At 38.1% G+C, this 144,179-nt stretch overlaps 1 protein-coding gene across 2 annotated transcripts; it reads left to right on the top strand.

Moving 5' to 3' along the window:
* Positions 1–34,522: 34,522 nt before the first annotated feature.
* Positions 34,523–140,811, top strand: NR3C1 (nuclear receptor subfamily 3 group C member 1; the record flags this gene model as incomplete). Of its 2 annotated transcripts, none has more annotated exons than XM_084252294.1 (8): positions 34,523–35,725; positions 118,040–118,206; positions 121,847–121,963; positions 128,428–128,703; positions 129,903–130,047; positions 135,218–135,348; positions 139,874–140,031; positions 140,534–140,811. In XM_084252294.1, the coding sequence occupies 8 exons, from the start codon at positions 34,536–34,538 to the stop codon at positions 140,684–140,686; spliced, it is 2,337 nt and encodes a 778-aa protein (XP_084108420.1). In that variant the 3' UTR covers positions 140,687–140,811. The 2 variants fall into 2 exon arrangements, with proteins under 2 accessions (XP_084108420.1, XP_084108421.1); XM_084252295.1 differs by having other exon boundaries at positions 34,536–35,725; positions 118,040–118,203.
* Between the last annotated feature and the right edge of the window lie 3,368 nt (positions 140,812–144,179).

The raw sequence follows: 144,179 nt of genomic DNA, 5'->3' as shown, positions 1-144,179 counted from the left end.
TTTCATTAAATTTTATAACATATTTGGCAAGTGGCAATGATATCTAATATTCTGAGTATTTCAGTAGGGATGGTAAGTTAAGAAGAATAATTCGTGGTGCAGTCTGAAGGACTGGACTTTTAAAACCTAGACTTTTAAGAGAATTGGGGGGGGTATTATTTAACAAAGGTATTTATTGAGAGAAAGTATTTTCAAATTCATGTTAAAAATGTGCATGGTGAAACTAAAAGCTAAGGAAATGTACGCTAATATTTTTCTTCAGGCCATTTTAAAACATTATTATTTCCTATGTATGGATTATCTACTCATAAAAATAATTACTTTTTACTGAAATATGCCTATATGTATATATAAATAACATAATAATGTTCATAAATATAATTTGCAAAAACATTTATATTTTATGGAATTTAGACCTTTTGACTGTCAGTGTTTTGTAATATTCCCCAAATGTTTCATTTATATCTTTTCTTTTTAAAGACATTTACTGTCTGAAGATATTTTTAATTTTTATATTTAAAAAGGAGCTTTAAAGCTTCCTATGACAGAAAAATTTGTATGTCAGAACCTCATTTCACAAATCTATTTCATGCCAGTAACAAGAAGGCAGGGAGCCACTATATAATTTGTGAAGCAATTTGCCGTAGATTTCCTGTTAGTCTCTGGGCATCATTAAATAATAGCTATGTACTGATTTGGCTACCTTCCATGCAAGGCCTTACAACCACTCTATCAGCACTCACATCAGTTTGCAATGCCTGACTGGTCATAATAGGTGTTAACACCAGCCCATAAAACTACTGGTATTTTATGGATTTGTTGAAATGTCAAGTGATTTTGAAGTGATTTGTTGCTGAGAGAAAGAGTGAAAGAGAAGAAAGAAAGAAAGCTGTAAAGGAGGGAGGAAGAGAGAAGTTAAGGAAAAAATAAAAGGAACTAGGACATGTAAAAGAATATAGAAGGAAATAAAGTTATTGAAAGAAAAAGGAAGTGTAAGAGAAAGGGAAAAGCATAGATGGAAAGAAAACAGTGAATTAAAATATAAATAATGGATGGATGGACGGATGGATGGATGGATGGATAAGGGAGGGGTAGAATGGAGGGAGGAAGAGAGAGAGGGAAGAAAGAGAAATTCAAAATGAAAAGCTTCAGGCTAAATCTGTTTTAACTGTTCAGAGAATCATAAATTCTAGGGATGAAAGAGAATATAGAGTTTCTTTGAATCTATAGTTATCCTTTCACAGGAATCAAAATTTAAGCCCCAAAAGGTTTGGTAACTTACCTCTAGCTCACACAGCGGGTTCCTAATAGAATGAGAACCAGATTCCAGCCTGTCCTCCTGAGTTTCAGTCTAACCTACTTTTTCTCACACAGCAACTCTTTCGTTTCATTGGAAACTTGTTATTGGTTTGAGTTGACTTCAACAACATCCAATGTAAGTAATATTATAGCAAAAAATGATCCTTCTGCTAGACCAAAAAAAAACTTACCCTATGTGATTTTTTAATTGTAACACATGAGCACAAAGTAATTTGACCTATAATATATTAACTTTAAAAGATAAATGAACTGATCTTTCTACTTTAAAAAATTAGAGGAAAAATTTACACTATAATAGAAAGATGTATTTCAAAGGAAATGACATAAGATAACTTAGGGAAAAGTTGATGTCTTCAGTATGGCTTAGTAGAATTTTGATTACTTTTTTGTAGATACCTAAGGAATATTGTACCATTTCCTAGTGCTATTTGAGGCCAGATAGTCATAGAGAAGAGCGGGAGATTGATGTAATTGGTGTAGTTGCAGCTCGCTTTTCATTACAGTGAGTGTCATTTAAGTTAAAAATAAGACTGTCAGTGTTTGCTTCGGCAGCACATATACTAAGATATGACTTTCCTCAGAAGAGAAGTGGATGGTGAGTTCTTGAACATTAAAAGGAAAAATTATAAATGATTGGAAAACCAAAATATTTCTCCAAATTGCAGGAAAGGTCCCCTTTAACTTGATTAAGTGTGCCCTCCTGTTCTTATAATCAGAATGCAGAGCTGAGTAAGAACACAGATTTCCTTTTAGTCCCATGATTCTATATGATCCTATAACCATAAAAAAAAATCCTTTTGCCCTAATTAACTGGTTATTGCTTTAATTTTCCATTTTACTTTGGCAATGGGGACCTTATTTCATTCTATTAATTTAGTTTGGATGACACTCTGCTTTATTAGCTTAGCTGTTTAGAATTTGTGCCAATGAGGCCAGAGTATTGTTTTATCCATTTCTCAACAAATATTTATTAAGCCACTTACCCACCCAGAACTCTTTCAGATGTTGTACATATAGCATAAACAAAAGATATTTTCTAATCCTACGCTCACAGTTTATACTCTAGTAGAAGGGCATGATAGAAATGAATGAATTGGTATGATAATATGTGGTATGTTATGTAGTAATAAGTGCAATGGTGAAAAATAAAGCAAGGGGCTAGAAGGGCAGGAGTAGAAAAGGAGCCTTAATTTTAGGTTGGGTGATAAGGAATGCAGGTAAAATGGGGTCTCTAATGTGGAAACACTTGAGTAAAGACTTGAAAGTGATAAAGAGTGAGACATGGGTGCATGTGAGGGATATCTGTAGGCAGAGGGAGCATGCCAGAGGAGAAACATTTGGGTATCTAGCTGAAGCATACTAAGTGTGGGAGATCAGAAAGCTGGAGAGTGTGAGAGGTGCACATCTTGTGGGGCCATATAGGCTTTTGGAAAGATTTTGACTCAAACTGGGAGTAAAAAGATTTTGACTCAAACTGTGAAAGTTTGACCAGAGGTTGCTGATTGACATTTCCACAACACTGCATTAGCTTCTGGGTGCAGAAGGGCGTGTTCAAGGGTCAAGGGCAGAAGCAGAGTGGGCACTGAGAGAAGCCACACCCAATGGAGGCAAGAGACCATGAGGACTTGTGTCAAGATGACAGTAGTAGTGAAGGAAACACAGAACAGGTTCTGGATAAATCTCAAGACTAGGAAAAAGAGGATTTATTGGTGAATAGGGTGAGACAGGAAGGTAAGAGGAGCCTCAGGATGATTCCAAAATGTATGGGTTATCTTTGTTCTATTATTTGTTCAAATAAATCGCCAGTGACCACCATCTCCCTCTTTTCCACCTCCTTCCACCCCAGGCTGAGTTCAGTGTACAGCCAATATGTTAATACAAGTTGTCTGTCTCTAGGACTTATATAATCTATTCTGATTTCCCACTTTATATGAGTTAATAGAAAGTGCAGACTAAGTTTAAAACTGGCATCACAACTAGATTTTTATGGTACTTGTTTCTGTGGTTTTCTAGGATTTTATTTTAGTTTTAATTGCCTATTTATATGTGAGATTTTGTTGCTACTTTATAACTTCTGGGAAATCCTATATGGGAGGGAGGGAGCAGAGGAGGAAGGGAGAAGGGACGGAATACTTGAATAGGGCAAAGAGATAGGCAGAGAGGGAAGAGGGGACAGAAACTATGAATACAAAATAGCCAAACAGTAAATAGGTTCATGGACTTAGAAAGTAAAGAAATAAATGCAAGTGTTGGGCAGAGCGAGGGGAAGAACAGAATGGATCAGATGGATTTACCACACCTCATCAAACTATCGAAAAAAAGATATACACAGAGTGACAGTAGTGATGTCCCTAGGGTGATGCCTAATACAATAGAGCCTAAGATTACAGTTCACATTAATTCCTTTTGATGCAAAGGATGAAAAAAGAAAGCAAAGATTCGATTAAAACTAAATCAAATACTAAGATCAAAACCTAATTCTGTCTTTGCTAATTCAGAAAAGAATGGCACTTTTTAGATCTTCAAGAAGGAAAACACTATTCTGAATGTGTTGTTCTGAAAGAGTACTGAAATCAGATATGTGGTAGCACCCTGATGATTTGGGGTATGTTAACTTTTTGGAGACCACATTTTTATAGCAGCTTTTACGAAGGTATAGAATAGAAAATGAGAAAAGTGATGGTTGAAGATATCAGAGTGAAGAGAAAAATATTAGTTAGAACATAAAGCCAAGAATAAAACTGTGGCACCACCACTTCATCAAAAAAAAGGAAAAAGAAATAGAAACATAAGGTTCTATGGAATCACTAGAGATGATCTACAAATTTGTTTATGGATTTCTTTGTCAAAGCAAAGAGGAAAATATGATCATTTACAAAAAACTACAGTTTCTCTAAGATTAGAAGAAGCCAAAATTTTTGTGGAAGTGAAGATGAAATTCTAAAGAAGCAGTTCTGAGGCACCTCATGATATTCATAAAGAACTTAGTAATATTCTTTGCACACATGCAATAAGTTTCTTAGAGACAGTTTTTCATAGGATCTTAATGAACTGTTCATCTGTTCCAAAATATGGAAATATCACCACTTAACTTTAATATTAAGATTTTTCAGAATAATTACAAAAGTATAATAAAATGAAACTTGCTACTGTGGTAACAATCTGACCTGGCTGGCTGTTACACCAGCTAGTGGAATCAAAAGGCATCAGTTTCTAGGTGTAATTTCTACAGATATTTTATGTAGAACAGTGACTCTTTGTAACTTCTGCCATTAAACTATTATTAAGCTAGTTTTCTGGAAACGAATCCACTAAAAAGATTATGCTGATTAGAACTGAATACACTAGATAAAAATCTGACTGGCACCAAACAAGTCAATACTATTGGTTCTTCTGGGCTGCTCCTTGGCGTCACCACACAGCTTTGGAAGTCACCATCCTATATATCAGTATGGCCCATAGCGTCTCTCTCCCTTATTCAACTGTTACAAAGGCGCTTAAAACAGAGCTCATTTACAATCTAAATGCATGTGTAGGATGGTAATGAGGCACTATGATAATTTAGGGACACTGTGCTTTATTTTAGGGGAAACAAAAGGTATTTTATTATTTTATTCATCTTTAATTATAAATTCTATGTCCTTGAATAGCTCCTCCTCAAGCAAATGAGGAAGTCTCACTATACAATCAAAATGAAAACGTTCTTTCTGGCACCTGTTTGATGACAGAAAATTATAATCAATAGCAAAACTGCCCTGGATTGCAAGTTTTCATTTCTTTCCACTGGGTGGTCAGAGCATATGTGAGGGTTGTCTTGTGGCCTTTCAAAATTTCCCTCTTCCTCTTCTCTGGCTCCCTTCTCGCCCTCCCTCTTGTGCCTGTGCAGACATTTGAGTAGACAGTAGCCACTTTCACTTCTGCAGGGGAAATTACAACGGTTTTCTTTAAATGGTAGAGCAAAGGAATAAACTTAGATCTCTTGATACCAAATCATTGGACTTTGGAGGGTCAGTAATCCTTCAAGCCCAGCAGGACCATAAAATTTGTCTGAGACAAACATAAAATATGACTGAGACAAGGAGGAAAATAAGAGCCACAAAAGGGCTGGGGGAAGGAAAAAAGAGAAAGAAGTGAAGACAGCAATAAAAAGCTCGGTGTGATGTTTGTGCATTCATCTAGTCTATAAACTGGTAACAGCAGAAAGTGCCTGACACCAAACTTCACTAGTTTCCACCAGGGTCTGACTCAGGAATTATCTGCTGAATCAGTAGCTCAAGGCAGAACCAGGAAATTCACCAACATTAAAAGAGCCACAATCGGGGTCACTCTGAGCAAAGTTATACCCGAGAGGAAGAATCCTCTGATATGAATTTCTTCTCTTCTTATGAAATTCTCTGCTTCAACATAAAAACAAAGGACACTCCAGCAGTCCCCATTTGTCCATCAAGTTCATGCAGTTTGCTTCTGGAGAAAGGAATCTGCGTCACTTCTAGGTTAGATTTTGTTCCTCAGCTGCTTTCAGAGCGTTAGCACAGAAAGGGGGCCAGCTTCCGTCATAATTGCCACAGAAACAGGTGCAGTTTATGTCCCCCAGATATTAACTTCGATAAGCATTTAATGAATGCCTACTCTGTGCAAAAATGGAGAGAAACAAAGGACATCTCCTCCCTGCCTGGGGCTTTAATGTAGCCTCATAAGGAGAATTTTCATCTGTGTGACTCCTCTCAGAGAACAAAGGTGACTTTTCAGACCCTGCTTACTTACAGCTTCAGGGAAGGAAGGTAGGTGGTATTTTTGTTCCCATTCTACAGCTGGGTAAAGCGAGGGCTCATGAAGTTAAGGTACTTGCTAAAGTTCACCCAGAGGTCAGAGCATGGGAGGGAGAAATATGATCATGATCACAGGACTGATGTTGTGTGCTGGGTAGTTCAAACTGAAAAGGAAGAAAGCATTTTCTGTGGGCTTATCTGAAGAAATGTGTTGCTCTCTGAGTTTTCGGTTTCATTTATTCTGTGAGTGCCAGACACCGTTCTAGGCAAAGAAGATGCAACAGTGAACAAAACAAAACTCACATTGCAATTGCATCCAGATAGGAGAAAGCCACACAAGCATTTTTAAGATACGTGCTAGATGAAAAGTGCGATGAAGAAAATGAAAACAAACTAAGGGACAAGAGTGTGGGAGGAGGCAGTGTTGGGGGGGGGGCATCTCTGAGGAGGTGACATTTGAACAGAGATCTGAATAAATGTAGGAGCAAGTCTCATGGCTCTCCAGGCAGAGAACAGTAAGTCATAGATATGGAAGATGTGGCAAATTTGAAGAACAGCAAGAAGACCCATGTGGCTGAAGCAAAGAGGAGCTGGGGTAGAGGGTGGGAAGGTGGGGCCCACAAGGTGACTTTGACTCTAAGTAAGATGAGGCGCCATGGAGAGTTTTAAACCAGGAATGCCACAACCCGCTTTGATGTCCACCAGATCCCTCTGGCCAGTGGGTAAAGAACAGACTATAAAAGGCAAGTGAAAGTGGTCACAGAGAGCATTTATTATGAATGCGAAGGCAATAGGATTTTCTGGAGGATTGGCTATGGCATAGACCATTTAGTCAATCTGATCATCTCTCATACCTTAATGTTCCGGTATACACATGAGGTCAAGGAAAACACCTCTTGTCTCAGAACATTCAGCCTTTGGGCAGCACAAATGATGATATGCTTTAGTCCTGGTTTTACCCCTTACTAGCTGGAGACTAGGGCAAATTTCTCATCAGCAACTTTGCTGTGAATTGGGAATGATCATGTCTGTTCTATCTTCCTCGCAAGGATGTGTTGAATTATTCTGTAAACTTTGGGCTACACAGGTTTAGGGATTACTACTTTTATCATCCGCTCCATCAGAGTTAACTTTATGAGTCAGTTGGGTTGCCTTTGGGGTATCATTAAGATTCCAGGAAGCTCCCCTGCCCAAAAGCCTCCCTCCACAGCCTGTCATGATGAAAGAATTTCAAAATTAGCCTGATTCCTTTCTGTTAAGGCATTAGATCTAAGGTAGTAGATCCCAGATATAATTATGTGAAATAAAACCTAACTCTAGCTTACTGCCAGTCATATCATACTTGGGGTGAATTGATAAACCAGGTTGCTTTTCTGCACTTCTGCCATCATAGTTAGCTTATGTTTGAATGGGGGAAAGGAAAGAATACATACCAGCCAGAGAAAGGTACAGTTAGGGAGTTGCTGCATGTACTATGGACAGATTGAGACAATCCCTTGGGGGAGGAAACAAAAAATATACTCTGTCTATACTGAAATGTCCAGAGTTGCCTCACATTATGGTGTTTCTCTCATCTAATAAAATATGAAGTCTTGGAAGGACACCTCCTTGAAATAGTTATAATAAGTAGCTTCAGAAGCCAAATAGCTCTAGGAAAACATTGAATTCATGGAGAATTATGAGCTTGAGTGGCCCCTCTGGCTTGCTTTGTTTAAACAAACTCATCCCCAAGCATCTAACCCTTCTCCAGTTATGGGAGTCCTTACTCAAATTCAGCCCTTAGAGTCCCTCTCTGCTACGTATTTCTGGAAATGCCCAGGGGTACTGACACATAACCAAAAATAATTCTGTTCAGAGTCCCCACCATGGCTGAAATCCATGGACCCTGGTTCTGATGCTTCTACACAGGTGCCCCTCAAGACTAGAACTCCATCCCTACCCCATTGCTGTCAGTGACCACCACCTGGAAATCCTGCAAGCCCAAAGCTGGCAGATTGAAATGCCTGCTATTTTCCTAAGATGGAAGGACTTGTCACTTTCCTGCTCAGCAAAGTGAGAATACTTGGTCTTACGTGCAGCCAGGTGTCCTACACCCAATTTTTTCAACCACAGATGCTACAGCGGCTCCTGGTAGCGACTTTGTTACAGGAGGCAAAGCAAGCCAAGCAGGGAAGTCATCACCCTCACCCAACAGCTCTCCAGAGACACTGTTCCTCCAAGGTTTAAACTGCTCCTGGTATCTTTGTAGCTGCCTTCCTCACCTCAGGGAGAATTATCTCTGTTCCAAACCTAAGAGACCTGTGGTTCAGAGCCAGCAGATTTCATTGCTATAGTCAACTTTCTGCAATGTTGCTTGAGCCCCAAAGTGTTATTAGCTTTATATGTGTTCTTCCCAAATCACACCCACTGTGCCTTTTTCCAGTTGCCTCCAGGGTGGCAAGGTAGGGCAAGTTCTGGGATCAGCTGAGACTACCCATAACTCCCACTCTCCACAAATGTCAACCTGTATCACTGAAATAGCCACAACAGCTTCACTCTTGCCTACAAGAACGGATTCCTCTCTCTAATCAGTCATCCATTTGGAAGCACCCTGGATTCTCAAACTCAGGTTTGCAGGGTAGGGGGTGGACAGTCTTTTCTCTGGAAGTTGCCAAGTCCTTCATCAGTAGAAACAGAACAATGCCTTGGAGAAGGTATTGCCCACTCCCACTCCCAGAAGCTCAGGGTCATAGTGCCTGCCTAGTCTTGGTGCTCTGCTGTCCTAAACCATATCCCTTTTCCCCAAAGGGACACCAAACAATATATCCCATGAAACCACAAAGATTAAAACCTCCCCTTTCCCTGCTACATCTTGACTCAAGCAACATTGTAGACAATTGAAATCAAGTTCCAAGCCCAGGGAGGGGGTTAGTGGTTGCAAACCTGCCAGAATGTAGCCAGACACTGGCAGTACCCCTGCCAGAAACTGGCAGAACCTTGCTGCAAAATATAAGGTTCTTGCATCTTTCCTAAAAAAAGCATGCAATATGAAATTTTTCTTCTTATAAAAGTAATATGCCTTCACTGGAGAAAGTAGAAAAGTATAGAAAAATATGCTGAAAGAAATAACCAACTATGGTCTATGTCCCAGAGATAACCCTGGTTAATATTTTAATGCATTTCCTATGAAGTTATTTAGCATGAATTAATATATTTTATAAAATATAATCTAATATGAAAATACCAAATCCACAAAGGTATATAAAAAATATATGTGTTAATATACACAATTTAAGCACATGTCTATATAAAATAATAAGTATATATTAGGCATAAATAGGGACAGTTAATAATAATTATAAAATAAGTATATGTATGTGCATATATTTCCCAGATGATTTAAAAAGCATGCTTTTTTATGACAACATTCCATTTTATGGATGTAACATAATTTATTTACCATGCTTCTATTTGTTGATATTAAAGTGTTTTTCAAATTTTTATTACCACTACACTGCCTGTCTTACCAGTGAGGTGGGACATATTCTGAGGAGCAAAATTTCCCTCTCAAGGGAAATATATGTATAAAATATATATATATTATATATGTACATATACACACACACTGGCACACATATTTATACAGAAACAAATACTTGGCAATTTGGCATAAATAAATTTATGTATTTATATATTTAAATGATAAATAAATTTATATATATATACACACACACATTATATATAAAAATGGGTGTATGATTGTGTTATGGCAGTTGCATACAGTTCAACTTTGGTGTTTATATATCTGATCAAAGGAATCCAAACACCTAGGTCCTTCTGTCCTGCTGCCGTGAAGAGGATACATAACCTTATCAAATCAGTTAACTTTTTCTGCCTCAGTTTATTTGTCTTAGAAAACGAGGATAATCTCATTAATACCGTAAATCAGAAATTACTGTATAAGGTAAAGGCAACACAGCCACAAGCCACATAAGCCGGGTAATGCTAAATAGGTACACTAAAACAAATTATTTGGTACAGGTTTTGAATCCTGTATCCGTCATTCACTATTTTTATGTGACTTAGGCAAGTTACTTAAGAGTTACTACTCTTTTTGTCAGTTTCCTCATCCTTAAAATGGATAACAAAAGCACTTACATCATAGGTGAGGATTAGGTACGATCATGCACTTAAAGCATGTAGACCGGCCTCCCTGGTGGCACAAGGGGTTAAATACCACATTATGAAACAATCTGCAGCCTCTGCAACAGGAGTTCGATCCCCAGCCTGCCAGAGAGAAACCCACATGGCAAAGCAGACCTCTCCTGTCTTGCCCGCTGCTCCACTCAGCAGTGTATTTCAGTCAGTCTGCCTGTTCTGTTCCCCTCTCTGTCTCTGGTGAATCCTCTCACCCCCCACATCTCTGGCCTGTACCCCAGCTCTTGTATGCATAAATAAATCAAAATACCAAAATAGTTATATTCACAATGCCAATTCAAATTAGTAAAGTCAGTGTTTTTCAAAATGTGTGCCTTGAGCTCTAGGTTCTAAAGAATGTGCCCCAGCAGGTTGGTGGGGAAAGGGTTGAAATCAGAATGATAAGGGAAAGGAAGTTTTCAGCACACATAACTTGTTTTTTATGGCAAAAAATGACTAGCTGATGAACAAAACTATTTGTTCTTCTGCCACCCACAATGAGATCATATTTCCCAGGATCCATGCAGTTAAGTGTTACTATGTGACATTATGGGTTATACAATCCATGTCTCAACCATCCAGTTCTGCCCCTGCATTATGAACACAGCCATAAGCCACACGTGAACAAATGGGTGTGTTCTATTCTGACAAAACCTTACAAGACTTTGCTATAGTTTGTCAACACATGGATTAGAGCATGGTGAGCAAGATAGTTGAGCAAGTACCATGTGATTAGAAAGGAAGAAATTGCCAGATAGGAAGGACCTTGTGGATCCTAGCATGAAACTTGGCTTTTATTCCCAGAGTTTGAGGGAGGCCTTCAGAGGGTTTTAGCAAGAGGTATGGTCTGATATATATGAGCCTAGTCCTCAGTTGGTCAGTATTTCAGTTTTCAATCACCATGTGAACCCCTCACCCTATTTTATTACTTCCTCCTCCTAAGGGAATTCAAAGCAGGCTCTTGACTAATATGGTACCTTCAAGGAAAATCCTACAGAGAGACCTAGGGAACTTCCTGAGCTGGTATATACATACCCTTGGTGGTTCTGCCATGGCTTTGGTGCTAATTCACAACCTGGTAGGATCAGAACCCCAAATCTGTCAGCCCACAGTCCTCTTTTTCCACCTGCTTACACTAAGCTCAGGTGATTAGCATATTAAGTCAGAACTAGAGATCTGGTAGAGACCAGAACTGGTATGAACCAGAGTCTGGGCACTTTACCACTGCAACATGGTGTCCCACAGAAGGCAAATATGTCATGAGGTTTCTAGTGGATGCTGAATCTGCTGTGAAACCAACTTTAAGGTTATCAGGGTTACATGGCCTAAAGCATCCCTCTCACATAAGAAAGGTATTGCCAGCAAGTCCTCAGTTCACAGAGTCCTTTGTTATAATGCTGTCCACCTCCACACTAGACATGGTCTTCACACCCATTTTGTGTGAATTTCATAGTTAAACACTAAGGGTAAGTCACATCATCTCACCACCATCCCACATCAGATCAGTACCCAACATGATTAATCTTTCTCACCTGGTTAAACTGCAAAAGTGCTTTTGAATCTTTATTTATATCTTTGCCCTTTTTTTTTTTTTAAAGAAAGTCGTATCTGGAATAAAATGATACTAAATAATGACAATCCTAATACAGTGTCGACCAGGGTTCTTCCTGGAGGATAAGAAATATTATGTTATCCAAGGTATGCTCCAGGGCACACTGCAGCATGTCTTAGCTTTCAAATCCCTTTAAGAAAGAGCAGAACTGTAGAAAAAGATCTCCCAAGAGCCCCATATGGTTTGTGAATTATATCCCTATGAACAAGTCAAATCCTACATCCACTAACATAGATTCTCTGCCCAAAGAATAAGCTAGGTAAAAGCACATTTGAAAAAGACAGCAACTTGAAGGGTATGATACTGTGCCTCTGAATCATATGCAGGATTACAAACCAATGTGACCTCAATAAAAAAATTAAGGAAAAAGAATGCGCACAGGTATTGTTGGTGGAGGCATCATAGTGGGGCACATGGAGAGGAGGCAGTGATGCCTGGAGCCTGGCGGGTTAGCCACAGTTCACAGCTATTCAATGCATGACAAGAGCTTATGCTTGTCTCAAAATTACTACCTTGTAACTATGAAATGGTTTTTGGCCTGCCAATTTAAAGTTTTAATAAAAATTGTTTTTCAAGGTGTTGCTTTGATGAGCAAATGAATTGTCATGTGGGAGTTTAAAAAAACTAGTCAAAGGAATCTTGACAATTAAGTCCTTTGACATTGACCTTCTTCTGGCCCCTGTCTACTTTCAGTAATAATCTGAAAGTACTTTAACTTCTCACCTAGAATGGAACACTAGTTTTTATAAAACAAGTATGAATTAGCATTACATTTGTGGCTTTATTCTTTTAGCTGGTTTATATCTACATTCCATAGAAAATACAGAGCATATGTTTGTTTCTAATAACTTATTTCTTTTTAAAAAAAAAAAACCTTATTCAAATACATTTTATTTTTTTTAAAGATTTATTTATTATACAAGCACTGGTGCAGTCAGAAGCGCAGGAGGGTGAGAGAATTTACCAGAGCCAGAGTGGGGAACAGAACAGGCAGACTGACAAAATACACTGCTAAGGGAAGCAGCGAGCAGCAGGAGAGGTCTGTCGCGCCATGTGGGACGCTCGCCGGCAGCCAGGGATCGAACCTGCACTGCAGAGGCTGCAGGCAGCTTCCCAGCCCAGCGCTCAACCACTGCACCACCGGGGAGGCCCACTAATAACTTATTTCTTATTACTAATACAAAATTCATCATTTTAAAAAATATAATTCAGTGGGTCTTAGTATATTACTAATTTTGTATAAGCATCCCTGCTCTCTTATTCCAGAGCAAATCCATCTGTTCAACAATAAATCCTGTACCTATTGGCAGTCACTCCCATTGCCTGTCTTCTCAACCCCCCTAGAAATCACTAATCAACTTTCTGTATGTATGGATTTTCCATTCTGGATATTGAATATAATTGGAATCATATAATTTGTACTCTTTTGTGCCTGTCCTTTGCTTAACATAGGTGTTAAAGGTTCATCCATCTTATAGCATGTGCTCATCAATACTTCATTTCTTTTTATGACTGAAGACTATTCTATTACATGACTAACCCACATTGTGTTTATCATTAACCAGCTGATGGACTTATAGGTTATTCCTACTTTTTGTCTATTACGAATAATGCTGTTTTGAACATTCCTGTATAGTGTGTGTGTGTGTGTGTGTGTTTGTGGATATAAGTCTTTACTTTGCCTGGGTAGATCCCAGGAATAGAATTGCAGGGTCACATGGTAACTCTGTATTAACTTTCTGGGGAAACTCATGTACATTTTACAATGCCATCGGTAATGTATAGCAGCTCCAATTATTCTACATCCTTACCAACATTTGTGTTCCCTTTATATGTTGTTTTAATGATAGCCATCCTCGTGAGTATAAAGTGATATTTCATGTGTGTTTCATTTGCGTTTCCCTGATGACTAATGATGTTAAGTATCTTTTATATGCTTTTTAGTTATTTGAATATTGTCTTTAGACATCTATTCAAATCATTTGTTCATTAAAAACTAAAGTTGTCTTTTTATTATTGAATTGTATAAGTGCTTTCTATATTCTGGATCTAGAAACATATCATACATGATTTGCAAATACTTCTCCTATTCTGTGCATTCTTTTCATTTTCTTCATAAAATTCCTTGAAGCACAAAGTTTTTAATTTCGATTTAGTCCAGTTTATTAATTTTCCCCTTATGCATTGTGCTTTGGTGTCATAGTTAAGAAAATACTACCTAATCCAAGGTTGTGGTGATTTACACCTATTTTTCTTCTAAAGGATTTATAGTATTGACAATTAAGTCTTTGACTCACTTTGAGTTAATTTTTATATGTGATGTGAGCTAAGGCTTCAACTGGGTTAATAACTTTTAAAAAATCAAGTTAAAAATGAAGGTAAAACTCTTTAAAGGAAGACAATTTCAAGAAGGCACTGGTGCTTAGCATACAGTAGATATTCTTGAAAATGTTTGTGCATGTAATGGATTGACTTAATCTCTGTTCTAACCTGAATGTCAAAATCACTTCTTTGGAGGCTTTCCTCAAGCCCTCCTCCATTCTAAGAAAGTCAGTAAATCTTTCATTCATACTCTGTACATATATCTATTAGTACCTCACCTGAACACTCTACATGATTTATTTGTTTACATTTCTATTTCCCCCATTACAGTATAACTCCATAAAATACTGGAGTCACATTATATTGATTCTAGATTCCCTAAAGTCATGTCCTGAGTAGATAGCCAATATATGTTGGAAAGAGAGAATGCAAGAATGAAGGGGGAATAGTATAGGAAAGTAAAAGGGCAGAGAAATAGCTAACATTTTCTAAATGTTCAGAATGATCCAGAAATTGTTTTAAGAGGCATTGTTCTTTTTTTTTTTTAAAGATTTATTTTTTTACAAGAACCAGGGTACAGGCCAGATGCACGGGAAAGTGAGAGGATTCACTGGAGACAGAGCGGGGAACAAAACAGGCAGACTGACGAAATACACTGCTGAGGGGAGCAGCGGGCAAGACAGGTGAGATCTGTCTCGCCATGTGGGACCCTTGCTGGCTGGGATCGAACCCAAGCTGCAGAGGCTGTGGACAGCTTCACAGTGCGGCGCTCAACTGCCTACGCCACCAGGGAGGCCCCAAGAGATATTGTCACAGCACCCTTAGGAGATAAATTTGCTCTTATCCTAATTTTATAGATTCGGACAGTGAGATACACAGTTCAATAATGTGCCCAAAGTCAACAACTAGAGAGTAGCCTAGACAACCTAGCTCCTTAGCCATGTTCTGAAAAAACATGCCATGCTGCTTCTCAAATAAAGACTAAAATAAAAATTCCTGGGCTCTAAGAGATAGATTCCGTAGTTTTGAGGGGGTGTCCAGTTACCTGTACTTTAAATATATTCCCAAATGATTTGATGGACAGTTGAGTTGGAAAGCAATGCTGTAAGGAATGTCAACAACAACAACAAAACAATATAAGGCAGGGAAGATTTTGCTGAAATGTCAGACTAGGGAAGAAAAACCAAGAAATGTAATAGAGAACTGGAAACTAGTAAAGATTAGGGGGAAAGAAAAACACAAACTATTAGTAGTCTAATCAAGTGGAATTGACCAAGCAAAGATCGGAACTTCATCCACTCCTTGCCTTGGCCCCCAGCTGGCCCTGGCAGAGACCATGTTGTGTACCCTGTAATGGCATATGCCTACAACTAATTATACCATACCCAAGTTTAGGAATCCAGACTGTAAGAACAGCAAATCAGAATGAAAATTGGAGAGACAACTAACACTTATTTGTTGTTTATTATGTGCCAGGCTAAGTTTTAAGTGCTTTATATGTAAGAATCCACTTAATCCCCTACAGCAAACCTCTGAGTCAGGTGCTACTGTTTTCCCTCACTTTACAGGTAAGGAGTCTGAGGCACACAGGAGTTAAGCATCTTGCTAATCAAGGTTACATAGGTAACAAGTGGAAGGGCCAGATTCAAATCCAGGCAGGTTGCCCCAGAGCCTATAATCTTAACCTCTACACTACTTCTAGAAGAAGGGAAAAAAGAAGAAATGAAGACTGAGGCCCATTAAGGTAGCATTTCAAGAGCTACTCAAAATAAATTCTCACTTGAGAAAAATGGTCACACAAAGTCCACTGAGCCCCACCCCTGTTGTTGGCCCTGAACCAGCAGGAGTTTTAGGAAGACTCTGAGAACTCAAAGGGTACTTAGCTTCCCCCACCCCCAGACTGCAAGGGCCTCCACCCCATGGCCAACCATTCCTTTCCCCAGGGCAGTGGAGACAAGCCAAGACTTTCAAATTTCTCTACTCCTCATGAAGGACTCCCAAATTAGGAATCAGAGTCTATTTTTGTTGAATTTCATTAAAATCACCACCTTAAAAAAGTTATTTGTACTGGGTTATCCATGTAGGAGGGAATGATTAAAAATATAATTTCCATTATTTTAGTAGCAAGAAAAATTTGAATGATACTACCAGGGACTCTGAAGGATTCCCCCTCCCCCCCCAACAGATGTTAAAATATGTGAAACATCTGAAGGCTATACCTTGGCAGCTGAAATTGGGATTTTTAGGAACATTATGTGTTTCCTGATGATTATGGAAAATAAGCAGATAATGGGTTACATCTAGGGCAAGATTTCTCAACCCTGGCACTATTGACATTTGGGGTTAGGTAAAACTTTGTTGTGGGGGGCTATCCTGTGATTGTGGGATGTTTAGCAGCATCCTGACCTCTACCCACTCGAGATTCTCCAATGAGCTTCCCTCATCCATCTGTGATAACCAAAATGGTTGCCAACTGTTGCCAAATATCTCCTGGGGTCAAAATCAGCCCCAGTTGAGAAACAAAGGTCTAGGGGAAGCCATTATAATTAATGGCACCTTTCTGATCTCTTCAAGGTATTGTATTGAAAGTTCACTTTTTCTTAAAGATTCTATCTCCAGTACCTTCATATAGGCCTACAGTAGGAAGCCATTATAGATGTCCTGTCAAGTAAAAGTTCTGCAGCTAGCAAAACAACTTTTTCTGTGTGGGTTGAAAGAAACAGGGAGGAAGTATCCAGAGACATGAGTAGTGAAGACAGACAAGAAAAAGTAACTTACCTAACATCATGCATTTGGAGGTGGCAGGGATCCAAGGCCAAAACCAAAACCCAGCCCATATTCCCCCCATGCTTTGTACACTGGAACACAAACCTTGATGATGAAGTTAAAGGATATTTGACAGCACTGATATAAGTAAACAAATGAAAGTGTGGGTTGACACATGGCCAGCAATAAATACATAAACGGTAAATATTGACATCTGAAGATTATTTAGCACCATGTTTAGTATGTAGAGAGCTCAACCGGGAGTTAAGAAAGCTGAATGTTCATTTTGACTACTTGGCAAATCAGTGAAACTCTAGACAAATCATTCCATTTTTCTGTGTTGTACTTCTTTTGGCTGTAAAATGTTGCTGAGTAAAGAGCATATGATCAACTTCTGTGTGCTTTTAAATGTCTTTTTTTTTTTTTAGCATGCTTGGATAGATGTGAAAAATGTACATTCCCTTTGGTTTCTTAAGGATCAGATCCACAGCAATTTATAACATGTGTGGTTTATAGAATTATAGGACCCCAATGCTGTGAGGAGCCTGATAAATCATGTAAAGAAAATTTCCAGTTGCTGAATTTCTTTTACAGAATCCCCAGCAGGTGTTCTTCAGTGAGCCTCACTTCCCAATCCATGAGGTGAGAAGGAAGTTTGAAGGAAGCCGGCGGGTTAGAGGGGCTGCAGTCAGGGAGAAGAAGGGAGGGAGAGACAGACAGAGAGACAGACAGAGAGAGAGAGAGAGAATCTTTCTGGATGGGATGTGCCTATATGTCTGTATCACTTCCATAGGGATTATGATTAGTCGGTTTCTTCACTTGTCCCTATCCCTAGCACAGGTCTTAGTCCAACAGTAATCATGTAATATAACATTCTTTATGAGGGCCTCCCTGGTGGCCTAAGGGTTAAGTCTCAGCACTATCTGAGTTCAATCCCCAGCCAAGGAGCTAACCCACATATGGTGCAGCAGACCTCAACTGCCTCACCTGCTGCTCCCCTCAGCAGTGGTATTTCAGTAGATCTGCCTGTTCTACTCCCCACTCTGTTTCTGGTGAATCCTCTCACCCCCTGCACCTCTGTCCTACACCCCAGTTCTTCTATGCATAAATAAATCCTTAAAAAACAGCCTTTATGAAATGTCAGAGACTGCTGAATGTTTTATTTAGAGCGGCTTATTCAATCTGCACAAGATACTTTTCATTGCCTTTTTTATCAAACAAGAAAACTAAGATTCAGAGAGGTTAACTAACTTGCCTAAAGCCACATGACAACTAAGAGGTAGTCTCAAGTCTATTTCAGACTGAACTAGAGTTATTAATAACTAAATAAATGTTTACTGACTCCAACTAATGATAACCCTAACTGACACCACACCTTATTTCCCTGTTACACATGAGAGTATAAAGTTTACATATTTAAAGCAGTAGCAATATTTATATAAGAATTATGGCTTTAATTCAACTAGGTGCTGATTTTTCATTTTGGTGGAATTTTTCCTTCAGTTATCAGATTTGGTTTTAAAAGCATAAATGATCAGAAGATATTAAGATGTTAATACATATTCCTGCTACACCATATTTACAGATGCTGTATTTAATGTTATCAGTTCTGCTATACGCAAAGCAATGTAAGGCTGGGTCAATATGAAATGTAGAGTCACATTTTGCTTGCCCTAAAAGGAAATTAGACAAAATATTCTTTTGGAGGATTAGTAAGTGTGCTTTTTTCCTTGTAAAGTACTGCCTAAAGTAGAAGAAAAAATTCTATATTAATAAAAAATAGAAATCTGAGATAGATGTAGAAAGATCAGTAAGTTAACTGAAAGCTGATGTTTTTATATTTGCATGTGTATTTTATTTAAATAAAGGTGTTTGAACACATTACTGAGTTAATCATTAAGAAGAAAGTCTAGCCAAACTTGTGAAGCAGGTAAAGTTTATTTTTAGGCTTTCAGCTGGCTCCTTTCCCTGGCTTCCCCTTCTCTTTTGGGGTCACCCTAGATCTAGATGCTGAGTAACCTTAGGTCACCTCTCTCATCTAGAAGGAAAAGTATCCCATGTTTTAGACCTTCCTTTACTTTTGTGGTCAGAATGCTTTCACATGCCAAGTATTAGAGGGCTAAATCCAACTGACGGAAGGAATCAAGAAATGAATACCAGCGTGTATAGTAGTCAAGTCTAGGATTAGTCCTAACCTCAGGATCTAGACATCAAATTATATAATTGAAAATCTCTTTAATACCAGATCTCTGCCTCTTTTTTTTTAATGTAAACTCATTCCGATGGAGGCTTGTAAGTGGTAAAATAAAGCTACTTCCAAACTTGTGTCTTACCAGCGTAGATATTCCTTAAATAGGTCTCTGAATAGTTGTAGAAGGCCTAGAAAAAAGCTTATTTGAGTCTGTCAATGTGCTCATATCAGATTGGCTAGGCCCTACTCATCAGTGGGATGGGGTTAATCCCACCACAAACAAATGGACTGGAACTGGGGAAAGGATAGTTTTCCAAAGGAAAATTGAGACCCTAGTACCACTTTTGAGTGGATATGTGGAAAGCAAGAACAGTATCTCTCCTCCATGTGCTCCTGATAGAAGTCACACAGTAGGTGCCGTCATAGTATGAAGGTCGGTCATCGAAAGCATTGTGGGATCCCTTACTTGCACATGACTTTCAGTTCATTTTTAATCCAGTTCTCTTGAATTTAAAGCATAATTGTCATAAGTATGGATTCAGCAAAACTGGGGCCATAGCAAGACAAAAGGTATGTTTCGCATAGCCACCCATCACTCCTGATCTAACTGAATTTTTCTAGATGCATAAAGGAGGATGGCAGTAGAAAATGAAGTGGTAATAGGCATTTTCTTAAAAATTAGTCCATTATTGTGGCACATTTTGGCACTTAATGATTGTTATGAATCACATTTGCCTGAATAATTTCAATTCTATCCTAGAGAAATATTTTTATAGTGGTGCAAAGATAATGATATAAGGACATTCGTTGTAGAACAGAATAATTTTCAATAACCTATTTCTTTTTCTCCCCACAATCTATTCCTTCACTATTTCCAGAGAAGACTTGAACTATTCATAATAAAAATGAATTTATATAGCTAGCTAGATAGCTAGGCAGATAATCTCATAGGAATAATAAAATTAAACTATTAGAAACTGATCACAGGATGCTTTGTTGGTCTGATGAACAAAAATATGTGATGAAACTACAGAGAAGTAAAATAGAAAATGAAAATCAGAACCAAGGGAAGAGGAATAAAAATATGCTGGACATCATTCAAAAACTATTTGCTGATGGTAATTATAGGGATGGAAAACCCATCAGGCCTATGGAGCTAAAATTAATCAGCAAGTATTCATGGAGTGCCTCCTGCTTCTATTACTGTTTCTGGCTTCCTGCCTGCCCAGTGCCCAGGCTGGAGACATTTGCATGACATTCAGCTTGGCAAGACAGAAAGAGCAAAATAAGGAGGCAGAGGATCTATACCCCATCATGGAATCATAGTCATGAGACACAAATTCCTTTTGAGAAAGGATATAAAACTAGCTTAGAGTTTCAAACTTTACTACATCACCTGAAAGGGGCCCAATTAAGTAGAGATACAATTTCTACCAAGCGATAATCAAATGTACTATATGAAATTTTAAAGTGCAAATCCACATTCTTTTATTATTATTATTAAAGTTAGGAACAGAAACCAGCAGAATTTGTAACAACTGTACTTAATTTTCAAGGTTCTTTTACTGCTGCAAACATTTCAGGTCATAATTCTACTAAAGTATAATATATAATGATATATATATAGTATAATATAAATGATATATATATAGTATAATATAATATAAAGTATAATATATAATGATATATTATATATAATATATAATGATTGTCACTGTTAATATTTTGATTAATAGCTATTGTAGTGGACATCTGTTGTTTTCTGTATTCAGCAACTCTCTTCCACTTGAATTTGTTCTATTTTGGTGAGTCACTCAATCTCTCTCTTCTCTTCTCATTTGTACCCCGTTCTTAGGTGTCAGTGATCAGCTCTTGACTTAGGCTTTGCCAGTACAGAATACACTTCTTGATCACAGTCATTGGTTCAGTGGATGAGCATTTGACCCTGCTAGACCAATGAAGCTCCACATAGGGACAGTAACTTATGAGAAAAGAACTCTCCACTGGCGTTACTAAGCTGGTAGTGGCGTTGTAAAGCTAGATGCTGTGGGCAGGTGGAGAAAGCCTTCTCAGGAATAAAGCCAAAAAAAGAGGAAAGTGAAACTAAAAAATAAGATTCCAACCCTCTTTGACATCATTTGAGCCCCTGGATCCAATTGTGCCTGAAATTGACATCCTCTAAACTTTTAAATAAATCAGTGTACTTTCTTTTTGCTTCAACAGTAAGGTTTCTTTTCAAGCACCAAATAAATGTCCAGATAGAATACTAACAACAAACTCTCTCTCTCTTTCTCTCTCTCTCTCTCTCTATATATATATATATATACATATATATGTATATATATGTTATTTGTATGAAAAAATAGCCTGGAAGAGGCCCTACATCATTGAAATCAGTCATGCTCACCTTCTAGAAATGTTCCTTGATGACTATCGCCATGCTCTCCATATATTTAAATACCCCGATGACTTATTGATGGATGTGCAGTGCCCTATGCTGCTATCACCATATTTATACAAGTCTCAATAACAAGTTATTTGAGAATAAGTTGTTACTCTGTCTTCATTTCCTCCAGATTTGAGGCTGTACTTGAATCATTTGTAAATCCCTGTAGTCTTACACTGACGTCTAACATATAATAGTGGCTGTTTTGTTGAAGGAATGAGTAAATAGGAGAGAAAATTGTTTGGGTAAGTCCCTTCTATTAATAAAGATTCCTTGATTAATTGAAACCATCAATCAAATAGCTAATTATCAGAAGACAAAAGAAAACCAAATTGATGTATCTAGACTAAGTCCTCAAAGTGTCAGTCATTGGTAGATGTTTTGTTGAGAATTGTTTACTTCTCTGGTTATTAAGGTTAAGAGGGTGGGTGGGGGAAAAGAGGTTTTTTAACATTATAAAATGTTAAAACCAAAACATATACCATGTAAACTGGAATATAGGTTGTAAATTATAAGAGAAGAAAAAAGAGAGCAGTGGTAGCCAGAAGCTTGCTGATAACTACTAGACAATGCAATCGTATGGCTTATGGCAGGGTCTTTGTTTATGACATAGCAAAAAAATCCTAAGAAGTGTGTTAAGAAGCAGCACTATCTGTGCAGTATAGGGTGATGGAGAGTTTTAGAATGAAAATGAACAAATACTAGGGTAAAAATCTGTGGGTTAGGATAGATCAAGGAATGGAGATGAATAAATAATTGCTCTATGTAGACAAACATCTGAATAAAATTTTTAGATGAGTAAGAAAACTTCTGAGTATGTGAGTTCCAGTTATGACATGATATTGGTATTTGGGGTTTCCCCGTTCCACTCCCCCTTCAAGGTCTAACTTTCTCCATGTCCTTCAAAGATATTTACTTAAAAATCTTAGCATGGTCTGTATTTCCTTACTTCCTTCTACATGCCACTCTTGACACCTTTTCTCAGGTATAATTTTCTATGGATTCACTTCCTTTACACACTGAGCCCTTCCTAGTCTCCTTAGCCAGGTGGTCTTCCTTGAGCATAGACAGTTCCTGAAAGATATTCTCCTTCACAGAGTTGCTGAATATCTGGCTTGCCTTCAAAATGCTTCCTCTGTGCCACCATAGCTTCCTACCTTCACTGCCATCATCCTAGTACAAATCTCACTCTTTCCCTGGACCAATGCACTTGCCTCTTCACTGCTCACGTTGCTTCCTCTCTGAGTTCCTACAATCCAAGTTACAATTTACAGATGGAATGATATTTATCAAATAGTAAATCAGAGTATGCCTATTAGTGTGCTGGTAAATGTTTAACAAGTATGGGGGACAATGGATATCTGTATATCTATATCTATTTCATATAGCATGCATATATATAGCACTTACGGTAAGTCTTACATAACCCATTGATTTTCACAGAATGGTTCCAATGATTTTGCCAAACTCTGGCAACCATAACCAACATAGAGGTGCAATTCAACCATATTTCCCAAAAACAGACTACAAATAATGGTGTATTCATATCCAAATCAGCTAAGATGTCACTAATTTGCAATATAAATGTTGGTGAATTTCTTTGCTTTAACAAGCAAAAACGTAAGTGAAACAACAAAGATATACATTTGGACTTAACTCACCTTTCAGTGATGTGAGTGGCTTCTTTGTTGATCAGGTAATAGTTTTCAAGCATTGGAAAAATATTTCCTCAATGTTTTTGCTATTCACAAACATACACTTTTAAGTTTAATCTTATTAAAATTTCTTTTATCTGCTTTTAAGTTTAGACAATAAACAAATCAACCTGTGAATTGTAGTATTTTCCAATTTCTAAAAATAACTTCAAGGCATAGATAATAATAGCATAGTAAAATAATTAGGAAACGACATTTTGAACATTTATCATTGTTTTTTTTTTAATTTTTTTTTATGGAGGCATGTTTTTATTTATTTGTTTTTTGTTTGTTTTTGTTTATACACGCACTGGGTACAGTCAGAAGTGCAGGAGGGTGAGAGAATTCACCAGAGCCAGAGCGGGGAGCAGAGCAGGCAGAAGGACCGAAGTACACTGCTGAGGGGAGCAGCGGGCGGCAGGAGAGGTCTGCGTGCCATGTGGGACCCCCCTCAGGTGGCCGGGGAGCAGCCGGGGATCGAACCGACGCCGCAGAGGCCGCGAGCAGCTTCGCAACCCAGCGCTCAACCGCTGCGCCACCGGGGAGGCCCTATCTTTGTTTTTAAAATATTATATTTGATGAAAGTTTGTGAATAATTTAGTTTTTAATATTGCCTGTGATTAACAATATTATTGATTTTTTAATCCTCAGCTCTCATAAACTGCTACAGCTGGCTCTAGCACACTATTGGATTATCATTTTAACCTGCTAATTGCATTATCAGGGAATGAGTGAATTTCCAATAGAATTAGTGATCATATTTGTTGTGAATTGCTGATGCAAATTCCCTCTCCCTCCTTTCTGAACAAAGTTTGGTGATAAAAATTGGTTTTGTATTCATCATCCCACCAGAGCCTCACAGATTTCCTGTGAGGAAAGTGGGATAAATAACATCCTTTTTCTTTTATAGGTAGAGGGGAAAAAAAAAAGAAAACCTTACCCCAGTTCAGTAAGTAAATGATAGGACAGGATTTCAAACTCAGATATTACATTAAAAATTAAGCAAGAAAATTTACTAACACTGACATCAAATCTTAAAAATTTTAACAAAGGATGTTTTGATCTTATACATCCCAACATTTCTAATTTAGCTTTAAAAACTGGGGGCCTCCCCGGTGGCACAGCGGTTGAGCACTGGGTTGCGAAGCTGCCTGCAGCCTCTGCAGCGCCGGTTCGATCCCCGGCTGCTCCCCAGCCACTGGAGGAGGGTCCCGCATGACGCATAGACCTCTCCTGCCACCCGCTGCTCCCCTCAGCAGTGTACTTCGGTCCTTCTGCCTGCTCTGCTCCCCGCTCTGGCTTTGGTGAATTCTCTCACCCACCCACGCTTCTGACTGTACCCAGTGCTTGTATAAATAAATAAAAATAAGTCTTTAAAAAAAAACCCAAAAAAACCACATGTTAGTTATTATACCTTAATAAGTAAATAAGGTATAAGTACCAAGATGGAAATGCAGATTTTCAAAGAATGAACTGATAGAGTCCACCTAGAAATGGAGGAGATTAAAACAATCCCGACCAAATGAACATGGGACAGAAAAGAAGATTAAATCAGAAGAGGAAGAAAGCTAATGACATGACGGTTAGCCACATATGCCACAAATGCAAAACAAAGTACATAATACTTGTTAGAATTATTCAGTGTGTTTGCTCTAATATTCCCAAACATGAAAAACATTAGTTTCCTGATTGTTTCAACATTTATCTCACTTACCTGCTGATGTTTACTTACCTCATCCTTGAATCAGGTGTAGACTTAGGCGAGCATAAAGAATATAGATTTAAGAGGACACCCAGGAAGCATTTCATGCATGTCAGCATAAATTGTGATATCTTAGATTGCTTACAATGAAATCACTAAAAGCATCATAAGCAGCAGCAAAACACCAGAATGCTGCTAACAATTTAGCATTTCCCAGTTCATGGTAGAATCTTAATTCTAATTACAAAAAGAAGAACCAAAGTGGAATTCATTATGATTAAGAACTTGCTGTACTGGCATCAATTGTTTATAATAGATAGATCTGGTGTAAAATGCAAATATTAAAGCAGAGAGAGATGGAGCATTCAAAGCTCAGCTGGGTTCCATTGAACCTCTCACCTTATAAAGTTAAACAAGAATACAAGTGTTTCTCAAAGTCAAGATGTTATTCTAAAGAGACATCTAATAGCTGTGATAGCTACAGGAATGTTTTTTTAAGTATGTTCTGGGAACCCTCAAAAGCCGCTTTTACTGGCTTAAAATTAACATAATCATAATGATTACTGCTAACAAAATGATAAAGCGTGCACTTGATGTTAATTTTCATTTATCATAGATTTAAAGTGAATAAAGGGATGCACAAAGAAAATAAATGGAAACTAGTGAAGTGGCAAGGAATCAAGGACTATCGGAAAGTAAGTCCAGGAATCCCTATGGAAGAGGAACTATATGCAGTATACAGTAGAGGTGAGAATAAATGTGGTATCTGCTGTGCGCTTTCTTTTGCAGTATCTCTCTTAACCAACACTGCCCAAGACGTTCATCTCAGCTAATTCAAGTTCTCTATTCTCCCTGGAAAAACACACAGATTGATGCCCAGAGCATGCTGAACACTAAGGTCCACACCTTTCTGCTGTTAGCAGTTGAACTGTATGCTTAGCAACAGCTCCTGTTTGTGTTTTCCCTCCAAAACACTAATTTCATTTGTGCTTGTTATTGTAATTTTTTAAGAAAATATTAAGCAAAATGACACAAGTTTAAAAAGTAACAGATGCTTATAAAATCTACATGGAAAGATGCCATATAGATAATTGCTGTCAAAGTGGTGGATGTAAAACAAATTTAAAAGACTGGGTTAAAGGCAGGGAGGATGACTCATAAAAATTTAGAAGTCTATACTCATTGTTTTGTAAGCACTTTTATTTATTACCCCACTTTTTAAAAACTGGGGAAAATAGTGTAACTGGGGAAAATCTTGATAATTGCTAATGATGATCAGACACTATGTCCCAGGAATTAGTCTAAGTCTTCCACTTATATTGAACTTGTTTAATCTTTAAAATCTTGAGTTAGTACTATTATCATCCCTTTTTATAGGTGATGGGAACCAAGCTGCTGAAAGTTATGTTGCCCAAAGTTACATTCCTCATAGTGGAGCCAGCCACTCTGAACTGCTAGGCTATGCTGACGCAGTATGTGTGACTTTACACCCGAAAGAAGACATGGAAACTTTAATCAGTGGGCTCACAAAAGTTTTAGAATTTTCTCAAAGGATTAGGAAATAAATGTTCACTTTGAGGTTTTAAAGTTTAAAACTTGCAAGTATCCTTTTTTAAAGCATTCATTTTCTTTAACGGACTTTTAAATTTAACACCAGTCCAGTTGCATGAGAGGTTATTATGCCTGCTAGAAAAGGGCAGGTGAATGATGGTCTTATTAGAATGGGAGTTGGCATCTATATATAGTAAGTTGTTATAGATATCTGATCAGGAGCATGGCATGATATAACTGATGGTTTGAAGGGCGATCCCTTAGTGAGACCTGGATTATTTGAATGGGAATGGAAATGATAAAACTTGGGCCTCCCCTGGTGGCACAGCGGTTGAGCGCTGGCCTGCGAAGCTGCCCGTGGCCTGGCCCCTGGGTGAGGGTCCCACATGGTACAACAGACCTCTCCTGTCGCGCCAGTTGCTTCCCTCAGCAGTGTATTTTGTCGGTCTGCCTGTTCTGTTCCCTGCTCTGGCTCTGGTGAATTCTCTCATCCTCCCGTGCTTCTGACTGTACCCAGTGCTTGTATAAATAAAATAAATACATCTTTAAAAAAAAAATGGAAATGATAAAACAAATCAACAGAATGGGAGAATTCTCTTGGCTGATATGTCAATTGCTACAAAAATATAAAAAGTGGCTTAATTACTATTCAGATTTAATATTTTATTGGCTATAGGATATAATCTCGACCCCATCCATTCATCCATCCATCCAATATTTACAGAGTATCTACCGTGCACTAGTCACATAATGGTGAAAAAGACACAGGCCCTGCCTTCAGAGAGATTAAGTTTTATGAGCACACAAATAATGAACTATCATTGTAATGTGCTACTAAAATAAAGTACAAGATACTGTAAGAACCAGAAAAAAATGGGTGTTTTGTTTCTTTTGGGGGGGGAGGCCTACTCAAGGATTTAGAGACACCTGACACAAGACAATAAAAATGAGAATCTTGAATATTTGTATACCACAACAACCTAGTAAAAGTGATACAACATTCAGCTGCTTCAATGATACAATGCTAGCATTGTAACCCTGTAAAATATTTGCTGAATGCTGACTATGTTTTGGGCTCTGTTCTAGAAGTGAGAGATACAGCAATGAAGGTCCTACTTTGGTAGTTTGTATATATCACATTTTTCCCCGACTCTACTTTTGAGGCAAATATATTTGTCTGTTTCTTCTCTTGTAGCAATTAACAATTTCCCAGAGTAAAACAGATTAGTAATTGTCATACATTGAGACTTAAATGATAGTGTGTGTAAAATACTTGCAGTCATGACTGGGTGATAGTACTCAATAAATGTTAAGGATTGTTAAAATTACTGCTGTTGCTACAATGCTTAATCTCATGTTCTTCTCATACACTGGACTTCATCTCTTGAATTAATTTCCATATACACCTCCTGAATGGGACTAATATGCTCTTTTATGAAAATAATGAAAATCAGTGAAGAAAAATTTCCATGATATCTAATTCTACTCTCCTGTCCTCACTTGCTGTGTGATCTTGAATAAGCATCGACCTTTGTAAGCCTCAGGTACCTCTTGTTGAAAAATTAGATAACACCTATTCTCTTCAGCTGTTGTAAGCAACAGGGCAGCAGGTGGGGGTGGTCATCCATTGTTAGCCATGAAGCATGCCAATTCTAACTCTGAAAAACAGACACTGGGTTCATTTACAGAAAATTTCACACTTGTGCTCATTTGAAGGTGTTTTCAATGGCAATTTTTAAGTTGTCAGTGTGAATCTTCAGTTTAAGGTGGTCTGCAGAAAAAATAAGTGGGGGTGAAAGTTAATCGGAAACTTATAAAATACTTAAATTATGTAAAAGCAGACACATTACCTAGAATTTGAAGTTTCGAGGAAAAAGTGGAAACTTCATAGAACAGAGGTTCCGCTATGAAATCGGTTTATGGTTTTGTTATAGGACAGGGAGAGGGTCAGCCCAAACCCCGCAAACCTGCTCATTCTAAATGGGTTCTGCCATCCGCCGCATCAACACAAAACATAGGAGACTTTAATGGGAAGGAACTTTAATAAAACTAGGAAACAATACAGGTAAAGGCAAAGACTCTAGTTTCTAAATCAAGCACCCAAAGTTACCCATCCCCTCGTGGGTAAAAGTCCATCCAAATGGGATCGACCCAGAGCAAGGCCCCAAAGCCTGCCACAAGTCTAAAGCATCTTCCAGTGGGGACCCACAGAAAAGGGTCACAAACAACCGGACAAGCCCGGAAGGAAAAGAGCAAAATGAACATCAAGATAAAAGCTGCCATGGTCACCTCCCCACGGGTCTCACCCACATCTGTGTCACCCCGTCCACGACCAAAAGACAAGCGCAGTTTCTTCACGTGTCTCTAGGCTCCACGTGCCTCCTCCAGGTCTCCTGGCTCCATCCTGCTTCCTTCCTCAGTCTCTTCTGCTGCTTCTTCTCTTCCTGCTCAGCTCCACCCTCCCTTGGGTGGGGCAGGGAACCTCCCCCTTTCCTGGGGACCACCCTGTTGCAGTTTGAGAAGTATTCTATTGGGGATATAGTCCCTTTACACACACACACACACACACACACACACACACACACACACACACACACACACACACACACACACACACACACACACACACACACACACACACACACACACACACACACACACACACACACACACACACACACACACACACTTACACATAGTAAGTGTACATGTCATAAGTAACCCCTAACAACTTTTAAACAGATGTACAAGGATAATCATAGCATGAGTTATTCAACTCACTTTTAAAACGTGTTATTGTAGGTTTGGATTTTAATGTTTGCCCATGAAATTATTGGTTTGGGGACGAATCCACTGAGGACATCTGATTCTAGTACTTGAGACTTAAAAGGTAGACATACAACGAGCAAGAAGGCAAAATAGGCTTCTCCTAACACATTCCCATTTCAGTGCAAAGCAAGAGCCTTCTTCCAGGTGCATCAAGGGAAAGGAAAAGGAGTTATTTCTTCTGGATCCGGAAAGGAGGTTTGTTGCCAAGCCCTCTTCATGAAACTTCTAGTAGCCGAGAGGGCCACCGAGGCTAAGCCTTGGCTTCCCTTTACCGAGGCGGCGTCTCTTCCTTTGCCAAGATGGCGTCCCCGGACTCGGCAGGAGGCGGCCGGCGAGCAGCGTCTCCGGACAGGCGGCTTCTTAAAAGCCTAGTTCTCCCCTTTTACATCGGACGATACAGTGGGCAGCGACTACCCTTCAGAACCGAGGAAGACCGACCTCAGCGGCCGGCGATTGAGAAGCTCGGCCAAGATGGTGGGCGCCGGGTCGGCCGGCCGGCCTCACCGTCCTTTACCAAGATGGCGGCGGGCGGCTTCCGGCACGCGCCTCCCCGAGTCTCCTCCAGACGTCACGGCAGAGGCGGCCGGCGCCAGAGTGGGAGCGCGAGTGGCTGCGGCCGAGCACCGGAGCTGGGACTAGGTGGAGCTGCGGCAGCCTCCGCCCCCGTCAGGAGCTGGCAAGTGCTGTCACCTGTGGGGGCGCAAAAGTTACCTCCCCAAACCCTAAAGCAACACAGCACAACCTTTCCCCGAGTCCCCCAAATCACAATATGTGCCGCACAAGGTAGGAAGCTCCATGTCCGCGTCGCCTGAGCCTTTGGGACGCGGCGAGCGGGGAAGGGGGTTGGGGCGGGGGCCCGAGGCGCGGATACCCCTCGCCCCACGCCCCTTTCCTTGGGGACTGGCCACGTGTTTCCCGCGGACCGTAGGGGAGGCGCGTAACGGGAACAGCTGGAGGGAGTTTAATGCCGACAATTTAAAGCTGCGTGGATTTTGTCGCCCTCGGAGGGGCAGGGGTCCCAAGAACGCTGCAGGGTGGGCGACGCTTGGAGCCGAGTGCGGCAAATGTCAAGATTCGGGGGAGTGGCCTCCGCGGGAAACTTGGACGCGGGCCCTGGAGGGGGTGAAGGGAGAGGTCAGTCTGGGGTTTGGGGTGGGGGGTTGAGGAGGGCTCACTTTGCAAGCCGCTTAACTCTTTCGCCTGCAAGTTGCTTTTAGGCTCGCCACCCCCGGGCTTCCTTAATAACAACAGTAATAAAAAAAAAAGTGCAAAGAAATGCAGCTCGCGGGAGGTTTTGCATTTGGCGTGCAACTTCCTTCAAGTGTGAGTGCACTGGAGGGAGGGAAGGGGGCCGAACTTGGCAGGCGGCGCCTCCTTCTGCCGCCGCCGCCTCGGCGACTCGGGGAAGAGGGTGGGGGACAGTCGGGGTGCGGGGGAGGGTGGGTTCTGCTTTGCAACTTCTCTCCGGGTGCGAGAGCGCGGCGGCGGCTGCAGACGGCTGCCCAGACGATGCGGGGGTTGGGGACCTGCCGACCGGCGACTCCTCCGGGGCACAGAGTACGTAGGCACCGACCCCTCCTCCGCCCTCCGTGCGCGAAGCCTCCCCCGAGGGCGTGTCAGCCCGTCCGGCTCCGCGCGCGGCCGCGGCGCGGTGACCCCGTTTTCGTGCCATTCAGTAGCTCCGTGCGAAGCGACACGCTTCGCGCCATTCGGCCCCCGGGCGGCGGCGCGGACCCCCCACCCCGTACCCCCGCGCCGCTGCAACGGGCGGCGCCCCGGCCCCCCTAGCCTGCCCGCTGTCCCCCGCAGGCGCGCTGGGGCCGCGGTGGCTGCCCGGGAAAGGGCGAACTCGAGAGCGGTCGGGAGTCGCGGGGGCGGGCCGGGGGCCGCGCGAAGAGAAACTAGAGACGCCCGGCGTCCCTCTTCGGCGCGCCTGGAGGGACCCGCTCGGCCGCCGCCTCCACTGCTGTTTCGGGGGAGGCGGCGGGCGACGGGGCAACCGGGAAGCAGCCGCGGGCCCCGGGGGCGGCGGGCGGGCGGGCGCCGTCTGGGCCCGGGTGGCGGGGCCCGCGCGGAGGGCGTGGGGGCGGGGGCGGGGGCGGCGGCCGCCCCTGCAGTTGCCGAGCGCGGCCAACAGGTTGCACCGTTCCCCGCCGCCGCCGCGCGGCCCCTCGGGCGGGGAGCGGCCGGGTGGAGGGAGCGCGTGTGAGTGCGAGAGTCAGCGCGCCCTGGCGCCGCCCCCGCTCCGCCCGCCCCCCGCTCGGTCCCGCTCGCTGGCCGCGGCCGGGCGGCCCTTTCGCTGGTCCGCGCTTCTTCCCCTCCTCCTCCTCCATTTTGCGAGCTCGAGTCTGTGACTGGCGCCCGAGTCACCGCCCGCCCGTCGGGGACGGAGTCTAGTGGGTGGACGGCGGCGCGGCGGCTGGAGCGGCGCGGCGCCCGGGACGGGGGACGCGCGCCCGGGGAGCCCTGGCCCGCGGAGCCCGGCGCTGGGCGGCGGACGGTCTGGCCGGCCCGGAATGGGAGACTTTCTTAAATAGGGGCTCCCCCTCCCCCAAGGAGCAGGGGGCGGCTGTTTACTTCCTTTTTTTTTTCTTTCTTTCTTTTTTTTTTTTTTTTTTTAGAAAAAAAGGTCTCCCTCCCGCTCCTCCGGCTTTCACACGCTAAGTTGTTTATCTCGGCTGCGGTGGGCGCTGCGGACGGCTGCGGGCGAGCGGCGCCTCAGCCTGAGGTGAGAGGCGGGGAGGGCCGGGCCCGCGCGGGCGCTCGCCCGGCTGGGGTGCGCGCCGGGGGCCGCGGGCGGCTTCGGGGGCTGCGCGGAGCCGGCAAACTTTTATTAGCCTCGGGGAGTGGGGGTGGGGACGGCGAGGACCTGGTGACGGTGACGAAAGGGCAGCGCGCGGGTGACAGCACTGGCCTCTTCCTCCCGCCGCGGTCCCCCGGCCGGGCCGAGGGGAGGAACCGGGCTCCGACTCTGCGAGGGGAGTCACGTCGAGCTGCCCCGGGCTCCAAGCCGCTGGAGGCTCCCTGGCGCGGCGTCCTGACACCCCGCCGTCCCTGCTCCCCGAGTCCTCCCTCCCCTCCCTCTCAGGGGGCCGCCCGGACACCCGTTTTTAATGTGAACGCTTAGCCGGGTCTGCTCTCCCAAGTGTTTCCACTCCACCCTCATGCGCTCGAGCACGGTCGGGGTTGTGTGTTGGCTCCTCCGTCGTGTGTGTGTGTGTGTGTGTGTGTGTGTGTGTGTGTGTGTGTGTGTTGTGGTGCTTGAGGAAGCGCGCGGGTTTGTGTGTTGGCTCCTCCGTCGTGTGTGTGTGTGTGTGTGTGTGTGTTGTGCGTGAGGAAGCGCGCGCGCGAGCGCACACTCGAAGGCTGACAGCCTGCAACTTGGAGACTTCGTCAGGGGCTGGCGTTATCTGGTAGAAGTGGGCGTGTCAGAGAAAGAACTCAACAGGTCTGGACGCATTTCTTTTAACCTCGCACTTTTTTCTCTTCCCGGAGAGGGTTGGTTCTCTTGGTATCTTTTCGCGCCTGGCGTTTCTAAGTGGCTCCTTTTAGAAAAAGACTGCCAGATCGTGGTAGTTTTGTGGGCTGGGTTTTGACAATCGCTCGTTTGACGTTTGGAGTTACAGACTTGATCATTGCAACCTTGTGATACTATTTAAGACCTCTCGGCAGGGTTCATTAATGCCGATTAAGGTGACTGTTATTTGCGATTTTTAAACTGCAGGATAGTGTTGCTTCAGGAATCGTTTGGTTTTATAAAGTATTGTTTTGGTTTCGAGTTTGAAGGCAGCTGTCAAAGCGGCTTGGAAATTCATTAGGCTCCATTTGATGTTTTGTGTATAGAGATCTTTATCAGATGAACCCCGCAGAGGGTGGGGAGATGAGCAGTTTAAGGTCAACATTTGTAGTGGCCGATCCCCACTCCATTTCTTTACCTTCATCTTAACCCATTTTCATGGAGGTCCGGGGAAGTTTATGTCTCTTAACCTCTCCGTAAGGGAAAAGTTTCCTTTCATTGGAAGTGATTTTTAAGATTACGTCGTCGCAAATGGGTTTATTAAACTCTTAAAACATCCTGATCATTAACAATATAATGGTGATCTAACCTTCTTACGTGTAGGCAGAGAATTGGAATAGGTGAATATTTAGAACGCAGAGAAAATTTTTGAGCTTTATTGGATGTTATTTTACCTGAATTTATGTGACTGCGATTTTGCAATTTTGCTTTTTGGTTTTTCAATACTACTATATTTGTAAAAGAAAAAAATCTTAGCGATATAATAGTATCTCCTTATTGATGGTCCTGAGCAGTTTAAAAAACAAATCTAGCTTCATCTCGATTTTATTTTAAGGGGTAAGAGAGCTATATTTAAATAAGTTAAAATTGGATTAAGGAACTAAATACCTTCTATCCTGCGTTTCAAAAAATAAATTTTTGTTGCCCTGTGCAGAACATATATGTCCTATATTTCAAGGCAGGCTCTATTAGACACAGTCAATAAGAAATGTGTGTTAAAAGTAAGAGCCTTTTCCTACCCTACTGGAAGATGAAATTATTCTTGTTTGTTTTTCCAATAAATTGTGCATAGTTCACCAGTAGGTTGTCCCAAAAGGTTTGGATTTTTGACTAGCAGATAGCCAGGGATTTTGGAGTAATTAGAGATAGAGAGTTCTATCAGTACATATCAAATTTTATATGTATTGGTACTCAGAGAGGCAAACAACCTTGATGGATTGAAAAGAGGAAGGAATTTTAAGGATCATACTCCCCCTTTTTAAATTAAATACTTTGATATCAATTTGAACCTTATGAATAACCAGATGTCATGAATTAAAATATCTGTGGTTAATAAGTTACAATTTTGTGAAAGGATGAATAACCAAACTTAGTTTGATACAGTTCTTTTCCTGAGCTGTGCAAATAGACTGCGTTGTATTTTTAAATGTGGCACACTGAATGGAAGCAGGGGACAAGGCTTTTTCATTTGGAAAGACAGAAACTATTCTTCTAATAACAAGGAATTAGAATTGGAGTTAACTGAACGGTTCATTTAACAGGTTCATACTAATTGGATCACAGAGATAATATGATCTTACAGCTTATTATGTTTACCCTATTCTTTTTTTTTTTTTTTTTTTGGTAGCTGACGCTCACTGATGGACTCCAAAGAATCATTAAGTGCCCCCAATAGAGAAGAAATATGCAGCAGCAGTGTTCTTGTTCGTGAGAGGGGAAATGTGATGGACTTTTATAAAACCCTAAGGGGAGGAGCTACAGTGAAGGTTTCTGCATCTTCACCCTCACTGACTGCTGCTTCTCAGTCAGACTCCAAGCAACAAAGACTTTTGGTGGATTTTCAGAAAAGCTCAGGAAGCAATGTACAGCAGCCAGATCTGTCCAAGGCCGTTTCACTCTCAATGGGACTGTATATGGGAGAGACAGAAGCAAAAGTGATGGGGAATGACCTGGGACTCCCACAGCCTGGCCAAATCAACCTTCCCTCTGGGGAAACAGATTTTCGGCTTCTGGAAGAAAGCATTGCAAACCTCAATAGGTCGACCAGTGTCCCAGAGAACCCCAAGAGTTCAACATCAGCCGCTGCTTCTGCTGCTCCCACAGAAAAGGAGTTTCCAAAAATTCACTCAGAGGCATCTTCAGAACAGCAGAATTTGAAGGGCCAGGCTGGCACCAATGGTGGCAATGTGAAGTTGTATACCACTGACCAAAGCACCTTTGACATTTTGCAGGATTTGGATTTTTCTTCTGGGTCCCCAGGTAAAGAGATGAATGAGAGTCCTTGGAGATCAGATCTCTTGATAGATGAAAACTGTTTGCTCTCTCCTTTGGCAGGAGAGGATGATCCATTCCTTTTGGAAGGAAACTCAAATGAGGACTGTAAACCTCTTGTTTTACCGGACACTAAACCTAAAATTAAGGATAATGGAGATCTTATCTTATCAAGCCCCAGCAGTGTGCCACTGCCCCAAGTGAAAACAGAAAAGGAAGATTTCATTGAACTCTGCACCCCTGGGGTAATTAAGCAGGAGAAACTGGGCTCAGTTTACTGTCAGGCAAGCTTTTCTGGGGCAAATATAATTGGTAATAAAATGTCTGCCATTTCTGTTCATGGTGTGAGTACCTCTGGGGGACAGATATACCACTATGACATGAATACAGCATCACTTTCTCAACAGCAGGATCAGAAGCCTATTTTTAATGTCATTCCACCAATTCCTGTTGGTTCAGACAATTGGAATAGGTGCCAAGCATCTGGAGATGACAACCTAACTTCCTTGGGGACTTTGAACTTCCCTGGTCGATCAGTTTTTTCTAATGGCTACTCAAGGTAAGAGTTAAGTTTTTTCTATTTCTTATAAATGGCATATTTAAAAAAGATTGATAGATTTAAATAGTTATTTGTATGTTTTATCAAAGGATTGGTGTGCTTTTCATGGGAGTTGTCATTTGAGAGAAGATGTGATAGATAAGTGATTTATCAATATACATAACCATTTGAAGTTCTTCTGAAATAATAGTCAATGTCCTCTTGGCCAGCGATTGAAGATTATATTTAAAATAATATTGCTCATTAACAGATATCCTAAATAAAACTTGCATAAGTTCAAGGCAGTGTAAAGTCTGAAAATATGTTTTGCGTGTTTAAGCTGTTTAAGAATGTGCTCTTATAATAGGAAGTACCTTTAGTACCTTACATAATCACAAGTTTTGTTGCTGGTTTTGTACGTTTGTGAAGGGTTAGCTTGTGAGTAAAGGGTTAAAAATTACAATGAGCCCTCGCCTTCAAATTGAGCCTTCTGTTGAGGAATCTATTTTGAGATTGCTAAAAAACGCACTGAACAGTGTACCTAGCCATAGATTAGACATGGATAGGCCCATAGCATTCCACATTAAATGTGGACAAGTTGTCTACTGACCTGTCTTTCTAAGAAACTGGATGCAACATGGTGCAAAGCGAACATTTTTACTTCAAAAAACATTTGAAGTAAAACTTTCAAATGTTCTAAGTTCTCAAGTTGATAACTGATGTTAAGTTTCAATTCTTAACTACCTTTTATTTCTGACTTCTTTTTTCTCATTTATAAATATACTGATATTTCTGTCTGACTTGAAAAAGGCCCATTAAAATGGAATTTGAGAAAAAGTTATAAATCGGGTTCTCTACTACCCCCACATCCCAAATTCAGATAAATACTGGATTGTATATCATGTTTTGGGTATGAAGAAAAATATAAAAATGGGGGGGGAAATGTGGTTGTAGAGACAAGATTGATTTATCAGTGGGTTAGCTGGGTTTTTGTTTTGAAAAAGCATAGTTCACACTGATTTAACCATTTCACATTTTTTCTTAAATATTTATCAGATTTATTTTCCCATTAACTAGTCATTGAAGAGTTTATTTAAAACTCTACTTGAAATACTTTTTCTATTAAAGGCATTTTATCCTAACACTGAGGTGTCACTTTTCTTTCCTCTTTAAGTAGAAAGCTGTTCTTGTTGGGCAAAACCTTTAGACTTAGATTTAGGCTATGTTCGTTTTCTTTAAAAGGCTTAGCTATTACTTATCAAAAGTAAAAAAAAAAAAAAAACAAAAACCCTTGGTTCTTGTGTATCTGAATGTAAATTATCTACTAACCTATTGTTTATCCGCTACTTAGAGGAATATTTCAGAGTTTTTATTGCTGTCACTCTGGATTGAAGGCTTAAAATGTTTTTAATAAGGAGGCTTGAGTTGTTTCTTATCACATGAACTGTTATGTGAATGTGAAAAGATAGGTGGTGCTTTAAATTTTTCGATCTCAAATTTTTGGCAGTGGAATTCATGATTGAATGTACTTGGTTGTTTTCAAAGAGTAATTAGCGTTGACTTAAACATAGGAAATAAGTGCATTGATTTATCAATATGCAATTGTACAAAGAAAACTATATTTTCAGAAAGTCTTGGAGATTATTAATACAATTTTGTTCTGATAATCACCATGGTATTTTCATTTTTCTTACTATAAAAAAAGACATGGAGCAAGACATTTACCATTTACAGTAAATTTCTCTAAGCCCTATACTATCTGGGATCTGGAGTATAAGTCTTAGATGAACATAGTTATGCTTAAATCATTAAATACAATTTTAATGCCTTTTATGATTTATGATAAAGTCTCTTCATAATTTTTTTAATTTAAGCCTTTTAACCTTATGATAGTAAGCAAAGCATTAGTGATGTGAATTTTTTGAGATTCTGAATTATTTTTATGCCAGTGTGTGATTTGGAATTATCAGTAATTTGTGTCCTAATGAAAAGGTATAATAAATTATATGGCAGAATTTAGTAACATTTGAAAATTGTATACATAAATGGCATTAACATTGGGAACTATGATTGCCCAAAACAAAGCTTTGTCCAAATAAGTTGCAACAATGTTTCTTTTCTGACCATAGTTGAATTAGTCTATTGTTTCTAAACAACAGCCTTGATAAAATGAAAATTGGTTGTTTTCTCTATATGTTATGTGACTCTAACCAAATATTAGTTATAATCAGTGACTGAGTGATCAGCAGATAGCTCACCAAGTTGAGACCACAGGTGTATTGAATGTTCACTTAATGATTTTAGATATAAAAATAGTAAACACCACTAATAACTTCACGTGCATTCCTTTAAAATCAAAAAACCATAAATAACAATTTTACTTGCAAAGATGCCACTTAAAAATTGGTTTTTGTCAACCCTTAAAAATCTTTACACTCTTTGGGGGATATGTCAACATGGCACAATGTCCAATTATCACTTGACATAAACCTTAGGCTTAAGTTTATTGATAGTAAAACAAGAGAAGCTTTACTGAGTGCTCATATACATGCTTTAAGTAAAATGAACTAGCCATGCCAATTTAATAAACTTTTGAAATACTGAAATTCAGTAAGTTTAACAAAAGCTTATGGATAAAAGCACATTTTTACATAATCAGATTTTCAGCATTGTTTCACTTCAGCATTAATGCAAAAACTGTTGAAAGAGGCAGAGAAGTAAATAGCTTCAGGTGAATAAGAACTTTTGTTGGGAGTATGTAGAAACTTTGGTGTTAAAAAGTTGACCATTTTCTGATGGGTAAGTTATTGCAGAGAAAAAATGGTGTAAGATGAATGTGTAAACTCAGTCATACGTGACATTTAGGAGTCTGATGACTGGCACTTAATGAAGCTAAGAAAATTTATTTTGACTTCAACATCTCCCATTATTAATTGCATCTGTGTTTAATTTTATAAGGTAATAAAACTGAAGACCTGTACAAACACTGGATGAGTGCAACAAATTCTGTCCCTGTTTCTTTTTTCTTACTAACATCATTTTGAATGTTTCTCAAAAAGGCAGGAGACAAGAAGAGAGGTTTTGTTTTTTGATTTACCCTCCTTTTTAATGGCTACTGTTTCTACTGCCAGCCTCATCTTTTCCTCTCCTAGAGGTTCTGGGAGTCATTTTTTAGCTTAATATGCCTCATATTCATGCATTTAGGTGATTTTTTTAATTTTAAAGGCAGTTTATTTTGGGAGATGTATTTATTTATCTAGCATTATTAGAATCTTTGTAAGCCCTCTACTTTGTTATGGTTATATTATTAGTTTAAAAAAAAAAAAACTAACAAGGTAAAACACTGTATTCAGGTGTGTCCATTTAGTGTGGAATGACTGATACAGAAATGTGTGACCAGCATATGGTTAGATCTTACTGAAATTACTTCTTGTGACATTTCTTTGGCTATACTATTATATTTTTATAATTAATAAGTTTGCAGTATACTGTTTTGGTTTTGTGTGTTGGTGTTAGGTATTTTAGTTAGTCTGACCAGTTTCAACATGTTAGAATGTTTTTAAATTTCATGACTTACTCTGAAACATACCTTGCATAAATGTAGGTTAAATGCAAATTGTATTAATAGTGAAATTCATATGTGGGTAGAGATCATTTTAGGGCCCTTTTGAGATTTTAGTGAAGGAGAGATTGGATCAAAGGGTTTATTTTAGTATGAGTGCCTAATGTGGAAGAGCATCTGTATTAATTGGTTGGTTATATAAGTCTTCTTTACTCTAGCCTGCAGGTGATTGAAATAGCCTAGTTATGTTAGGAAATATTTATATTAGGTTTAAAATAAGTCTGGGTCACAGTTCTTAAAACATTTTTTTTTCTTTAAAAATCACACCTTGTTTTAGTTAGCAATGAATTCTGATGTATTACTGCTAATGCGAATAAATTAAATAGGTAAAATAGGTTTGTGCTGAGTAGCATTTGCTCTTCTGAGGACATCCTGTTGCCATGCAGTATTTGCAGGTATTTGCCAAAGTGGTGATACTTGCTTCCATATTTCTGAGTCATGGAACATATATATTGGTGAATCCTGTTGCAAAAGGGTTTTCAAATATTTTGTTGGATTAAACTGTAATTGAATAAAATCAATGTCTTTTACAGAAGAGTTTAATAGCCCAGGTTCTCTTTACTTCTCTGTAGCTCCAGTGAGCTAACTGCTTTTGTTCTGGCTTATTTAGTCTACATGGGTTTTGTATTTTTTCAAGTAAATAAAAATATTCTTATAGAAATTTGCCATGAAAAAAAATCCAGTGTGTTCCTTTCCCTTTGAATTGTGTGTGACCATTTCTGTGCTAAACTGGATTAGAGAGTGACTCTAAATGGTGACTTCTGTATTAATTTTAGATGTTAAGGTATACTTTAGAAATAAACATTTTTATAGCAGTTCAGAATTAGTTGTAGACAATGATTGAAATATTGGTCATCTTTGTTGTTCACTGCCATAGTAATATCTCTCATTTGGGATTTTCAGTAAAGTTAGTGAATTACTAGGAGAGAGGACAGTAGGTGTGTGATGTGGAATGGTATAGAAATGGTGGAAGGTAAACTTAGAAATAACAGGACAATCCAGAAGCCAACAATTTAGATCAACTGTCTTGAATTCAGAGGACTAAAAAAGAAATCATTGCTGTATTTTGTTTAAGGGAACCTAGGATTACAATTTAGTTTCTTCAATTTGTAGTAGAAATTATAAGCTAATTGTAGCACTGGAGCTCTTAAATGTTCATAGAATCATGATGCTGTCTTTTGCTATGTTTTATTAACAAAAAAAAAACATAAACATTTTAATTCCTTTTGGATTATTTTAGCCAAGATCAAGTTCATATTTGCCCTATTTTTATTTAGATGGCTATTCATGACATTCTGACTGCACTTTAGTTGAAGTAATAATGTCTTCTGTTCAAATAACCATTTATATTTCCTAGTGCACATTTACATATATTGTCATCTGACTGTGGAATGCATGTTTTTTCTTTAGTGATGGGTTTTCGTGGTGTTTGTATTTTGTTTTGCTCCTAAAATATTGAAAAAATGAAATTCTTACTTAGGGGTACACATATAGGATAAATTACAGGGTTTTGCACTTACTATACAGTCATTTAAACTATTTATATTGCAGTGTAGTCTTTAAAACTATTTTTGAATAGAAGTGTGCCATCCCCTAATTTACCTCTGGTCCTGCTTAAATATTAATGACTTTATATTGGAGGAACTGCATGCTTAAACATTTTTTTAGATTAATTCAAATATTTTGAGTGCTGTCAAGTATTTTATTTGTTGAACAAGTTCAACAGTAATAGTGCCTCTCATGCTGCAAATTTAGTGAAAGTATTCCTTATTTCAGAAATTTTTTTGTTCTTGCTATAGGGCACTGAATGTATTTAAAGGAAGAGAAAAGTTTCATATGATTTATTGCTGATGTTTTTCACACTTTAATGGAATTTTAATATTGTAGCAATTTGAGAGTTGAACTTAAGTATACAGTGTATAGAACATACAGTTTGTAGCAATAAATATTAACTTTTATTTCTCAGTACAATAAAATTAGCCTTTATTCTAGTTGATTTCATAATTGTCCATAATACTTAACTGGCTATTATGAAAGTATATTTGATAGCCAGTTTTTGAAAGTTATTGTGAAATGTTATCTACATGATTTATTATTTCACATTGGTTGGGGCAATGCAATGACTTATTACCTTGTAATGATCAGATGTTGACCATTAAAGCTCTACTAGTTTGTTACAGACACTGTTATTTTAATGCTTTTCCATTATTGGAGATAAGGACTCACTCAATTTTAAGATAATTTAAATTGAAAATTTTCTTCCCTCAGATACCTTCCAGACAATTTCATTTGATTATTCAATAGTAGAACTAGTAGAAACTCATTAGGCTAAATATCAGAGGACTTATTTTCTAAGGCTGAGCTGAGTCAAAACACCTTGAGCAATCAGGTGTTTTGGAATTAAAAGTATTTTCTTTGCAGTTATATGTGAATTATTTTCAAAGCATAGGCATGTTTGTGTTTCAGATTCTAAAATCGTACCATCCTTTTATCCTTTCACTTCAGCAAGGGGCAGTTGGCATAGGACTAGTATACTGAAGTTGGTTCTTTGATATTTTCTTTGTATACTTTGTATTCTTTGTCAAGTACAAGATAAAAAGTGAACCCAGATTTGGTATTTTTATAAAATAAGCAGTGGTATACAGAAAATAATATTGTGAACACTTGTTGGTAGAGTCTGAGAGATGGGGCTCTTGGGTTCTCTGAGCTTGCTCTACATGTCTTAGATTAGAACCCAGTTAGATTTTTAATTAGAACTGACGGGGACTTGAGAACTCATCTACTCCCCTCCTCTCATCTTTTCAGATGAGGAAATGAGACCCATAGAAAGTGTCTAGAGGGCCTCCCCGGTGGCGCAGCGGTTGAGTGCTGGGTTGCAAAGCTGCCCGCAGCCTCTGCGACGCTGGTTCGATCCCCGGCTGCTCCCCGGCCACCAGAGGAGGGTCCCACATGGCGCGCAGACCTCTCCTGCCGCCCGCTGCTCCCCTCAGCAGTGTACTTCGGTCCTTCTGCCTGCTCTGCTCCCCGCTCTGGCTCTGGTGAATTCTCTCGCCCTCCCGCGCTTCTGACTGTACCCAGTGCATGTATGAACAAAACAAACAAACAAACAAATAAATAAATAAACATGCCTCTATTAAAAAAAAAAAAAGAAAAAAGTGTCTAGAGAAGAATCACAGAATTACTCAGTGGTGTTGCCATCTTGAATATCATAATTCTCAGTTAGGCCTCTTATCACATCAGGTTTCTCTTCTCCAGTTCCAGAGATCTGGAACAAATAGTTGATTGATATAATATGGACTAGTAAGGCATTTAATAAAAGTTACTCTGCTTGAAATTTTAAAAAATAGATTCCATTTCTTTCCTATATTTTTTATTAACTTTTTTCCTAATGTTGAGTGCTAATTCTGTGGTAGCACTATCCTAAGCACTTTGTATTTATCTCATTTAAACCTCTTCACAACCTACAACCGTTTTGTTTTAGTTTCTATATTAAGTTATTAATTCTGTCAATATCTTTGATAGTACAGAAACAAGTTATTATTTACCTTAACTTAATAGGTGGGAAAATTGGAGACATCTAAAGAGAAAGAGATAAGGATAATCAGGAAAATAAGGGAAATGTTTAATATCGTGTTAACATTCCTCTTGAATCTTTAACAGTTTTTATTAGCAGTGAATCTTTAAACACAATATATAAAGGAAAAATGGGGTCAAGCCTCTGCTCTCTTGCATATATTTGTGTGATCACTGCTTTCGGTCAGTTTCAGCTTCTGTAGAGTGAATGTATTTAAAAGAACCATATAGTTATTTCTCAGCACTTTTGCCTGACGAGATTTGTGAATGGGTGTTTACTTTGAAATTTAGAAAGTACTATGAATATTCAAGATGGAATTTTTAAAGCTCTGCTAGTCTGCAGAGCCCAAACCAGCATGCCCCTCATTGTCTAAGTACATTAGGACATCTGCGTCTGTGTAGGTGTTTCCTAGTCATCAAGCACTAATACTTTCTCAGTGTCTGCATGTACAGTCCCTGAAGGTCTGTGCATCTCAACTTCGTAAGGACTACCATATTTAAAACCTTTAGGTGACAAGAAAATTACCTTTTTTTTTCAATTTTGCTTTTTGTTAGCTTTTCAGTGGATTTTGTTGCTGCTTGTTAAGCCTACTATCTAAATAGGCATCTGACTCTTGGACCACATTATTACCTTTTTGTTAATAAATTCCAGAATAGCCCCTTTCTGTTTCATTGTCCTGTTTAATAAAATCAACTATACAAAAATTCTTTGTCATTGGAAACTTTAATTTGCCTGAAAATGGCATCAGCAGCTTTAAATTTTTTCATGTCTGTTAAATTTAGTAAAATTTTGTGAAAAAGAGCTGCTAACTCTATTGAATACCAAAATTTAAATGTGTAAGCTTGGGAGAATTGTCAAGTCTACTTGATTATATTTATTCAATTCTTTCTTTGTTGATCAAATGACTGACAAAAACTTTAGTAAGATGAATTTAATGCATTAAGCAAAAGTTATAAATCTTTTTTATGTATAACAAAGAGCCAATTATAGAATGAGTTACGTGGCAGTTTAAATTGGTAAACATAGCAGTGTGGAATATACCTTAATAAATTTGTATGCAGCTTTTTTAAAGGGAAACTTTCATAACTTTTAATTAGAACTGTATATGAAATTAGTCATCTGGAATCCAACTGTATTTATTAAGGACAAAGTGGAATTACAAATTTTTTAGCTAGATTTTCTTGAAACAAAACCCACAATAGAGATTGTGTTTCTAAGCCTCTGCTTAGGAGGCTCTATCATTCCTCTTTTGAAATTGCCTTCAGAACCTTGTAAGCCATAAAAGAAAACTGAACTCTAATTAGTCTATTGTAACACCTAAATGTTCTTGCTCAATCAGAAAATTCATTTATGTATTCTTTAACTTGATCATATACCTTATTTATGTATTCCTTAGGTGATTTGCATGTTTCCAGAAAATTATAAATGTAATCATCTTCTAAATTAATACATTTGTATTCCTGAGGGTTTTTAAAAGGTAGACATTTCTACAGAAGATGCTTAAAGCTGTGTTGAAAATCCCTGGAATACGTGCCTTGCCTACCAAGGAGGAGACTAATCATAAATGGATGGGCTCGCTGGTTAAGTTTGATCTGTTTTCTTTAAGCTATATCAAGGAGCTTTATGTTAACTTTTGTATTCCCTTTTCTTGACATAGTAAAGAAAAAAAAAAACAGATTATTCACAGGTAAGCCTGATTTTCTTTCACAAGTATTTATATATATAAAAAAGGTGGACCTGAAGAGAATTTAATGACAGAAAATTAAAAAAAGAAAATGTAAATTCCTACAACAATCTCCAAAAATAGTTTTAATTTACCATTCCAGTCTTGAGTGTATCAGGGCATTAACTGTCTGACAGTCATTATGGCAAGAACTAGTCAATTACACTAAAATTATTTACACTCATAAAATAGTTTCTAGTGGAGTTACAGCTACAGTGTGAAATTCACATGTTTTCTAGTTTTATTCCTCATAACCTGAAAAGGAATTTTCTGCTGTTAGTGAAAGTACTTTTAAAAATTAAGTGAATTTTGGTTGTTACTACTGTTTTCTAAATTTAGTAATGTTTATTATTCGTAAGATGCTACTATTGGAATGAATCCCAGTCTTTGAAATCATGAAGATATGTACAGTGGTATTAAAATTGGGATATCTTTTTTGTAACTGTTTTGTTAATACTGATATTCTTTGCGGGAATTTCTTTGAGAATAGTCAATTTAAAGTTTCCTAATGTTTTGCTGAAAGCCTGTTTTCTCAAGTACTATTTTTCCACCCAAAAAAAGGACTTAAAAGTTTTCAGTGGCTAAGGAAAAGGTATAAGAAACATAGTTTGGCAGATGTTCTTTATTACAAACTTTGGTTTTATTTTTTATTTTATTAGCCTTGAACTTCCCAGTTTGTTCTGTCAGCTAGGAAGCTGGTAGATTTTTAAATGAAGTATAAAATATTTCTTTTCCCTTATCTAATAACTGGTACAGTATGGGTACTGAATTTAAAATATTATTTAAGAAGAAGAAATATTTTTAAAGGGAAGGTAATATAGGTGAAACAGTTTCTAATGTGGTGTGTTAGGTATGAGTGACCCTTGAATTGATAGTGTCATTTAACAGGGCTGCGCAATGCTTGGGGTGCCACAGACTCATTTAAAAATCTCACACCAGTGAGAATGGCACATATTAAAAAAACTAGCAACAACAAATGTTGGCGAGGGTGTGGAGAAAAAGGAACTCTTCTGCACTGTTGGTGGGAGTGCAAACTGGTCCAACCACTATGGAGAGCTGTGTGGAGATTTCTGGACCTACTAAACATAGAGCTTCCATATGATCCAGCAATTCCACTCCTAGGTATTTACCCAAAGGACACAGAAACATCAATTCCAAAGAACACCTGCACCCCTATGTTTATAGCAGCACTGTTTACAATAGCTAAGCTTTGGAAACAACCCAAATGCCCAAAAATAGATGACTGGATCAAGAAGATGTGGTACATATATACCATGGAATATTACTCAGCATTCAAAAAAGATAAACACATGCAATTTGCAGCAACATGGATGGCGCTGGAAGGGATCATGCTCAGTGAAATAAGCCAAAAAGAAAAAGAAAAATACCGGATGGTCTCACTCATAGCAGGAATCTAGAAAACTTAAATAAGGGACCAGGAAAATGAATATAAGAAAGTGAAAATCAAAATCAACAAAAAACTATGAACCAGAGACACTTTTTGGGGGGTGGGGGGCGGGAGGGGAGGGATTGGGGTCAGAATGGGGCGTTTGCAATTGTATGGGGGAATATAAAAATAAAATTTATTATTTAAAAAAAAAAAACTATGATTTTCTATACATACACTAAAAAAAAAAAAAAAGAAAATGTTAAATGAAGCCAGAAGGAAATTAGAACTGCAAATCCATGAGAAAAGAAAATAAAAATTCTAAATTCCAGTTTCAGAATCTGGTGAAATTTGATTATTTTATGCATAAGTTTTTCTGTGTGAACAGTAGGAAGTATATAAGCAGCCTAATTATGTTGTGTTAGTAGGTGGAAGATCTACAACGGCATGTTCTAGGATAGGAATTCTTGAGAAGGGTGGAGTGGGGAGTTAACTACATGATCTCAAAGGTCCTTCCAATTACACTAACAGTAGCAACCACTTATTTTGGACAGAGAGAGGTGATGAAGATGAAAACTCCCATCTTTAACAGAGAGCAGTCTCGTGATGTTCTGTTGATCTTCATATCTATTCCACCTGCCTCATCTCTCACCCCCACCCCCAGGTCCAATTTGCTTTCTGAAGTGTATACAGTTGAAAGATGTTAAGCTTATACCCAGTAGGTCATAACTGAAACTTCATAGAGGAAAGTGGATGGATGGATGAATAGGAAATACAAGTTGATTCAGCTATTTGGGTAAAAAAAATGGGGGCGGGGGTAATGGGGAGTCTAAGAAGAAGGAAAAGATGGAAGGAATGAGCTGACTAGATGACAAATTAGTAATTAGGAATGAACCAGTAGGAGACTTCAGTTACCTGTGGAGGAAATATATGTATTAATAATACATATAAATACATAATATAATAATACATATAATATATAATATACATATAATACATATGTATATATAAATATAATATACATATATATTATATGTATACATATGTATACATATTATAATATACATATAATACATATAATAATAAAATATATGTATTAATAATACATATATACTGTCATTCTGTATATTAGATGATAGAGATAGGGGAAAACATGGTCAACTTAATGGGTCATGTCAGGGTACTTACCCATGGACTTAAAACTTAATATCACTTTGTTCTTTGGGAGAAATGCAGTCCTCTTTCTAGGTATCATTATACATGAGCCCAAGCCTGAGGAATTTTTGCCTCAAATGTTCTTCCCCCAGACAGACATATGGTTCATTCTGTTTAAGTCTACACTTAAATGTTAACTCTGTAAGAGAGTCCTTCTCTGTCTGCTTGATCTGCAATAGTAGAATCTTTGACACATAGTTCCCTTCCCATTAACATTGTGTATTTAATTGTGTCTTGTCTGCTCATCTGCTAGAATGTTAGCTCACTGAAAGCAGTGATACTGTCTGCCCTGCCCAGTGATAAGATGTGTCCAGGACATACTAAGAACTCAGATACATTTTGATTATATGGATGAACAAACTTGATGTGTAACAAAGAAGATGGTTTGTATTCCTGCCTTTCCAGAGAAGGGAAAAATGTCAACAGGTAGTATGATAGTTCCAGATTGTTTTCTCCAGATAAAAAAATAAGTTTTAAAATAAACTCTGCCTATAAACATAGAGGGAACGTATACATTTATTACAAAAGTGTATTTTCAAGTGTCAGTCTTTATATTTGCTTTAGGTCTTTGAAATAGCTTGCTTTTCAGAGGTTTTTAGACTCTGGTGTATTTACCATTGAACAAATTAGGGTAACTGAAGCTTGAGAATGAAGGGCTTGAGGTTTGACTTTATTTTTCTTGCCAAAGATAGTAATGTGTAGAAGAATTTTTGATACATAATCTTTGTTTTTTACTTGTAAGAATTGCAATTTTTCTGGTAGACAACTCTTAATGTCTACATTTCTGTTGTCTTGTCTAGAAAATCAAGAGAAATTGATTTGTCCATTTTTTAGATGAGACAGCAAGAGAAAACATTGAATGCTCCAAGAAAGGAGAAATATGTTTATTTTGCCTGAATTTTTAAATTGTCTTTCTCCAGTTTGTTTCTACTTTAGATTTAACTTACCTGTAGTATATAGCAACAATTCCAAAAACTAGTTAAGATAGGTTATCTTTTCTACTAAGAGTTGTTGGCGACTTTAGTATGGTAAAGACAGTTATAGAAAAGACAATGCAAGGTAAGTAGGCATAAGCTAAAGCATGAATATCAGATGAGGTCATTTAAGAATGAAGTGCGTTAGTGTTCACGAAAAAAAGGAAGGGAGGACCAAGGACAGGGCTCTGGAAGGCATCCAGAGAGAGCAGCCACAAAAAGTACTAAATGAATAGCTGGAGAATTAGGAGTCAACACTTTTAAATTGGGGTGGTCACGGTATTAACAATGGTAGAAGATAGAGAACAGAAGATTATAAATAAGAGTGATTGTTGTTGAAGCCATTCCTTAAAATGCGTGAACATTCTCAAAAGTCAGAGAAATCAGTGTAATCGTAACTGGAGCAACATAACTAGTGATTAGTTTCTATTTTTTAAAAAAAGATAAGGAGTGCTCAGTTTGAGAGACTTACCCATCTTAAAATATTAAAATATTTTACCCATCTTAAAATATTAAAGTGGATGATAAGAAACATGCTTTGAAACCACAAAGACCCTGAGACTGGATAAGGAGTGAGACAAAATGGCTGGAAACCAGGATGGAATTTTGAATTTTTTTTATGTTCCCTGAGAAGCCAGCACAACTTTGAGGGGAGTGGGGGGAGCCAAATCCTACTTGAAACTCTTGTCACTTCAGTAATCTCTGAATTGTATTTTTCTCTCTCCCCTCTTAGTCTATTCTGTTCTCCACGGCCAGATTAATCTTTCTAAAACACTGCTTTCAATATTATTTCCTCAATAAAAAAAAAAAAAGTGTGTGGTTGTGGTGCTCAGAGCATAGTGGCTCTCCATCTTCTTTCTACCACAACTCACCTGCCAAGTGACACATGGTTGGTAGCCACATGGATACTCCAGAACCCTTCAAGGGCTTGGGTTATGCACAATTTCTCTCTCCTGGCCTGTCTTATCCATGGAAGCATATATGAATGTAAGTGAAATAGGGATAGATTAAAAGTTGACTCTTTTTTTTAATCATTTTTGCATTATCTTTTCAAAATTTCTAAAACTATTGTGTTCAATTCCTGTCAGTAAAATTATACCAAGCATGCTTAGCTTATTTATATCACCTTTTCTGTCATCTTCCATCCTGCCTGTCTCCCTTTATCCTCCATGTTTCCCTGTAATCATAAAAGCATCAATGTACATGTAAAGGCATTCAGGGTTGTTTGCTTTTAAGGAAGAATGGGATCATCATATACCAATTTCCCTACAGCTTGCTTTTTTTTTTTTTTCCACCTAACTTCACCTAACAGTACATACTTCCAGATCAACAGTTGTGGATTTATGTAACCCAGCCAGAAGCACCCTCTCCCTCGCCAGTGGTATCCTGTGACAACTGCTGACTATTCAGTATGTTACACCTATTTCAGTGACTGGCATATAGGCACCCAGTAAATGTTTGTGGAATTAATACTGTTCTTTATATATTTCTGATTTATTCCTGTCTTAAGGTCAGGAAATATCTTCACTGCAGCACCTAATATTTAACATACCCAATTTAGGTTTGCTGTTTGAGCAACAAGCCACAGAGAAGAGGAAGCACATAGTATGGCCTCACCTTTAATCAGATATTTTACCCCTTTTAGGAATAAACTCAAAGAATCTAGTAATAGCAGTAAGAATAGCACTTGTATTTAGAAGTTACCATTCCCAAGGCACAGTTCAAACTGCAAAGGGTTCAACATTGAGCAAGGTGTTGTCTCTGTCCTGGTGGAGCTTATGGTATATGAATATTGCATTTAAAAGATTTTGTAGGAAACATTAAAGCAAAGGTATACAATTTTAGGCTCTACCTAGCAAAGGCAGTAGAATGTTTATACACTCATTCAACATTTACCTGGTACCTACTTTATCAGGCACTAAAGAGAAAGCCTAAGGCAGCCAGATCTTTGCTGGGATGTGGCAAACTGGCCTGGGTAATTGCCTGTGGGTAGCAATAGATTTATTTTCTAAAGTAGCATCATTATTTCTACATCCGTGTATAGACGCAAAGGGATAGAGTGATTAACATTAGCATATTCCTTTTTAGTGAAAGGTGCCAGTGGGCTCACTATTCAAAATACAAGCCACTAAGGAGTATGCACCCGTTATTGCCATGGAGTCAGAATTCCCACCAAAGCCAGTCTTGCTCTGCAGGCCACACTTTTCATAGAGGACACTAAGGCCTAGTACACATGCAGGGATTTGGCAGTATGATTCTTTGGGTTTGAATCTGTTTTAATTGTTGTGACTTTGAGCAAGTCCTTAATGCTAGAAACCTTCACCTTTAAAATGGGCACATGGAAACATGCGTGTCAACCTCAGAGTGCAATATCTGGCACTTAAAAAGCACTCATGATATGTTTAGCTGTTATATTTAGTGACATGACTAGGATTAGACAGTTCCTTAATGCCTAAGGTTCCTGCTTGAGAACTCTATTGTGCCATCCCATCTTATTCATAACCTTCTTTCATTAATTGATGGCCCTTTAACAGGCATCATTGTGATCATAACTTTCAAACTTGAAATAACTATAGGTATGTAATGGAGACTTAAACCTCTGTTACTGTGACCAGATTTTTTTGACCATAAGTTTTGAAAAGGAACTGAAAAATGCTTGTATGATATATAATGGCTGTTAAGAAAAGTAAAGAGTGCTGTGCTTTTATTTCCCCTAAGGAGCAAGTCTTGATTAAGGTAAATCAAAGTAACCATATGAGGAAGAGCAATCCTTTTTGGAAGTTTTGGGGTTTTATAAATGATCACCTGATCTATTTATATATATTTTGGCTTCTTACTAAAGAGAATCTTTCTAAAAGTCATATACAGTGCAGAAGTTCTACCTTTTCAAAGGATGACTTTAACAAAAACTTGTTTAGTTTTGTGATTCGGTTTGAATTATTAAATCCCACACTTGGGGCTGCTTTCTCGATACAGATTTTCAAATACATAATTGTTCACATTCTTAGCTAAACTTATCACATACACTGAATGAAGCACCTTGCAAATTTGTGAATGGATTAAGTCATGTTTCAGCCTTAATTTACATATTGAAATAATTAAGGGTGTGCCGAATGCCTGTTATTTTATATCAAGAAGCTCTTCAGGATGGGGCCTGTCTTTTAGAAGCAACTTTTTGTTTTACTCTCACTGCTTGCTCAAAGTGGATTTATTAGCTTTATCCGATAGTATTTGTTCTGTCATAAAACACCCCCAAATTTAATAACCATTTATTAGTCCTCCTGAGTTATAGATCAGCTGGGCATTTCTGATCTGTCCAGTCTCAACTAATCTCACCTGCACTCACTCATTGTGTCTGTGGTAGCTGGCTAGTTGGCTGTGGCAGTGAAGAGTGACAGTCACATCTCATTATCTAACAGACTCTCAGCTTGTTCACAGAGTAGAAGCAGGGCTCGGAAAGAACCAGCAGAAACATGCAAAATTTATTAAGACCTAGGCTTTGATCAACTCTTATTTCCACCATGTTTTGTGGATCAAAGCAAGGGCCCGGGGAGGTCTAACTATAGGAGGTGGAAGGCTACAGAGTTTCTCTGCAAAAGGAAAGACTGTAGGGAGAAGTTGGAGTTTCTGTTTCTTTTTTGTTTTTCGCAATCTACCACAATAGTTGTAGGAATTGCGTACATTTGAAATTCTGATCCTTCAGTCTGTGATAGTCCAGTTGCTAGGAAACTTCCCAGGATGGAAAGGCAGAAAGTCATTGTGATCCAAAGGGTAAAAGCTTGAGTTAGAGACTGAGGTTCAAATAGGAGCTCTGCTGGTTATTTCTGCAAAAGTTACTTACCCTTCCTGGTGGGAACTCAGTTATGGTTGAGTAACCTGAACCTCAGATTCTTCATGTGTAATTATAAAAAAAGGACTCGGTAACATTTAAGTACTTAAATTGTTACTTTTTTCATGCAAAATTAAAAAAAAGGATTTTGTTCTTATCGCCCATATTCCAGTCACAGGACAAAATGTAGTGTCTTCCTTAGAATTTAAAGGAAGGGAAAGTGTTGTAGGGAAGAGAAGAGGAATATTTGGATAATTGTGGCCTCCAAATGAAGTCACCACTCACTGGGTTATTTTCCTATAAGAATGGCTGAGACATAGTGAAGAGATACAGTGTCTTCTTCTTTTTTTTTTTTTTTTATAAATTTTATTGTTATATTCCCCATACAATTGCAGCCCCCCCATTCTGACCCCAATCCCTCCCCTCCTGCCCCCGCCCCCCAAAAAGTGTCTCTGGTTCATAGTTTTTTGTTGATTTTGATTTTCACTTTCTTATATTCATTTTCTTGGTCCCTTATTTAAGTTTTCTAGATTCCTGCTATGAGTGAGACCATCCGGTATTTTTCTTTTTCTTTTTGGCTTATTTCGCTGAGCATGATCCCTTCCAGTGCCATCCATGTTCCTGCAAATTGCATGTGTTTATCTTTTTTGAATGCTGAGTAATATTCCATGGTATATATGTACCACATCTTCTTGATCCAGTCATCTATTTTTGGGCATTTGGGTTGTTTCCAAAGCTTAGCTATTGTAAATAGTGCTGCTATAAACATAGGGGTGCAGGTGTTCTTTGGAATTGATGTTTCTGTGTCCTTTGGGTAAATACCTAGGAGTGGAATTGCTGGATCATATGGGAGCTCTATGTTTAGTAGGTCCAGAAATCTCCACACAGCTTTCCACAGTGGTTGGACCAGTTTGCACTCCCACCAACAGTGCAGAAGAGTTCCTTTTTCTCCACACCCTCGCCAACATTTGTTGTTGCTAGTTTTTTTAATATGTGCCATTCTCACTGGTGTAAGATGGTATCTCATGGTAGTTTTGATTTGCATTTCCCTGATGACAAGTGATGTTGAACATTTTTTCATATGCCTGTTGGCCATTTGCATTTCCTCTTCAGAGAAGTTTCTTTTTAGCTCTTCTGTCCATTTTTTGACTGGATTATTTTCTTTGTTGTTGTTGAGTCTCATCAGCTCTTTGCAGATTTTTGTGATCAGTCTTCTTGTTATAGGATTAACTGTGACTCATGGGGTGAGAGCTGTGACATTAGACACAATAATCCAAAACTAGATATTTTTCTTTTTAAAGAATTGTCATCCCTAAAAATCAGATATTATATGAGATAGGGAGAAGAACAGTATCATCCCACATTAAGTTACCTGTTGACTGCTTTAAAAACTTTAAAGGAACCACTAGAAATAAAATCACATGAATTTAATTGCCCCGTGTTAAAACTGTTGTCATACTAGGTAGAGGTTATGAACACTTGTACCTCTCTTTCTTTGTCCTCTCTCTCTCTCTTTCTCTGTCAAGCTGGATTTCTTTAATTCACACAAAGAACCAGCTATTTTCAAATCCCAATGAGAAATTTGTTACCTGGAGTTTTTATTGCCTCTCTTAGAAGAAGTTCTGACAAGCCTGAAGACTGATTAATGTTAGCAAGTGGTGTGAATACAAGCAACTCAGTTGATTTGTCTGTGTCCGTACCTACTGTTTATGTTTAATAATTACACATTTTTCTAGGAAAGTTTGGGTATGGTTTTTTTAATTAATAAAATATAAAATATTTTAGTGTGGACCATAAAACTATTTCATTTAGAAGCCTTTTTGTCTTTTTTTTAACGGTAAACTCATAGTCTTAAAGGATAGCAGTATTTGATTTTTTTTTTTTTTTTTTTGGTCAACATTGCTTATTCTCATTCTTTATAAAGGCCATTTGCAACCAAAAACCAAGGGAAACTTGAACTTCTCTAGACATATTTGGAAGCTAAGGTTTTTTCCAAGACTTTTCCAAGACTTTCAATGCTGATTTCATGTTAATATCTGTCTGCAAAACCTACAAAATCAAGACAGCTGAGGAAAGTATCTTAGTTTTGAAAGACAGTTAATTGGAAAGAACAAAAGTTTTCCTGGCAAGTAAGTGCAGTACTCAGAAAGAGACAGAAGTGGAAGAGTGTTTCTTCAAACCTGGTGACCAGGTGAATTAATAGAAGTATTAATTTTACCTCCACCTGGTCAGTGCTGCACTTAGTGCTCACAGGGAAGAAAGAGAAATCCTGTCTCAACGGAGCTTGCATCTGACTACAGGACATGATGCAGATGCATGAAAGAATTAAACAATTAACTATAGCAGGTGCCAAAGAATGTTCCACAAGGTCAGAGAATGGTAGAACTAGTGTGGGGGAAAGGACACTGCAGGGCCTCATTGGGTGATATCTTCCTGACTTACATGTATTCACATTTCCTGTGGAGTAAGTCTTACCCCAGACTCTCAACAGCACCACAGAAATCACTCTAAGGTTGGCCTGAGGCAAATTGCATAATCCACCATACTGAGTCATCACCTTTGGGGGAGGGGGAACCACCCTCCCTTCTCATTCAGAGAAAGGATATAGTACCCTCCATACCCTGCTTTATTTCACTAGACTATTGAAATGAAACAAATGAAATTTAGCTGCATCCGCTGAAAATAACAGTTGAATATTGAAGGGCATTTTTTATTTTAACAGTGATAGAACCTGTAAAAGGAATGAAATCATAACCGTGGAATTTCAGGCATTTTGGGGCCTCCCCGGTGGCGCAGCAGTTGAGCGCTGGGTTGCGAAGCTGCCTGCGGCCTCTGCGGCGCCGGTTCGATCCCCGGCTGCTCCCCGGCCACCAGAGGAGGGTCCCACATGGCGCGCAGACCTCTCCTGCCGCCCGCTGCTCCCCTCAGCAGTGTACTTCGGTCCTTCTGCCTGTTCTGCTCCCCACTCTGGCTCTGGTGAATTCTCTCACCCTTCTGTGCTTCTGACTGTACACAGTGCATGTATAAACAAAAAAACAAACAAATAAATAAAAAAATAAAAACAAAATTTATAAAAAAAAAAAAAAAGAAAGCTAGTGAGATAATTTAAGCAAAAGAGCCATCCATCCCAGTGTATCTCAGTCATAGCACCTATGTCCCATGCACCTGAAACTAGTCCTACATGTCATTCCCATTGAAGAGTTTCTTCTTTGTTGTTGCTGGCCCCCTCCTCCTGTCATTACTCATTTCTAGTCTCCCACTGCACATTTCCAAACCCTGATAGCCTTTAGTCCCAGATAGGGGATCCGTTAAGACTGGAGTTAAGTAGTGCTACCAAGCTCTTTCTGAGATATAAGAAAAATACAGATATTTTATCTACTGTCTTCTTACCCCTATTTAAGAGTGGTAGAAGTGGAACCCAAGAATCTGGATTTTTTTTAAGACTTCAGAAAATTTGAGTAGTCATCCATGTTTGGAACCACTGCTATAAGTAGGATGAAAAAGATGCCAATGACTTTGTTGCCAAGGAGGTGATCATGGGACTTGGAGCTCTGCTAACATGGGACGCCCATAATAATTAAATGGCCCAAACTCTAAGCTACATAAGAATAAAATCAAAAGCACCTGGCCAGGTGGGTTCTGACCCTTCATGCCCGTTGTGCTTGACCTACCTTTGTCTTGAGTTACGTCATAGGCATAGGAGGAACATGGGCAGATGAAGAGGTAGCTCTAGATGGAGAAGGACAGTGGTTGTGATGGAAAGAATTCTGTGCAAGAAGTGAAGAGACTGGGCCTCCTCAGTGGTGCGGCAGTTGAGCGCTGGGCTGCAAAGCTACCCTCAACCTCTGCAGTGCTGGTTCGATCCCTGGCCGCCAGTGAGGGTCCCACATGGCAAAGCGACCTCTCCTGCCACGCCCGCTGCTCCCCTCAGCAGTGTATTTTGTCAGTCTGCCTGTTATGTTCCCCGCTGTGGCTCTGGTGAATCCTCTCACCCTCCCACACTTCTGACTGTACCCCAGTGCTTGTATAAGTAAATAAATAAATAAATAAATCTTAAAAAAAAAAAAAAGTAAAGAGACTCCCTTAAGGTCCCGGCTCTGCTAGAGCCTCCAAGTTATATGAGAACCTTATTTAAGGTTCTTTCTCATTCTTCACAATTTAGTACTTAGTGCATTTTTGATTCAGAGAAAAACTATTCTAACCCCCTTCAATTTAATATTTTTATTTCTCCCACTGCCCTTGTGTGGCAAACATGAAAGCTTTTCCTGTAACCATCCAAGTTTACTCTAACATTTTTTTCTTCACACTTTTCAAATTTCTGATGGGTAATAATTTTTCCTATCATGCCTTGAAGAAACTAAATACCACAGACCTAATTTCAAGGAGTTTCCCATGAAAACTAAATATATTCAGGGTTTATGAAAGTATGGTAGAGCACTGTGCCTACTTTAAAGGGGGAAAAATGTTTGGAAAAGTTAAGAAATACCAAACCCTAACCTGTTCGCAATCTCTCAGATAAGCCAGAAATTAAGAAATTAACATGATTATATTTTGAAGTAAGGATTTCTACACTTGATCTTAGCCAAAAGGCCAAAGGCACTATACACTTTAATTCTTTTGTTCCTCTCTTATTAGTCAATTTAGCAAATTATGGAATATGCTAGTCTCAGAGAAGTAGAATCTTGAGGGCACTTGTCAAGTAATAATGTGCTTGTATGATAGGTTCTAATCTATTACTTTTGATATTTTTATACTTTCTGAAAGTTCACACATTGTAGACAGAATTTTATAATATATAATTATTTAAAATTCTTAAGGGCCTCCCCTGGTGGCGCAGCGGTTGAGTGCTGGACTGCAAAGCTGCGCGCAGCCTCAGCAGCACCAGTTCAATCCCCGGCCACCGGGCAAGGGTCCCACATGGCGCACAGACCTCTCCTGCCTCCCACTGCTCCCCTCAGCAGTGTACTTGGTCACTCTGTCTGTTCTGCTCTCCGCTCTGGCTCTGGTGAATTCTCTCACCCTCACGTGCTTCTGACTGTACCCAGTGCTTGTATGAATAAATAAATAAATCTTTAATTAAAAAGAAAGAAAAGATTAACATGTAAGAAAATAAAGTTTTAAAATTCTTAAAAATATTGAAGCAGCGTTCTAGTGTGTAAATACATGTGTATATTTAAATTGCATTTCTTATGCAAGTCAAAACTACAATGAGATACCATCTTACACCAGTGAGACTGGCATATATTAAAAAAACTAGCAACAACAAATGTTGGCGAGGTTGTGGAGAAAAAGGAACTCCCCTGCTCTGTTTGTGGGAGTGCAAATTGGTCCAACCACTATGGAGAGCTGTGTGGAGATTTCTTGACCTACTAAACATAGAGCTCCCATATGATCCAGCAATTCCACTCCTAGGTATTTAACCCAAAGGACACAGACACATTAATTCCAAAGAGCACCTGCACCCCTATGTTTATAGCAGCACTATTTACAATAGCTAAACTTTGGAAACAACCCAAATAGATGACTGGATCAAGAAGATGTGGTACATATACACCATGGAATATTACTCAGCGTTCAAAAAAGATAAACACATGCAATTTGCAGCAACATGGATGGAGCTGGAAGGGATCATGCTCAGCGAAATAAGCCAGAAAGAAAAAGAAAAATACCGGATGGTCTCACTCATAGCAGGAATCTAGAAAACTTAAATAAGGGAAAAACTTACTTAAATAAGGAAAAAGAATAACTATAAGAAATAAAATCTCAAAATCAACAAACAACTATGAACCAGAGACACTCTATGGGGAGTGAGGGGCGAGGAAAGGAGGACTTGGGGTCAAAATAAGGGGGTTGTAATTGTAAGGGGAAGATAAAAATAAAATTTAAATAAATTGCATTTCTTAAGTGTGTCTTGGACATCATGTCAAAACAAGTCTGCTTCATTCTTTTTAGAGACTAAAAGGTGTAATGTTGGTTTATTGGTATTTTGGAAGTATAGCATCCTCTGCCACCCCTCAGATATGACTACCTTAAAGCACCTACCACCAAACCATCCATAGTCTATCATCATAGTCCACTGTGCTCTCTTCCCTCTTTGTCCTCACCTCTTCCTTACCCCAGCACCTCTGGATGCTTCAGTTCTGTAGTCAGCTTTCAAGGGTTGATTTTTCAGGATATTTTTCTCTCAACCTTAGTTTGGTTTCTCTATATTCTACATATAAGTGACTCCATTGGGTATTTATCTATTTCTGACTTACTTCTCTTAGTATTGTCTCTTCCAGCTCCATCCATGTTGCCACAAATGGATAAATTTATCTTTTTTGATTGCTGAGTAATATTCCAGTGTGTATATACCACATCTTCATCCATTCATCTGTTTTGGGGCACTTATGTTGCTTCCATAGTTCAACTATTTTAAATACTGCTATAATGAACATGGTAGTGCAAGTTTCCTTTCTAATTACTATTTTTGAATTTTTCAGGTAGATGCCTGAGAGGGGAATTTCTGGGTCACATGGAAGATCCATTTTTAATGTTTTGAGATACCTCCATACTGTTTTCCATAAGGACTGTACCAGTCTGCATTCCCACCAGCAGTGTGGGAGAGTTCCCTTTTCTCCACATCCTTGCCAGCACTTGTTGTTTCTGGGTTTTTCAACACAGGCCATTCTCATAAGTATGAGATGGTATCTCATTGTGGTCTTGATTTAAACTTCCTTAGTGATAAACGATGAACCTTTTTTTAACCTGCCTGTGATCAGTTTGTGTCTTCTTTGGAGAAGTGTCTGGTGCTTTTGCTCATTATTTGATTGGGTTATTTGGTTTGTTTTAGTAGAGTTCTTTGTATATCTTTGAAACCAGTTTCTTATCAGATCTATGGTGTGAAAATAATTTCTTCCATTTGGTAGATTGTCTTTTCATTCCAGTTACGGTTTCTCTAGAACCTTTTCAGTTTGATGTAGTCGTTGTTGTTTATGTTCTCTTTTGTTTTCCTTGCTGTTTGGGAAGGAATCCCTAAAGAAATCACTGAAGCTTGTGTCATGAAATGTCTTGCCTATGTTTTCTTTCATTTAATGGTATTTTTTGGTTTCAGGTCTTTCATCCATTTGGAATTGATATTTTTGTGTATGGTGTGAGATTGTGGCCTGGTTTTCTTCTTAGTGTCATCTTTTTCTTCATTTAATTACAGTTTTGTTTATATAGATCTTTTACTTCCTGTGTTAGATGTACTCCATGTATTTAATTCTTTTTTGGTGTGATTGTAAATGAAATTGATTTCTTAATTTCTTCCTCTTCTAACTTTTTGGTTTTATATAGGAAGGTAATTGATTTTTGTGTATTGATTTTTATACCCTGCCACTTTGCAGGGTATATTAGTTTTTCCATGGAGCCCTGAGGGTTTTCAATGCAAATGTTGATGGTTTTACTTCTTTACCAGTTTGAATTCCTTTTATATCCTTATCCTGTCTATTTCTCTTGCTAGGATTTCCAATACTACATTGAATATTAGTAGTGAGAGTGGACATCCTTGTCTTGTGTATGAGATCTTAGTGGAAAAGTTTTCAGTTTTTCACCATTGAATATGATGTTATAATGTATATGGCTTTAATTATGTTAAGTTCCATCTCCAGTTTGTTTTTTTTTTTTTTGAGGATTTTCATTATAAATGGATGTTGAATCTTACAAATGCTTTTTTGACCTCTCCTGATATACCCATATGATTTTTATCTTTCTTTTTTGGTGATATCATATTACCTTAATAGAATTTTGATAGCAAACCACCCTTGTGTGCCTGGTATCAGTCCTACATGGTTCATGATCCTTTTAGTTCATTGTGGGATTCAGTTTGCACAGATTTTATTGAGGATTTTGCGTCTATGTTCATTATGGACATTTGTATTTTCTTTTTTGTGCGTGTTGTCTTTGGTAATAGAGTAGTGTTGGCTCGTAAATATCAGTTTGGAAGTTGTTTGGAAGTTTGTTTTTTTTTTTTTTTAATTTTTTGGAAGAGTTTGAGCGGAATAGCTATTTGAAGATTTGGTAGAACTCACTTGTGAAGCTACTGGTCCTGGACTTTTGTTTTTGAGGAGAGTTTTGATTAGTTTTAGTTTCTTCCTTGTAATTAGTTTTTCAGGATATCTATTCCCTGTTCAATCTCAAGATGATTATATGAGTCTAAGAATTTTTCCATCTCTTCTATGTTATTGAATTCATTAGTGTAAATATGTTCATAGTATTCTCTAATTATCCTCTGAACTTCTGCAGCATTTCTTTTGTTTTTGATCCCATTTGAGATGTCTCCCTTATTTTCTTAGTGAGTTTTGCTAGAGATTTATCTACTTTTTGTTTGTTTCTCTTTTGGACTGTCTTTATTTCTATGTTATTTATTTCTTTTTTTTTTATTTCTGTTGGCTTTTGGATTTGTTTATTCTTTTTCTAGTTTTTTGAGATGAAAAAGAAGGTTATTTGACCTCTTTCTTGTTTTTTGATGTGGACCTGTATTGCTGTACTTTTCCCACTTAGTACTGCTTTTGCTGCATCCCATAAGTTTTGGAAAGTTGTGTTCTTGTTTTCATTTGTCCTGAGGTGGTTTTTGATTTCTTCTTTGATTACCTTATTAACCCAGTATTCTTTACATAGTGTATTGTTCAGTCTCTGTGTATTAAAGATTTCCCCTGCTTTCTTTTTGTAGTTGATTTCTAGTTTGATATCTTTATGATCAGAGGAGATGGTAGGTATAATTTGTTTTGTGACCCAGTATGAGGTCTATTCTGGAAAATGTCCCATGTGCACTTGAGAAAAATGTTTATTCTACTTTTGGGCATGGGGGTGCAGTGCCTTATAAGTGTCCATTCGAAACATATTATCTAGTTCTTTGGTTTAGTCTACTGTGTTTCTATTTATTTTCTGTCTAGTTGATCTGTCCATTGGTAAAAGTGGAGTGTAGATGTCCCCTGTTTTCCAGGTTGATAGTAGTTGCCTAATTATATAATGCCCCTTCCTGTCTCTTTTTATCTGTTTAACTGGAAATCTATTTTTTTCCAATATAAGTATGGCTATCCCTGTCATCCATTGGGTCCCATTCACTGGTCGCATTGTTTTCACGCACTTTACTTTGAGCTTTTGTTTACTTGTGGGGCCTAGGTATGTCTCCCTGAGGCAGCAGAAGGTTGAATTCTGTTTCCTAATCCAACCATATACATTCTGTCTTTTAGTTGGTGAGTTCAGTCCGTTTACACTTAGAATGTTTTTGATACATTAACATTTGTTGCTGCCATTTTGTAATTCAATCTATGTACTTTTTCAGTTCTTTGTGTATGTTCCTTCAATTTAAATGTTAGATCTCTTTTCAGTAGTTTTTTGGAGTGGTGGCCTAGTGTTTGCAAACTCCTTGAGTTTGTGTGAAAAGAAAAGGTCTTTATTTCTTCCTCATATCTGAAGAGTCTTACAGGACAGAATATTCTTCACAGGCAGATTTTATCTTTAAGTATTTGGAACACATCATTCCATTCTCTCCTTTCCCATAATGTTTCTTCAGAGAAATCTTATGTTTGCCCTATTGGGTTACCTTTGTATGTAGGTATCTGCTGCTTCTCCATTTCCAGTTTTACTATTCTTTAATTGTCTTGAACTCTTGGAAGTTTCACCACTATATCCTTTGGTGTAGGTCAATTTTTTTTTTTTTTTTTTTAGGTACCTTGTGATCTTTTTAGCTTCCTGGATTTGTGCATTTTTCCCATTCACAGGTTCCAGGGGTTTTCCCTCTATTATTTCTTTAAATACATTTTCTGTTCCTTTCTCTCCCCTCCTTCTGGTATATTCATTATTTTGCCTTTCCTCATAAAGTCAGATGATTGTTGGATTGTTGCTTCATGTTTTTCATGTCTTTTTTTTTTAAACTTCATGTCTCTCCTCTACCTAGATTCTTTGTTCATTCACATGTTTACATTCACTTAAAAAGTAAAGGTTTTGAAATTCCCTTAAGTAAAGCATTTAAGTATTTTTTTTTAATTTTGTCATCTATAATACTAGCTTTCAGTAATTTGTTCTGCAAAAAATTCTTGACACCTTCAATTTAAGAATAGGTGTGATGACTAGGGCCTCCCCGGTGGCGCAGCAGTTGAGCGCTGGGTTGCGAAGCTGCCCGCACGCAGCCTCTGCAGCACCGGTTCGATCCCCGGCTGCTCCCCGGCCACCAGAGGAGGGTCCCACATGGTGCGCAGACCTCTCCTGCCGCCCACTGCTCCCCTCAGCAGTGTACTTTGGTCCTTCCGCCTGCTCTGCTCCCTGCTCTGGCTCTGGTGAATTCTCTCACCCTCCCGTGCTTCTGACTGTACCCAGTGCATGTATAAATAAATAAATAAATAAATAAATCTTTAAAAAAAAAAAAAAAGAATAGGTGTGATGACTAGATTTAACTAGTTGGAGTGAGCTCCTGTGAAAGAGTTTGAGGACGTGTCTTCAAATATACCTGCTAATATGATGTCAGCCTGGAGTCTGGCAAGACAATTTGTTGGACCTAGAGTCTGACAGAATGCCAACATCCCATTACTGAGATTTGTGGTTTTCATCACTTCATAGTAATCATTCCAAGTTATAAGATGGTAGAATATGAAGGTTGAGTGGCTTGGAAAAAGAAGCATAATCTCGTAACTTTACATGTCTTGAGCATTCAAGTCTCATCCTAAATTCAGCTCCCTTTCTTTTTGATTCTCTGTAAATTGGTTTGGTTTCATTTACTCCTGTGTAAAATGCTCCCAGGCTGATAAGATGCTGTGGCAAATTACTATTTAGAATATGAGAAAGTTAAATTTTTAATAGTGAGCATCCTGAAAGGGAGTAAAGGCAGTAGCAACTTTCATATTTAAATAGAGTGGCCAAATGAGACTGTTGCAGAAGTTGAAAGACAGGAAAGAAAGCAAAATGAAGAAAAAAAAAAAAAAGAAAGTAGAATGTATGAACTATCTTAAAAACTTATTTTTCTGTTTTCTCACAGTGCCATGTTTTTAACGTTTTTTAATATATCTACAAAATGTATACATAACTTATGTATGAACGATTTACAGAATAATGAAACAAGTACTTCTTTGTATTTGCCACCAAACAAATATAAGGCCAAGTTCATTCCATCTCCTTTAAAGCTCACTATGTGTCCCTATCCAGCTGCATTACTCTCCCTTCTGGTCTGTGTGAGAAGGTATGATGAATTTTTTTTTTTGCATTTTTTTGTTTTTGTTTGATGATTTTACTAGCTATTTACATATCCTTACATGATACATTGTTTCATTTTAGGTGATTTTAAATTTCATGTAATGGGCTTATCCGCGTAAGTAAAATGAAAGCAGCATATTATATTCAGTGACTATAAGTACACACATTTATCTGTTTTCTTGTTAATGGACATCTGGGGTTGTTTGCAGTTTTTGGCCAGTTTGAACAGTGCTACTGTGACAGTGTTTGTTACCAGGAATTTTATCTTGAAGTAGAATAATTAGATCTCAAAGTATACACATCTGCAACTTTTAGATAATGCCGATTGTTTCCAGGCAGTATGCTATAATTTTTTGTTTTTTGCTCTATAACCTCACCAAAATCTGGTAGTGTCATTTGTGTCAAATTGGTGGGTGTGAAATGCTTAAATTTTGGTTTTGAAGGCATCATTTAAATTGATTTTTAGAATATTTGGAAACAAAGCAGTTTTTGTTTTAATGTAGAAGTTGATTGAGATTAGAACTTGAAATAAAAATTGATTATGTAAGTACCTAAAAGGTGACCCTTTTGTATTCTGGAGCTACTCTGCCTCATCGAATAAAATTAGTTTGTTAAATTATATGTTTGTTGTTTGGAATCAGGGCAGTAATTGTGCTTGTTGAACAGAAGGATAGTAAGCTGTTTGTGAATGAATGAATGTAAGTGGAATAGTTGTGGGTCAGTATCAGTCTCCTCAACTTTAATGTTGTTCAGTGTTGCAAAAAGGCTTAATGACTCCTGTTAGATGAACCAGCTGTGATAGGGAACTCTTGCAAGATTTGAAACTTAACGTTATGTGAAATGAAGAATGAGGAAAAGAGGTGTGAAAAAGGTGGGAGATCAGTTCTGTAGTGTGGGGGTAGGCAAAACAATTATTTGGGAAAGAAAAGGATTAATATTTCACCTTGACAGTGACATAGATAATGGTTAGTTATAGTCACATAGGCGACAGAACTTGCAGAACATTCATATTTGTTATCTCATTTAATGATAATGCTAAAAGAAAGGTATCATTTACCACCAATTTATTAATGGACAAAGGTAAAGGAGGTGAAATAAGTTGACCAGATACAACTATCTGGTAAGTGACAGAGATGGTGTGTGGGTATTCTCAGGATTCTTCATGCCAAGCCCATGGTTCTTTTGCTTCTGCCTCCTGACCATCACAGCTGCAATTTCTGTTGTGGTTCATGTCTGTCAACAAGGACTGATCCTCTGCCTCCTGAGTAATCTTATGTCTTGGTAACGTTAAAAAAGAAAAAGCTGCATTCCTGCCCAGGAACTTAGAATTAAATGGAGTGATGGAAAAGATTGGTTTCTACTGAAATGCTAAATTCTTTAGTAAAAATCTACTTTAGTTGTAATTCAGAAGCAAGGGCACATTTTGGACTGGAATAAAGATGTGGGAATTAAAATTAATTTTTGAAATTCCAATTGAGTTTTTTAAGAAAAATACAAGTTTCATTCTGTTTTTTAAAGTATTGCTAACTTGCCTAGTAACCTGATGTAATGGAGAATGTACATAAAATTAAAAACAATTTTTTAAAAAAAATGACCACTATCAAATCTAAAATAAAGTTTTCTTTAAAGTCTCATTTATCACTTATCAGAAGAAGACTCAAAGAAAAGGTATAGTTTTTACAAATAACCTCATACCTCAGACTCAACTTATCGTTTGACTGAGGGTTTGACTTAGATCTGAAGAATCCATGGACTTTTAAAGAACCAATTTTAACGCCTCTATTTTGAGTAGATAATTTCTGAGATTGCTTTCATTCTCATACTAAGCTTCCAGCCACTTCTCCATTCCCAATAATCTGCTTTTATGTAACCTAATTTTTACTTTCTTCAAAATTTTTTTTTATTTTCATCAGTTGCTTTTTTATTGAATTCTTGGTAGTCAGTAAGAGTTGCAAGTGGGAAACTTTTTTCTGCGTATGTCAAGAAGGTACTCAGATAAGTAGGTGTTTGAGTGGGGGGTAGAACTAGTAATAGTCTGAAGCCAGATCATTGCAACCTCAGGTATATGCCTGTCCTTGCAAAAGCCCGGGAGGACTACTGTGTTGTAAAATACACATTTATAGCCAGTTTCCTTAATATTTTGGCTTCTTGTCTCATGAGTCTCTTCCATAAATATGCAAATTCAAGTTATTATTCTGCTCCAGAGGATTCTTAAAATTAACTTTGAGAACTTTGAAAATAAATTCCTCTCATTTTAAGTAAAGTTGGTTAAATAATGATGTAAATAGTGAATTTTGAGAATAATAATAATACACATTATTCCTCGGAGTGAACATTTTGCAGGACCTTAAAAAAAACAATAAACTCCCTTTGGCTGGAAACTCTGCAAAGGGTGCCATCCTGTCTTTGACTCCTGGCTGCCAGTTTATGACATGCAGTTAGCTAAAGAGAGCAAACTTAACAAGTTCAGAGCATTTGGCGATTTTATTTTTGAATAAATAACAGAAATCATCTTGCATGGGGGTGAGGAGGATGTTGAGGGAAAAGGGAGTGAAGGGATTACTATTATGAAGATCCATTGATACTATAATATATTAAACCAAAGAGCCAGATATCATCTTAATCTTATCTCCCATGAAGTTTTGACTTGGTCATTTTAGAAAATAAAAACCAACCAAAAAGTGCTCCATTGAAACACATTCTTTTTTTTTTAAATTTATTTATTTATTTATACAAGCACTGGGTACAGTCAGAAGCGCAGGAGGGTGAGAGAATTCACTAGTGTCAGAGCTGGGAACAGAACAGGCAGACCGACGAAATACACTGCTGAGGGGAGCAGCGGGAGAGACAGGAGAGGTCAGTCATGCCATGCGGGACCCTCACCCAGCCACCTGGGTTCGAACCGGCGCTGCAGAGGCAGCGGGCAGCTTTGCAACCCAGTGCTCAACCGCTGCGCCACCAGGGGAGGCCCTGAAACACATTCTTTATTAGGCAAGTGATTATTTTAATACCTTTTGTAAGTTGTATTGTTTGCTCCTCATAACCCAGTGAAGTATCCAGAGTAAATATAAAATTATCCCCCCACCCCTTTTTTAAAACATGAAAACAGGTTGAGAGCAAGAAAGTGACTTGGAAGTTAATTCTGTAGAGTGAAACTAGGTCATGATTTTTAAATTTGTCTTTTTCCTCTTCTTTAGTGCTGTTTTATAGAATTATACACATTTGTTTGCTTCTCATTTTCCAATGTGCATCTATTTGTAAATTAAAGCATTTCTGTCCATGTTCATGGTTTCCAAACACCTTTACCTATGAGGAGCTCCCTTTGGAAGTTTCTTGTGCACACCTTTTATCTCATCATTTAAAGAATAAAAAGACTAGTGGGGATTGGTCAGGTTCTAGTGCCAGGGAAGAGGTGAGAAAAGGCACACAGGTAATCATGTGCTTACCTCTTTCTTAAAGTTGTCATGTTGTTGAGAGCCTCTTCAGCAAGCTGCACACATAACCATATATTACCAAACCAATTTTGAAGTTCTGAATCCCAGTCTCAAAAATCATAATCTCGTCTTCTCCAATGACTGGAGGCAAATGTACAATAGGAAGGAGATATCTAGAACACAAACACACTTATAACAAGTTCTAAAAACACTGATGGCATTCAGTCCTTGTATCCAGTATGGTTGAACTCTCCTCTGAAAAAGAAATTTATTTTAATTGCAAGAACTTGAAGATGTCTTAAAATAGGCCACCTTGAAGGTACACTCTAAACTTGACCTGATACTTGAGCAGTTCTTTGTTCTCACTTGTCTGAATGAATCCGGAATTAGAGCTCTATTGTTTGGGATGCTCTGTCTCAATGATAGAAAAGTTATATAATTTTACATGATTGGTGGTTTTTTTCTTATTTGCTGTATTAAACTTTACCTCACCACAGATTTTTTCAACCTCAACACTGTCAACATTTTAAACTGAGTTCTTATTTTGTTGTTGGAGGATGTGCTATTCATTGTAGTGTGTTTAGCAACATCCTTGGCGATCATTAATCTTTCTGTGTCTATGGATTTGCCTCTTTTAGACAGTTCATGTAAATGATATATAATATGTGATCTTTAATGTCTTCTTTCAATTATTGTTTTCAAGGTTTATGTTGTTGCATTTAGCAATACTTCCTCATTTTTTGGTGTGACTGAATAATACTCTATTATATAAATATACCACATTTTGTTCATCCTCATATCAGCTGATAGACCTTTAGCTGTTATAAATAATGCTGTTATCAACATTCATGTACAACTTTTTATGTGGAAGCGTTTAATTTTTGTAGATACCTAGGGGGAAAATTACTGGGCCATATAGTAACTATGTTTAACCTTTTGAGGAAGTGCCAAATTGTTTTCCATCTTCCTACCAGCACTCCCAGCCTTGTATGAGAATATCAATTTCTCCATATGCTTGCCTATTTTTGTTACTATCTTTTTTATAATAGCCATTTATTTGAGTGGATTTGAGTATCTAATTATGATTTCAATATGCATCTCCAAGACAGTGGATATTGAGCACCTTTTCAAGTGCTTCATTACCATTTGTATATCTTTGGAGAAATGTTTATTCTAATTCTTCACCCATTTTTAAATTAGTTGTCTTTTTCTTACTGTTTGTAAGAGTTCTTCATATATTCTGGATACTAGACCTCTCCATATCAGATACATGATTTGCAGATATTTTCTCCCGTTTGGGAATTGACTTTTCACTTTCTTGATATTGTCACTTCACTCACAAAAGTTAATTTTAAGGGAGTCCAGTTTCTCCATTTTTTGCTTTGGTTGCTTACATTTTTTATGTCATCTTAAAAAAAAAACTTCCTAATATAACATCATAGATTTTTACCTGTGTTTCCTTCTAAGAATTTCATACTTTAGCTCTTAGATTTATGTGTTTGATCCATTTTAAGTTATTTTTTGCATACAGTGTAAGGTGTATCAACTTTATTTTTCAGCCTACGGATACCCAGCTGTGTCAGCATAACTTATTGAAAACATTATTTTGTCTCCATTTAATTATTTCAATAGCTCCATGAGCTTAATTGACCATAAATACATGGACTTTCAATTCTATCTCTTTGATCTATATGTTTGATCTTATGCCAGCACCACACTGTTTTAATTATTGTTGACTACTATATCTTTGTACTAAGTTGTGAAACTGGGAAGTATGGGTTCGTCAACTTTTTCTAGTCTGTGTTTCTTGCAAGTCTGTATGAATTTTAGCATCAGCATGTCTGTTCCTGAAAAAATGGCAGTTGACCTTTTGATAGGTTGTATTGAATTTATAGATCACTTTGGGGAGCATTGACTTCTTAACAATACTGCCTTCCAGTTCATGAGCACAGGATGTTATTTTCATTTTCATTTGTTTGAAGTTCTATAATTTGTTTCAACCATGCTTTATAGTTTTCAGTATACAAATTTTATACTTCTTTAAATTTATTCTTTTGTATTTTATTCTTTTTGATGCTATTATATATTTTCTTATTTTCATTTTTAGATTCTTCATTTCTACTGTATTAAGTAATACTATCTGTGTGTTGATTTTGTATCCTGCAGTGGCAGAATTCATATATTAGCTTTAACAGATTTTGGGGAGTAGATTCTTCAGTATTTTCTTTATGTAAGACCTTGTCATCTGCACATAAAAATAGTTCTGTTTCTTCCTTTCCAGTGGATGCTTTTTTAAAACTTCTGTTTCTTGTTTGTTTGATCTAATTAGAACCTACATAATGTTGAATAGTATTAGTGTCAGTATGCATACTTTATAATCTTGAGGGATAGTTTTAGTTTAAGTATGTTGTTAGTTGTGGGTTTCATAGATGTCTTTTATCAGACTGAAAAAGTTCCATTTCTGGTTTATTTAGTGTTTTTGTTTTGAAAGAGTGTTGATTTTTGTCAGATGCTTTTCTGCTTCATTTAGATGACCATGTGGTTTTTACTTCCAGTCTCCTGATACAATAGTTGACAATATTGATTTTTATACCTTGTAACTACCTTTTTTCCCTTTGATTGGTCTCACTTGGAGATGGTTGATAATCATTTTTATATGCATCTAGATTCAGTTTGCCAGTATTTAGTTGGAGATTTTTGCTTCTATGTACATATGGAATATAGGTCTGTAGTTTTAATGTGATATTTTTATCTTTCAACTTTAATGTCAAAGTAATTAATACTGGCCTCAGACTGAGTTAGATTATTTTTTTTATTTTTTCATTTTTTTTTTTTTAAAGAAGAGTTGAGAAGGACTATTGTTAATTCTTTAAAACATTTGGTAGAATCCACCAGCTACACTGTCTGGGCTTTGTTGGAATATTTTTTTTTAAGATTTATTTTTTATTTATACAATAGCTGGGGTACAGGCCAGAAGCATGGGAGGGTGAGAGGATTCACCAGAGACAGAGCAGGGAGCAGAACAGGCAGATGGACCGAAAGAACTGCTGAGGGCAGCAGTGAGGATGACAGGAGAGGTCTGCTGCGCCATGTGGGAATATCCCCGGCTGGAATCAAACCCACGTTGCAGAGGCTGCGGACAGCTTCATAGCACTGCACTCAACCTGCTGCGCTACCGGGGAGGCCCCCTTGGAATATTTTTTGATTACTAAATCTCCTTCTTTGTTATAGGTCTTTTCAGATACTTTTTTTTTTTTCTTTTGAGACAGTTTTGGTAATTTATGTGTTTTCATAGAAATATGTCCATTCCATCTAGATTATGTCATTGGGGCCTCCCCTGGTGGCGCAGCAGTTGAGCGCTGGGCTGCGAAGCTGCCACAGCCTCTGCAGCGCCGGTTCGATCCCCAGCCGCCAGCGAGGGTACCACATGGCGTGCAGACCTCTCCTGCCGTGCCCGCTGCTCCCCTCAGCAGTGTATTTCATCGGTCTGTCTGTTCTGTTCCCCGCTCTGGCTCTGGTGAATTCTCTCACCCTCCCGTGCTCCTGACTGTACCCAGTGCTTGTATAAATAAATAAATAAATCTTAAAAAAAAATAGATTATCTCATTGATTGGTATACAGTTCAGTGTATTCCATTATAATCCATTTATGTTTCTGTTAGATGAAAGAGTGAACATTACTACTGATTCTAGTAATTTACATCTTCTCTATTTTCTTGGTCAGTCTAGCTAAAAGTTTTTGATTTTTCAAAAAAAAAAAAAAACTGTACAAATTATTAAAAAAAAAAAAAAAGAATATGCTGACCAAATATGTTCTCATTTCATTTGAAAAGGTTTCCCTCACAACTTCTCAAAGAAAAATAAAAAACTCAACCTAGGAGAGGTAATAATTGGTAAAGAAAAAAAAAAAGTTTTTGATTTTTCAGTGAAGCAGCTTTGGATTTTGCTGAGCTTCTCTGTTGTTTTTCTCTATCTCATTTGTTTGCCTCATAGACTTTATTTCCTTCCTTATATTTGCTTTGGATTTAGTTTCTCAAGATAGAAGGTGGGGTTGTTGATTTCTTTCTTCTCTTGAAAGTAGACATTTATTGCAGGGCTGTTTTTGCTGCTTCCCATAAACTTTGTTATATTGTGTTGTATATTTGTTTTCACTTGTCTCAAGATATTTTTCTAATTTCCCTTGTGATTTTTTTTTTCTTAAACCTATTGGTTATTTGGGTATCTATGGTTTGATTTTTATATATTAGCAAATTTTCCATTTTTTAAATTAATTTCTAACTATCTTCCATTGTAGTGAGAGCATACTTTGTATGATTTCAGCCCTTTAAAATTTATTTGACTTGTTTTATGGCTCAACATATTGTGTATCCTGGAGAATGTTCCATTTGCACTTAAGAAGACTGAATGTTGTTCTTTTTAAAGGGAGCTCAATAGCTGTATCTTAGATCTAGTTAGTATATAGTAGTGTTCAATTCTTCTTTTTCCTTGATAATTTCCTGCCTAGTAGCTTCATTGAAAATGCAGCCTTAGTGTTTCTAAATATTAGTATTGGATTGTGTGTCTGTCTTTAATTCCATTAGCTTTTGCTTCATACATTTATGACTTTGTTGTTAGGTGCATCTGTATTAATAATTTTAATGTCTATGGGATAGTTTCACCCTTTTATCATTGTACAAATGTCTCCTTTGTATCTAGAAACAATTTTTGTGTTACCTGTTTATTGCTTTTGTATACTGACTGCATGGAATATCCTTTTCTTTCAACCTTTTTCTTTAAATGTAAGTTGTGTCTGTAGATAGCATAAGGTTGAATTATTTTTTTAAAAAATCTAGTTGTCAATATCTGTTTTTTAATTGAAGTTTAACTTATTGATATTTGATGTAGTTATTCATAAGGAGGATAGCTTTCTGACACTTTGCTGTTTCCTTTGCCATGTGTTTTTTTGTTACTCAGTTTGTCCATTAGTACCTCCTTTTGTATCAAGTAGTTATTTTCTAGTGTGGCACTTTTCAATTCCCTTGTCATTTCTTCTACTACATTTTTGAGTTATTTTCTTAGTGGTTACCTTGGAGATTACATTAGCATCTTAAATTATAATGATGTTATAAATTATAATGTTTTATAAATTATAATTTATAATGTTATAAATTATAACATTAGTTTGGGTTAATACCTATTAGTTTGGGTTAATACCTATTTAATTTCAGTAGTATACACAAAAATAGCCTCTGTACATCTCTGATTCTTCCCCTTTATGCTGTTCTTATTACAGATTATCCCTTTATACAGTGTGCCCCTATCAACCTAGATTTATAATCATTGCTTAGTAGCTGTTTTTTGAATCAGATAAAAAAGGAGAGGGGACAATACAAACAAAAGATACATTTATACTGTCTTCTGCTTTTACTTATGTAGCTATTTCTCCTGCTGTCCTTTATTTCTTCAAGTGAAGCTGAGTTACTGTCTAGTGTCCTTTTATTTTAGCACAAAGAATTCCCATTACCTTTTGTTGGAGGTCAGGTCTAGTAGTAATGATCTGTCTTAGTTTCTGTTATCTGGGAATGTGTTAATTTCGTCTTAGTTTTTAAAGGATTGTGTTTCCAGATACAGAATTCTTGTTTGATTATGCCTTTGATTATGCATTATGCTATCCTACTGTCTTCTGACCTGCCTTTGCAAAGTTTCTGACAAAATAATCAGTTGTTAGTCTTATTAAGGATCAACTTTACATAATGAGTTTCTTCTCTCACTGGTATCAAGATTTTGTCTTTAATTTTTGATAGTTTTATTATGACATGTCTAAGTGTGAATCTTTTTCACTTCCTCCTCCTGGAATTTGTATTACTTTTTGTGTGTTTTTCATCCAGTTTGGTTTATTTTTGGCCACTATTTGTTTATTGTTTCTGCCCCCCCTCTCCTTCAGGTATCACTATGCATATGATAGCCAGTTTGATGGTGTCACACTTTTTTTCAAGATTTATTTATTTATACAAGAACTGGGGCACAGGCTGGATGCGCAGGAGCATTAGAGGATTCACCAGAGACAGAGCAGGGAACAGAACAGGCACAAGGACCGAAATACACTGCTGCGGGGAGCAGCGGAAGAGACAGGAGAGGTCGGCTTCGCCATGTGGGATTCTCCCCGGCCAGCTAGGATCGAACCCGCGCTGCAGAGGCTGCGGGACAGCTTCATAGTGCAGCACTCAACTGCCTGCACCACCAGGGAGGCCCTGGTGTCACACTTTGATCAGTTTTTTTTTCCCCCTTTTTTCCTTTTGGTTCCAAGACTGGATAATCTCAGTTCACCTGTCTTGAAGTTTGCTGACTCTTTTGCCTACTCACATCTGCTGTTGAGCCCTTCTAGTGGATTTCTTATTTCTCCTGTCTTTCCACTTTAAAATTTCTATGTGGTTCCGTTTTATAGTGTCTGTCATCATTAATTATTAGTATGTCAATTTAATGACACTTTTAAAAATTACTTTCTTTAGATATAGTTTATGTCCCTGAACTCATTTAAAATAGTGTAAGTTTTTGTCTAGAAAACACATCTGGGCTTCCTCAGTTAGCTTATGTTTTTTTTTTTCCCTGTGCATGTGCCATGCCACTTGCTTGTCTGCACACTTCATAATTTTTTTGTTAAAAACTAATCACACCATAATATTAAAAATGTCAAATCTGGAAACCAGATTCTCTCATCCCTGCTGTTTTTGTTGTTGTTGTTGATGTGTACTGCAGACATTGTTTATTTAACAACTTGTAAAATTTTTATTCTCTGTCCTTTATGAAGCCTGACGTGCTGGTCTCTTAGCTTAGTGGCCAGCTAAAGGCTTGAACAGAGATTTTATTATATTTCTGCAAGTAAAAGAACTGCTAGACTCTGCAAGGGGTTCATTGTTTGACCAAGGGCACATACTCTACACTGTCATCCTGGAGTTTACAACTCTGCCTTAGCCTTTACCTCCAAATTCCATAAAGGTCAACAGAAGGTGATATATCAGGCTTGCTCTCTCTTTCTTGAGTTTGTTCCTACTCAAGTTTGTGAACTTTCTAAATTCCCAGGAATATGTGAGACCCTTTTGAAGCCACAGTCTTTGTCCCTAGATTTTTGGTTAGTGTGTTTACCCCCACCTGTTCATTACCTCTGGCAGCAGCATATATTATGTCATGAGCAATTTCAACAAAAACCTCCCCCATGGCCTCCCCTGAAATATAGCAGTAGATCAGTTCTAGAAAAGAACACTTTAGCAAAATAAAGATAACCTTTTTCGAGGTGGTGTTCTGGAGAGCCACCAGAAAGGTCAGAACAAATAATTGAACTCTAGGGAATGAGGCTCCTTCTGCCACCTTCATGACCATTGCTGAGTTGCGGGCAGTGAATGGAGATTAGGTAAGCTAAACACCACAGTTTGCTATTCTTAACAAGAGTCAGTGGCAGGATGGTGGAGGGAGGGGAGCTAGGAGATGTTTTGTGAGGGGAATATAAGTTAATTTTCATAGTTCAAAAAAAATTGATCCTAACATCTTTTGTCATTTCTCTTTGCTCTTATGGAGGAATGTAATTTGGAGTTCCTTACTTTTTGCTGACTTTACTCCCTTATATTAAGAGCACTTTTTGTGAAACCCAAATGTTTTTTCTTTAGTGTCTTTTCTCCTAGTTCTGAATAATGAAAACTACTATTATGGCTGTTTGGTTTGGAAAATGAATTCATATTGGCCAAAATCCAATGTGAGATTTCTTGCAAACTATTTTACTGTTTCTCTTAACCTTAGGATCTGTTGTTCTTTATATTACCAAACATACAGGTGGTCCTGAAGTCTGTCATAATGTCAGCTTTGGAACAAATGAACTATTTTGTAGAGAAGTTGGAATTGTTTGAAAATTATGTGTTGATTGATGCACTCTCTACCAAACTGCCTTTCATGGGAAATTTTGAAATTTCTTAAGCAATTGACAAACATTTCAAAATACTTTGTGGTGATACTGCCACCAGTCAACAGTTTTAATAGTAATGCCATCTTTATCTGTATGTGGTATTTGAGCTATTGCTTGTTTTGTTAGTGTTTCTCAGACTGCTCTGAACAGTAGTGAATGACAATGTTAATTCAGAGAGGTGAAGTCAAGCACAGGGAAATCTATCCAGATTTCATTATATATCTTTATTTCCAGACAAGCTTCTCTTTGAAGTTTAAAGAAAGAAATATATTTTAAATGCCGTTTGTTACATTGTTTTTTTATGTTACTTTAGAGAAATTAATTGAAAATAAAAAGATTATAGTACTGGTATAGGGATAACAATTTTGGGCTTCTATACTTAGTAAAATTAGAACAGAAATTGATGTCCCAAACAATCTTTAGCTTCACCTATACACTCACAATTGACATTGTGGGTTATTCAGTAATGGTGTGTGTGAGGGGAGGGGAGGCATAAAATGTATGAAGTATGGAAATACATTACTGAAACTTGAATCTCTAATTGTACAAATAGAGACGCTGTAGTATATTTTAACTCTTGAAATAAAACATTCCCACATCCTCATCCCATGTTGTAAAATGTTAACACTTCCTTCTTATAACAAATAATTTTAAGAGTTCATTGTATATAGAAGTAGGGAATGCCTATATTCATCACCAGGTCAGTACTCCATTTTGTAGGAAATTATTGAAAAATTCTGCTCATTTTATCTTTTATTTCCTCTCCTTTTATAATTCTATTAAAATGTAATGCTTTTTAATTAGCTGTAATTCAGACACAAACTTTAATCAATGATGTTATTTTCTGTATTGCTACTACCTATTTTGTCTTCTATATTTCAGCAGTGCTTCCTATTTGTATTAAATCTAGCCTAATCAAAAAATATAAAAAGAACGCTGTTGTCTAAGTTTAGAGAAAAGAACTCTATGCTATTTTCAAACTAGTTATTCAGTAGAGTCTATAGTAGCTGAAATGATAGGCACAATCCAGACGTGCTCCTTCTGTGAGATATTTTAAATTGTATTCAATGTATTATCATTTTTGTGTGCTTTGTTCATTTCTGTTATTCACTGGACAGACATAAGACAAAAGTTTCTAGGCCCACTATAGCAGTGGTTGTCAGTTTATAAAGGAGACAGCTTACAGCTTAGTTAGGCTGTGTGTTTACATGTATTTAACTTGGCAGTCCTTCAGCTTACTATTCTGTAGTTGCTTTATGGAAGTCATTTAATGAGGTAACAGAAACCATAGAAACATCAGTAGGTGGAGCACTGTCATTAATGTTGCATTAAATGTTATAGGTAAGACAAAATCTGGAACCATTTTTGGCATCTACATACTTTGTATTCATTTTGATAATGTTTCCTTCATGTAGCAGCAGAAAAATTTAAATTTAAATAAATTACTAAACAAAGATAAAAGTCTGAGACTATCCAGTATATTTTGTTTCTAATAACATTGATCTAGTAAGTGACTCCTATAGAAATGTAATTGATAAGCTTGAAAATGTCATTCTCTTTTAAATTACCATGTTGACTTTTACATGTCTTTTAAAACTGCTCTAATTCTTTCTGAAGCAAGGCAGACATCTTTCATGTATTAAAAAAAATGCTGTGATAGCACATCTAGTTGCAGAGAAAGAACTAAAGCATCTTTCAAAACCAGTTCATACAAGTCACTGTAAGTAGTTTTACTAAATTTGCAAATAGTGGTAGAGAACACACACATTTAGTATGCTTCAAAATGATCAGATATTGTGCAATGAAAAACAATTTGAATAATTACTGTTCAATTATGTCTGAAAAATGTGACTTTTATTTTTTGCAGCCTGCTAGTGTATTCCAAATTATGACTTTTAAAATTATACTCAGTATAGCTGAAACTACAGAGACCACTTAAACCAACCTGTGCATTCACATATGCTTTTCTATAAAATACATGGTGCTCAGATCTTCAATTTTGAAAGTTTTATTGATTTATTTCCTTTATTAAAAGTGGAAACTTGATTTTTGAAAACCCAATCAAGGAAACATGTGTATTTAGTCCATTATTAGCAATCTTGACCCCACACCATGTGGCTCATTATCATGTAAGCAGCCTGTCATTAATAAAGACAATCTCTTCAAGATTCATGAGTGTCAGAAGTGATTGTGTACTTGCATACTGCCTGGAAACAGTTCCTGCATGAAATCAGTGAAAGATATGTTCGAGTCCAGAGTATGGTGGACCTTGTTAAAATTCAGGCTTTATTTTTATAAGGAGAAGACACTTATCAGAGGCTTGTTAGTGAGGTCTGGGGACTGATTATGGAGACAAGGTGAGGTTTTAGGACAGTCATTTCCAAACTTTGTTTAAATGCAAAATTTGGTGATACGTCCTTAATTTCTTCTTTCACTTTTCCTAGTTGATTATAATAGCTTCACTGATCTTTCTCATTGCTTTCTATATAGATTAATACTATCTTTTTCAATGTCTAAAATAAGCTTGGTTGGCATATTGCACTTACCTTTTATTTGTATTAAGTTTTCACATAAGGTCTAATTTTTTAAAATAAGGTCTAAATTTTTTATAAGAAAGGATTTTATTGCTAAGGGCTTGAAAACTCTTTTTCAGGAAACAAGTTAGGAGTCTCATGTTCAGAATTCTTTGCTAACATTTATACAACAGAATTCCTTCCATAAATATTTAATAGTACCAGATAGTAGATGGTTATAATAATTGAAGTGTTCAAAGGATGCTATCATATTCATGACTCATAATCAAAATGACATTAGGTTCTCCCTCTTCAGAATTAAATCATTTATTTGTGTGGAATGTAATACTTGCTGTTAATGTTGATGTTCAGAGCTTTTCTACTGCACTCAGTTCCTCTTGTGACCTGTTCACTGCTGACCTAACCTGAGTCTCACTGAATATGATTAAGAAAAAGCATCTTTGGTAGGTAGTTATCTATATATTAAATGTTAAAATAGTAATGTTTTCTGGAAAATGGCAACAAGCAGGGCCTCCCTGGTGGCACGGCAGTTGAACGCAGCTCTGTGAAGCTGTCCGCAGCCTCCGCAGTGCAGGTTCGATTCCCGGCCAGCCAGGGAGATACCCACATGGTGCAGCAGACCTCTCCTGTCTCGCCCACTGCTCCCCTCAGCAGTGTATTTCATCAGTCTGCCTGTTCTGTTCCCCACTGTCTCTGGTGAATCCTCTCACCCTCCCGCACATCTGGCCTGTACCCTGGTTCTTGTATGCATGAATAAATAAATCTTTAAAAAAAGAAAAAGAAAATGTCAACAAGCATGCTTAAAATGGCAAAAAACAAAAAGAATTAGAAAGAATAAAACTTAGTTTTATAAAGTTTGTTTATTGGGGTGTGGGGAATTGGAAGTACTATTGGCAGGAGAGGATGTAAGGAGAGAAGATACCTACCTTCATTTTCCTGTTGCCTCATTCAGCCAAATCATAATATTCTTTACTAAAAATAAATTTGCTATTCAGTAGCATGCAATAACCTAAAGATGGAAACATCTTAACTGGGGTATTTTTAAATAAAAGAACTATTCATTTGGCTTGAACAGGTATTTGTTTAAGAAATTATCTGCTTAAGTTTTTTCTTGTTGACCTCAGGTTTTCCAGTTAACTATTAACTAAAATTTCATAACTAGTTTCAGTATTGGAAGTCTGACAATTATATAAGGGAAGGTTAGGAGTGGGGTGGGGGGGTTGAGGGGTTGATTTAGGAATAGATTTTAAACTTCTGGTAGTGATGCCAAGTGAGAGATAGTGAAATTAGGCAGGTACATATTTGTCAGTGAGGGTAACTAATATATTACCACAAACTTACCTATTGGAGGTTAGAAATACTACTTTAAAAGTATTAATCTGTAAAACTTTCAAAGAGTGGGAGGAGTTAAGAGGAGGAAAAAGGGAACATGTTATTCTCCTATTTGTAGTTCATGTATCAGTCTAAATTGCCCCTCCTCACTTCAGCTAAAAGCTGAGAATTACAGAATTTTAAAAAAATTTTTTACTACAGAATTGTTTTTCACTTAATAGGTAAAGTGGGCATCCTTTGGTTTTAATGCACTTTCACCTTTCTCATGCTGTGATGCTCCCTTTCATACAGAATAGTTATTTTATACTAATAAGTGTTTTTTTGTTTTCCATTGGTTAAAATTTGAAAGGGAAAGTAGAGACTAGAGGTTTAACTGAGAAATAGAACTAATCCTATAATTATCAACCCATTAAATGTAAATTTTTTCAATGCTATGCATAATCTTTTCAAGCTATTTATCATTATGTTGACAAACCAACTTGCTTTCATGTAGTAACTGTACTAGGAATACATTGCACATTTAAAATAAAACTTTGGGCCAATTTAATGAATAGTTGATGACTTGGGGACCTTTGGGTTAGAAGTGACTGGCAAGTGAGGAAGTATCATTGCTGTCTCAGCATTATTTTGAAATCTTGTTTATAAACTTAATTTCCAAGGCCATGGCTTTGGCACCTTTCCATGTGCAATCTATTAGAACAAAAATAGAATTTGGTTTTATTTACTTACCTATTGATTGAATTAAAAAAAATATTTATTTTTTGGTATAGAAGAACTGGGGTGTAGGCCAGAGGTGTGGGGCATGAGAGGATTCACCGAAGACAGAGCAGGGAGCAGAACAGGTGGATTTACTGAAATACACTGCTAAGGGGAGCAGCGGACTAGACAGGAGGCGTCTGCTGCACCATATGTGGGTCAGCTCCCTGGCCAGGATGAACTCAGGCCACAGTGGTGATTGCTGAGACTTAACCCCTAGGCCACCAGGGAGGCCCCTATTGATTGAATTTTAATGTAAACCTCACACCCTGGTGAGACCTTAAGAATAACATACACACTCTGACTATAACCAGTCTAGTCTTTTCTGTGTATGTCCTTTCTTGTTTGGACTCCTGAAAAAAGAAAGTTAACCAGAGTACAGTGATCATTAACACTGAATTTATCTTTAAAAAAAAAAAAAGTTTTAGTAAGTAGTATAAATTAATAATTTGTTATTTTCTAAAACTTGCACCTAACCTTTTTGGGAAGATACTGTGAGAAATAGAAAAATAAAATATGTAGCAGAAGAAATATAGGATCAAAGAATTGCATAAACTAAAGCTGTAAAATATTGGGCATGATGGACTAAGGTCAGGGCGGGGGGGATATGAAAAACAAACCCAGACTAGCTGTGAGGGCGTAAATAATGTATTAAAATTCTCAACTCTGTATTGTTGATAAAGCAAGTTGCTTTGCTTGGATTTGGGTTTGGGATTCATGTAAAATTGCTGAGATACTAGACTCATGAATTAGTTTAGGTTACTATATTAGTAAGACATGTGTCTAGAACCTATTGAATAATGCTCAAGAAGTCTATAAGAAAGAACACACACCAAAAAAATAAAAGTAGTGTCCGATACAGTAGTGCTGTCTGTTTTACTGTGATTACGTTTGGACATTTCTGTGGTCTTATAAATGTCTTACTCTTTCCACAGAGGCAGTTGTCAGTATTTATCATTTCTGATGGGTCATTTTTTTCCTATAAATGCGTGACTTTAAAAGTACTTTTGGTACCTAGGGCCCTTTGAGCTGAGTTTTGTTCAAAATGCTTGTTGATGTGGTTCTAGGATTCAATTGATACTGATGAGTAGCCTGAGACTTCCCTTTTTATGTCTGCCTCTGAGTTGAACATTCTTTGAACACTGTGTGGAGGATATGTTCTGAGCTTTTCACTGGCAGCTGATACCAGTGATGACATGTAACTTTGGGAAGACGTTTAGGAAATAGTCATACTAGCTAAGTTGGTCAAAGAAGAAAGAGTTTCTTGTTACCTAGTTCTCCCTGAATTAGCCAGTGTGGGTGGGGAGGGGTTCTCAAAAGGCAAGCAATGAAAATGATTTCTGGGGACAGAACAGGAATCACTTACTTGAATCGTTGTTTATCACTTCTCTTTGATAATAAGGGTTCATCTTTTCTACTTTCTCATCACTTCTCTGGACATTCCATTTTTCTATTTCTTTTATTATTTTCAGTATCTATGTTAAATATTGTTTAAAGGTTTCACTTTGAAGCTCAAATTCATTTTAAGATATTGTGGCTTATGAAAATTATATTTAAAAAGGCATTTAAGGGGCCTCCCTGGTGGCGCAAGTGGGTAGGACACAACCTCTGGAACTGTTCGCAGCCACTGCAACACGAGTCCCATCCCCGGCCACCCAGGGAGCAACCCACATGCGCAGCAGACCTCTCCTGACTCACCAGCTGCTCCCCTCAGGAGTGTACGTCAGTCAATCCGCCTATTCTGTTCCCAACTCTGTCTCTGGTGAATCCTCTCACCCCCCCACACCTCTGGCCTGTACCCCAGTTCTTATATGCATAAATAAATAAATCCCCAGCCAGGAAGCTGCCCACCTCGCACAGCAGACCTCTCCTGACTTCCTGACTCGCCTGCTGCTCCCCTCAGCAGTGTATTTCAGTCGGTCTGCCTGTTCTGTTCCCCCCTCTGTCTCTGGTGAGTCCTTTCATCCCCCACAACTCTGGCCTGTGCTCTAGTTCTTGTTTGTATAAATAAATAAATCTTTAAGGAAAAAAGTCACTTAAAATGACTAGAGGATAATATCTGTTGCACTGATAAACTATTTAAAATTGTATATACCTCTCATTTTCTTAAACTTATGTCCCTTTCTCTATTGCTCTGTCTTTTCAGAAGACACTCCCTCTATGTCTGTAGGCATTCCATTTCTGTGGCATGATTGGTAGACAGGGAATAAACAACTTACTGTACATGGCATCTTGCCAGCTGGCTTCTGGCAGCATCAAGCATGTCATTTGCAGTCAGAGGAAGGAAAATGCCTTTTAACTTGTTCATTTCCGTGTCTTTTAAACATGAGGGGAAAAAGCACAACTGTACTAATTTATTAAGTACCTCATAAGATCTTTTAGGGCTTACAAGCGCGTTTAGAAATCTATCCAGAAATTATTAGTATTTCATTGGATCTGAATACTTCTTACATAATAGTGACGAGCATTTTAAAGACAGTTATAATCACTAAAAGGAATTCCTCAAATTGACTGGGTCTCAACTTAATTGATTTACTTGGGGTTATATTTGGGAGGTTCTCTGGCTTACTTTCAATGTATTTAACTTACTGTTCAACACTATTTTGGGGAAAAAATATGAAAATTTTCTCTTTTTACATGCATTAAAATTGATCTTAGAAAAAAGGAAGAGACCATATAGCTTTGTCTCTAGAACGGTATTGGGTCTAGAGAACCTATTTGGAACTTGTGAACCATTGAACCACTTAAGTCAGCTGAGTAGCTTCCCTGCCTGGGAAGTGTAGAGTGTTGAATTCTGTATAAATTTTTTATTGAAAAACTTGTCAAGACCTAATGGTCTTCTTGAATTTTCTATTGTATCCACAGCTCAAGAAATGCTTCGTTTCTAAAAGATTTTTGCATTTTTATTTACTTGAAAATTGCATGAAGACAGGAATTGTGTACAAATTAAAATTTATATTAAAAATTAAAATGTTTAGGGCCTCCCTGGTGGCACAGGGGTTAAAGACAGTGCTATCAAGCCAACCACTGCAGCATGAGTTCGATCCCTGGCTGTCTAGGGAGCAACCCACATGGCGAGCTCTCGCCCGCTGCTCCCCTTAGCAGTGTCTTCAGTCAGTCTGCCTGTTCTGCTCCCCACTCTCTCTGGTGAATCCTCTCACCTCCCTGCACCTAGGCTTATACCCCAGAACTTGTATGCATAAATAAATAAATCTTTAAAAAAGTGTTTAGAATTAAATACATCTAATTTAAAGCTACTGTCCTTTAGTTTTAATATAATAAATAGTTTATATACATTTCACCTTTAAATGTTTAAAAATCTTTCCCCTACCTAGAAGTCTTTCAGGTTCAACTGTATGATACAAGATCCAATTATTAAAAAACAAATTAGTAAGATTTCTTTGGGTAAAAAGTTGGGTTATGTTTCCCTTTAGAAGGTCACTTTAATCCCTGTCTGTCCTGTCAGTGAATTTAAAAATAATGTAACTGCAGCTGGAAATAAAAAGGTATTTGATTTTAGGTAACCCTTCCTCTTTCATTGTTAAAATATGAAAATATTTCATTTAGAATGTACTGTAGTGAACCTTTCAGTTCTTCCTGAATTGGTATTTTTAAGCTTTCTTGGGCCATAAACCACTTGGAGAATCTGATGAAAGTCATTGACCCTTCCCAAGGAAAAAATGCATGAAACACCCACACTTACAGTATTTTAATATCATAATTTGAGTAAATTCTTAAGCCTAAAATTTTTTTTTTTTTAAAGATTTATTTATTTATTTATACAAGCACGGGTACAGTCAGAAGCGCGGGAGGGCGAGAGAATTCACCAGAGCCAGAGCGGGAAGCAGAGCAGGCAGAAGGACCGAAGCACACTGCTGAGGGGAGCAGCGGGCGGCAGGAAAGGTCTGCAAGCCGGGGATCGAACCGGCGCTGCAGAGGCCGCGGGCAGCTTTGCAACCCAGCGCTCAACCGCTGCGCCACCTGGGAGGCCCTTAAACCTAAAATTTCTTAATGAAACTCAAGTTAGTAAATCTTAGTGTTCTGTCCAAATTGCAGTTAGAATAGAATCTAGAAAGTTTAGGTTTGAAACATCTTAGTGTTACCAACGTTCAAGGAACTTAAATAATGTGAAACTCCTTGAAAATTAAAAAAGTGGGCCTCCCCGGTGGCGCAGCGGTTGAGCGCTGGGTTGCTAAGCTGCCCACAGCCTCTGCAGCACCAGTTCGATCCCCAGCCGCTGGGCGAGGGTCCCACATGGTGCGCAGACCTCTCCTGCCACCCGCTGCTCCCCTCAGCAGTGTATTTTTTTGACAGTCTGCCTGTTCTGCTCTCCCCTCTGACACTAGTGAATTCTCTCACCCTCCTGCGCTTCTGACTGTACCCAGTGCTTGTATAAATAAATAAAAATAAATCTTAAAAAGAAAATTAGAAAAGCAAGTCAAAAGTGGGAAACATATTTGCCATTTTATACAATGATGCTGTATTTATTTTAAATTATAGCAGTGGGCTAAAGACTTAGTTGATGATAAAAAACAATGCTAAGAAATCAGTCTTTATTGCTAAGACGTATAAATGGCAGTTTACAAAAAAAATGAAACATTAAGTCAAGACATTCATCAGGCATGATTAATTTCAGTTAAATTTAACAATGAGTAATGACAAAGGCAGCAAATAGGAAGTAGTTAGTATGTAAGTATGTAGCACATAAAGTATATGTTTTGTCACTTATAAGTGCTACACACACTATGATGAGGAAGAAGTGGATCCAAATAGCTGATTACCAAATCAGAATTGCCTGGGAAATTCTCAGGCAGCACAAGCACACCAGATCTGCCCAGTCAGAATTTGGCAGTTTGGGGTTATCTATACTTTGATAAAGTCCTTCAGATGTTTCTGGTATTTCTTCTGAGCATCATTGGTCACATGATATCTGTGGCTATTATAGGCGTACTCTATCCTACTTAGATATTGATAATATTTAGTGACTGGAAAATAAATCTCACATACAGAAAGTATAGAGATATATATTAAAGAAACTGTTGTGATTTTAGCAATATGAATAAAAATGTGTTTCCTCTGAGAATAGTAAATTATAAATACTAAGAGGAACAGACTTCATGGCCTTCCTCTGTAAACCAATATATGTCCAGGATAGTCAGTTCATACTTTTAGATGAAATTTTAAGTTTGCTGTGCTTTATCTCAGGAAGATGATTTTTCACAGGTATTGTTTGTTTGGGATATAGGATTTATAAAGTATACAGTAATCTTTCGATGAACAATTCTAGGATTATTTTATTTATGTGCCTTACATGTTAATATTCATTTCATTTATTACATATTATAATGTAGTACCAAGGAAAGCAAAGTTATAACAGAGCAGCATTTCATCATCACAGTACTGCATTAGGAATATGTATCTCTATCCATCTGTATTGCAAATGCTAGAAAACTACAAAGAAAAACAAAGTCAAGGGAAGGGAATGTTGTGAGGGATACAGCTACAGTTAAAATCAAGTAGCAAAATCTACTTGATCTGTTAGATCATCCTTAACACCTCCCTCTGTTCTTCTTGGATTAAAATTGGTCTGGGAAGTCTTAAATGACTTTTGAGCCATGTAATATAGCCTGGTAGGTATGTGATGTAACTGGAAAGCTATGACATATCCTGGTTTAGTGAAGCCTATAGAAGCTACCATCTTCCAATTAGAAACTGTTGGGTAAGTTCTACAAGACTGGTAGGAGGGAGAGTTTAAAAAGCCATTGTGTCTTTTCCTATGTCTTGACTTTTTACTTAGCTGAGAATGTAGTAGAATGAGTGATGTTAATATAGTAGAAATGTTTTCCATAAAGTTTGTAGTATAAAATGACTTATTAAATGTTAAAAATACTTTCCCCTCCTCTGTCATGTAGTTCATGCCATAAAAGGCAGTGTTTATGCAATATGACGATAATGCTGTCAGATGTTCACTGTGGTGGAATAGAGTCCTGGCCCCATCCATTAAAAAAGAACTTACTGTCACCTAAGTGCCCATAATTAAAAATCTTAATTTGAAAAAAAAAATTTAAATCAGTACTTTTCTACAAAGTTGAGTGTAGAAAAAATGACTGCCAACATAGATAGGGACTAAATAGTGGAAGTCTTAGAATGTCATGCTAAGGAGTTTGGGTGTTATTTTAAAGGCATTAGAGCATCATTGTTTTTGATCCAGGCTTGACTTGCTTTAAATTATACTTTTGGAAATTGACTCTGGAAGTTGTGGATATGTATGTTCCATATTTTGATTTGTTATGGGAGGGAGCTAGAGAGAGAATACATACAAAGGTGGTATATATGAGCCATTGACAAGGATCGGGCAAGTAGTAGGAAAAGCATGCACTGAGTGGAGACATGGCGAATACTCAGGAGAGTCACTGAGAAGGCATGAGGCAGCTGATTGACCTCAGAGAATCACTGATTTCTGTTTTACTCCACTGACATTGATCTTTCCAAGGTCACCAGTGACTGTGTTGTAGAATTCAGTGACTGTTAAATTCAGTGAATATTTGCAATATTGTAAAATATATCAGTTTGTGAAGGTTTTTCAACATACAATTTCTAGTTTTCCTCTTTCTACCTCTCTACCTCTTCTTCATCAGTTCTTTTAGTTTCTCAGTTTTCTGGGCTCTTTTCTCACTGTCTTCCTTTCCTTGAGTAATCTTGCCCTCTTCTGTTACTTCAGTTACCTGTTCCTATGCAATGAAAACCCATATTTTCTATATTCAAGGTCAGATGCATTCTCTTGAAATCCTGGCCTGTATTTCCAACTACCTACTAAATGTTTTCTCTTAGATGAGTTGTATTGGCCTCTCAAACTCAACATGTACAAAGTAATTTATCAATTCATTAAAGTCATACTTCCCTATATTAGCAGATGCACAGTAAGTTGTCAACCGATTCCCAATGTAGAAATCTGGGTGTAATCCTCAGATACCTTTCTCCCCATATTTCAATCATCAAGTCTAAAGATTTGAATAACTAAATACCTCACAAACCCATCTGCTTCTTATCTTCACTGCTACTTTTAATTTTAGGCTACCATAACCTTTAACTGAATTACTGCAACATTATCTTGACCGGCTCACTTCTCATCTTCATTCTATACTCTGTACTGCAAACATGTAGATAATGATCAAACTATTCCCGGTTATAATACCTAAGGGTCTTCATTGCCTCAGGGCAGTCTAACTATTTACTAAGATTTATAAGGACTTTTATGATCTGGTAAGCTTTTTATTGTGTAATTTTTGCAAATTGCTTTTATGTTTCTCTTGCTTGCCTCTGTGCCTTTGTACAATATCTCACTCCTAACTTCCAAATTCTTTCCATTTAGATTGCAAACCCCTCCTCCTCTTCCACAGCCCAAACCCAACTAAAATATCAAATCCTTGGGCCTCCCTGGGGGTGCAGGGGTTAAAGTCTTAGTGCTGTCAAGCTATTACCAGCCACTGTGGCATGAGTTCTGCATGAGTTCAGCAGTTTGATCCCCAGCCAGGGAGTTGACCCACATGGCACAGCAGACCTTTCCTGTCTCGCCCGCTGCTCCCCTCAGCAGTGTATTTCAGTCCTTCTGCCTGTTCTGCTCCCCACTCTGTCTCTGGTGAATCCTCTCACCCTCCCACACCTCTGGCCTATACCCCAGCTCTTGTATAAAAATAAATAAATCTTTAAAAAAAAACAAAAAACAAAAACACTTGTTTACAGTATGAGAACTGAAACTAGAAGGCACAGTGTCACTTTGTTTAACCTCTGCTGGAATATATGCCTCAGGCAACTCAAATTTTTCATCATACTGGGCCACCAATGGCCAGCACTTACTGAGTTTGGAGTTACAAATAAATTTTAACGAATAGGTGAACTTGTAAATATAGAATCTGCAAATAATGATGATCAACTGTACTGATTATTAAATCAGGTTTTAAAAGTAGTAGTATAGTACCTTATAACCTGCCCTGATGTTTAGTCATTCATTGAATGTTACAGTTTGTAGTTTCAGTGGACATTTTCAGTAGTTTAATCAGAAATCATATTTCTATTGAAGCTCCAAAGTATACTATCTGAAAGGTGAGTTAATGCTGAGAGGCAAAATCAATAGATAACCCACCATCATACCTGTGGGTTTTAACATTTTTTTAAATCCTTGAGGAGGTCATGAGATTTGAAACAAATACTGAAGAACTGTATGCAAGGTAACTCTTACCAGGCTACCAATATTTTGAGAGTCTGGTCCTCAGATGAAGGAGACAAGTGGGTAGGGATTCAAATAACCTAGTTAGGGACAGAGATTGAAAGCTGATATGGAGTATGTACTTACAGGGGTAGGAGCTTGATCTGAAAAAACAGATTGGACAGACTCTGAAAGGCTGTATTTGCTAACTGAAGAAATTTGGACTTTACCCTCTGTAAAACAAAGCTATTAGTTTTTGAGAGGTTGCATAAAAGCTGCATTTTAGTAGCATATATTTGATAGAGCTATTATCTACTTGAAGGTATCTGTCACTTCACACAAATGATATTTCATAGTCTCATTTGGCCTAAGTTTCTACAATGAGAATGTGATTATATGTTGTTGATTAGAGGAAGTGTTACAGGACAGGGAGAGGGGCACCCCATACCCTGCAAACCTGCCTGCTCTAAATAGGTTCTGCCATCTACCGCATTAACACAAAACATGAGACTTTAATGGGAAGGAACTTTAATACAATTAGGAAACAATACAGGAAAGGCAAAGAATCTAGTTTCTAAATCAAGCATGCAAAGTTACCCGTCCCCTCGTGGGTAAAACTCCATCCAAATGGGGCTGGCCCAGAGCAAGGCCCCAAAGCCTGCCACAAGTCTAAAGCATCTTCCAGTGGGGACCCACAGAAAAAGGTCAAAAACAACCAGACAATCCCGGAAGGAAAAGAGCAAAATCAAGATAAAAGCTGCCATTGTCACCTCCCCACAGGTCTCACCCACATCCGTGTCACCCCGTCCACGACCAAAAGGCAAGCGCAGTTTCTTCACCTGTCTCTAGGCTCCATGTGCCTCCTCCAGGTCTCCTTCTGGCTCCATCCTGCCTCCTTCCTTCCTCCGTCTCCTCTGCAGCTTCTTCTCTCCCTGCTCAGCTCCACCCTCCCTTGGGTGGGGCAGGAAACCTGGAACCTCCCCCTTTCCTGGGGACCACCCTGTTACAGAAGAAGGTGGCCTTTTAGGCTGAAATTCTTGGGTAAAAAAGGTTCATTCCTAATGAAGCTCCTAGAAGTCTCCCTATGTACAATAAAAGGGATTTCCCAAAAAAGCAAGTGAATTGTACCCCATAAACTCCATAACAGGCAATAGAAATGTCATGTGATAAAGGTTAACTCTTTAAGTGAAGAAAACCTTTAAAAATAAGGGAGAAATACCTATAATAGTTTCAGTTTTACAAATGGTGATACCTGCAATTTATAAAAATGTTAAATTGTATAATCCGTTTTCTAACAGATGAGAAAATTTTGAACTTTAATCTCTACTTTCTTGTTAATTTGGTTAAAAAATCAGATAAATTGAAGTAAAGATAATTGCAGAAGATTTGTATATTTACAGAAATGTAGCTATGTAGATAGTTGGCATTTTCTGTATCAAATTATCATTTTATATACTGTTGTGTTTAAGTATCAGGAAAAGAGAAAGTGAGAGGGGAAACTTCTCAGTGAGACTCTCCTCCCCTCAAAAGGGTCTTCTTTTATAATGGTATTTATTAAATATTATATTGTAAATTTTAAAACACTGAGCACACACAAGCTCACCCTCTTATTGCTGTTTTGGTAACATCAGAAGTCAATTTTCAGTAACCTTGTAACATACACTGTGTTTCTACCCAGTGATCATTAATTCTTAAAGAATCTCACCTGATTTTCTGATTCTTCTTAGTTAACTTTTGAAGCTTCTAGTCATTTTAGTTTTGCTGTTGTACTTTAGTAGCATCTTTTAAGACTGTTCCATTTCATTCAATGCTGGGATCTAAAAAATATTGGGGGGGGCCTCCCCGGTGGCGCAGCAGGTTGCATGCAGCACTGTGAAGCTGTCCACAGCCCCTGCAGTGCCGGTTCGATTCCCGGACGGCCAGGGAGATTCCACATAGTGCAGCAGACCTCTCCTGTCTTACCCGCTGCTCCTCTCAGCAGGGTATTTTGGTCCTTCTGCCTGTTTTACTCCCTGCTCTGTTTCTGGTGAATTCTCTCACATTCCCTCACCTCTGGCTTGTACCCCAGTGCTTGTATAAATAAATCTTAAAAAAATAATTTGGGGGTTGGTCTTTTCCTTATAATCCAGAGATTGTCCAAATTTGGGGAATTTTGATATTCTAGACTTACGACTTTGTAATAGTAACACACAAAGCCAGTTTTCTTTATATTTTTCAAGGCCCTTAGCCAAATAATTTTAAAGTACTGATGGCATGATACAAATGGTAGGTGTAGCACATAGAAAAGTCAGGAACTACATTATGGTTGAAGTGTTGACTTCATTAATTAGCTGGACAGAGAACTATTTTCTTCTTTTGACCTGTCTCATGTTTTGTTCTGGAGACAACTGTATATGGGTTAAAGGTTTGAGCTCTGCGGGACCTAGGCAAGAACAGATTAGGATTCTGCGCCATGTTTGAAATGGCAGATACCATGGAATTCTAAGCTTATTGTGAAGGGGGGTGGGCAAGAAAACACTGGAGGAGCAACCCTGACATAGCCCCTTTGTTGACCACTGCTGCTCTATCACTTAGCTAAGCGATACCAGCGCATTCTCTAGCCTTTCAGTAGCTAGCCTAGATTTAGGGTTCTCACAGCATGCAATGTATGCCTCATGGTAATCTGCCCCTTATTAAAAGCATAACATGTTTAGCATAGTGTTTAAGAACTTGAATGGTCTACTTTATTTGGGAATAAGATACAGCTATTTTTTAGTTGTGTCACGTTCTCTGGAAAATAACCTTTCTTACCCAAAATTTTATTCTTAAAATGAAACCAACAATAATGCATATGAGAAATAAGGAATTTGAGTCCACTAGTTGATGCAGGTATATGACATTGGGCAGGTAATTTCTCTGAGTTTGTTTTTTCCTGGACTATTTGGGGATAATAATGGTATTTACCTTACATGGTTATGAGGATGATTAAATAAGGGAAAGTTTTTATAAGAATTAGAAGGAGCTAATAATTTATTAAGTACTTAGACCAGTGTCTGGCACATAGTACTCAGTATTCATTGTTATCATTGCTACTATAATGATGTGATTCTTGCTTGATTTCACCCGTGTGCTAAAGGGTATTGTGAAATAAAGTTTAAGAAGTGACTTCATGTTAGAGGACTTTTATACAGCAATGGAAAAATTTTATACAATTATGTACATTATTGTATTTTATATACTATATTGTGTTTTTCTCGTTCATGACTATCTTAATTCTTTTAAAGACTGGATTCCCCAAACTACACATAGTGAAATGTAATAATTAAATATTAAATGCTTTATCACATTAAATAAACTTTAAGGTTGCTACATATTTGTACCTAAACTACAGCTTAGTCCAAGTACTAGCCTAAATCACTCTAATTTATAATGGTAAATAAAATCTTTTTTAAAATTATCCTTTTATAATTTAACCACAAAAAGTTGACTAAAAGCATCTGCCGTTCATCACTCTATAATGTTGGCTTTTAAAAATCTGTGTAATTTGCTGTGTGATTTGAAAAGCACAGAAATAGAGGTCACGAAATCTGGATTCTAGTTCCTGGTGCATCACGAAATCCCTGCAGAACCTCACAGTGCTTGTTACTTCATGTCTTAAGTGGAGATGATAATACTCTGTCTGCCTTCCAAGAATATCATGAAGATAAGATAAATTGCTAATGTGAAAATACTTTGAAAAATCTTATCAATGTACATACAGGGTGACAGTCCTGGGACTATTGCTACTAACAGTGTGTAAGAGGCAGCGTAGAGCACACTCTGCTGGCTAAGGGCACAGGCTCTGTAGTTCAAATGCCTGCAGACAAAATCTGGCTGCACTAATTGCCTTGAGCAGGTAATTTCTCTGAGTTTGCATTTTCCATGTCTATTTAGAGGTAATTATAGTACCTACCTAATATGATTGTGGTAAGGATTGACTAAGATAAGGATTATCAAGTGCTATCCTATTGCTTGGTCCTTAATACACAGTATTAACTACTATTACTGGTTCTCATTAAAATTATTGTTGATGATTGTTTTTTTGTCATTGTGTATCTGAGTTAGAGAATCACAGATGTTAGAACTGAAAGAATTCTGAGAAAATGATCAGATCCATTATTGTGCCCCCCAGAAAGAGAAATTGATTGATGTGTGGTTCATGGAAGTAGCACAGAAATCCAGGGAAGCTACATGAGTTGATGGTCACCCAGTCAATTGGTGGGAGAACATCTGGAATCTCTTGGTTGCTCATTTCATGTGGGGAGTGGGTGGGATAACCCTGGAATATTGTGCCATTCTAAATATGAAAATAGCCATTTTGTTGTTAGGATTTCTATCTCACCACCTTCCTATCCCTAAATGCTGACTTATATTTGCACTTTTTGAAATTTAACCTGACTTCCACCTGGAATCTTGGTTGGAAAGTAGAGTAGTGTCTAATGTCATTTAGTATTTCTATTGGTCGTCTTCTGTTGCCTTTACTTTGTTTCCCAAAGAGCTGTTCTTTGTATCAGATATTTGCATATGCTATCTTCTCTCTTTTTAAAAAAGTTTGTTTATGCATACAAGAACTGGACTGTAAGCCAGAGGTGCAGGGGTAAGAGGATTCACCAGAGACAGAGTGGGGATCAGAACAGGCAGATCTACTGAAATACACTGCTCATGGGAGCGGCAGGCAAGACAGGAGAGGTGTGCTGCTCCATGGGTAGCTCCCTGGCCTGCAGGAGATTGAAATTGTGCTTCATTGGCTGGGGATAGCTTGGTAGCGCTGTCTTTAACCCTTGCACCATCAGGCAGGCCCAGTTATCTTCTCATCTTGACCTCTCTCACCTACCTACCTGCTAGCTCTTCGCATTGATGTCCTCTTCACCAGGAAGATTTTCGTAACACCTTCTCTACTCAAAGGCCTTTTCATATTCTTTCTTGGCAGCATGAATTAGTGTATTTTTACTGCCTGTTTCCCCATATGTCTCCTACAGTGGTCTATAGAAGCTGCATGAAAACAGAATGTGTGTCTGTCTTAGTTACAGTTGTAATCCTAAGTACATAGCACACTTCCTAGCTCTGGGTTAAGAACTCGGTCTTCCTTCCTTACTCAGGACTTTGACTCCATTCCAAAACATTTCGGGGCATCTCCTTCTCCTGGTTTGGATAACATTTTCTCTTACTGCCATGAAGACTTCTCATGACTTTTCCAATTTCTCCTAAAATCTGTTTATTTAAATGTTTATCCATGGTAATGTTATCATATGTCAGCTAGATGGAGAGCAGTAACGATGCAGAGAAGGAGCTCCTCAGCCAGCGGGCTTGATAATCTAAATGCTAGTTCTCAGAGCTACCACATTGGTAGGCTTGGATAGCTCACCCTCTGAGCTTGGTTCCTTATCCTACAAGTGGGAATATTAATAGAACCCATTCTCAAAGATGTTAAAGGTGAAAATAACCAAGATAATTCCTATACAGCATTTGGCACAGTGCCTGACATATTAAGTATAAGTTAACAATTTATTGTAATATTATCATTAAAAAAACTAACAGATTAGATGGAGTAACCAAAGAAATTTGTTATTCTTGGAAAGTAATACATTTTAGAACTTTTTTTTCTGTGAAGCACTTCACCTGTATATGGCACCCTTTTATTATCCATCTGGTTTTGACTGTGGCTGTCCTGGATTCTTACCGAAGGTCTTGTTAAACTGAATGAACATGGCATCAATGGAACAGCTTATGACTCAACTATCACATCATCCTGGACGAGCATCAGATGGATGTGAGCCAGGACATGATGTGGTGAAAGACATTCATTTTTCTCCTCTTCCTGTGTTTTCTTTGCCATGAAACTATTCATCTGAAACCCATAGTAGTAATGATTCAGTTCATAATAAAAATTGAAAATATTTGCATATATTACCTCGTGAATTGAATGATTCTATATTCAATCACAATTTATTAAAATAGGTATTTTCTTTTATAAGGAGTCCATTAATGAAAGAATAATACTCTAAAGAACAGGTTTATATTAAATATTTAACCTCATTTTGCCTTCAGCTTTCTGAATATAAATAAATAAAGTATATTAATACCAAAGGATATGATGCATATGTTCTATTAAAAGTTTTGGCAGTTGGAAGACTTGTCTTCTTGTGTTGGAAAGGCACACCACTTGGGCCAGTTGCGAGCAGTATATATAGAAGTCCCTAAAAAGACCATGGTGGATAATGTTCTTTCTAGTTCTGTTACCTCTTTATTGGCTTATGCTTGTTAATATAGGACTTGTTTTCACTCTCTCTCAAACTCACTATTATTCTGAGGACATTGTTTAAGTGCATCATCACTTTAGTGGTAAGCTATCAGAGCATTTACCTTTACTTTTTTAAAACTCCTCAAATGAGAGCCTTGTAAATTAAAGAACACTAATTCCAAGTTAACACCTCAACCAAGCCTTTGGTAAAATAAAGTTTCCTTTGATATGGTTTGAATTAGATAGCATTCCATTATCTAATTGCTGATTTTTTATTTTTTTTGGGTGTGGTGACATTTTAATGTATTTCAGACTTTTGTCTAAACCAAGTAATATAGATAACTATTTTGAAAATACAGCAAAGTGTGTAAAACATCTGAAAGAAGAGTTTTGTGTATGCTCACAGATTGAAGAACTCTTTCAGTTTTATTGGCTTAGCTGCCTTCATTTAATACCTGCTACTCAAAAATATTTGGTGAGTGAATGATAACATCTTTCAAGACATTTAGCCCTTTTCCTAAAAGCAGTGCCAAGATTTAGACTCTTTTACATATCCATGTAAATTTCAGAATCAACTTGTCAATTTATATACATACCAAAAAAAAAAATAAATAAAACCCTGCTGGCTTTAGATTGATATTGAATTGAATTTATGGATTCATTCAGGGAGACCAGCCATGGTTAATATTATGTATTCCTCCACTTGGTTAGATAGTCTGTAGTTTCTGTCAGACTGTTCTCTAGTTTTCCTTGTAGAGTTCTTGCACACTTTTTTCCCTCACCAAAAAAAAAAAAAAAAAAAAAAAAATCATCCATTTTTAGATATGTTTACCTTGGGTTTCAAATTTTAAAAGGAGTTAAAAATAGAGTGATTAAACAATTTTTGTTATTGTTTAAAATGCCTGTCTCCCCACACCATATTCCTGTTGCTGCTATTATAATGGCATTAATTTTAAATTTCATTCCCTAGTTGTTTGTTGCAATATGTAGAAAGAGTTGATTCTTGCATATAGTACCCTGTGATCATGTGCTTGGTTCTGATTTCTTTTTGGCCATTATTTTTTCAAATATCTTTTTGCTCTATCTCACTGGCTTCTCCTTGAATTTCATTACATGTGTATTAGACCATTTGATATTGTCTTGTAGCTAACTGAGGCAGTTAATTTTTCTTCGTTTTATCTGTGGGTTTTTTTTAAGAATTTTTTTTTTTTAAAGATTTATTTATTTATTTATACAAGCACTGGGTACAGTCAGAAGCGCAGGAGGGTGAGAGAATTCACCAGAGCCAGAGCGGGGAGCAGAACATGCAGACTGACGAAATACACTGCTGAGCGGAACAGCGGGTGGCAGGAGAGGTCTGCGTGCCATGTGAGACCCTCACCCAGCGGCAGGGGATCTGCTGCAGAGGCTGCGGGCAGCTTCGCAACTCAGCACCCAACCGCTGTGCCACCAGGGAGGCCCTTATCTGTGTTCTTTATACTGTATGAATTCCGTTGTTACTGAATATGAAACTGACTTAATCCTCTTACTTTTGGGTAAGCTACGTCTACCCTCAGCTATGTAATTCTTCAGTTCAGAGAGTTTGTATTTTTTTCTTAGCAGAGAAAGCACTCCAATCGTGTGCTTAGGAGGAGGATATGGATAGGGTAAAAGGAAGGATAGCTTGTAGGTTCAAAAATGAGATCAAAACAGACTGAAGAGTTCATCCTGGAGGAAAAATATAATCTGTAGAGAGAGGGAACTTCCCAAAACACATAATTTATATGCTTAGGTAAAAAAAATAACGGCATTCATCAAATAAGAGTGAGGGATTTTTTTAAAAAGGGGCATTCAGAGAATAAAAGGAAACTCTTGGAAATTAAAGGGATGACAACATAACTAAAATGCCCAGTAGAGGGTTGAGAGATAAAGGTAAAAAAGATATCACAGAAATAAGGACAATAGGGAAAGAGAAGCACAACTGGGCATACCAGAAAGTGCACAAAACAGAAGGAAAGAAATCTTCTGTGGTTAGAGTATGGGAGGTAATGGATGAATTATCTACTACTTTTCCTAGTTATTTAGAATTTTAAAAATTTATGAAATGACATACAAACGACAAACAAAACACACATGTATGCAATTTAATGAGTTATCATAAAATTAGCACTGTGTAATTGTTAGGGGGAAAAGTATGTCCTAAAGCTAATTCCATGCAGGTTTTGTGGACTCCACCCCCACTCCAGACCAAAGCCATCAGGACATTGGGAAAGACAAATCCCATAACCACCAAAGGGAAGGTTGCTAGAACCTGAGGGTGGGGTTAAGCAGCCAGGTTTGGTATAAAACCAGACACGTGGGCTTTGGGGGGGCAGGTTCCCTTGCCTTTTTGGCGCTCGGCCAGCTCTCAGAGTGCCATTGGGTTTCCAGGTTGGCAGATAGGGTAGGACTCATTTAAGATTTTATTTCCCTATTTTCTCCCTGAGTTGTACATTCCCTCATTTCTCTTTCCCTTGTAAATAAACCTTTTATTAACCTTTGTGTGTGCCTGTAGTGAAGCATTAATAAGTCCCTTTCAAGCGCGCGGGTGAGGACCCACAGCCAGGCAACCCGTTTAATATCGGGGCTGCTCTGTAACATAATCACCAACAAGGACAAGAAGTAGAACAAAATAAGCACCTTAAAGCCTTCAGTGTGAGCTAGGATTTCAGTACCATTTTGCTCCACTTTCCCATAGTAACCACTGTTCTAACTCTAATGATAATTATTTTTTTGCCTTTCTTACTATCTATATGTGTGTGTGTATATATATTATATATTTACTATAATGTAGCTTAGTTTGCATGATTATGGACTTAAATAGAACATTGTATGTTTTATGTCTGGCTTCCTTCATTGCTGTATGGAACTTTTATACATTACAGAGTACATTACTTTGTACTTTTGAGTAGTTTCTAGGTTTGATGTACTATGAAAAATGCTCCTGTCAAGTTCTTTTATATATTTCACTGTATACACACATTAATTTCTTTACAAGTGTTTTCTTTGAGCGTATGTCTAGTTGTGTCACTGGATAGAATGCTCTTTTTAACTTGATTGGATAATAAAGTCTCCCAACGTGATTGCATCATTTAAACTTAGACCCTTCTTACTGTCGAATGTTTAATTTTTGCTAATATGTGTCATGTTATCCTATGGCAGTTTTAATTTGCATTTCCATGATAACTAATGAGGCTAAATAACTTACCATATTTTTTTGCCATTTGGAATTCATATTTCTGTTCTTTTATTTGAAACCCAAATTTGTGTAAATTAGTAACTATTCTCAAAGCACAAGTGGCTGGGGTGGTTTACCTTAGATTTTAATCTAAGATCTTATTATTTTGTCTGCTTACTAGTGTTTTTAAGGGAATTTTTTCAAAATATACTTTATCCAAAATTTTTTGAGTGGCAAGCTGACTCCCATAATCTGGCCTCCCTTTTCTATTTTTTAAAAAAAATTGTTTTATATAATTCTTAAATCATTTTTCATTTTTGCACAATGTATGCATGTTCATTTTGGTTATATTCCCCATACAATTGCACCCCCCCTATTTTGACCCTAGTCCTTCCTCTCCCCGCCCATCCCCACCCCATGTAGTGTGTCTCTGGTTTATAGTTGCTTGTTGATTTTGATATTTACTTTGTATTAATTAGTCTTTTTCCTCGTCCCTTATTTAGGTTTTCTAAATTCCTGCTATGAGTGAGACCATCCGGTATTTTTCTTTTTCTTTTTGGCTTATTTCGCTGAGCATGATCCTTTCCAGCGCCATCCATGTTGCTGCAAATTGCATGTGTTTATCTTTTTTGAATGCTGAGTAATATTCCATTGTGTATATGTACCACATCTTCTTGATCCAGTCATCTATTTTTGGACATTTGGGTTTTTTCCATAGCTTAGCTATTGTAAATAGTGCTGCTATAAACATAGGGGTGCAGGTGCCCTTTGGAATTAATGTTTGTGTCATTTGGGTAAATACCTAGGAATGGAATTGCTGGATCATGTTGAAGCTCTATCTTTGGTAGGTCAAGAAATCTCCACACAGCTCTTTAAAGTGGTTGGACCAGTTTGCACTCCCACCAGCAGTGCAGGAGAGTTCATTTTTCTCCACAACCTCGCCAACATTTGTTGCTAGTTTTTTTAATATGTGCCATTCTCACTGGTGTGAGATGGTATCTCATTGTAGTTTTGATTTGCATTTCCCTGATTGCAAGTGATGTTGAACATTTTTTCATATGACTGTTGGCCATTTGTATTTCTTCTTTGGAGAAGTTTCTTTTTAGCTCTTCTGCCCATTTTTGGACTGGATTATTTTCTTTGTTTTTGTTGGGTCTCATCAGCTCTTTGTAGATTTTTGTGATCAGTCTTTCATCATTAGTGTGTGAGAGAAACGCCACCATTTCTATTTTTTTAAGGCAGCTATAAATTTTCTTAATAGAAATAAAAACTTGTGTTAGAGAAAATATCTTTATCTGGAGCAACATTTGACTAGTCATTTAATTTTCAAGCTCACATATATTTCACATGGTCCTATGGCTTAAAAAGTATCATGTGAGCAACACTAAGGCTATGAACATCACAGACTATACCATCAGACTTGAAATATTGGAAAATTTGATTTAAAATTAGGGGGATTATAGATTGTTATCAATGAATTAAGAGTGGAGTATCTAACTTACTATCTAAACACTCATAAATCAAGAGAACCCCCCCCCCACACACACACACAGAAAAATGCCATGTCAATCAGTAGACGGTTCACCATAAGTATTTTCTATCAGGAGCAAATGTGGGGGGAAAGTCTTAAAATTAACCATTGGCTTACCTTGCTTACCCTTTTTGGAATTTAACTTAAAGATGTTTGCAAAGGTGTGCTCACTTCGGCAGCACATATACTAGAATTGAAACAATACAGAGAAGATTAGCATGGCCCATGCGCAAGGATGACACGCAAATTTGTGAAGTGTTCCATATTTTAAAAAAAAAAAAGATGTTTGCAAGGGTATATGCAGTGGTATTTATAGTAGTGAAAATTTAAACAAAGAATAACCAATAATGAGGAAATGACTAAATTACAGTTAAATATTTTACAGTTATGAAAGAACAATGTATAGAAGGTTATCTGCTAACATAGGAAGTTCAAAATGTTAATGAACAAGCAATCACATATTAAAAGCTGGATACAAAACAGTTATCTATAGTGTTGTCCGTCAAATAAATATAACAGTTTTTTAAAGATTAAGGATATGTAAAGGAGTGTTTACTGGTTTTCTCTTACAAAAGTGTGGCTTTATTTTCTAATTTAAATTAAACCTTTTAGTGTTTTCTGAATTTGTAGCTATTATAATTGAAAAAGTATCTTCAAACTTAGTCTTATTCAGTCAAGTACTTTATTATATCTAGTTATTTATTTTTGAATGTAAAGCAGTAATCTTGGAATAGAGTATGGATCATATAGAAGGAACATAACTCAGAAAAACTAGTTTTGGCCTTTAGAGATACAGTAATGTTTTCCTCCCTGTAGAGGTGCTAATATTGCATATATTCATCTTACCTTTTCCATGTGCAAGAAAAATGGGACAATCCCACACCTACAGCTACTCTAGCATGTACATGAGGTGTAACTATTCATGCTATCAGGGAAGGGAGCAAATTGCTTCCTATCCCAAATGAGACCCTCAGGCCCACAAATATAGTAAAATGTTATTTCAATTACCCACTGCAGTGGCAAGAAAGTGTGTGTATCCTTCAAGTTTTCTTTAGTCACACTTTCTCGTTTGTTTCAGGTTTAGGGTTTATGCTACATTTCAGAAATCTCAGTAATTTTTCCTTTAATATTTACTCTTTTTGAGCCTTGTGACAAAAATTAAAACTTCAAACAGGGGTGTTCTCAGATACTGTTTACACCATCTTGTCCCTTTTGGGGGGTAGGGAAGGCTGCACATTTACTTAAAAGGCTGACTAACCTAACCACCTTCACTGTAACTAATATTCTCTTGCTCTTAATCCTCTTAATTCTTATGCTCTGATGTTATGATCCACTCTGTGGTAGTCCTAGAAAGTGATGGATAAGCAATAATGATTTCACTCATATTTGAAATATAAACTTAACAAAGGAACAGAAAATCAAAACCAAACAAACCCCGAGAAATCTGATTGTAAAATTGAAGCTGCCAGAGGGATTGTGGGTGGGGTGGGTACCCAGTGGACTGTGGTGGAGAACTCTAGGTGCGTGGTGATGGGTATGGCAGTATAACCTACATCTGAAGAGGCGTGCACCTGTATTGCCAAATCATGTACAAAGTTGTAAAGCAGTATTTTCTATAATTTTAAAATAAATAAAAATAAAGCCAACTTATTAAGGTAAAAATAAATGAATAAAAATAATACAGAGAGTGATAAAGTTCATCAGTCTACCTAGCAGGTAACAATTCATACTGTGATGTATTGTTTTACTATTCTAAAATCTTGTCACCTTTCATTGTTAATGTAGGAGAATCTTTTATCAACAATGAAACATTCAATCCAGAATTGTCAGATATTTATGCTATAAACTGTGCTTAAAATTTTGTCATTCATGTTTTGGGAGTTGGGTAGATAGATGTTTGTGTTCTGTTTCAAACTATGGATGAGATTTTTATCACAGTCATTGTTCTATTGGTTTCTTTTCTTCCATAACCCCTCTCCTAAATCCTTGCAATTATTTTTAAGTGATGATTTTGTTAAAAGTAACGATTCTAAAAAATACTTTGGTATTTTGAGTTAAGTGCTATTTTTCAGAAGTTCCCTTTGCCTTGGACTTTGGAGCTATCATTTGACAGGAGTGTCACATCTGCGCTGGTATTTTAACAGGTTTTGTTTCCTGTATATTGAACTAAACACATATAAGAACACAGTTTAAAATTGCTTTCTAATGACTGACAGTTCACATTTTTAATACTTTCAAGGAAGAGGTTTAGTTTAATTAATATAATTTTATAGTACTTTTGTGAAGATACAAATTATTTTATTTTATTTTTTACATCATTGTTCATTTTTATTTTATTTTTTTAAAAGATTGATTGATTGATTGATTTTATTTGTTTTAAAAGATTTATTTATTTATTTATACATGCACTGGGTACAGTCAGAAGCGCGGGAGGGTGAGAGAATTCATCAGAGCCAGAGCGGGGAGCAGAGCAGGCAGAAGGACCGAAGTACACTGCTGAGGGGAGCAGCGGGCGGCAGGAGAGGTCTGCGCGCCATGTGGGATCCTCCTCCTGTGTCCAGGGAGCAGCCGGGGATCGAAGCGGCGCTGCAGAGGCTGTGGGCAGCTTCGCAACCCAGCGCTCAACCGCCGCGCCACCCGGGAGGCCCAAGATTTATTTATTTTTATGCAAGAACTGGGGTACAGGCCAGATGCACAGGAGGGTGAGAAGATTCACTGGAGACAGAGCAGGGAACAGAACAGGCACAAGGACCGAAATACACTGCTGAGGGGAGCAGCGGGCGAGACTGGAGAGGTCTGCTGGGCCATGTGGGTCTCTCTCCGGCCGGTGAGGATCAAACCCACACTGCAGAGGCTGTGAACAGCTTCACAGTGCAGAGCTCAAGCGCCTGCGCCACCAGCCACCAGGGAGGCCCCATTGTTCATTTCTAAACATTTGCTTCCCCCGACCCCCTCAGGTGCAGTCCCCATAGAGTTTCCTTCACCCGTGCACCATCACCTCAGTCCCTGTGCTTCTCTCTTCCTCCCTCCGATCCTTCTCCCTCCTCCTCCCCTGCAATATGTCACTGATTTATAATTGTTTTTGCTTTGTTGTGTTTTGTACTGTTATTTTTTTTTACACTGATGTCTTATTTGGTTCCCTTATATTCTTGCTATAAGTGAAACCATCCGATATTTTTCTTTTCCCTTCTGGCTTATTTCACTGAGCATGATTTGTGAAGATACAAATTTTGCCAGCACTTTTAAAATACATCTGAGATTTTAAAATCTGCTAATTATTTTAGAAATAGAATTGATATTAATGATAAAATTATTATTTGGTTATAAATGGTTATCAGTTTCAAAGCTCTCAAATTGGAAGCTTTCCTTTATAACAATAGTATTGCTATTTATTCTTTCTCCCAAAAAAGGGCATAATTATGCCCTTGAAGTTTTTGCATTCTGAAGAATATCCCCAAAACTTTAAAGCAAAAAAAAAATCACATTACTTGCTTTAAGTTTTTTTTCCATTGTCATATTGTCATATTGTCATATTGTCAAATATTAACAGATACCATTTTAGAAGAAACATGTTACTTTTCTAATGAATATCCAAAATTAACTGCTATAATCTATAATCTACCCTTACATCAACTATGAAAAAACAGACAATCTGAAACTTGCTTGTGTTTCGTTACCAAATTTTAGTGTGGTACTTACGTTGCTTATCGCTGTTATGAAATTTTATTGAAAAATGTGTAGGCTGACAAATATATTTAAGCCAGAGTACAGTGCCAGTATACATTATTATTCAGCTTGTTTAGATTGCTGTTTAATTATGTAATTTACCAAGACATTTTAAGAGAAGTACCGAACTGGGCCTCCCTGGTGGCGCAGCGGTTGCGCACTGGGCTGCAAAGCTGCCCACAGCCTCTGCAGCGCCAGTTAGATCCCGGCTGCCGGGTGAGGATCCCACATGGCGCACAGACCTCTCCTGCTGCCTGCTGCTCCCTTCAGCAGTGTACTTCGGTCCTTCTGCCTGCTCTGCTTCCTGCTCTGGCTCTGGTGAATTCTCTCACCCTCCCTCGCTTCTGACTGTACCCAGTGCTTGTATAAATAAATAAATAAATCTTTAAAAAAAAAAAAAACAACAAAAAAGAGTCCATCTTTGAAAAAAAAAAAGAAAAGTACTGAACTTTAGAACAATTCACATGTATTTTTAAAAATGTAGTCAACCCTTTTTAAAATCTGTATCTGGAGAATGCAGGGTATTTAAGCACATTTGGCTGTAGTTTCTGTGAAAAAGGAGTTCTGACATCCTGTAGTTATGATAAACATAATTGTTCTAATTTAATCTACCACACAGTTAGGATAGCCAAAAGTTTATTGATGGTGTATGCTAAAAATTTAAAAAGCAGTAGATTTGGAATCCTGAATTCAAATTTAGACTTTGTATCCCAAGACATAGTATACAGTCTTGGGACTAACTCTAGCATTTCTGAGTCTTCGTTTCTGCAGCTGTAAAATGGGATTAGTGATAACTACTTTCAAGATAATAATGAGGATAATGCTGTATCTATCAAGTGCTAGCACATAAGAAGTGCTAAATAAATTATAGCTATTATTAGATAGTGCAACTGAATGTAAAATTATACTTTAGTGGCCTTACATTGAATAACTATTTTTTACTTTATTAGTATGAGAATGAACATTAATTTACAGTCATCATTCTTCCTGGTCAATAGATATAAACCTTGCATCTATAAAGGATAGTGCTAGTCAGCTTTCTGGTTAAGGATATGTAACACTAAGTTCACTGTATTTAGATGTTACATATTTTCTGAAACAGTACAACAATCACTATTCATATCATTGTATATTATTAACTGAATACTTTGAGCAGAGTATTTCAGAAAAATTAAATACCTCTCAGAAAACTCCAAAGTCTAATAAGTCAGTCAAACATATTAACACGCTTCAGAATACCTCCAAGCGAAAAATGGTTTTCTGAATATGCAAAACACTATTTGTTCTCCTAATTCGTATGGTCTCCATATTATTTTATAACTTAATGGGAAACATAACATTGTCTTAATTTGGAATATGAGTGTGCTATTTTAAGATTTAAGTCACTATAACATAAACTTAATAAAATGAAAGTGACCTCAGTGCTTTCAAACCCGTTGGCTATAGTTAATTTTTATTCCATTGTAATATCAAGGATAGTCAGAAGAGGGAAAAATATTTTTTAAAGATTTATTTATTTATACAAGCATTGGGTACAGTCAGAAGCACAGGAGGGTAAGAGAATTCACCAGAGTCGGAGCGGAGAGCAGAGCAGGCAGACTGACAAAGTACACTGCTGAGGGGAGCAGTGGGTGACAGGAGAGGTCTGCATGCCATGTGGGACCCTCGCCGGTGGCCCGGGATGGAACCAGCACTACAGAGGCTGCAGGCAGCTTCGCAACCCAGCACTCAACTGCTGCGCCATTGGGGAGGCCCAAAACAAATTATTTTTTTATGTTAACTTTTCCATATGACTATCTACTTGATGACTCATAGTCTTTTAAAAACTCTTTAGTCAAGTATTTCTCAGCAGTTATAAATGATAGTAAATGTCCAAAGCTCCAGAATTCAAAAATGGTATGATTTACTTAAAGCTAAAATGAAGTACAAAACATCAACATAATGACGTAATTGTAAATTAAACTGCAAACCCAAAATAGACCATAATGGATGAAATCTACAAAGTAGACATAATGACTGACACCAAAGAGGATCCAAATGTACAAAATACAAAAGTTGTGAGTAAAAGCCCAAATTCAAGCTTACAATGTGATTATAAATTATCTAATCACAATAGTATTTAGCTATTAGACCTGCTGCTGAAGGCACCTACTAAATAGCACCATAGTTGAACCTGCTTAATAAAAAAAATGAGCAGATAGTGCCACCCTAATCCCTATAAAGTCTAGTAAAACCACAAATCCATTGGTATATGAGAGAAAAATCAAGTAATAAAAGACCTAAAAATCTAATCACAGGGTAGATGCAAGCTCAAAAGAAAAAAACTTCCTCAGCAATCAGTTTCAACCCTGGACATATAATTAGCTATCTGGTTAGAAAAAGAGTAATTGTACCATTGTCTCAGACCTATTCTTACCTTCTTTGAAGATGTCACATTCACATGTATTCTCTCGGAGGAAACAGCAGATGGAAACAAAATCAGGCTTCATTTTAGAAATAACTATGTAATGAAAAAGTTTTCCCTCATTTTTCTTGCTGCTCACTCTTGGTCTTAGCATTCTGTTTGCCACATCCTTAAAATCCTTGTCACTTAATGCTAACGCAGGCCTGAGCGAACAGAACTGAGGACATGCCTGAGAAAGCGCTTGGGGTCTGCAGTCCTCATCCTACTTTGACTCTTGGTTTGAAGAGAGAGAGATGACACAGATGTTAGGAACTCAGTTTCCTCAGGCAACGATCAGACTAAGAACTGATCCTTCCAATGGAAAGAAAGGCAATATTTCTTCTGATACATGTTAGATTGGACTTGAAGGAAGAAGTAAATAGATAAATAAGCAGATAAATAAGCAGATCCGGATCAAGGTCTTTCGCAGATCAGAGTATATTCTTCCCTACCTCTAGCCCAGACCCCACCTTGAGATGTGCAGCTTCTTGGAGTTTATTGCTTCTTCTTCTTTTTTTTTTTTTTTTCCTTTTTACAAATAAGGAACTTAAGCCCAGAGGTATTAGTGACAGGCCATTGGTGACTTAGAGATTTGAAAAAGACATCTTCTCCACAAATATACTGAAAATGTTTATATTACAGTAAAATGATTTTGTTGTTCTAACCCTCCTCCCTAAGATGAATGAGTATAAATGATATATAATTTGAAAGGACAATTTTAATATATACCTAAGTTAAAAACCTATAGGACAATTGCAAAATGCAGTCTCTTCTTTGTCTTGCTAAGTAAGGTAAGTGCATCCAGCTAAAACCATTTAATGGAAATAATGTGAAAGCCTTTCCTCCCCCCCCCCCAGTAGTTTTCTATTTAATTTGAAAACTATTCCATAGCTTGTTAGCAAACAAATCAGTAATCCTTTAGCTGATGGAGGGATAACTGGTCAGAAAAATAGAATCATCTGTGCTGCTGAATATTTACATTTTTCCTGATGAAAGGTAAGAAAATTGCATGTCACTTTAATATGTAAAACCACCTTTTAAGGTCAGAGGGAAAAAATAAAAGTAAATACTGACTCAAGCCAATTACTTGATCTGTATAGTCCCTGGCCTCGAGTCTGTTTTCAGTCTCTTTTTGGACTTGTGTTGAGTCAAAGTATTTTTTAGAGCTGCCTCGGAATCACAGACAGTGTTAACCTCAATTTTAAAAAATAAGGAAACAAAACAAATTTAAAACAAAAAGATAGTTTAGAAGTTTTTAAAATGTATTTCTGGTCCCTATTAAGTTTTCTCTTTTTTTCTACATTTGATGTTAAGGCTTTATGGCAAGGGTTTCTTAACCTCTTGACACTTGCCGCTGGATAATTCTTTGTTTGGGAGGGAGGGGCTATCCTGTGCACTGTGGGATAGTTGGCAGGACCTTTTCTTCTCACTAGACAGCTATAGCAGTTCCCCAGTTGGGACAATCAGAAATGCCTTCGGACATGGCCAGATGTCTCCTGGGGGGCAAAGCTGCTCCCAGTTAAGAACCACTGCTTTATGGTATTTGAACAAAAACTGGTAACCCCAGTGAGAATACATGTAATTCCATTTATAGTTAAAGTTAATCCAGTTGTAGCAGCTTTATTTCCAGCTTTAATTCCCTTCATGTTAATTAATGTTTGTTCTGAGGCAATAACGTCCTTTTTAACTTTAGTTTAAGTGGGTTTCTTGCATTTTACTATAAATTTAACTACATTCACTTAAAATGAAGTTTAAACTTTACAACCATGCCATTGGGTTTGAAATACTTGATGCTCTCTATTCCTTTCTCTTTGGGGGAAATCTCCAACTGTGTTGCCAGGTACAGTATTGTTCCCATTTAGAAGAAACAAGACAGTTGAAATTCAGAGAGATTAAAAGGTCACCAGACTAGTACACTGTGAGTTAGTTTATGATTTCTAGCCTTTATGAGAGTCAGTTTATTTTATAATATTTAGAAATTTTGCTTAAGTAACATTGCTGTATGTTTCAGATGTGTATTATTATAAATCCATCTTTCAGTATGTAATTGACCCCCTTTACACAGTTTACACACACCCCCTTTTTTTGATAACCACTAAATTGGTCTTACAGTCTAAGTTTGTTTTATTCATTCATTTGGTTTCTCAATGTACCACATATGAGTGAAATCATGCTTTGTTTGAAAATACAACTATTTTTTTTTCATGTATTTTTAAATGTTTTCTTACATCTTTGTTAGTTTTTGGATAGTATTTGATTTCCCTTCCAGTGTGGTCCCCATAGTTATCCTACCACTATAGCACCTATGATCCATCACCACAGACCCATGTGAGCTTCCTTCCCCTGCTGTAGGCCTTCCCTGTGCCTTCCCCTGGTGTAGGCCTCAGGTCTGTGGTCAGCTTGCAAGTTTTGCTTTCTTCCCTCCCCCCACCACACACACGTTGTTTGAGTTCTCTATATTCCATATATAAAAACCATCTGATATTTGTCTTTTCTTTTGATTTGTTTCACTTGTTTCTTTTGATTTGTTTCTCTTCGCTTCCATCCATGTTGCCGCAAATGACATGAATTTCTTTTTTGATCATTGTGTAGTATTCCACTGTGTATATATACTACATCTTCTTGATGCATTCATCTGTTTGGGGGCATTTGTGTTGTTTCCATAGCTTACCTATTCTCAATAGTGTTGCAATAAACATGAGTGCAGGTTTCCTTTCCAATTAGTGTTTTTTAGTCTTTTGGGTAAATTCCAAGAAATGAAATCGCTGGGTCATATGTTAGATCCATTTTCAGTGTTTTGCGCAACCTCCACACAGCTTTTCATAGTGGCTGAACCAGTTTGCATTACACCAGCAGTGTAAGAGGGTTTCTTTTTTTACCACATCCTCACTAGCATTTGTTGTTTCTGGTTTTTTTAAATATGGGCTGTTCTCACAAGTTTGAGGTGGTATCTCATTGTGGTTTTAATTTGCATTTCCCTGATAATAAGTGATGTTGGACATTTTTTTTCATGTACCTGTTGGCCATTTGCAAATCTTTGGAGAATCGTCTTTCTCAGTTTTCTTTATAACAGCAATTCTGAAAATGTAGTCATATCCCCTGGTTGTCCCCAGGACCCTTTCAGAACTATTTTCATGGTGATACAGAGACAGTACTTGCTTTGTTCATTGTGTTGACTTTTGTACTGATGGGACAAAAACAATGAGGAGGAAAAAAACTGTTGGCATCTTAGCATCGATTATACACTGTATTCACTTCCCATGTACTCACAGCTAAAGGAGAAAGTCATTCCCACTTCAGAATATCCCTAAGAAACCAAAATATTAATTTTTCTAAATCCCCACTCTTGAATATACATGTCTTGTAAATTTCTATCCGTGTGACAAAATGGGAAGCAGCAAAAAGTACTTATGCCACAGATACCATTTAATGATTATCTCAAAGAAAGGCATACATAATACTGTTTAATTTGTGAGCTGGACAAGCCTCCTTTTTCATGGAATACCATGAAACCGTCTCTGGTTTTCAACTTTGGGTATTTAGTAGATGTATTCTCAAAACTAGTTGAAGTGAGCTTACTACTTTAAGGAAAACTGAGAGTAGTTGTTGCCAATTGATAAAAATTAGAGATTTAAAAAAATTAGAATTTTGAAAGATTTGTGTCTGCCACGGTGAGCCTGTCAAGTGTGACTCTCATTGTATAATCAACCGTGTCAACATTTGGAAGATCTGTATAACTCAGTGAACCAGTATTTTCCAAATGAGTAATGTTTGAGAGTACAAAATTGGTAATGGATAAAAGAGCCATTCAAAGATCAAGATAGAGCAATAGATTTTAATGTTACAGAGTTTAAAGTGTTCACCTATATAATTTCAGATTCCACATTGCAATACTAATCCTTTAAAAACATTAATTGTCAAATCTGGGTGTAGTGCTGGGGGAAAAAAAATCTAAAATTAACTTAAGCTTCTGGTTCACAAGACTGTAGCACTTTTCTTTCTTTGGGATCCTCCAGAAGGAAAGGTAGAGTTTGGGGAGGGAGAAAAAATTCCTGGAGGTTGAGGAGATACAGATATTGACCAGTGCTCACCAAGTGTATTTGGAGCACTGGAGCACTGGATCTCGGATTTGTCCATATATTTGTCATTTCTCTTCCTAGTAATACAATGTCACGAGAGTTGGCTAAAAAATACTCTGTTACTCAAACCTAATTAAGATTCATAATCATTTCAGTAATGCATTTCATGCATGGTATGACTTGTATATGGGATCTGACCTGTGTGTCGTCACAATGTCTGACATTCAGGTGCAGGAAGTGTCTGCTAAATAAAAGGCTGTAATTTCTCTGCATATTCTGTGTACTTCCATACTCCAGCCATTACTGTCTATCCACGATACTCCATTAATTCATTGTGGCTTTTGTTACAAGAGAATTAAGTAGAAAAACTTAGCTTTTTGCATTAAAAAACAAAAACAAAAGCATATCTCTGATGTAAACCAGATAATCTCAGAAATGACTTGTGAGATTGTGAGTGGGAAATAGCGTTCAGGAATTCAACTGGAACAAGGCATTTTGTTCCTATGACTCTTTACGATATAGTGTATTTATAATAGACCCTCTTAGCATCTTCAGAATGTTTGGCACAACTGTAAATACACACTGAGCAAGACCTGGACATTTTAGCTTTTCCATTCAAAGGCGCTGTAATATGTACTTTAATTATGCTGTGCCTTTTGCTTTGCTATGCATCCTTATTTAAAGGTGGTGATTCCTTATGGTTTCCCTTTGAATTCTAGCCATTTTGTGGCACCCTAGCCTTTTAGCAGTATCATAGGGGTCACTTTTGCAATTGAATATCATTTTGCATTTATCCATTTTTCTCAATGTTCTTTATAAGCCATTTCTATTCTCGCATTTATGTGGCAAAAGCAGATTTTTTTCCACTTATGTGTGTGGTATACATGGCAGCTTTCCATGTACTCAGTTCTTATCTGATGTAGCCTAGAATGAATGAGGACCTGAAGGAATGCCAAAAGCCTGACTTAAGTTTCAGATTCTTACATACAGTCCTGTTAGTCTATTTGTTCATTAAGTTTAACTTTCTCTTTTGTCATCTATAGCTCACAAGTGAGTGACCTGAGCATATTTTGTGTATGTGCTAATAATATAAGTGAGAATTTGGGAATACTATGTTTTAAACAATATTGCCACTTCCCACTAATACATGCTTTTCATAAAATATTCAGATTTCCTGGAAAGGAAAAGAATGACCATCTATTGAGTGTCTTCTCGATGTGTGAAACTTTCTGTTTTCTATTGTTTTAACAACACAGGCAAATGATGTCCTTCTAAGTTTACTGATGAGGAAATGGAGGCTCTAAATACTACATTCCTTCCCAGTGTCACCAAAGCTTTTAAGTGGTAGAGCTGGGATCTGAAACATGTCAGTTTGACCACAGATAGGCTCCCTAATAAACCTCTTACTACTGTGTGACCTCATCTATGGGTGATGACAGCCTTTTCAGTGTTGTTGAGATGATAAGTGAGATTGTAGTCATGAAAGTTTAAAACTCAGAAATATTACAGCATATCCTATTTAAAAGTTTAAAATACGTAACATATGTAAATGTTTATAAATGTATGTTTAATTGTCTGAGGAGACATTACAGGATTAACCTTTCAAATCTTTATTACACTCATTTTCCAGCAACTAAATATGCAAACAACTGGTTGGTCCCTAAAAATAGATGTCAGATGACAGAGATTGGCTGAGCAGGAATAGGAGCATCTTTTGAACAGAAGCCAAGGAAGTTTTTGCTTCCCTAACACACTGCTCTGTTCACTCACTCCAAAACCTCCCTACTTCTCCATGAAGCTGGCACAGAATAGCTCCTCTCCATTAGTCCCAAGTTTCCATTAATCAAGGGTAGTGTGTGCCAGACCTACAGCAGAGTCATTTCAGGTTATTCTCTTCCCTGGCAGGCTTTCAATATGTACTTAGCCCAGTCTCCCAAATCTAGCAGAGAATCAATGCCTTGTGATAAGGAAGGAAGCATCCAGAAAATCTTCTTGATGGTGTTCAGGGAACAATGTGAAACCTTGGGGCCTATTCCCAGAAATGGGGTGGTGAACACTGTCCTGTTGACTGGGCCTCTTAAATAAGCAGAGGGTGGCAAGGTGTAGTAAGCTTCGAGTGTAGACGAGCTTGCATCTGTTGGCCTACTTAAAGTGATGTTTATAAAAGGAGTTGTCATTTTATAAATTTTAACATTCCTACAATAGAACAACCGGTAAGCTACTTAACAAATATAATTTCTAGCCATGTGATAACCAAAGCAACTTCTTAAGTTCGATTGCTCTGTGAATTAGTTTAAGCATGTTTACAATTGAGATTTAGTACTCACTGCCTGAAATAAACAAAAACATGCGGTGATGAGGGATGACAAAGAGGTAACACCCAACCCTACTTTTATTCCTTAATGCTATCATTTTTAGAGAATAGGCAGATTAAGAAAGTTTTAGGAAGTGGTAATGATAGCTTTATGAACTTTTCTTATATAGGTGATAAATAACACACTTTAATACCTCGATTATTCAGAATCAACAGATTGCTAACATCTGTGGTTTTGAAGAACATATAACCAAAGAAGGAATGAGAAGTCTTTAATTAGAAACACTTTGGCTACATAGTTTAGTTTTGGTTGTAAAGCTAGAGTCTCAGATGAAAATTCCTTAGGATGCTATACAGGAAACCATGTATTGTTAAGTGTTTTATTAATTGTTCTCCAGCATTATGAAGTGTTCATTCACCTATAAAAAATATATGAGCAAATGTGGTAAAGTGCAAAGAACTGGTGAATGTAGGTAAAAGGTATGTGCCCATTATACAGGTGTTTCAATTTTTTTTAAATTGAAATATTACTCAGTTTTTATTTTATTTTTTAATGAAGTAGCATTGTTTTACATAATATTTTGACAATTTAGGAAGTTTCAGGTGTGGTCACTATAGCTCTCCCACCACCAAAGCATCCATAGTTTTCCATCATAGTCCATTATTTTTGTTTTTCTTTATTTTTTTATTAAGGTAGTACTGGGGCTCTCCTATTGGGTATTATCACCATATTTCACCACCAGAGACCATTCTGTTTCCTTCCCTCTTTGTTTGTACCTCTTCTCCATCCCGCCCTCTCTGGATGCTTTTGTTCAAAAGTCACTTATCAAGGATTAGTTTATAAGATTGTCTTATCTGACTTTTAATTTAATTACTTTATATTCCACATATTAGTGATACCATCCAGTATTCATCTTTCTCCTTCTGACTTATTTCACTTAGCATTATCCCTCAGGTTCCCTCCATATTGCTGCAAATCGCATGAGTTTATCTGTTTTGATTGCTGAGTAGTATTCCAGTGTGCTGTATACCACATCTTCTTAGTTGTTTCCATAATCTAGCTGTAGAAAATAGTGCTGCAATAAACATGGAAGTGTAAGTTTCCTTTTGAAAGTGTTTTTAATTTTTTTTTTGGAGGGGTAGATGCCTAGGAGTGGAATTACTGGGTTGAATGTTTAATGTTTTGAGTCACTTCATACTGCTTTTTGTAAGGACTGGATCAGTCTGCATTCTACACCAGCAGTGTAGGAGGGTTCCCTTTTCTCCATATTCTTAACGACACTTGTTATTTCTGGTCTTTTTGAAATGGGCCACTCTCACTAGTGTGAGATGTTGTACCTCACTGTGGTCTTAACTTACATTTCTCTAATAAGTGATTGTGAGCATTTTTTCATGTGCCTGTTTTCAGTCTGTATGTCTTAGAGAAGTGTCAGTTTAGTTATTTAGCTCATTTTTTCAGTTGGGTTGTCTTTGTGTTGTTTTATGAATTTTTTGTGTATTTGTGATATCAGTTCTTTATCAGATGTATGATGTGCAAATATTTTCTCCCACTCAATAGAGTGTCTTCATGTTAGTTATGGTTTCTTTCATTGTACAGCATCTTTTTAGTTTCATGTAGTTCCAGCTATTCATGTTCTTTTTTGGTTTCCTTGCTATTGGGATGGATCCCTGAAGGCATCACTGAAACTTATGTCATGAAATGTTTTGCCTATGTTTTCTTCTGTGTATTTTGTGGTTTCAGGTTTTACATCTATTTTGAGTTGATTTGGGTGTATTATATGAGATCATGGCCTAGTTTCATTCTTTTGCAAACAGCCGTCCACTTTTTCCAACATTTATTGAAAAGGCTATCACTGTTCCAGTGTATGTTTTTGGCTCCTTTGTCATATATTAACTGTTCATCTATATGTGGGTTTATTTATGGGCTCTCAGTTCTGTTCCATGGTCTGTGTGTCTGTTTTTGTTCCAGTACCAGGCTGTTCTAGTTACTACAGCATAATAATACAGCTTGGGGCCTGGAAGTGTGATATTTCCATTCTCTTTCTTCATCAAGATTGCTTTCGGTATTCAAGGTCTTTTGTGATTTGTATGAGTTTCATTAGTATTTGCCCTAGTTCTTTGAAATACACCATTGATTTTTTTTTATTGGGATTGCTGAGCATGGGAATATTTTTCCATTTCTTTGTGTCATGTTCTGTTTCTTTCAACAATGTCTTAGTTTTCTCTCTTAATTTCTTCACTTTGCTTAACTGTTTCAATTAGTTTTTCCATGGAGTCTTGAGCATTGTATATGTATGTCATCTGCAAATAATGATAGCTTTACTTCTTTCCCAATTTGGATCCCTTTTATGTCTTTCCCAGTCTAATTTCTCTAGCTAGAACTTCCATGTTGAACAGCAATGGTGACAGTGGACATCCTTGTCTTGTACCAGATCTTAGTGGAAGAGCTTTCAGGTTTTTACCACTGAGCATATTAGTTATAGATTTGTCATACATGGTTTCTATTATGTCATGTTCCATTAACCCCATTTTTCGAGAGTTTTCAACATAGATAGATGCTGGTCTTACCAAATAGATCTACTTGCTATGATCATACAGTGTTTAAATCTTTCTTCTTTTTTTAATCTTTTTATTGATGTGATGAATTGTGTTGATTGATTATTGGATGTTGAACCATCCTTGTGTTCCTGGTATGGCTCTCACTTGGTCATAACATATGATTCTTTTAATGCATTGTTAGATTTGGTTTGCTAGAATTTTATTAAGGATTTTTGCATCTGCTCATTAGAGAAATTGGTCTGTAATTTTTTGTGTGTTGGTTTTGGTATAAGAGTAATATTAGCCTCATAAATAGTATTTCTAAATATTCTTCTTTTTCAGTTTTTTGGAAGAGTTTGGCCAAGATAGACATTAGTTCATCTTTGGAGTTTTGGAGGAATTTACTTTTGAAGCCATATGGTCTTGGACTCTCTTCGGGGGGTCGGAGTATTAATTAATGTTCTAGTTTCCTTGCTTGTGATTGATTTGTTCAGAGTTTCTGTTCCTCCCCTATTCAGTCTCAGATGATTGTATAATCATAAGAATTTTTCCATCTCTTTTAGGTTATTTAATTTGTTAGCATATAGATGTTCTTAGTAGTCTCTAATTATCCTCTGAATTTTCTGGTTCATCTGTGATTTCTCCACTTTCAATTTTGATTCTATTTGAGATTTCTCCCTTATTTACTTGGTGAGCCTTTTAGGGGTTGGTCTTTTCCCCCCACCCCGCAAAGAACCAGCTTTTGGTTTCATTGTTATTTTAGACTTACTAATTTCTATATCATTTACTTCAGTTTGGATTATTTTTTATGTCTGTTCTTCTACTGACTTTGCATTTGTTTTTTCTAATTCTTAAAGTTGAGAGAGGTGTTTGTTGGTTTTTTGTTTTGTTTTGTTTTTTGAGCTCCACTGTCTTCATGGGGCCTGAACTGCTATGTATTTCCTTCTTAGTACTGCTTTTGCTGTGTCCCTTAAGTTTTGGATGATTATGTTCTGGTTTTCATTTGAGGTATTTTTAATTTCTTCTTTGATTTTTTTTCATTATCCCAGTAGTCTTTCAGTAGTGTGTTTTTCAGTGTCCATGTATTAGAAGATTTTCCTACTTTCTTCTGACAGTTGACTTCTAGCTTGCTATCTTTATATAGGTCTAAGAAGATGAGTAAGTTCTCAATCTTCGTGAAAGTATTGACATTTGTTTTGTGTTTCAGAATGTGGTCTAGAGAATGCCCCATGTATGCTTGAGAAAAAGACGTATTCTGGTTTTTGGAGGTGCAGTGCCCTCTGTATGTCTGTGAGGTCCCTGGGGTCTAACTCTCTATTTAAGGATATTGTAGCCCTGTTTATTTTCTGCCTAGTTGATCTGTTCAAAAAAAGTGAAAGTGGGGTGTTGAAGTCTTCTGCCACAAATGTGGTTTTTAATGTTTTCAGAGTTGACAGTAGTTGCCCAATGTATTCTGGTGATCCTTCACTTGGTGCCTATGTTAATGAATATTAGATCATCTTAATGTGTTGGTCCCTTTATCATTTATAGTGACCTTTCCTGTCTCTTGTTACCTTTTTTAATTAGAAATCTATTTGTCTGATGTAAATATGGCCGCCCCTGCCTTCTTTAGAGTCCCATTTGCTTGTATGATTGTTTTCCAACCCTTTACTTTTGAGCCTATGTCTTTGGAGTTTAGGTGTATTTCCTGGAAATAGCAAAAGGTTGGATTCTGTTTTCTGATTCAACTAGCTATTTAATTGGTGAGTTCAGTTCATTTACAGTGATTATTCATAGGTGATAGTCTGTTGCTGCCATTTTATTCTTAATTTTTTTGGATTAATCTGTTTCCTTATTTAGTTCTTTTAGTGTGTTCCTGTTTTCAGTTTCAAATGTGTAGGCTCCTTTAAATGTTTCTTGGAGGGATGGTTTAGTGTTTGCAAACTCCTTGAGTTTCTCTATACTGACCAGGCCTTTATTTCTCTCTCGAAGCTGAAGGGAGTCTTAACAGGATAGAGGTTTCTTGGCTGGTAGTATTTATCTTCAAATTTTTGTAACACATCACTACATTCTCCCCCTGCTAATAGTGTTTCTTCAAAGAAGTCTGATGTTAGCCTAATTAGGGTAACTTTATAAATTACCTGCTTCTTCCCCCTTGCCAGCCTTCAGTATTCTTTTTTTCACCCTGATTTTTGGAACTTTCACTACTGTATGTCTTTGTGTTGATCTTGTTTTATCCAGGTATGTAAGTGTTCTTGTGTAGACTCCCTGGATTTGTACATTTCTTTCTTTCTCTAGGTTCAGGAAGTTTTCTCCATTAATTACTTTAAACACATTTTCTGTTCTTTTCACTCTTTCTTCCCCCTCTGGTATTACCATTATTCTTAAGTTCCCTTTTCTCATGGAGTTGATAGTTCTTGGAGTGTTTCTTCATTCTACTTCTGCAACTTTCTCCTGAATTTTTCACCTCCTGTATTTTTTTTTCTTTTGAAAACCTTAAACTTCATTTTTGTCTTATTTAGAGTTTCATTTTATGTCTTCAGCTCATTGATTACCTTGCTAAGTACATTTTCTTTGTTTTTCTGCGTTTCCTTCCATTTCTTGAATTTATTCATTGTAATTCTAAACTCTGTATCTGATAGGTAGAACATAACTTCCATATCTATGAATTGGGATTCTGGGGATTGTTCTCTCTCTGTGTTGTAACATTTGCTTAAGGACTCATGTTGCCATTTTTTTGGGTTTTTTTAGCTTTGGAACTCAGTTGCTGAATGTGGGGTTTCCTCTAGGCCTGTCTCCTTCTCCCTCACCGGCCAGGGTTCTCAGCTATCTGGGAGAGCCACTGACAGGGCCTCACAGGAGGTTGGCTGACTCCCTGGTGTGGGTCCAGGATCTCACCAGTATGTGCAGGTACTGGTGGGGATCTTGTGAGCAGTTACATGGCCTTTGTAGGTCTATTGGGGCTCTGTAAAAAGTCATAGGCTTCTGCTGGTCTGCGCAGGCACTGATTGGGTCTAATGGGAGGTTTTGAGGTATACAAAGGTTGTGAGTTCTCTGGCCAGTCTGGCACCCTTCTAAACGCAGGTCCTGGGTCTCAACAGTCTGGGCAGACACTGGTGGGCTGTCACAGCAAGTTGCATGGTCTCTGCAGGTTTGGGTGGGTACTGACCACATCTCACAGGTCACACGGTCTCTGGCCATTCTGGCACTAGCCTTGATGCAGGTCCAGGGTCTCACTAGCCCCGTCAGGAGCTGGTGAGGTCTCACAGAAGGTTATGAGGTCCCTGCTGGTCTGGGTGGGGGCTGGTGGCTCGTTCAACTTTTCTGAGTTTGAAAGTTTTCATAACTATTTGGGAGAATATTGGTTTTTATGCACTAGCAAATCATAGACCAGCACTTGTGGTGAGAAGTCTGCAAATGAAAAAATCTAGTAGGGAAAGAAGATCCCATCCTCCGTCTCTTTCTCAGTATGAGGGGAATACCCATTTAGGAGGAATGACAGAATGGTCCTACTGTTGTAAGATTAATACTTTTTCCAGTCTTACTGTAAGCCAAGTAAGAGGGGCATCAAAAGGAAAGTTTATGGGCAAGTCTTTTCAAAGCAAAAAAAAAAAAAAAAAAAAAAAAAAAACCACCCTGAAGTTTAAGCTAGCATGATATTGGGAATGAGATATGAAGGCCCAAACGCCAAGATTATAAAATATTCTAACTCCAGTAGAGGGCAGGGGTAGAATTGTAATGAGATTTCATGATTGAATTTAGCAAGATGTCTGTATAAGATCTTAAAAAAGGGGTAAAAATTGATATCCTAAACAATTTTGAGATAGGCGGCATCTTTGTGGAGTGATTGGACACGTACTAGGTCTTGATCATGGTGGCACTTACACAACTAACAGAACCCATCCACTGGTACTCTTATAGATGATGTATTGCTAGTGTATGTGGACTTAGGTTGATAAATGTGATTATAAATATAAATCCCAAGCAACTAAAAATTATAAATTCTAAGTGAGCCACAGTTTCACCATTCTTTTTTTTTTTTTTGGTAAGATTTGTTTATTTATCCATACAAGCACTGGGCACAGTCAGAAGCGCGGGAGGGTAAGAGGATTCACCAGAGCCAGAGCGGGGAACAGAACAGGCAGACCGAAGAAATACACTGCTGAGGGGAGCAGGGGGCACTGCAGGAGAGGTCTGCCGTGCCATGTGGGACCCTCGCCAGCCAGCCAGGATCGAACCAGCGCTGCAGAGGCTGCAAACAGCTTCACGGTGCGGCGCTCCACCGCCTGCGACACCAGGGGAGGCCCAGTTTCACCATTCTTTTTAGGAACACCTCTGAAGAAATTACCTCACTCTTATTTTGTAAAAAGAATATCTCTTGAATATATTTTAATAGGATATTTTAATGCCTATGAGTTCTTAAAGCCACAGTTCAGTGTGCACATGCTCACTGTAGATTGAGAAGATGGGCAGAACCATAGCGTATGTTTCTCCCACAGCCATGATGTTATGATCCTAATGCTGCTTGCTTTCTTCTTTAGCCCTGGAATGAGACCAGACGTAAACTCCCCTCCATCCAGCTCCTCAGCAGCAACAGGACCACCTCCCAAACTCTGCCTTGTGTGCTCTGACGAAGCTTCGGGATGTCATTATGGGGTACTGACTTGTGGAAGCTGCAAAGTATTCTTCAAACGAGCAGTGGAAGGTAGTGTGTATTTTGAAGAGTTTTATTTTTCTCTATTTGGTTCCTACTTACGTGCAGGGCTAGAAGTCAGTAAAGCCGGGAGAAGAGAGCGACTCCTGGCTCCTCCAGTGAGTGAAAAAGAGATTTTAAAAAGATACTAAAAAAGTAACAAGTAGAACTAGAATAAAACAGGAAAAGTTTGGTCTAAGAAAGTGCTACTTTTGTCAAATGAAATGTTAAGTTTGAGTGGTAACATAATGCTCTTTGTATTAGAATCATGAGCTTTAATTCCCATAAGCTGATCTTAAAGCCACCCTGTAGTCTAGTGTGGAGAAATGAGTGACAATGAGATGGAGAAGGGGGAGATAATTTCATTAGTGTTTGGTTTTTTTCCTCCTTTTGCCCCAGAGATTGTGATGAGTTGTATAAAATATGACTTTAGTCCTGATACCTGCCCCCCACTCCTGAAGTACAAGATAATGAGAAGGTACAGAGGTTATAATACAAAGGAACAAGTGGTAAATAAATTGCCTGAGGGCGTCAGGAAAGAAGGTATTTTGGAGAAGGCACTCTATTTTAATATTATATTGATAGAAACTTCACCCTTGTTAGGGATTCAGCCTTCTGACAAGGGAAGAAGGATCCTCTTCTTAAAGGAGAAATTCATTCCATAGCAAATTATTACCGGAAGTCACTGTAAAATTTTCTGATATTACCAGTGAATCCTCTTGGAAGAAATCATTATGCAGTTTACTTATTTGTAAATCACCGTGAAGGCACTGTGAACTGAATGAATTATCTAAAACTGATTAATTTTTAAAGAAGTATAATTATTCATTCATAGTATAATCTCTTCACTCACAGAGAGGATTATTACTCTTTGGTTGTAGTTGTGTTTGCATATCCTTAAGTTAGATGAGTCATTTTCTTTGTTGTGATGACTTCTTACTCTGTAGCAAACACCGAGCACAGGGCTGCCGACTTTGAGGAGTGTAGTAGCTCCCAACTAGGCAGTCGTAAGTAAAGCCCACCCCCATTGTAACAGGATAGATGTAACTTCAAGAGAAGTAAGCCTCTCGTCCTCACTTGACTTTCATAGTCAGCATTTTCTTAAACAGTTATTTCTATGATATAAATGCAATGATAATAGCAATAATATGACATTGCTATACATTACCGACACATTCATTTTTGAAAGTGAAATTCAGAATGAGACAGTGTAGCCTTAAATATGGGCATTTAAAAAACATTTTTCACTCTCCATTTGAACTAAAATTATTCTTTAAAAGAGGGTTATAAATTTAAATGCCTACAGATTCTATGTGTGTTTCCATTCTGCCAAACATACAATGCCACAAGAGGCAAGATGGCAGCACTGATAAGTAGAAAATGCATGCCCGCCCTACCTAAAAGCATCCAAATGCAATGTAAAAATGAGAACAAAATGCTCCCAAGTATGACTTCACTTATAAGCCATATGCCCTTTGAGCTTAAACCCTGCTTTAATATTAAATTCTTATACTTCTTTTTACATGATTAATGAGAAAAGCTTTAAATATGGACTGTTTCAAGTAAGTCTCTTTGCTGTTTCCTCCTTTATTTGGATTTTAATGTTCCGAGGTCCTTTCTAGCTCAAAAAATCTATTGTCCTTTGATAACCTGATTCATAGCAGTTCTACTTTTCCCATCTAGATGAAAGTCCAGATAATATTATGCAGTACTTTCTTAAATAACTACTAGCTACTGTATGGTTTGTATGATGCACTTGGCACTCTGTTTTTAAAATCGCTTAGGAATTATCCCAAACAGAATTGTTTTTTAGGACATCTGCAGATGTTTGCCTTATTTATTGCCCATACCACTTAGGTCAAGGGTGTATAATTTTAATTTTTTTCCCCCAACATTCTGGCAGTTACTTCTCCGCATACAGGAAAGAATTTTGGGTAGCTCCATTTCTTTTGATGTACACCAGTTCAGTGACCTCTTCTCCCCACTTTCTTCCTGGTTCCTTTTTCTTACATTCACTTGACATGAAAGTTCACATTTGGAGGGTCATGATGGAGATAGGCACCCTTAATTCATCGTGTACCAACTTTTTTATGTATGTCATGCCATTTAAGTAATGGTTCTGTGAGTTTGTTAGATGCTTAAATGACCCATATTTGATAGACTGGGAGACTGAAGCTCAGGAAATTTAAGTGAGAAAGCGAAGATTCAGACATAACTATCTCCAGACAGACTCTAAACCTCATTGGTATACTGAGAGGTAAATGATAAAAGGTTTTTCATCAGATAAGTTTATAATCCAGTTAGGTACTGAGATGAAAGTATCACAAGGAAATTATTTAATAGCTAACATTTATGGAGTGCGTACAATGTGGGAGGCACTATTGTAGATCCTTTCTCCAAATGTCTCAAACCCTTGCTGTAGTCCAGAAAGGTAGGTACAGATTTTTCACCTTCACAGATGGCACCCTGCTGGTATACCGTTCACTGTATACACTGTTGTTGAGAGCACATTTAATTCTCAGACACTTCTAACAAGACATACACAGAGCAGAAAACTCTAGGGCATTTCCTGTGTGTTGTCCACTTCTTGCACTACTTTCATGATCTTGCATGTTTATGCATCACTGCTCTACTTGACATTTTTTGTGTACTACTTTTTAGAACTTAAATTTATTACATAAAAATAACTTTACTATCCCTACTAAATTAGTTATATATTGCTGCATCACAAATTACCCCCAAAATTAATGCCTTTAAAGCAAATAGGGCCTTCCTGGTGGCGCAAGGGGTTAAGATGCAACTTATGAAGCTAACTGCCGCCACTGCAGCAGGAGTTCAGTCCACCACCAGGGAGCAACCCACGTGGCGCAGCAGACCTCTCCTGACTCGCCCTCTGCTCCCCTCAGCAGTGTATTTCGGTCGATCCACCTGTTCTGTTCCCCACTCTGTCTCTGGTGAATTCTCTTACCCTCCTCCCAGCACCTCTGGCCTGTACCCCCATTCTTGTATGCATAAATAAATACATCTTTAAAAAAAAAATAGTTGTCACATCCTAGAATTCATGAGTCAGGTGTTTGGGAACCGCTTACTAGCTGGGGAGTCCTGGGAGTCTCACGAGGTTGGACTGTTGGTGGGGGCCACAGACATCTGAAGGCTTGACAAAGGCCAGAGGTTCCACTTCCATCTCAGTAACATAGCTTTTGGCTGGAAACTTGAGTTGTTCTGCCTAGCAGCCGGCATCCCCTTCACTTTGTTTAAAATCGTAAGAACACAGTATTTGTAAATGGTGGTAAAATGTTGAATGAAAATCAGTTTCCCTCTAGCTCCATCCATGTTGTCTTGCAAATATTTTTAAACAGGTATCCTCTTTGTTTTATCTTCACATTAGGTCAGAAGTCATAAAACTAATCACAGACAGTTAACTGTTAATAAGAGAAAGCTATTTAAAGCACAGTTTATCAAGAAAGAGATCACATTTGGTGGGTAGTGAGTAGAAAGTGGCAATAATGGGGTTTGTGGGTTCATCTTTTGCATTTTGACCTGGGAGTTGATTATTTGGGGGTGTTCAGTTTGTGAAAACCTATTAAGGGTGGAGGAAAACGGTATGTCCATAAAAATATCCTTTAAGATCTGTAAATTTTTATTTTCTATATAGGACAACACAATTATCTTTGTGCTGGAAGAAATGATTGTATCATTGATAAAATTCGAAGAAAAAACTGCCCAGCATGCCGCTATCGAAAATGTCTTCAAGCTGGAATGAATCTGGAAGGTAAATACCTGAATAAAATTTTACAAGCAAGGAGATACAAAAGCTTAGTCATTAAAGTACAGATGTGCTTGTTTAATATAGTTTTATGTTACTGTATCATCTGTATTTATGTACATTTTTCTGACATTTTACTTTGACAGCGTATGTTTTATTAACCATCCATAGAGGGAAATAAGGAGGCACGGTTGAGTTTTGTTAGTTTTGTTTTCTCAAGGGAAGAATTGCGTTCCTGTCTATTGAAGTTGTATAATCAACGTTTAAAAACGTCTCTGAAAAAATGTTTAGAATTCACTTTAGTTGAAATTGCCAGTTCCAGGAAGGTGGCGGTACAGTAACCTCTGTGCTCAGTCTAAGTAATAGCCCTTTCAGCCGGCAAGTACTGGTGCTAACATGCGGTCTGATTTCCAGGCGCTCACTCTCCGGTTAGTGTCTACCCTCAGTCGTAAGATGGGGCATGGCACACTGCAAAGGAACAGAACGAGAGGAGGGAGGGGCACCTATTTTTCAAAGGCTAATCTCCAATAGGAGAGTAACGTCGTCCAGGCGAGCCATGGTAAGAATGAAGAAACCCGGTGTCTGGCACTAGACCAGGAATGCACTGTTGGTGCCAGTGCGGTTTGTGTATGTATTTGTGAGTGGACTGAAGCGTTTACTTGCCCAAACCACACTGTTTTCTAGTTCTCTTACAAAAGTTTTTTATTGAGGTGATCTTGCTTTATGACACGGTTTTAGGGCTGTAGGTTCACACCTCCCCACCCTCCCTTTTTCTGGTGGTCTTAGCCCTGCAGTCAGATTTTAAGAGCCTGTTCCTTGGTTTGTCTGTTTATTCCACATGTGAAGGAAGCCATCCAGTATTTGTCTTTCTCCTTTTGACTGACTTCCCTCTAGTTCCATCCATGTTGTCAAAAATGGCAAATGTTCAGTTTTTTAATAGCTGAGTAGTATCCATTGCGTGTGTATAAAACACATCTTCGCGTACTCATTTCTTCCTATTACGTGAATAAGAAAAAAATGTGTTTGTGTTAGTCTTTTCTTCAGCCTATTTACACACACACATTGTACCCCAGTGTTTTCTAAATGTCACTTGGATGGCTTAGACTTCGGCGCGGTGTCAATAGGTTATGCAGTGAGTTCAATAACATAATTGCCGCCCATCACCGTGGAGGTGGTTACAAAAAGCTACAGAGATTATCATTGTGGAACTGTAAACTTGTACATAATTTCTTTGTGATACAAAAAACAATAGTTGTTCTTCACTCTCTTACATACCAGAAGTCTGCCCAGCTTTCACTGAGTTTCATTTTCCCATCCTAATCATCGAAATACATTAGGCATTTATTTCACTTTCATTAATACATAAATATGTTTAGAAATAAGTTTGCTCACAGCGAAAACCTCTGGACTACTCTCAGTCACGAATATGGAATGGTGGTTGACCCAGGAACACTGTAGAGGCTTCTGAATGCGCAGCGAGCCCCATTTCTAGGTCTTCAGGATGTAATGCTGGAGGGGTGAGAAGAGACGGTAAGGAGAGGGATGCTCGTGGGTGGGAGGAAGATGCGGAGGGAGCGTTCAGGCACAGAGCGGGGAGAGGCTTGCAGAGTACATCAAGCAGAGCATAAAGACGAGAGCTGCAGGAACATGAGAAGTCGAGGGGGAGAGAGAGAATGGAGCAGAGATGCGGCGAGAGGAGAGGAGAGGCGTAGGAGAGCGAGCAGAGGGTGGGCAGAGACGAGAGGGGAAGATCTCTGCGCACACACACATGACGGGGAGAGCGGAGTCCAGCGATACAGAGGGAGGGAGAGGCCAGACGAAGAGTAGGAAAGGGCCAGGTCACCGAGAAGACGGCCAGAGGCGCACGGGAGGAGAAGGAAGAGGAGCGGGTAAGCCAGGAGCGAGACAGAGGGCGGGACGAGTGGAGAAACGACGCGGGGAGAAAGTAAGGCGGGGGTTAGAGGAGAACTGGAGAGACACGTGCTCTCCGGACAGACAGGACGGCTCCCGAGGGGCAGCGGAGAGGAGAGAGCAGGAAGAGGAGGGTGAGGTGAGCAGAGGGCCCGGAGCTCCCCCAGCGAGCATATTAGGAGCGCGAGGTCGAGAAGCCAAAGGGGGAGGACACAGGAAAGTGAAAGCGGAGAGATGAACGAGGAAGTTAGGGAGAAAAAGAGAAGCCGGGACTCACTGAGGAGGGAGGGGTGGCGTCGTGGAGAGGAGCAGAGGAGAGGGAGGGAAGAGTAGAGCACGCAGCGCAGCGCAGTGTGGAGAGAGGGGACAGAGCTCGGAGAGGGGAAGGAGATGGAGGTGATGGACAAGCGGCTGGAGGAGACAGGGAGCGTGTGGTCCCTACAGCAGCAGAGGCCAGAGAGCGCACGGGCGGAGAGAAGACAAGACATAGAGGAGACGAAGGAAATCCAAGGGCGAGCTCCAGAGTGGGAGTTGGAGGAGAAGAGAGAGACAGAAGCTAGAGGAGAGCTCCAGGAGGACACCGAGATGGAAGAGCAGAGCGGGCAGGCAGAGGTGCCGAGGGACAGAAGAGACACATGCGAGGGGGACGGGAGACAGGAAAGAGATCCGAGGAGGGGAGAAGGGGGGGGCAGATGGAGCACCTCAGGCAGAGAGTGGGGGTGAGGGGAAGAGTAGAGCGAAGAGGAGACAGACGAGAGAAAGGAGCTACGGGGAGAGGAGAGACTGGGTGAGACGCCGACGCCAGACAGGAGAGAACAGAGAGCGAGCAGAGACACGGAGCGAGGAGAGGGAAGGAACAGAGTGGAAATTTATAGGGAAGGGAGGAGACGAGATCTCTAAGTACACTCACACGCAGGAGGAGATGGGGAGAGAGGACTGCGGAGATCAAGAAGATGGATGGAGAGAGGGGAGAGACACAAGGAAGAGACGGGGCAGCGTGGAGGGAGGAGAGGAGATAGAAAAGATGAGGGTGAGGATGAAAAGGCGAGGACAATGGAGAGAAGGGACCTAGAGGAGTGGAGAGAGAGCAGATAGATGGGGGGAGAGGAGAGATGACCGGAACCCAGGGTGAGATGGCGGGTGGGAGAGAAGAGTAGAGCAAGCAACACCCAGCCAAGAGGGGAGGGTGAGACAGACGCGAGGTGGAGGGGCGGGTACAGAGACAGCCGGGGAGGAAGAGGAGACTGGGCAGCCCACAGAAGAGAGGAGAGGGAGGGGACAGAAGTGGGTGAGGGTAAGACAGAAGCAGGACGGAGAGGAGAGCACAGAGAAGGAGCAGAGGGGCGGAGGAGACGTAGGAGAGAGAGAGGTGAAGAAATGAGTTGGAGATCCAGAAGACAAAAGGAAAGGCGAGCACAGGGAGCTAGCGGAGTGAAGAGCAAGAGCTGCGGGAGAGGCGCGAAAGGGAACACCAGCTCAGAGTGGGTGCTCGCGTACCTCATCCTCGCAGGCCTCCCGCAGGCTCCGACACGCACAGCGAAGATCAGTTTTCTTTCAGAGTTTGCTGACTTCAAACCGCAAGGCAAACCAAAATCCTCGTTTTCACAGAATCATTTCAGAACACAACACGTCTGATCAATCAGTGCTGCAGTTTCTCAAAACACTGTATTAAAAAGCAACCATATTCAAGGGTTTTATAGTTGGCAATAAAAAAATAACACTAGGGTGGAAACTAGCATCTATCAAGAGCTACTCTGGGCCTCCCCGGTGGCGCAGCGGTTGAGCGCTGGGCTGCGAAGCTGCCCGCAGCCTCTGCAGCGCTGGTTTGATTCCTGGCTGCTCCCCGGCCACCGGGCGAGGGTCCCACATGGAGGGCAGACCTCTCCTGCCGCCCGCTGCTCCCCTCAGCAGTGTATTTAGTTGGTCTGCCTGGTCTGCTCCCCGCTATCCAAAATCCAAATAGGATATCCGATTTGGTATGACTTGGTAGATGATGTTTTGGGTCTGGGAACACTCAAAAAGTTTCTCCACAGCAGTTAATGGTGGTAGCCTTCCCAGAAAAGAGAGAACCTAATAGGAACATTATGCTTTAAGATGAGGCTACAGTTGAATATATAGAACCTTTATTTCAAGTAGGTGTGTGTGCGCTGCAAGAAATGTCTGGCTGACTAAAATACTTAGGAAGGATCCAGATGAGTCATGTGAAGTTTCATCCTTTTCTTCTGAAAACACCTTGACAGTATTTAGTTGACCAGACTGCTTCCTCCACAGCCTCAGAGACCTTTGCAGGGGCAGTCATTTCCCTCCAAGTCCAGTTCTCCCCATAAACGTAACTTAGTATCACCGGTGATGTTGTGATACTGTTGCCTTAGATACCAAATTATTCTCAAGCTTTAAGGCACCCTTCCTCACCCACTAGAACCTGGCACTTGAGTACACATGAGTTTAATGGTGATGCTAAATGTTTTATACTTGTTTCAAGGTGTATTGGTTTATGCCAAAAATAAAGCTATAATTTTTGAATGAACAGAATCAAGTAGGACGTACAGGCAAGAAGGCTTATAACATTAGTACCTCATATTTTTAAGTGTAGTTTTATAAGCCATCAGCTTTCTTTACCTTTCCCTCCCCACCCCCAATGGAGCTATCACAGATTCATGAACACTTCTGTAGAGAGAGCTTCACTACTAACCTATCGAGAGATTATATATATTGCAAAGGACCAGAAATGCTACACAGAATAGATCTTATTGACTAACTTGCTTAAAAACAGTGATTGCTTAACAATTCCTTGCTAAAATTACAGGGAAACATTATGGTACATTTTGTTTTTTACTCTGTGCGGCACTATTGGGCTCTGTAATGCTGGCTGAGCTTTTTCAAAAGTATTGGTCTCTCAACGAGTACCACAGATAGATGGCAAGACATTTAATATACCGAATCACAGAAATCGTCTAACTTGCCAGCCTGTGCTCTTTGTTCTTCTAATGTGGCGGGTAGGAACACATATCCTAGACAATTTAAAGTGATGGTTCACTGAGGTTGTCATGATACTATTTCTGTATTGATTTGGCACATGCATGTTCCGTGATTATGGATTTCAGTGAGAGTCCTTTTCTATAAGGAGCTCTTTTTAAAAAATATTACTCTCCTGTCCTATCTAAATTCAAAATATTCTAAAATTATATTGGCCTACAAATTGAGATTCATGATAGTTCAGATACAGCACAGACTGTGAGCCAGAAACTGCATTTTACATATTTTAACTGATTTTATCCTTATCTTTCAGAAGAGGAAGGCCCACAGAGTAACTTGCACAGATCCCCAACTACTAAATGGCAGAGCCAGGATTTAAATTCAAACATGTTGGTTTCAGCTTTATATTCTTCACTACTACACCACACTGTATTTTCAAATCCGCATGGGAAAACAAATTGGATCTGTCATGGTCCCATAGAAGAATCTAATTCTTGTATTTCTCAAGTGTACAGCCCAGTAGGAAATGGGAGGTTCCAGTCAGTGTCAACACCCCCCGCCCCCGTTTCTCACAGAAAATGGAGCTGTGTTCTGCCACCATTATGTATCCTCCACAAACTATATCGTTTGTCATGTGAGAGACAGAGAAATTAATAATTCTTTTAGAAAGTGATTAAGGCTGATCTATTTCTTCTGTCAGATGTATTACATTCTTCGCCCTTCCCTGGAACTCTGCGAGAATACTTGGTTTTAATAATAATTTCTCATCTGTCACTAAAATAACTTCAAGAGTCTGAGCACATTCACTAAAATAATCTATCAATTCCAAGTTGTAATTTGATTCCACTTGTTGCAGGCTAAAAGATGGCTTAACTATTTTAACGTGGTAGGTTATAAAAGTAATTTTAGGACTCTGGAGTCGTCATTATACATTTCTACTACAGGGGAAATTACCTACTTAGAAAGTTGTGAAGCCACATCAAGTTTTGCTCTTCATCTCCCTGAACAGCTTTATTCCTAAATCGTATCTCCTATGAGGATGAAAAGCGGACGTCTGTGATACTAGAGCTAGCGCCGTCCGTAGCGAGTGATCTGGCCCGTCAGCTTCCTGTCTTGATCAGGGACTGTGAGGAGAGGGTCAACGGTGGCCCGTGCTCTTCACGACACGTCTCGCCAAGATGTAACCCTAAGCCACACACTTTCTCGGCTACAGCAGCAAGACTCATTCTTTTCAACTGCTAGAAGTCGTTGGCCTTGTAGAACCAATGAAAATTTCCAGGTTGAAGTGAAAGTGACTAATTTATGGAAAAATCTACTGAAGTGCTTTCTTACATGGTTTTCACACAGTGTGATGAAACAATTTTGTATAAAATAATGAAGTAGCAACCGGCCGACCTGTGGGGGACAGCAATATGTCAACGACTGCTTTGGGAAAGTGCCTTTCCTGTCTCCTTGTATCACTTTTTACAATTCCTAAAACTGTTCTCACTTCCATCTAAATAATAGTTTCGTAAGTTAAACGACTGTGCCATCAAGACTTTCCCATTACAACTCATTTTTGTCTATTTCTTTACTACCTACAGCTCGAAAAACAAAGAAAAAGATAAAAGGAATTCAGCAAGCCACTACCGGAATCTCACAAGAAACCTCTGAAAATCCTGCTAACAAAACAATGGTTCCCGCAACATTACAACTCACTCCTACCCTGGTGTCCCTACTGGAGGTCATCGAGCCCGAGGTGTTATACTCAGGATACGACAGCTCTGTTCCAGACACAACCTGGCGGATCATGACCACACTCAACATGCTAGGCGGGCGCCAAGTGATTGCAGCAGTCAAGTGGGCAAAGGCGATACCAGGTAAGATGCAAAAGGTGACCAAATGATGATACAAACCTGTATTTCCTTGGACAAAAACCCTCTGGCTTTTCATCATCCTGAACCCATGGCGTGTCCTGTTTCTCTTCATTGGTTCTTGGGACTAAACAGAGGAGAGTCCGGTACCTCCGGGAGAGTGCAGCACCGATGGTATCTTCTGTACGGCTCCTCGCCTCCTTTTACACTTAGGGTCTCAGGGAAGAAAATATATTTATAAGCATTCAGTTTGTTTTCCCTTAGTGTATTACTTTTAAAAATCAGGTTATTTGTAAAGTTGGCGAAAATCACGTGCTGACACTGTCAGATGTCCTACATGAAACGATACACCGCTTCATCTAACTTTACAGGGAATTTGAAGTGAAAGTGTCCCTCCTGGAACTTGATATGGAACATCGTAGGTCAGTGTTAGCGCCAACCCTGACTGTTCCACTTGAGGGACTGACAAGCTTATGATGGTCACAGAACCAAGGACAGAACAAGAATGACATAACCTGTCATTCCTTTTCTATCACGGGGAAGGGGTATGCCTAGCAGAAGAAACAGTTAAGTTCATTGAGCAATGCCAAGAGCCAAGGAGCCGGGCATTTAGTACCCTTACTGAAATAGGCAAAAGGTGACTCAAACTTCATGGCTGTGAAGTGTTGTTACATTAAATGTTATTAAAAAGCAATGTGGGGGCCTCCCCAGTGGCGCAGCGGTTGAGCGCTGGGTTGCGAAGCTGCCCGCGGCCTGTGCGGCGCCGGTTCGATCCCCGGCTGCTCCCCGGCCACCAGAGGAGGGTCCCACATGGCGCGCAGACCTCTCCTGCCGCCCCGCTGCTCCCCTCAGCAGTGTACTTCGGTCCTTCTGCCTGCTCTGCTCCCCACTCTGGCTCTGGTGAATTCTCTCACCCTCCCGTGCTTCTGACTGTACCCAGTGCTTGTATAAACAAACAAATAAATAAATAAAACATGCCTCTATTAAAAAAAAAAATAAAAAAAAAAAAAAGCAATGTGGGCTCTGATCTTAACCGGTAAGATAAACAAAAATGGTGCCCCCTTGGTGCTTGATTCTCTCTCTTAGGCGGTCCCCCGAAACAAAGCTAATTTCAGATCTGACTTTTTTGGCTGTTACCAGAGAAATGATCTCTTTGTCAGTGGCAATTCGGGTCTTTCCTTATACCTTTATTTATCTTGATTCAGGATTCAGGAATTTACACCTGGATGACCAAATGACCCTACTGCAGTACTCATGGATGTTCCTCATGTCATTTGCCCTGGGGTGGAGATCATATAAACAATCAACTGCACACATGCTGTGTTTCGCACCTGATCTTGTTATTAATGAGTAAGTCATTTTCCCTGGATGTATGAGGTATTTGTAACCCGTTGATGTTTTCCTGATAGGCTGCAATCAGGACTGAGTCAATCCTGCTAGGAATCTTGGAATGGGGCAAACTTGAAATAGATCGTGTTTATCCATGAGTGAGGAAGGCCAAGTGCAACGCAGAGCAAATACACATGTGGGGACTTATTTTTACAACAGTGGGCTTCTCTAGGATCAGTAAAGTCCACAGCAAGTTTACTGTGGCATTTTCTTTATTCTAGAACCCTATCCCAGACAGGAAAAGGAGCCTATCTAAGACACACTGATCTCACTTTCAGTGGGGACAATTCCAGAGGAAGGGATGAGAGATACAGCTCCTGAGGCAACAGGTTTCTTTTTTCCATGGTGGCAAAGTTCAGCCAATGTTTATGACTTAGAACATAGCAACAAGAATTTTTTTTAATTGAGAGAGAACTGATCAAGTGCTAAGATTTTATAATCAGCTACTCTCTAGTCCTCTGCTCCCTGTGACTTTCAGTTGTCCACCACCTGCCCCCCCCCATCTCATTGCTGCTGTTTCCTACCTAGTTTCCTTTCTCCAGTGTATCCTCTGTCATGCCTACTAAATTTTTCTTCCTAAAGCATAATTCTGCTAGCATCAGAAATCTCCTAGCACACAGAGGTTTCCATTTCTCCTTGCTCAGCACCCAATGCACAGTCACGATTGCTGGCTTTCCAGAACCTGACCTCACTTTCTCCTGTGATTTTTCTCATACAATTCCCCCTTCAAAGGATTGATTCTTCAAACACATCCTCGGTTCACAGTGCTCACATCACCATGTAAGACTTTTCTACTGTATATCCTTAGCTCTTACCACTTTCTTCCTTGTATTAACCATCTCTGTGTCCAGCTCATTTCCCTTCTCAGAATGTAAACAGGGGAGTTCACATATACACACATCCCCATAGTTTGAGCACAGTTAAAAATGGAGCAGATGTGGGCCTCCCCTGGTGGTGCAGGCGGCTGAGCACAGCGCTGTGAAGCTGTCTGCAGCCTCTGCAGCGCTGGTTCGATCCCAGCCAGCGAGGGTCCCACATGGCGAGACAGACCTCTCCTGTCTCGCCTGCTGCTCCCCTCAGCAGTGTATTTCGTCAGTCTGCCTGTTTTGTTCCCCGCTCTGTCTCTGGTGAATCCTCTCACCCTCCCGTGCATCTGGCCTGTACCCCAGTTCTGGTATTAAAAAAAAAATCTTAGAAAAAAAAAAGGAGCAGATGTGTGTGAAATAAGGATTTCTTTGTGAGCTCTCAGTGATACAAGGGTTCAAAAAAGTTTAATAAAATCTTACATTAATTATTAGGGCCTCCCCTGGTGGCGCAGCTGCCCACGGCCTCTGTGGCGCTGGTTCGATCCCCGGCTGCTCCCCGGCCACCGGAGGAGGGTCCCACATAGCGCGCAGACATCCCCTGCCGCCCGCTGCTCCCCTCAGCAGTGTACCTCGGTCCCTCTGCCTGCTCTGCTCCCCGCTCTGGTGAATTCTCTCACCCTCCCGCGCTTATGACTGTACCCAGTGCTTGTATAAATAAATCTTTATTCAAAAAAAAAATAAATAAAATCTTACATTATTAGAATAGTCCCATCGCATTCTGTCGATGAATCCATCGTTAGCAGTTTGTGTTCAGAACTGGATGCCCTAGTAGCAGTGCCAGTTAAAATAATTTGATAAACAGATGTTTACAAGTCATCAGGACAGCCTGAAGAAATATTATGAAGGTAAATATTTGATCTGGGTTTGCCGGGCACAAAAACAATGTTTAGAAATTACTGAAAATACCTATTTGAATGTTAAATAGGAGGGCCTTCCTTTTAACATAGTCAGTTGTACAGTAGTAAAAACTGGATGATACCAGCTCCAGATATTTTAAAAGAAATTCTTAGGCACTGTGCGAGAACCAGCAAGTGGTGAGGTAATTTTAGATCCAGGATGCATCGTCACTGCATTTCTGCGAGCTAATTCCAAGTCCATAAATCTGGTTGGTATCTCTTAGGAAGAAGGAAACTACCTAAAGCAAAGATTTCAGGTTTTCTCTCTCTGACACTAGCTGCATAAAAGGCAACTCTTAAAAACCTAGCTGACCTATAGCGTTAGGCTTGGAATTGTTTCTCTACTGGTGATACTTAGAGTATTTACCAAATGTCAGGCATTATTGCAGGAGCTTGAGGTGTAATAGTAAGAACTAATTAGATGTCTCCCTTTATAATATTGTGATGGGAAAATAATAGTGTGACTAGGGCTTGGAATATGTGTTACTTTAGACTTTGTTACCATGTAGCAAAACAGTGAGCTTTGGAAAAGCATGGCATTCCAGGCAAAAAAAGTAAGTGCAATGGCTGGAAACCATCTTGGTATATGCGAGCAACAGAGAGAAAGCCACTGAAGGTAATGTGAACAGGGGCCAATCAAGCATAAACTTCTGGACTATGAAATGGAGTTTAGATTTTATTTTAGGAGCAAGCAGCTGCCAGTGGAGGGTTTCCCAAGAAGAGAAAATGGAGAATGGGTTAGTGGGGAATGACCAAAACTCATCACACTCCTAACTTGTGCCAGGTACATAGTAGCAAAGAATAAAACAAGGTAGGTTTCTGACCTATCTTTCTTACTTGTGTCTCCCCAACTAGATGTAACTTCCAAATAAATATCAAATTAACATAGGTCTTTTGTTTTGTTTTACAAGAGGGAGATCAATCTTAGATATGGTGACTATTGGAGGAGGTGTCATTTGAGCTGAGTAGACCTAAAAGGAAAGAACCAGGCTTTATAGTGAGAAGCAATATAACAAGAGGCATGTGAATGCTGCAGTCACTTTCAATATAGTCCAAGAAGGGAACATATTTTTGCTCTCAGCTGGTAGACTCTGCCATATGCTTCACCAAACCAGAACTCCACTTTTGCATCTGTGTCAGAGAAAAAGTCACCTGGACTATCACTTGCCAAGCCACAGCATTGCAATGTAACAAGATTTCAGTTGTCTGGATCAAATTTTAACAGAACAGCAGTTACCAGAAGGAGAGATTGGCGGCAGGAGGGGTGAGAGTGGAGGATGCAAAAGTAGTCAGATGTACAGGATGGAAACTAGACTTTCAATGGCGGTCATTACTGTTGTATAAACATATGTAACACACAAAGTTATACACCTCAAATTAAAGCAAAAACTTTTCGATAATAAAATGGTCATCAGAACAGAAACAGGCTGAGCAGACAGGGGCCAGCTATATGGTGGTAGGTGGAAACTAGACTTTTGAAAGTGATGATAATGTAGCATGTACAGATGTTGAATTATAATGTTGTATCCCTGAATCCTGTACAAACCAGGATAATTTACAGACCAGTTAATTTTAATTAACTGAAACAAATTTAGGTTCTCTATAATAATCTCCAAGATATTCAAAATCAGGGTATGGTGCTCATTTCAGAATACAACCAGGCTTACTTAAAATGTGTTAACAATAGTCACTATTTGGTCACTTCCTAAAATGCACTTTGAAGTCCTTTAATTAGGATTAAAATTGAACAGATTACATGAAACACAATTTATTCTTCTAATAACATTAAACGAATTTAAGGTTTTCATTATTAACTTAAAATTTAGATCTAACCAGACACAACATAACCCAATCATGCCACATACATTTCTTATTGCAAAGTAGAAATTATAGAAATTTTAACCAATTTACCTTAGTTTCACTTATAAAGATTTCAGCTAGTTATTAAAGGATTACTTTCACTCACTGTTTATCTCCACTGGAGGGAGGACACTACAAAGAATAATCATTTTGAAGAGCACATTCTTCCCATTCTTATCTGTTTATTATACTGCTGTTATGAGATGTGCAGCCTCTACCTCTTTCACTACCTACTCTACATACCATACTGCTCTGGTGGTGGTCGCAGGCAGATTGTGGGTGTCAGAAAATTATCACATACAAGTTCTGAGCATGTGTGTAGCTGCAAAGCAGAAAGAATGTCCTTAGGCCTGAATGTTATGAAAATTACTTTTTCCAAGCAACTGCAGTGATTTCATTAATATTCCTACTATATTGTAACTGTTGAAACTACCATGTAGAAGGAACTGAAGGAGAAAAAGATATTGCCCAGAAAAGGAAAGATAAATTTCCATTATGGGTTAAGGAAGGTCTTTCTTTGGTAGCAGATTTTAAATTTAAGAAGTCATGTGTGCCACTCTGCCATCCCTGACAGTCACATACAGTTTATGTCTGATTTATCTTACCATATAAAGAAACTTTCTCTTCAGTACAGAGAAATTTTAAAACCAGATCTTTAAGTATTTTAAAAGCCAGGTACTGCGTACAGCATCTTTTCCTTTCATTATTGAGGTAACTGGTTTACAACCTGCATATGATTTGCAGGAGCAGGCTCACACCTCCTGAGGTGTGTCGCCACATCGTGAACACCATCAGAGCACCACAGTCCTTTACCAGGGACCACTGGGCCACTCCTACTGGTCCTCCCCTTCTAGTAGCCTTAATTCTGTACCATTTTAAAAGTTACAAAACTTATAAACATCTATTTAATTAAAAGTCACAGATGTTGACTTACTATTGAGAATTCATTTGGTGCTTTTAACTAGAAGAATATACATGTTTTGTCTGTCAGAAGCATATGTGGGGGAATCAGAAATCCTAGAGAATGGAATGTAGTGGAAAAATACTTTTTTTTTTTTTTGGGTGGGACCCTCGCCAGTGGCCGGGGATCAAACCGGCGCTACAGAGACTGCGGGCAGCCTCGCAGCCCAGCGCTCAACCGCTGCACCACCAGGAGAGGCCCTACCTTTTGATTTTTAAATGGCACATTCTTAAAAACAGTTTCGTCCAATTGGACATACTTAAATGCTACCATAAAACCCTGATTTAATTGAGCAACTGGTAATTTCTGGAGGAATAAATTCTAAACTTAGGTAGTGGCATGCGTGATTAAAAAAAAATTGTATTCAGTAGTCTCTTTAGATGTTCTAGATTCAGGAACAAACAAGTTTAAGCAAGTTTCCAAAATTCTGGTCTATGGGCAATTAGCATTAATAATAGTCAGGTTTTCCTTTAAGTTAAGAGTGCCGAAAATTTTTAAAGTACTTTTTTTTGGAACAAGCACTATTAACTGGTATTTGTCTTTCACAGGGAGAGAATGGGTCTACCCTACATGTATGACCAATGTAAACATATGCTATATGTTGCCTCTGAGTTACATAGGCTACAGGTATCCTATGAAGAATATCTCTGTATGAAAACCTTACTGCTTCTCTCTTCAGGTTGGTAGAACTACTCATTTTTAAAATTCATTTTTAAAGATGTCAAAAGCATACAAAGGTTTATTTGTATATATAGCACTAATCAGTATACCAAACCTACTGTTTCCTGTGAAACAGATAATTTAGATTTCCATGAACATGAAATTTTACAAAGACACAGCCAATGATACCAATGTTGTTAACACAGTCGGTGTCACGGAGCCGTGTATGAGCCACACAGTGGTTCAAAGGCCTAGGGTGATTTTTGTTTCTCTACTGCATTGTTACTTGGTCAAAAATTTTATACAGTACTACCATGTATAAGAAATTATGTGAAAGATGTTGCTTGATTAGTAAGAGGATTGGTCACAGCAGCATTGGAGTTGGACTGCTGAACAGTGGTATTCTATGTGAGAAATGGCACCAAGAGTTCAAAATCTCAAAACTAGTTTTATTAAGTGATGCCTTTCAAGCTGAGAAACCTTTTTAAAACCAAAGTATCTTGCCTATATTTGTAAATATGTGGTGTTTTCAAGAACTAATCAAAAAAGGTCTCTGGACTAATCAAAAAAGGTCTCTGAACTAATTGATAGTATAGGCTTTTTAGGCCATTTCTGTTAAAAAAAAATCAGGTTATTGTTTATAGAATACTGAGTTTGATTGCTGAATACTTTTTCATGTAAATTTGCATTTCTAAGCCTATTCAATTAGGGCTTGTGGTTTCTAAGTTGTGAAACAAAGTTAAGCTATAGTTTTGTTGCACATGACTAAGTCTGTTTTTCCAAAGCATACAGCGAACTTCATGCTTTCACACTATCCTTGTACAACTTAAGTTTTATGTTAATGGAATTAGGAGTATCAGATATTTCACACAAGGCAAGAAAATTTTCCACACTACAGTAAAAAACCTAAAGGGTAAAATTGCTAGCAACTTGGTAAAGAAATGAGGTTTGATTTTTTGAGTAACAGTTCAAAGTTCTAATCACAATTTTCATTTTAGTTCAAATACCAGACTCATTTATTTATATATAAAATTTTCATTGTAAATAAGCAAATGTAAAATGAACTAGTACACATCACTGGCTTTTAAGAGTAGAATCACTAGGATGAAAGAAAATACATGAATACATACCTTAAGATATAATTAGACCTCAGCATACTGGAATAGTTAAAGTATCACTAAAAATGTTTGGTTAAAAAAGTCAAAAGCTAAGTGAAGGCAGGAACCTAAAACGGTGAGCCATACTCTGAGGCTGGCATTCTCTTAGTATTTTGGAAAGCGTGGTAAATTAGTATGTTTAATAAATATAAAGACAAGAGTTGAAATATAAAGTGAGAGGGGCCTACCCGGTGGCGCAGGGGGCTAAGATGTAACCTATGAAGCTATACACAGCCACTGCAGCATGAGTTTGATGTCTGGCCAGCCAGGGAGCTACCCACATGGCGCTGTAGACCTCTCCTGACTCTCCTACTGTTCCCTCAGCAGTGTATTTCGGTCAGTCTTCCTGTTTCCCACTCTGTCTCTGGTGGGTCCTCTCATTCCCGGCACCTCTTGCCTATACCCCAGTTCTTGTCTGCATAAATCTTTAAAAAAACAAAGTGAAACTGGAAAAAAAAAACAATGGATGGACCAATAAATAGAAGAGAAACAAACTGAAATATGTATCTGAGGAAATCAGCCAGAATAGACTTCAGATGCATGCATACAAATTAACAAGAGTCATGACAGAGGGAAGAGGTCTTAAGCAATGTTTTACAACTATTTTCATGGTATAACCAACCAAAAAAAGCATTTATATAGTATAGCACATTACAGAATTGTTAAAACACACCAATCTCATTATGGCCACCCAATCAGGTTCACATACTGTGTGAATAAAATCCATTCGATTAAACGGCAAGGTTCACAAAATCATCAAGCAGGCAAAGAAATGATTTTCAAGGGAGAAAGAATTTAATCCAACAGCAGTAAAGAAAATAGAATGACTTTTTTCCTCAATGCCAAGGGGAAAAAATCTGAAATTGTGTACTGTGGATTTCATTTCAGCTCTGAGAAAGAATTTGGAAGTTGTCACTCCCAAACTCACAATAGCATTTAATGCTATACATTTCCCTGGCAACTTCATACCATAAATTTCGATGTTTTCACTCAATACAAAAGTTTTCCAAATTTCTTTCGGATGTCGGTAGGATACTCAAAATTATGTTAAATTTTAAATATTTGAATTTTTTCCAGATGTGTTTTTGTCAGCGCAATCTTTGTGATTCAAACCTTTAATTTATTCCGGCTTCTTTTATGTCCTGAATTATGATCCATCTTGGTAAACACTTTATGTATACTTGGAATGAACACTATTGTTTTGTGTTTCTATGATTATCAATTAAGGCAAATTTGACAATGACACTTGAGTCTTAAATATTCTTACTGAATCTCCAATTATTTTACCAATTACTGAGTGAATAGTGTTCAAATCTCCAAGTGACACTGTCTGTTTCAACAGTTTAACCTTCATCTATTTTGAAGCTATTTGATGATGCAACCTTTAGGATTAGGTCTGGTTGATAAATAACCACTGCCACCAAACATACCTGCAGACATTGCCACCTATCCCACAGCATCAAAATTCCCCCCCCAACCTTCCCTTTGAGAACCACTGCTGTAGAGTAGCCTTTGCTCTAGGATGAATTTAGCCTTACTTCTAAGGTTAAGACTTCCTTAGGTCTCTACTGTGTGCCTGCATATTAAATGAGAGCTCTCCACTCTGGCCACTAGGCAAGAATATGATTTCCAGCTCTGGGTGAGCGCTGTGAATTACTTTGCTTACATCTCTCAATTTTTCTTTTCTCAGAAGTTGTTCTTGTATGACCTTGAGATTTCATCTTAAACATGCACAGGGGTTTGTATTCAGCCAGAGACTCTACACTCAGTGCAGACTTCTGGAGCCCTTCTTTGTATGGCTTTTTTGCCAGTGCTATTTATTATCCACAGATTCTAACTGCATTGACCTTTCTTCTCAACTCAGCCAGAGGATCTAGGTGCCTTCCTCCCTGTACTGCACCATATTAATTTTGATGCAAAGAGCCTAGAATTGAGCCTTTTTGCTCCTAATGAGACAAAGCTCACCTGATTTGTTTCCCTTTCTTAGTGGGCTGTAATCATACACTGCTTGTTGTTCAGTGTGTCTCATCATTTGTCCAGTTTCCTTCTGTTTTTTTATCCAGTTTTCTAATTTATTAGCAAAGGGAGCATTTTGAGATGTAGTTACTCTCCCTAAAGCCAGAAGTAGAGGTAATACTTGTGATTTTAGCATTAAAAAATTGGGGGATGTGAAATACTTAGAAATGTAAATATTGAATAGGACCTCTTACTAAAAATAAAATTATTTTTAGAACTAGAATAATCAGCAGGAAATCTTAAATGAGCAACATTTTTAAAATTCGCAATTAGATTATCTGCATGAAGTAACCCATTTTTTACATGGTAGGCTCTCATCACTTCTGATTAAGTGACCTTCATGTTCACATTACTACTGACATCTGGAAGTACAAAGTATTGCTTTATGGACTCAAAATCCAGTAAGAAAGAAAGTAGGAAACAGCAGGTCACAAAGGTAATATACTCAAGTCCGCAAGCAAGTGAAAAGTTAATTGACTGCATGCACCTAAATCCACTGCTTTTCCTCTATGCCAACGCTTCCTAAAATGTCAGCAGCAGTGAAGTTTAAGTTTGGACTTAAACTTTACTTAAGTCTGGTCTAAACTTAAGTTTGCACCCCCAGGAGAGTGCACAATCAATTATGGCTCTGAGAAGTCCTGGAAATCCAGAAATATGCCTCATTTTGTATTAGCTTTGCTTCAGTTTTCACCACCAAATCCTTTTTCCCTAACCATTATTAACACAGAACCAGAGTGCCCAAGGAGTAGGGCATTGCACAATGTCAGAAGTCTATTCACAGTCCTTTTTTACAAGTTATGTTTTTGAATATGTGAAAAAATTGATTTTATACCAGTCTGGCAATCAAGTCCATAAGGTTTTTTTCTATATTTCTTAATACTTCAGGAAAGGCATCGAGTCAGTATGTTAACACATTGCTCAACCCAATGTACTTCATTCTCATTTTAAGGTTCTGATTAGCTAGTGAAATCACAGATATTCTTAAGTTGTAACTGTTGGAATAAACACTACTGAAGTTTTGAATGTCTGTACTAGAATTAAACTCAAGTGCAGAATGACAGTCTTTGTATTATTCATTTGGTCTTAGAGCCTAACTTTGTCACCTAGGAGGAAGGGCTTCATCACTGGCACCATTTTGTAGATGAGAAACAAAGTGATTTACCCAAGATTAAGTCTTCCAGTTTTCTATTATCCCACATTTTCTCTTGGTTACAGTTTCATGTGCCTTTGAAAATGCTTGTGTTCCAATAGAATGCATTATAAGTATATAGACAAGGTAAGTCATGATATGTGCTATTAATGTGAATTGTCATACTTTGCATATATGAAGTTATCACAAGAATATTCTTTGACTCCATGTTAATCTTCTAGTTCCTAAAGATGGTTTGAAGAGCCAAGAGCTATTTGATGAGATCAGAATGACCTACATCAAAGAGCTTGGAAAAGCCATTGTCAAGAGGGAAGGAAACTCCAGTCAGAACTGGCAGCGATTTTATCAACTCACAAAACTCTTGGACTCCATGCATGATGTACGTGTGAAACGTAAATCCAACTATTTAAGTATTTTCTGGGACATGAAGTATGTTCTGGTCAGTGTTTTTATGTACCAATAATAATTTTTGTGGGAGTCTTTCTTAAGTTTTGGTGATGGTTAGCTCACTTTGGCTCACATTTTTCCTTAGACCAGCGATGAAATATCTAGTCATATGCATAAAACATGATACAAATACAGAATTTAACAGGTAGAATTTCCTTGTTTCTATATGATCAATTCACTAAATTAGAATGTGTTCTACATATAGTAGTACAGTTCATCATGAAATACTTGATTCATATATTCTACATAGACTCTTGGAAAATCAAAATGCCTTCAACACCTGAGTGCTCACTTTATTCAACTAAACTACTGCTAGGGTATTCCAGCAGAGATTGGTATATTCTAGGTAAAATATTTTTAAAACCTAGTGGCCTACAAGATGTCCCTTCTGACCAGCTTTTAAGACTAATCCTCACAATATTTTTCTCTTTCAGGTGGTTGAAAATCTCCTTAACTATTGCTTCCAAACATTTTTGGACAAGACCATGAGTATCGAATTCCCAGAGATGTTAGCTGAAATCATCACTAATCAAATACCAAAATATTCAAATGGAAATATCAAAAAACTTCTGTTTCATCAAAAGTGACTGCCTTAAAAAGAGAGGTTGCCTTAAAGAAAGTTGAGTTCATAGCTTTTATTGTACAAACTATCACTTTGTCCTGTAGGTTTTTTTTTTCTTTTTGTTTTTGTCTGGTTTTTGTTTTGTTTTAAATACGCACTACATGTGGTTTATAGAGGGCCAAGACTTGGCAACAGAAGGGTTTGAACCGTCACATTTGAGTGACGGAAAAAGTAGAAAGGGTAAGTTGGTGGAGCCTGGAAACTAGGAACAATAACGTAGGGGAACTCCACTGTTGGAGAAAGATGGCACCCAAACCACCAGTGCCCGAAATCTGCGTGACAAACTTTCTGCTCATACTTTTCACAGTCAGCTGGATAAATTTTTCTAGACTTTTTGTTGGTGTATTTTCCCCTGTATAGTTAGAATAACATTTTTTGATTTATGCATGGAAACCTGAAAAAAGTTTACAAATGTGTATCAGAAAAGGGAAGTTGTGCCTTTTATAGCTATTACTGTCTGGTTTTAACAATTTCCTTTATATTCGGTGAACTACGCTTGCTCATTTTTTCTTACATAATTTTTGTATTCAAGTTATTGTACAGCTGTTAAAGATGGGCAGCTAGTTCATAGCTTTCCTAAACAAACTATAAACATCAATCTTCTGTGTGAAAATGGGTTGGTGCTTCTAACCTGATGGCACTCAGCTATCAGAAGACCACATGAAATGACTCAAATCTCCAGTATTCTTGTCAAAAAAAAGCTCATCTTTTGTATATATCTGCTTCAGTGGAGAATTACATAGGTTGTGCAAATTAACTGTCCTAAATGGTGTAGAGCACCTAGTCCAGTGACCTTCTGGGTAAACTGTGGATGATGGTTGCAAAAGACTAATTAAAACAACAACAGAAAATCTACCGAGAGGCCCTGTTTGTATCTGATACCCTATCTCTGCAGTGGTTAGATGGCAAGAGAATTGATTAACTATCTTGCAGGACCTTTTGTTCTAGTTTAACTCCTGAAAAGTTTTTCTTCCAGATAATAAGGAACTGAAACACAGCTGAGAGAGTTTTGATCAGACCAAGAAATTCCTCTAAAATTTACCCAAAAAATCTCTAACGTGGCAAAGTGGCTAGACACCCATTTTCACATACCCATCTGTCACCAATTGATCTATCTTTCCTGGTGGTACAGGAAAGCTCAGCTACTGATTTTCATTATTTAAAACTGTATGTCAGACTTCCATGTTTGTAAAGCTACACATCCCTATGTGTGCCATAGAGTTAACAAAAGTCTTGTGAATTTCTCCTCCTCACTGTTGAGAATTATCATTTTACACAAAATAGAAGCTGTAGTAGCCCTTTCTGTGTGCACCTTACCAACTTTCTGTAAAACTTAAAACTTAACATATTTACTAAGCCACAAGAAATCTGATTTCTATTCAAGGTGGCCAAATTATTTGTGTAATAGAAAACTGAAAATCTAATATTAAAAATATGAAACTTCTAATATATTTTTATATTTAGTTCTAGTTTCAATATATATATATCATATTGGTATTCACTAATCTGGGAAGGGAAGGGCTACTGCAGCTTTACATGCAATTTATTAAAATGATTGTAAAATAGCTTGTATAGTGTAAAATAAGAATGATTTTTAGATGAGATTGTTTTATCACGACATGTTATATATTTTTTTGTAGGGGGACAAAGAAATGTGCGATGGATAACCTAAATGATTTCTAGTGTGTGCAAGCAGTCATACAGGCAGCAGTGGTCTCAGAAACCAAACAGGTGTGCTCTAGGAAAAGAGGGAGATGCAGACTGGCCCCCGTGTGCTGTGAAGGTTGCTGAGGCTCTGTACCATTCACATCCCAGAGGAAGTACTCCTCTGCCTCCCACGATGGCCACCCTTCTCATTCCAACAGTGAGTCTGTCAGTGCAGGTTTAGTCTTCTAAATCTCCCCTTGTGCTCAAGCATAAAAATGGGGCAGACAGGTGGTGCCTACACGGTTGAAGGCACCACCTACTAGCGGGGTTACTTTAACATTTAGCCTCTCCAACAGTTTAATAAAAATAGAGGCTTTAGAAGTTTGGCAATAATATGCTTAGAGGTACCAGCAATATGTAAATAGTGCAGAAGCTCTTAGGTTGCCAATAATACACTAATTCCTTTCTATCCTGCAAGAGTTCATTTCCAAACAAAATGAGGACATGTTTATGTTTTCTTTGAATGCTTTTTGAATGTTATCTGTTATTTTTCAGTATTTTGGAGAAATTATTTAATAAAAAATGTAATCATTTGCTTTTTGAATGCTCTCTAAAAAGAGAATATTCCTTTTATAATGGTTTAAATTGATCTCCAAGTATTTTAAGATGGTTTGTAACCCAGCTAGATGTGAAATTTTTGGTGCCTAAGAAATACTGCTTGAATATTATCGACGACAGTGTTACATTTCAGAATTTGATGGTGAATTCATTTGGAGAATCTTACAAGGTTCAAACCAGAAAGCACATACACATGAATCTTATTTTAGTCCCAACAATTTTGACTCTCAAAAAATAGAGCTCAGTGAGTAAAAAAAGGCAGTTGCACTTTGTTGTTAAAAGGATATCAACTGACATTCAAAAAATCAACTATAGGAAGGAAGCTGTACATTAAATGGAAAAAGAGGAAATTGTGTTTGAGGACAATTACTCATTTAAGTGAAGAAAGATACGGTGCTATTTGAAAGCAGTTTCATCTATATCCTGCCATCCCCAAAGATTTAAGTTTGTAGTACTTCAGTGAAAGGTGTTCACATACCTAAGTGACTCCTAACAAATCCTGAGTATTTTTAATTACTGGTTGAAAAAGTGACCCCACTCTTTAGGCTTGCTGTGGTGTACTATACAACTCATGTGGGAAATATATACTCAATTGTCTAAAACTAGACAGAGGGAACCTAAAAGACCACCTGCGTTCTAAAACAAATGGCACCCCCCAAAAGAAAACTAACACAATAGTGCTTATAAAGAGCTTGATAATTAGCACAGGATGAGCTCAGCATATGCATAAAAAGAAAAGCCAGCCTCACTTGGGAATTGGAGGGCAATATATGGACAATTCCAATTTTACCTACCTAAACAATTTTACCTACCAATTTTACCTACTGTTAAATCTTATTTTAGTTCTCTGTTAAATACCTTAAAACTACATCACCATGGAATCAACAGTGTTTTTATATTGATCTGTCAAATTTTAAGAACCATGGCAACCCTCAATGAGATTTTCACCTTGGTTCATCAACCAAAATACTGTACCTATATATTAATGTGTTTTTAATGTGCCTGGTTTGAGAGCTGGAAGAGAAAATTCTTAAGAGTGTAAGGCAGACACTTTAAACCACTTTGAATGGATGTTTCATCCTTTTCCAGACTATTAACAGTCAGCTTGTCCACCAAGGATTAGTGACGAGGTTTTGGGGGAAGGATTAGCTTCTCTCTAGAAAATGCCTGAAAGAAGAATTTTATTTTCTGAT

This window comes from Talpa europaea, assembly GCF_964194135.1.
Source record: "Talpa europaea genome assembly, chromosome: 13".
Classification (NCBI taxonomy): Eukaryota; Metazoa; Chordata; class Mammalia; order Eulipotyphla; family Talpidae; genus Talpa; species Talpa europaea.
Note: the sequence above shows the minus strand (reverse complement) of the source record. Positions and strands in the feature narration are given on the sequence as shown.